This window comes from Ostrea edulis, chromosome 7 (assembly GCF_947568905.1).
Source record: "Ostrea edulis chromosome 7, xbOstEdul1.1, whole genome shotgun sequence".
NCBI classification, from domain to species: Eukaryota; Metazoa; Mollusca; class Bivalvia; order Ostreida; family Ostreidae; genus Ostrea; species Ostrea edulis.
Genome location: NC_079170.1, coordinates 14,377,494 through 14,484,904, shown reverse-complemented (window position 1 = coordinate 14,484,904; position 107,411 = coordinate 14,377,494). Strand labels below are relative to the sequence as shown.

At 34.4% G+C, this 107,411-nt stretch overlaps 4 protein-coding genes and 1 long non-coding RNA gene across 15 annotated transcripts; 1 reads left to right on the top strand and 4 right to left on the bottom strand.

The window, feature by feature from the left end:
- Nucleotides 1-5,454: 5,454 nt before the first annotated feature.
- Nucleotides 5,455-63,838, top strand: LOC125657253 (protein kinase C delta type-like). Of its 10 annotated transcripts, XM_048887943.2 has the most exons (20): nucleotides 5,699-5,761; nucleotides 20,231-20,311; nucleotides 22,205-22,432; nucleotides 32,246-32,414; nucleotides 37,889-38,085; nucleotides 44,051-44,111; nucleotides 47,875-47,907; nucleotides 49,138-49,294; nucleotides 50,049-50,080; nucleotides 50,775-50,860; nucleotides 51,603-51,732; nucleotides 51,978-52,117; nucleotides 52,711-52,887; nucleotides 56,239-56,412; nucleotides 57,391-57,482; nucleotides 57,657-57,719; nucleotides 57,822-57,960; nucleotides 58,223-58,411; nucleotides 60,064-60,204; nucleotides 61,239-63,838. In XM_048887943.2, exons 4-20 carry the CDS (start codon nucleotides 32,291-32,293, stop codon nucleotides 61,383-61,385), a joined length of 2,082 nt encoding a protein of 693 aa, XP_048743900.1. In that variant the 5' UTR covers nucleotides 5,699-5,761; nucleotides 20,231-20,311; nucleotides 22,205-22,432; nucleotides 32,246-32,290; the 3' UTR covers nucleotides 61,386-63,838. The 10 variants fall into 10 exon arrangements, with proteins under 10 accessions (XP_048743904.1, XP_048743899.1, XP_048743901.1 ...); XM_048887942.2 differs by lacking the exon at nucleotides 20,231-20,311 and having other exon boundaries at nucleotides 5,649-5,761; XM_048887944.2 differs by lacking the exon at nucleotides 20,231-20,311 and having other exon boundaries at nucleotides 5,665-5,729.
- Nucleotides 63,839-72,574: 8,736 nt separating this feature from the next.
- On the bottom strand, nucleotides 72,575-74,741 carry LOC130047827 (uncharacterized). The gene is made up of 2 exons (XR_008796659.1): nucleotides 74,610-74,741; nucleotides 72,575-73,433 (listed from the first exon to the last, which is right to left on the bottom strand). It is a non-coding gene; the product is annotated as an uncharacterized LOC130047827 (long non-coding RNA).
- A 1,481-nt stretch (nucleotides 74,742-76,222) lies between these two features.
- LOC125655298 (uncharacterized) lies at nucleotides 76,223-94,196 on the bottom strand. 2 transcript variants are annotated; one of them, XR_008796658.1, is made up of 3 exons: nucleotides 93,832-94,196; nucleotides 80,694-80,871; nucleotides 76,223-77,530 (listed from the first exon to the last, which is right to left on the bottom strand). XR_008796658.1 is itself a non-coding variant. In XM_056143426.1 (2 exons), exons 1-2 carry the CDS (start codon nucleotides 94,163-94,165, stop codon nucleotides 77,277-77,279), a joined length of 588 nt encoding a protein of 195 aa, XP_055999401.1. In that variant the 5' UTR covers nucleotides 94,166-94,190; the 3' UTR covers nucleotides 76,965-77,276. The 2 variants fall into 2 exon arrangements, 1 of the variants encoding a protein (XP_055999401.1); XM_056143426.1 differs by lacking the exon at nucleotides 80,694-80,871 and having other exon boundaries at nucleotides 76,965-77,530; nucleotides 93,832-94,190.
- A 6,054-nt stretch (nucleotides 94,197-100,250) lies between these two features.
- Nucleotides 100,251-103,096, bottom strand: LOC125655056 (E3 ubiquitin-protein ligase Midline-1-like). Its single transcript, XM_056143425.1, has one exon. It carries the CDS (start codon nucleotides 102,752-102,754, stop codon nucleotides 101,456-101,458), a length of 1,299 nt encoding a protein of 432 aa, XP_055999400.1. The 5' UTR covers nucleotides 102,755-103,096; the 3' UTR covers nucleotides 100,251-101,455.
- Nucleotides 103,097-104,450: 1,354 nt separating this feature from the next.
- LOC125654834 (uncharacterized) lies at nucleotides 104,451-107,140 on the bottom strand. Its single transcript, XM_056143424.1, has 2 exons — nucleotides 107,019-107,140; nucleotides 104,451-106,761 (listed from the first exon to the last, which is right to left on the bottom strand). Exon 2 carries the CDS (start codon nucleotides 106,729-106,731, stop codon nucleotides 104,998-105,000), a length of 1,734 nt encoding a protein of 577 aa, XP_055999399.1. The 5' UTR covers nucleotides 106,732-106,761; nucleotides 107,019-107,140; the 3' UTR covers nucleotides 104,451-104,997.
- Between the last annotated feature and the right edge of the window lie 271 nt (nucleotides 107,141-107,411).

The following is a 107,411-nucleotide window of genomic DNA, read 5'->3' as shown; positions in this document are numbered from 1 at the left end:
ATCCACGAGCTCTGTCTCCGCGCGCTGAGCGAGATTTAAGTATCACCGAGACGCTTCCTAATCTCAGCTACTGATTATCTCCCTTTATGGAATATTTTAAGGAGGAATAACACAGCAGAGAAATCTGATTTGAAAGCGGAGGATATGTACAGTCATCAATGATCAAAAATTGAAGAGTTCATTTACCCTCAAAATGCAGTTATAGTAGAAAATAATCTGAAAATTAAAAAAATACAATCCCTGTCAGTCTTCAACGCACGAGCTGTACATCAGAAGTCAACCCACGAGCTGTACATCAGAAGTCAACGCACGAGCTGTACATCAAAAGTCAACCCACGAGCTGCACATCAGAAGTCAACGCACGAACTGCACATCAGAAGTCAACGCACGAGCTGCACATCAGAAGCAACGCACGAGCTGCACATCAGAAGTCAACGCACGAGCTGCACATCAGAAGTCAACGCACGAGCTGCACATCAGACGTCGACACGTTAACCTACGGAGCTACCCAGCGAGCGAGGAGATTAGAGAAGGATGATAATTCGTACCCTCAAGTAGGACCCGTGGTCTTGTGTTTATTTATTACTATTATTATCAATCTGGTCGAGTGATTTTTGTAATGTTTCATTGCTTACAGATGAATACATTTTATTATTATATAGAACATAAAAATTTCCTTTAGTGGGACCATATCGATAGAGGGGCATTGTTCCCAGCCTGCTGATTAATGGTTCTACAAAGGTTATCTGTGGTCACCATTATAATTTAATGATTATATAATGGTTACCACTGGTTACCCATTGAAGTAACGATCATATAAGAGTTACTTATGGTCACCCATTAATGTAACGGTCATGTAAGGGTTACCTCTGGTCACCCATTAATGTAACGGTCATATAAGGGTTACTTCTGATCACTCATTGATGTAATGGTCAAATAAAGGTTGCCTATTAATGTAATGATCATATAAGAGTTACCTAAATGGTCACCCATTGATGTAATGGTCAAATAAAGGGTTCCTTCTGGTCACCCATTAATGTAACGGTCATGTAAGGGTTACTTCTGGTCACCCATTAATGTAGGGTTACTTCTGGTCACTCATTGATGTAACGGTTATAAAAGGGTTCCCTCTGGTTGCCTATTAATGTAATGATCATATAAGAGTTACCTTTGGTCACCCATTGATGTAATGGTCAAATAAAGGGTTCCTTCTAGTCACCGTAGATATGATAATCATAATTATAAGAGTAAACGTTGATAGCCCATGTAAGCAGTGGTTATAAGAAGGTTACCTTTGGCCACCAATAGTAGCATACACGACAGCGACTACATGCTTCCTCGGAATATTTAAAATTTATAGAAACATGGTCATATCTAGTGATCAGTCATCCAAAAAATACTATGTTAAACACCATTCTGATTCCACGCACAAGTACTCTGAAGTTGAAATTAAAAATATGCTGGAGTTCCTCATTGACAATATTTTCGTAGTCTTTGACGATCAGGTCTTCCAATAGTCTGTTGGAATTCCCATTGGCACGAAATGTGATCCTTTGTTAGTTGACCTGTTTTTATATTCCTATGAAGCAGAATTTATTCAAAAACTTCTACGTGAGAAGAAAAAAATATCTTGCATTGACCCTCAACTCAATATAGATATATCGACGACGTTTTATCTACTAACAATGATAATTTTCATTCATCGATTCGATATGCCCCAGTTAACTCGAACCAAAAGTTCAAAATCTGCTTCAGACTTAGATATCTTATTGAACCTAGATGTTAACGGCAAACTAAAATCCCAACTGTATGACAAACGGGATAACTTCAGCTTCTCCATCGTCAACTTTCGATATTCATGTAGCATTTTTCCATTATCACCTGCATATATATGGTATTTATGTCTCAACTGATTCGATAGATATTTTACTATACCGGTAGTATCTCTAAGTTCAAAATATTTTGAAACTGCACAGTTTAAAATTATCTGCAATGGACGAATGGAGAATTGGGGTTTATAGTTTAAATTGGACCAAAGATGACTAGAACACGATTTCAAAACATGTATCTTTCAATGAAATTTATAGTGTGAAAATAAATTAGATCATGACAGAATGTTGAGATCAATCAGGGGATACCTTGTATCAGGTAATACAACCTATCGTTGTGTTAAATACAGTCTGACGTGTTTCTTACCGCGATTGTAAGGCCGTTCTTCACACACTGATGTGTGGCTACAGATTACTCCGTTTACCTGATCAGGATATGGGGCTCACGGCGGGTGTGACCGGGCAACAGGGGATACTCCTCCTAGGCACCTGATCCCAACTCTGGTGTGTCCAGGGGTCCGTGTTTACCCAACTTTTAACTTTGAATTCTTTGTGGGAGTTATTAGCTAGATCCATCACTGATCGTTACCGACACCTCTTCACGATCTGGTCAAATCTTTTTTAGCAATATTCTCAAATAGGAAGTAAAGCAATAAGCGAAAATATAAATAAATAAAAATACAGACCCCCCCTAAATTTTTTTAATAATAATAAAAACCAAAAGAATTAACAAACGAAAAACCTTTGTCGTTTATTCAACAGACACATGTCAACCTTATTTCCCATGCTTTCTATAACCACAATATATATAGTTGTTCCATAAAAATGCTTGAATTGGATATGTATTTATATACAGATGACTCTCAATAAATGGAAGTTCAAGAGACCTTGATAAAACTTTGAGAGATCAAGGACTTCGAGAGATCGAAGTTTGCACCACCAAGAGTCATTTTAATGTTCAAAGGCAACACGATTTCCAATGTCTTATGACGTTGTTAAATGTACAAAGATAAGAAATATTGGATCCTCTTTCCATTTGCTGAAGCACATTAGCTTATTTATAATCAAACGCATTACCTGAATTATTTAAACTACGGTAAATATTTGATATATTGATATACAACATTGATGACACTGACAATTTAGAAGAAAATAATGATCTTATATCAGTGATATAATATTAGATTATGTAAATCAGATTTAGTGAAAGGATGTGCAGATATAACAATTTAAAAGAAATTACCTCAATATAATTAGTTTGTTTTTAATGTAATTTTCTTTTTATCAATTTAATTCAAGGAGCTCGTCATTTTCTCAATTAGCGTTTAAAGAAAACAGTTTTATCATTTTAAGAGTCTAACAGGACTAAATACAAAATTCATTTGATATCTTGGAATTTTGTACCTTGTAACAACGTTGACTACATTACATTTCTACCACCCTGTTACATCAGTATTACACACTGCCCTGAGTTTTATGATATTGATCAACATGTTAACTACTATCAATTTTCAGTACTGATAAATTCGTCAATTCAGAGAAAGTGTATTAAACAGGTAAAAAACATAAGGGGGAAAGGGGGGGGGGGGGTCTGTGTGATATTGAGAGAACATACTCGAGTACATAGGTAATCATTATCATGAAGGTAATTTTGATTTGTTTGTTAGGGAGCGCAACTAGGGAAGTGTGCTCGTAAATTAAGCCGGGAGATTTGGAGACCTCCCGTATAGGTTGAGGGGACGAAGATTTAACAGCCTCTGTATTTTGTATTTTCTTTCGTGTTTGTTCATTATTCTGTTGACGGATTACTATGGCCGAGATTTGAACCTGGACCCCTAAATCTCTAGTCAGGTGCTCTACCACCGATCGAACCTGTTAGACCGCCACACAGGTACCTCCACCTACCCCCGGAGCCAGTAAATCATATGAACATGTATTTATCTGCATCACTGCCACTATAGACTCATCTTTGCAAGCCAAAGGAGTGGACCGAAAACTCTTGGGTTGTGAAGATGCCACTAGATCATGCTTTTCACTGCTATCCCTATTAGGTTTGCTTGCATTTCATCAGATGGTTCAATCAATATTATCTGATAACATGTACATATTAGATATGGGGGTGGGGTGGGGGTGGAGGTGGGGGTGCGGTTTGAACTTCAACCTTTCCCTTACAGTACATTTGCCGGTTGTTAAAGAAAACTATTCCGGTGATATATTACACATATTGCGGGGCTTCGCCCTATTAATGTATTATTACAGTCTTTAGATCATGGAAATTTCTTTTAAGTTAATAAACTAGAAACACCAAAATTTCATATCAAGTGCAACATTGGTTAACAGACATATACACTTGAATACATCAGTGGAATGAAATTGCATTTGTATTATTAATACGCTGATTGAAAAGTTAGCAAAGTTAATATACATTGTATATTATATTTCAAGTTTTGAACATCAAAGAAAATTTACAAGTCCCTTATTTTATTTTTAGGAATTTTATATTTCAACCTATTACAATCAAACTATTCAAGTACAAAATACGTATCGACCCATGCATCCGTATTTTTTTTTTTTTTTATACGTAAGTGCTGTTTAAATTTTGCCCTGACCCATACATGTACAAATAAAGCGAATTTAAGTGGCTTGAATTCATGTGATTTATTGTGCATGAAAACGTGATTGAATATAAAAAATAATCACACACCACCCCCCCCCCACCCCCGAATCTCTAATCGGATACTAGATACAAATTGTGAACTACATTGATGTATCTACCCACCGGCGGCCAAATTACCTGTCAGACTGCCATGCACACACCCCACCTTGAAGACATGTATTTTTACCGGTTAGTTGCAAGAGCTGGTATGGTATACGGCACCAAAATGAACCAGGAAGGGAGAAAATGCAATGGATCACTGTCAATCAACTGAGTGTCTGCTGATTTCGAACATTTTTCTTTTCAACGCATTTCCCCCCTAGTTTATTATTTATTTTTTAGTTAATTCCATCAGCAATGAGATTTTAAATATTTATACGATTAATTTACTACCATTATTGATTTTAATTATATTCAAGTTATTTTCAAAATTCTTATACTATTTATCCGGCTGTCTATTTGAAACAGCTTACACTTTTCGTAATATTAGCAACAAACATTACTAATATTGGCTTGAATATTTTAGTGATGATTTTTATATACATCTACTCTTGCTTGTAGTATTTTATTTCTTCCTCTTCGTCTTATGCTTTCGTATCTGTATATTCTTGCACGAAATGTTTTGTTTTTATTTTGTATTCTTTTGTTAATCTGTGATACATGTATATGTGTACAAGCATGCTATGTGTCTTTGTCTTTGATTTACATGTATGTGATAGTCGGTTAAAAAGCTCTACAGAGCTTGTGTTTGATTGTTGAATGTATATAGTAAATTTACTTTATTTTTTCGGCGAACTGTTCAAGAAAGTGATGGTATTCAAATCTTAGAACATGGAGCATATACAAATAACTCATTTTACGATTAGTACCTGTATATCAATTTTTTTTTTGTTTTTGTTTTTTTTTTTAAAGATTTATTTGTTTGAGTAAGTTATTACGTTTATGGGTTTTTTTTCTTCTTTTCTTTAAATCTTTCTATTGTTTATGATGTGGTTCTTGCAAGCATGTGCGTACTTACGTACACGCTGCTAAGCCCCTGTTTATAGAACTGAGCCTAGGGTTATGCAATCATTTTATTTCGATATATCTAAATATACAATCATATTAGTATGATATACAGTATAGTAACCTTTCGGCCACGCCCAATCCGGAACTTTCGTCAGTGACGGATTTCATTCCGCTTTATATAATTCGTGACGTCAGGGAGTGGTTTTCCGCTCTCATGGTTCATCTCCGGTAGAGTTGTAAGTTTTTGTATACAGCTTCTCAACACCAGGTAATTTAGTTGTTTTGATAGTAATTTTGTATTTGTAGTATGAACAATGAATTGCTATGAATATTTGAAGTTCGTTTTTAATGAACTAGAACTCGTTTGTTACAAGGAAGGTTCAGACTTGACACTTCAAAAAGTTGTGACAGAACTTTGAAGTTTGAGTGAGCTATGTTGATATGTAACAGTTTACTGTTCACGTAAAGAAAGATTCAGAAGGTCGAAGAAGTAGTTTTCGCAATGTCAATACATTATATTTTGGTTGACATTTTTATCAAATCTTATTGCTAAACAAATGCTAAAATGAATGTCAACTTTTATTTACTATGATTCACGAGGAAAGATAAGGGAAAAAAAAAATAATATTGATTTCCGGAACATTGATTCTGTTGCTTGTAGGGTGGGGGGTATAAAACAGTGGGAACATGGGGGTCGTTTGCATTACATATCATGCTGAAATTACCCTATGCATTTTGATAATGTCATTTATTTAAACAACTAAAATTTTCAAACTTTTGATGTAATATAATGCAAACTTTTAAATTTTATATCAACTATCAAGTTCATTAAATGGTCAATGCACGTTGAATGGTCAGTGAATTTATGGAGAGGCAAGAGTTTACTACTAACACATGCATATACATATGTACAGAAATTGTATATAAGTGAAAATAAAAATGAAATACGTAGATGTTTCGTATAACATCACCTTGTCTTGAAAGAAGTAACTATATACTGAAAATTTTACCAATGTCAGCAATAGTTCATCAACTTCATTTCATCTGCAGGATTGATTAGGCCATGGAATTACCAATGGTATAACATTGATTTCCATAGTACATGATTTATATTCCAACTGTTACCATCATCGGACTGTGAATGCACACATTGTATCACATAAAGAGAGCACAGGCACTGTGGGAAATAAACTCATTAATTGTTATCAGTCTAGTGCTCAGGGCCTAGAGCAACTAATTTGCAAACCAATTAATATTAATAGGTTAGGTGTGTTACCATGTACTCCTATTAATAACCTTGGCATGGGAGGTAAGAGAGAGAGAGGTCGGTCTGGGAGGTACGAGAGAGAGAGAGAGAAGTCAAAGAAGTCCCAGAATTCATTAAAAAAACCAAGAAGAGGCTTAAGCTATTCAATCAAAATGCAGTGTACAAATAATGGCCACTGATCAGCTGATGAGGTATACGTGGCATTTTTGAAATAACTATGATCATTTCGACTTGTGGTCTTTTGAAGTGATTGGATCTGGGTAGATTTTTAATTCATGTGGAGATGACATTTTATTGCTTGATTTTGGGAGATGTGATATTTATTAACGATGTATTATAACTTCACATATTATGAAGTACTATACTACTTAGTAAGTTGCCTGTTTTGTTTTGAGTGAATACAGCTTGTAGTGCTGACATATATTGACTTTTAATCAGGTGTGTAACATTTCAAATAGACAGATTAGGCTAGAGTCCATACTTGTCTTCATCAACATATCATCACATGTTGACAAATGAAAATTCTTCTAAATCAGGGGATCGTTAATTTTGATAATATATTATTGATTAACTGTATATGTTGTAATTGAAAGATGGTTTTTGGTGCTAAAGGATTTTGTTAGCTAATAAGAATATAGGAATGCAATATGTCGGGGGTACAGAAAATGAGACAACTTTTGTTAGTGTTGTGGGTATAGAGTGAAAGACTATCAGTAACATGCCCTTAGTTAATGTAACTCAACCTTAACCTGACTCTAAATTCTAGATAGATATTATGAAGTCCAAAAATGTATTGTAGTCAAGTAAATTGAAAAATGAGAAGGTACATGCATTGATTGTGGTATTTTATTACAGGTAACGAAATTGGACCGTAGAATTTGTATACTGAGAAGGAAGTTTGAAATGTCCAATACTTGTGTATTCAAGCATACTAGGTACTGAGTGGTACTGGCATCAAATCAGTGTTCAAAATTGGTTTAAAACTTGGTATAGACCACGGGTCTATTCCAAAACAAGATGACATAGACCTGATCAAATTGGCATATAGATCGACCGCAACATTGAAAAACCCCACAAATTTAAAACATTTGTTATTTACTTCTAATTTTAGTACTTAAAAAGCATATTTGCTTTCCATAACAATGCATGTCCTCCTTTCCTCATAACGATTATCAGATGTTAACTTTTGGGATAACTCTATTGCTTAATTTAAACCTAGAAAATTGGCATAGACATTTTGGTCTGTTTCGATTACAATTGGCATAGACCAGTGTTATTTGAATAGACACTGTGTATCGGTCTATGGTTAATTTCGAACACTGTCAAATTATCATTATGGTATGATAACAAATATTTATCATAAATCAAATTTAGATATGATAACTCTGTTTACCTGATTAAGATATAGGGCTCACGGCAGGTGTGACCGGTCAACAGGGGATGTTTACTCCTCCTAAGCACCTAATCCCACCTCTGGTGTGTCCAGTGGTCTGTGTTTGCCCAACTATTTTGTATGGCTTATAGGAGTTATGAAATTGATCACTGTTATCTTCACCTTTCATATGATAAATGTTTTAAATTTTTTGGGCTCTGGTTTGATGTTACTGAGTTACGTTTTTATCAAAAATGTATGGACACCATGTGGACTTTAAACCTTAAAAAAGCAGGGGGGGGGGTGCATGTTCCTATTGTATGTACACGAGTGAGTCTACACATTCTATATTCAATTTTAATTTATTTATTGACATCACCATGTTGGCATACAGTCAAAATAACCAAACAAATGACGGATAACAAAAGAAAAGAGGGGAAAAAATGTATAATTCCCTGTTTTGCTGCCATATAAATTTTTTTTTTCATGTATTGAATTTCATATTAAGCTTTTTTATACCTTATTCAAAGGTAAAAATAAGACATTTTTAATGCATTTGAAACTGTACCTTAGTGAGACATGCATACATGTGTGAAACTGACACGAGAGAGCCTGGCTCACCATTGTGTGTACATTGTACAGATTGACCTTGTGTCTGTGGAGAGTTTGATTCATGCCTTACATGTAGGTTGAATGGATGGACAGCTCAGTAATTTAAGACATATTGTTAGCATCAACTGATTAGAAACGGCTCTCTCTGTGGTATTTTTGTCAGGATTCTTCTATGACTTCAGGTGAGTCCCGGGATGGATTGCCTTTTTGAGTCTAGGAGTTTCTTCCAGAACTTTGGAAATTCTGTTTTAGTTTGAATAGAATAATTTTATGTAATGTTTGTGTGTGCGACCTTTCAGATTCGCTCTGATCCATCAGTTCAATCATTCTAGACAGCGTACTTAGGATGCATGCATGTTTCTTCACATGTATCTCCTGATTTAGAGAAGACAGAATGGAGTATGCACAGGAAGAATTTTCAGTTAAGACTTTGATTGTGTAGTGAACAGCAATTTGAGACACTGTAAGCAATTAATGAACAATGGGAGAAGTCTGTTTTTCTCTCATTGTGTAGATAGGGCATCCTGATGGTTACTGAAGACTCCTAATTAATGGTATCTGAGCCTATTGATCTTTGCCAGGATTTATATAAGCATTTATGCATTGCCTTCAATTTCCCATTGTCCCTTGATCAATAATTTAGTTTTTCTCGCTTTGTGACAGGATGAGGTATGGATGCTGAGTGAAATAGGGCCACAAATTAGTGTCTGACGTGTGAAAGGAGTGTTGATGGAGTGGCATTGTGGAAGTTGTATGGAAGAGATGTGCTGTCTCCGATCCTGTAGTTGGTTTTTATGACCAAAAATGTATTAAACACATGATTTGTGTAGGGAGGTCTTTTTTTTTTTTTTTAATATCTATACATGTTTTAGGAAAGCAGTTTAACAGCACTTGCAACAAATCCACTTTTTCTTCCAAAAATGATGAAAATAAAATATTTTTTTTTAGTAAAATAGTATAATTTACTGTATTGAATGTAAGTTATACCCATGGTTTTCTTAATGAAGTCCAAAACAATTGGGGAAATTTTCTAAAGTAATATATAGAGAGGAGTTTTGAATGTTATAGAAAATTTACAACCCATACATCCTTTCAAGTGCCCTTTAGAATTTAGATGTATTCCTTTGAGGTTTTTGTCAAACACTCCGGCTTTGATATTTCAAAACAACATTTCTTGATCTTTGAGATTATCGTGCAACATCCACGAAAATGCGTACTTTGTTTCTTAATATTGCTACAATCATTTATTAATGCACATTAAGAGCAAGAACACGTTTTTCCAATACATGTGTGTGCCAGTATATGTGTGTTTAAAGGCTTGTCAGAATTCCAAGGATCAAAATGCACATTATTATCTATTTTTATGTTTGATAATACAAATTTAGGTCAGTTTGATATGACAATCTTCCCCTCTGAACAAGATTTTCTTGGAACATTAAAAGTTTGTATGATGTCATTTTCATTATGTAACAGTACAGGAAACAGCCAAGGTGGCAATAATTGGTATACCTAAGAATGAGTGATACGAAATGTTCTTGCAATATCAGTCTACAAGGCATACTATAAAACCTAGCCTGGCCCCATTGGCCTGGCCTGGCCTCAGAATTGGCCTGGCCCCAATTTTGGCCTCTAATTATGCTTCATCCCAAATTTTGGCCTGGCCTCAAAAGTTGGCCTGGCCTCAAATTTGGCCTCTAAAAATTTTTTTGGCCTTAACCAAAAAAAAAAAATTTTTATCCAAAATTTCGATTGAATTCATTGATTTATTATTAGTTTTAGTTTTTTAAAGTCATAGCAGATAAATGAGATGTTTCTGTTGTTTTGTATATGTGCATTTTAAAATAATCATAAACTACCACCAATCTGATTGATTTTATCGAATATCTATTGATTAGTTTATTGATCAAATTATTTTCTTTTCCCTTCATATATGTATGTACTTGTATACACCAAAAATGTATACACCACTTAATGAAACGATTGGCATAGTGATTTTTTTTCCAGAATTATGATTGATTTCATTGATTTATTATTGGTTTTGTTTTTTCAAAATTGTTGAACATGAATTATATCTTTCTGCTATTTTGTGAATGTGCACATTAAAATAATCATGAACTACCACCAATCTGATTGATTTTATTGAATATCTATTGATCAGTTTATTGATGAAATAATTTTTTTCCTTCCTAACATATGTACTAGTACACACCAAAAAAAGTATACGAAACTAATGAAAAGATTGGCTTATTGATTTTTTTCTGAATTATGATTGATTTCATTGTTTATTATTGGTTTTGATTTTTCAGAATTGTTGAACATAAATGATATCTTTGTGTTGTTTTGTAAATATGCACATTGAAAACTCTCATTTTACTAATGATCCATTTCACTTATTGATAATGAATATAAAAAACAAATTCACACCAGCGTAATGATGAATCATCACACTTCACACACTGCAATGTAGTGTACCCCCTTAATCACTCTCATTGATAAGAACAATGGGTTTGATATCCAGGTATAAAAATACTACCATAAATCATACAGATTTGAAATTACAAATTTGATAAATTAAGGATGTTCATATCTGTTTAAACTATTTGAAACTAGTTCTAATTGTAACGGGGACCGTTACATATGTTCCCCAAACCTCCCCCAATTAAAAAGTGATGTCCTTGTGAATCTATAGCAAAACATCATTTTATTTTAGCCTTTAATTACATGTAGTACGTTCAATATGGTCATTTCAGTACCAAAAAATGAAAGAAAGCGTTGCACGCGCATACACGCGCACGCGTGTATGATTCCGAATTTTTGTTGATGTCGTTCATCAGGCATTTGTATCATATACCCACAGTGTGAATTTCATAACGTTTCCACCAAATATAAGGAAGTTATAGCGATTTTAAAATCGTCCAATCAGAATTCAGCACACGTGCATGCACGTGCTGAGCAGTAATTCTAACCATAGCAATTTGTAAGGAGTACCAAGACACATCTAAACCATTAATATCAATATAATTTGATGAAAAACAAAAACGTTATTGTCCTTTAAAAATTGAACATTTAAAAAACGTTGCACGCGCATGCGCGTGTGCGTTGGCATTTTTTTGTTACACCAATATATAGATACACATATTGTCTACGTATGCTGTGAATATCATCTCATTCGCTTCATAAATAAGATAGTTACAAACGTTTTAGTATTATCCAATCAAAATGAAGCGAACGTGCATGCGCGTGCAAATTGGTAATTTTGACCATGCAAATCAGTTAAGGGTCTCAATATCTACCTATGATATGAATTTCAAGCCATTTCAATGAACAACAAAAAAGTTAGACTGATTCCAAAGTTAGTGTACAAATTTTGTAATGCGCGTGCACGCGCATGCGTGCGCGTGCTGACAAAAAAAACTATTATTTTTCATATGTACAAATGATATACTATCATCCTATTTAGGTTTTATATCGCTTCCTTCAATATTCTGATTTTCCATTTTTTGTACCAAAATTGCAATGCACGTGCAGACAAAATGACTATCACTATGCACATCTACAAACGCTATACTATCATCCTGGAAAGTTTCATATCGATCCCTTTTGTAGTTTCTGAGAACACTACCGGACAAAAAAGTACCAGAGAAAAAGAATAATAACTAGACAAGATCTCGTTTCGAGCAACGAGTAGGTCTTCCGTCCGATTTGTTGATGCACTCGAAGTTAAAAAAAAAAAAAAAAGACAAATGAGTCCCAATTTAGTTTCCGACTTTAAGACACTTTAGATATAATCAATTTTTCATATCATAAGCTTCTGAAGCAAAGTTGCGGTGAAATTCGTTTGAAATTCGACTCTCCAGGCGAGCCATAAGGCCCGCGGGCCTATTTCTTGATGTCATTTGTTAGCCCTCTATAGACTCAACAACTTTAGTTCTATATGTCTTTACAAAATATTTACCTGTAAAAAGTTATTGAGATCGACCGATATCAACAAAAAATCGACTCTACAGGCGAGCCATTAGGACCATAGGCCTATTTCTTGATATCAATCGATAGATCTCGATAAACTGAACAACTTTTGTTCAATATGTCCTTACAAAATATTTACCAGTTACAAGTTTTTGAAATCGACTGATATCGACAAAAATCGACTCTACAGGCGAGCCATGAGGCCCACAGACCCATTTTTTGATATTGATCGATAGGTTATGACACATTGAACAACTTTTGTTCAATAATGCTTTTCAAAAAATATGTCGTTTTAAAGATATGAGGCGTCAAATATTTACGATTTTGGCCCTTAAAATCTCTAATTACGTAACATATGACCTACTTTTTGATTTGATAAGATCAAGCTCGTTGAGATGAACATTTCCGCTTCTACAACTTATTATAAAATATTAATAGTTTCTGAGATATTCTCAAAAACATTTGGACCCTTCTGAACCCCTAATTTAAAGGGCCAGCCCGTTTTGCTTGATATCGTAAGAAAGGCCTTGTCATTTTAAACATTTTTTGCTCAACAAGTATTTAGAAATTCTTTACCGTTCTCGAGTTATCTCTACAAGAAATATTTAGGGGCCAAACTGTAGCTCCCTAACGGGGCCACATAGGGAAAAAACGAAATGTACATATTGTTTAGATTATCATTCTGAACAACTTTTGTTCAATAATGCTTTTCAAAATATTTGTCGTTTTCAAGATATGAGGCGTCAATTATTTATGATTTTGGCCCTTAAAATCCCTTATTACGTAATATATGACCTACTTTTTGATTTGATAAGAACGAGCTCGTTTAGATGAACATTTCCGCTTCAATGACTTATTACAAAATATTAATAGTTTCTGAGATCTTCTCATAAACCTTTGGACCCTTCTGGGCCCCTAATTTAAAGGGTCAGCCCCTTTTGCTTGATATCGTAAGAAAGGTCATGACATTTCAAACATTTTTTGTTCAACAAGTATTTAGAAATTCTTTACCATTCTCGAGTTATTTCTAGAAGTAATTTTTAGGGGCCAAACTGTAGCTCCCTAACGGGGCCACATAGGGTAAAAACGAAATATGCATATTGTTCAGATCATCATTCTGAACAACTTTTGTTCTTTATTGCTTTTCAAAATATTTGTCGTTTTCGAGATACATGGGGTAAAAAATTTATGGTTTTGGCCCTTAAAATCCCTTATTACGTAACATATGACCTAAATTTTTATATGAATAGATTTGGATTGTTGAGATGAACATTTTTTGTTCTTTGACTTATACCAAAATATTAACGATTTTTGAGATATTTGATCTAGACTTTGAGCCCTTCTAGATCCCTAATTGAAGGGGCTAGCCCCTAAATCTTCATATTTTCGAAAAGATCTCGTAAATGTGCACAACTTTTGTTCTACATGTTTTAACAAAATATTTGCAAGAAAAAAGATATTGGAGATCAAAGATCAAAAATCGCTGAAATCGGCGAAAAATTTTGGCATCCATTTTTTCAGGTCCAGGCGAGCGTTTAGGCAAATCGCCTCCGGTAAAATCGAATCCCCCACAAATCTTCTAAAATGTTTACTCTATCTTGTGTAGAAATTTCAAGACTCTAGCTTCAAAACTAACGGAGGAGATGTGTGGACAACAAGGCCCTTCAAAAAGTCACTAAAAGAGAGATAACTCCTGACCGGAAGTGACGTCAAGCACGAAATTTTGCAAGCAAAGTCTCGTCACCAAAAGACATCTTTCCTGAAAATTTCGTGAAAATCGATCGAGAAATGGCTGAGAAAAACGCGTGTACTACCAAGGAAAATAATAATAATAATGAAGAAGAAAAACGCGAACAATAATAGTAAGGTCTTCCGCAGGAGACGGAAGACCTTAATAATGAAGAAGAAGAACGCGAACAATAATAGTAAGGTCTTCCGCAGGAGACGGAAGACCTTAATAATAATAATAATAATAAGAAACAGAGTAAAAACAATATGTTCCCAAACTTTGTTTGGGGAACATAATAAACATGTTACACTAGTACTGTAATGGGATATCAGATTATTTACATATTAATTTAACACAAGAGTTCTACAGCACGGGTCTTGACAGGAAGTCAAGGTTGAGGTTAATCTATGATATACGGTTTGAAATGTCACACAGCTCTGCACAGAACGTTTATTTTCATTAATTATCAGAATGAAAGATGATTTTGATGACAGTCATAAAAAACATTAAGAAGTAAAGCACAAAAATTAAAGCTTCACTTTGTGAATTTGTAGATGCATAAACCTTTTTTTTCTCAATTATAAAACAATATTACGAGCATTACATGTATCTGATATTTGCTTAGATGTAGCTGCTGCAGTGGTTAGATAGAGGTACAAACGATTTTTTTTGGTTAAATAATGCAGACTTTGACATAAAATAAGAAGAGGGCCGGTGGACAGATTTAATGTAATAATTGTAATTAGTTCTGTTTTGCTGTTGCTTTATCAAAAAACCAGAAAAAAACATCACAATTTTGAAAATTCAGACAGACAATTTTGTATACCTTAATTAGTTTAGGCACAATCATTAAATGAGTTACTAATTAAAATTTTCTGTTGTATCAAATACACCCTATTTGCAAATGTTGGACTGCTCCATTGTTTCTGTATAATGGAATTTCCAATTTCAGCAAATGTTTTCATCACCATCCTTTAATATGGTGATAGATATTCCCTTTATCCTGACAGGGCAGACCTTCATAGCATGGGAGCTTGTCACTTTTGCAATGAATATTGAAACTTAATCATGAAATCAAGAAAGAAATATTTATAATACATCATATCCGTTTTAATCTACATGTACATTGTTCATTCTACGTAAAGTACAGGTAAATGAACACTAAAATACAAATCTAAAATCCTTAGTTTATTGGCTATTATCATTATGCTAGCAAACATTTCACTGTGTTTATTTTGATTTTTTTTTAAAATGTCATTTATCATGCTTTGGAAATTAAACAAGTAACACTAAATGCGTGGTATCTGCACATTGAAAACATTAAGACCACATGCTCTGTTCTGAATGTGCGCTGCTTTTAAAATCAAATTCATTATAATGACAACACTTTTATAATATGTAAATTGATATCAAATTGAATTCTACTGAATACAAAAAATATCAATAAATCAATCATTTCATCCGTATACTTTTTGGTGTCTAGTACAGAAGTTGGGAAGGGAAAAGCAAATAATCTTGTCAATAAACTAATCAATAGATTATCAATAAAATCAATCAAATTGGTAGTAATTCATGTTTATTCTAATGTAAATATATCATTTTATTTCTACAACTTTGAAAAACTAAAACCAATAATAAATCAATGAAATCAATCATAATTCTGAAGAAGAAAAATCAATATGCCAGTTGTTTCATTAGTTGTGCAATCTGTTTTGGTGTGTACTAATACATACAGATATGAAGGGAAAGAAAATTATTCAATAAACTGATCAATAGATATTCAATAAAATCAATCAGATTGGTGGTAGTTCATGATTATTTTATAGTGCACATTTACAAAACAACAGAAACATACCATTTATCTGCTATGACTTTGAAAAACTAAAACCAATAATAAATTAATGAATTCAATCAAAATTTTGAATTAAAATTTTTTTTTTGGTTGAGGCCAAAAAAAATTTAGAGGCCAAATTTGAGGCCAGGCCAACTTTTGAGGCCAGACCAAAATTTGGGATGGAGCATAATTAGAGGCCAAAATTGGGGCCAGGCCAGGCCAATGGGGCCAGGCCAGGCCAATGGGGCCAGGCCAGGTTTTATAGTATGCCCAGTCTACAATTCTCTGGCAAGGGGATAACATTTAATTGTAACGAACTGGTAAGCTTTACCCTTTCAACATTCAGCTGTTGACAGTCATTTGTCGGAGCTGTGTACAAGTGTCTATGACTAACATTGGATATTTTAAAAGTGCAGGAGCCCGAACCTGTGTTCTTTCTTTTAAATACCACAACCTGTTTAAAGAAATGAGATGTTGACATATTGTAGTCTAGCTGTGTCAATGTTAAATTTAGTCTGTCCTAAGTTAGTGTATGTTGTTCTAGTTTGAATTTTCCTTAAGTAATTTTTACAAAATTTATAATCAAAGCATTTAATGAATTGGTATTTTAGTATGAATAAATATGAAAAGGCAAAAATGACAAAAATATAATGGGGGCAAAATTTTTTCTGTATAGTCATGATTGTGGTGGAGTTGAGATCTTCATGAGATTATTTTTCTTGTGCAGAAACAAAGTGAATGGTACATAAAGGTTAGGTATATGACTCAGGGGCGGATCCAGGAATTGCAGTTGGGGGTGCCACTTTATGAGGCAGGGGGTCAGGGGGCCGCCTTGAGGCCCCCAGTGGGTCCAGGGTGAAGCCCTGATGGGGGCCCAGGGAGCAAAGCCCCCGGAAGCTCCTGGATTTTACAGATTTTAGAGGGCTTGAAATATGTCTCCTATTTAATCATTTGTACTATTTTCTATCTTTTCTAATAAGGTGAAATTAATGATATGACGCAAATTTTAAGGGTTTTTGGAAAAAAAATTAAGTCCTCCCAATGAAGTTATTCAAGAAATCGAAAGATGTTGCCATTTATTTCTCCGGGAGTAGAAGAAATCATTGCTTCTTTTATCGTTCAGTACATTTTTCTAAACAATTAGATACCATGATTTACGTTAAATTTTAAGGGGGGGGGGGCCGACTGCGTCCCCCTTTAAATCCGCCACTGTGCTATTTAGGCAGTCATATGGTGGAAAGACAATTAGAACACCTAGTTTAATTTCAGTATGCCATTATGTAGATGATGAATAAGAAAGATGACCTGCATAGACGTGTTTTTTCAAAGATTTGCTGTGTCAGCTGACCTTAGTGTATTGTCTTACACTTAATTTGTAATATTGCTACTCTCCTTATCTACTGTATTGTCTCTGCTGAAAAAAAAAGAAATGTAATTTCAATTTTTATTCTATGGATGAATTTCATTGTTTCTCAGTTGAAAATAGCTAGGATAAAATAGAAGCCAAAAAAAGATAACACTGAATAAAAGTGTTTCTGCTGAGCCTCTGGCTGCTGGGGGGTGTAACATTTTATTGAGAAAACCCTGTGTGTTCTGAAGTTGCGTTTAATGTAAACAATAAGAATGCAATCATGGACAATGTTTAGTGTTTAAACCTGCTAAAGTCTTTCCTGGGGAGTCTGGGATAACAATACAAATAGAAAAGATATTATCTTTCTCTGATGTACTGAACAGATATTGGAGCTGTGTAATTCAGGTACATTCCTCCATATCTATAAAGAAAGAAATTACTGTATGATAGCAACCCGTCTGGGTCTCTGTCAAAACTCCAAATTTAAAGAAAGACAAAACTTCCTTTAATTTTGTGAAATAGATCCCGTTCAATATGATATAATTGCACTTGATATTTGTCTCCGATACTTGTATTACGTCATCATGCATTGCATCTACGTATATGTAACACAAAAATATGTGACACAATATCTCAATTTCAGTCAATTTAAATTCTATAAAAATGCTTTTTCAGGACATTTTTCTGGCTGGAAACATAACACAATTTTGGACAAAATGTTACTATGCAACATATTTGCACTGCATGGAAACAGATATGTCTGTTACAGATAGCTTGCACTCAAGATCACTGTTATCTAGAAGAAAAACTTCCCTAAAAATGTTAAATTTATGTCAAATATAATACATATATATGTATATATAGAAAATTGCAGCAAAATGTAATGTTTTGAATGTGAATTTGATTGGACAAATGAAGTCCTATAGGTAGCCTTTTTAATGAGCCTCCCCATATGGACATCACTTGTATGTTAAAGTACAGTGAAGTTGACATGGGTGATTATTGATGAATTGGTACTCAAATTAGTGTTAAGTCTCCATGAACTTCCTCTTCTTGAATCGAATGTACTATACTGTTTTTTGCCATATTGTATTTGAATCTACAATGAAGCATGTTTAAATCAAATGATTAATTACTTTATGATCTCTAGAAAATTATTTCTTTGTTGCGTTTATGTTTTTTAGTGTATGAAATAACATATGATTATTAATAAACTTCCTTAAAATTTAATCATGATAATTATCAGGAAAGTTTCGTTGTTCAGGATACAGGAAACTTCGTCATAGTTACAGTTGCATGGCCTATAAACAGATGTTGACATTATTCATTAATTGTAGCAGTATATCTACAGAGCTTTATAATGATAGTAAGGGCTGGTGTATGTACTTACACCACTATACCCATTACCTGATATACATGTACAATGTAAGCGAGAGAGAAACCACGCTCATACCTGCTCTCTATGTAGTTTATTTGTTTTATGTCCCTCTGTGAATTACAAATTGAACTGAGATATATGCCACAAAATTAGACCTCCATGCTAGGGGCCCAGGACCGTATCAGTGAGGGGTCTTTATTGTGCAAACGCCTGTTCTTTATAGTGCCCAAGAAAGTTCATTTATCATCAATTCAAATTTATGCATTGGTGCAGTGAACATCACTGAGTTTTCAATTCTGAATTTTTGTTAATAATGAAAATATTATTGATAGATTTAAACCACTAGACTTTCAATCACCAGGGAACATGCATCTAGTTTTAAAAAGCCATTTAAGGTTCTGTGTGAAAACCAATATTTGTTTTCTTTATCATAATGTTATAGACTTGAAGGACTCATTCTACACATTTACAACATATTTACAAGCATTCCCCCTTGTATTTATGCCAAGACATAAAATTGCAAGATGGAAGATAAAAGAATTTTTTTTCTAAGGCTCAATTTAAAAGTTGCAAATTTCATGTGCAGATTCTGAAAGCACAATTAAGTGCAGTCTAGATGCAGCATTTCAACATTCGCACCATGCAGCTCTCTAATTTTTTAGAACTTTATAAATTCAGTGTGTATATTTAAATGTATATAGTAATAACAAATATATTATCTTAAGTTAAATTAACATCAAATTAAATTATTTTTCAAGTTCAATTTTCTTATTATGTCCCTAGAAAATGGAGCTTTGGCTACTGTAAAATTTCTTATTTTTGTGAGATCAAATGTTTTTTGAAAACTTTAGCACATTTTATTACAAGTTGCAGCTGAGACTGTTTAATGAAAATTTTAGAAGTAGGCAAATATGTGCTCTATGTTTTGTCAAATTTTGGTCAAAAATGGGGAAGTTCAGAAGTTTTATTAACTTAATGACCTCCCTTTATACTTGGAATATATGTCATATACATACATATGTTGAAACTGATCAGATACACTCATTTTTGAGATAGACATTATCTTGTTTGCAAAATAGTGATGCACATTTTTGTCTATGCTGACTTCTGATAATGGGGCCATGATGTATGACCCTTATACTACCATCTGCTATATTTAGTTGCATGATTGTGAGGTTTATATGATCCCATCAAGGATTCTCCATGTCATGTTTATTTTTTAAAACAGTGTAGGAGTGGATGGATTTGAATATAACTCGGGGCGTGTTCCTCATTCCAATAACCTTACTCACATTTTTATGGACTTGAGGTAATTCCATTGATGTAATACAGTACGTGTATTTAAAGTCCGGTATCTTCTACTTGTAGGGAACTTTTATTGAATTCAATCACGTTTCATTATTTGAAAAAAGACTTGATTTTGATCTGTATTGTGTAGATTGACATCACCAAGTCCTGATCCTGATTTGAAATATTTTCTCAGTACATTGGGGGAGTGCAATATGGTACATTTTGTTTGTTTTAGTTCAACACAGAAATATATTCATTACATTTAGATATACAAGTGTATCACTTGAGAAGATGTAAGAAGTCTAGAAACATTAACCTAAATTCCTTATTGACATTTTCTTGGATATTAATTGAGGGGTTTAGGAGTATATGTAATTATATGCAGGTATAAAACCAACACACCTGGTTATACTGTCCAGGGTTAACTGTTAGATACATGGGGTTAAAGCCTCAGAGTTCTGTTTCTGATTAATCCCAGACAGTACAGCCTTGTTTACTATTGGGTCTGATACATTGAAACCTATGTATAGATGTATATCTGTGATGGCTAATGTGTGTATGTGTTTGCTGGCTCAAATGCTTGTTTATTCAGAGTTACCAGTAAATACCTGTACAATTTGTACAGTGCAGCTTACATTAAATGTACAATGTGATGTGTAAATTTCATATATAGATTTATAAATCAAAATCACCATGAATGTTGATATCTTTCTATTAGATTAGGTGGAATTTATACTTGTCCAACTTGTTTACATTATATATGAGAGTGAAGACAGCATGTAAAGTGTGTGTATGATATGTTGCTGAGGCATAATGTAGAAAATTATCTGTTCTGTTCCCACTGCTGGCAAACATGAAATATTCATGGGTTTTCCTTGAGAAACAATTGTTTCTACTGAAGGCTCCATTAATATAACTGAATTGTATGAACTGGTGTTGAGGGCTTTAGTAAACAGTAAATTTGATAAGATATTGTGATTTCCAAGGAAGATGAGCATGTTATCAAGAAACGGTGGTTTAAACATTTATGAACTCGCAATGGGTGAGATTAAATAACTGTGCATGCCCTTCAAAATTCCTCTAATCACTATGATAGCTCTGCAATATGACTGCATTTCCTGTGTCTCTTTCTGTACTAGGTCGAACCCGTCTTCCCCATTAAATATTCAATATTGTATAATAATTGTGCATTTGTTATGCAGGATACTATTTCAATCTCCGCGTTGATTATTAGACTCTGTAATAGACTGTTGGATCCTCATTGAATGATTTCCAGAATGTTTGTGATCCTGCAGATCAAGGCATGTTTTCATGTTCCATTTTTAAATATTATACATTCATGTATTCAAAAAAAAAAAAAAAAGTTCAGTGTGTAACTTTTTTGTTTAGAATGTTTTTGTATTTTTGGACATGTTACCTTTAAAAGGGGATAACATTATAGATATTGTTCCCTGTTTAAAGGGATGATCTATATAATATATGTGTCATGTAGTCATGTATAGCCTTCAACAAAACTACGTCTACCTCTGTAAAGACAGTGTGTGTGTTTGAAAGGTGATTCAAATTTTTGTAATTTTAGGAGGTGACTATATGATGAACAATCGTCAGATGATATCTAAATTTAGATTTCTACATTATACTTTAGACATGTTTTGGTATTATTCATGAAAGTCCTTTTCATTTTACTATTAAAGGGTTCGCATTAGATGAATACACGACCCCTCTCGGGTATACATATAATTAGGCATCCAGACTCGCACTGTGTTCCATTTAAATGTCGACTTTGTCATGGTTGAATGATAAGCATTGTGCACTTGGCCAGATGACCTGAGTCTAGGTATTTAGGTATTGCATTCATGTGTAGAAAATTTTAAGATATTGATGTCGGTGTTTGTTGTCATTTTTTTCTCAGATCATGTGACTTGCTACTGGAAAAGAAATCTGATCGACAGTGAAAACGCAGTCTTTGATACTTAAGGGAGGAGACTGCAGGATACATTTGCTGTAATACTTGGGGGTGCCATAGTGGGAAGGTTTTGACAGTGGAAAGTGATCGGTGTTTTAAATTGGTATTCGGACTTCCTGTGGATCTTAATTTGCCTGAGTATGAATTAGCAGGGTGATCTTACAGAAAAATCAGGTGAGCTGACACGTCTGAACATCTGAAAATGTTTATCCTTCTAAAAAATAATGAAAGATGAATTTATATGCACATTTAAGTCTTATGTCCATTAGTCCTGCCCACAGAATGATGGATGTGGGCAAGAGGAGATGTGTTTTAAGACAGTATAATGTATAGAAAGTTCTGATATGCTCATGGAAATCAAAACTACTTTGGTTGATTGGTCTTGTAGTTTTCATCTTGCTTTCCATTCAGAGTTTGAAGTTTTATCTCTTTTATGGAGACATGTTCTTCCATTACCTACTACTGTAGTGTACGGAACTCCACAAATTAGGATTGATAGCTTGCTCTAGATTTCATTGTTAACACGGAGGTAAAAAAACCCAACATAGATGTATATACTTATGATATTTTGACGCAATGCTAGCTAGGGCACAATGCCTCAACAGAAGTTATAGGTTCCTAGTCAACATTTCATTGCATGAATTCTTATTTGTTATGTGTGTCAGGGGAGCTAGTATAATGTTGTAAAGTTTTAAATATTAACTTTAATTTTGAAGAATATCACGTACTATTTAATGCCATGACTCACATTTTTATTGCATGTGCATATTAATATTAATTAAGAGAAATAATTTTTTTGTAAATACACGAGGATATGAACTATGATGCTACACGTTAGCGCTCCATCAGAAATAAGCGAATGCTGCATCAGAAATATGCAGACGAGAAGTGGTGCAGTTCATACCTCCTGTATTTTCAAAAATGAAGTTTATCTCTTCTATATTATTGTTGTCAGTATATATTCCCCATCGTTAGAATAAACATACTATATATTTATCTGTATATTGATTCATACGTGTATGCATTGTTCACAACTGTGAGGGAAATGGCTATCATTACAATTTGTGGAGATCCACACATCAAAGGCAAAACCATTGGAAATGATGTAAATCTAATCTGATATTCTGCATACATGTAGGTCACTTCTGGTATTCAGGGAATGGAAGCATGTGACAATTTGTATGTATCGACCTAGGGATGATGATCATACAGAAATTACCCACGTTTCCTTTTGACAATAATTTTTGTACTCCCACAATACAAATAAGCCAGACATTCATTCTTTACAATTTATATTTTGAAAACCAGCTTGTTTCCTCTTATGAATTTCATAAGTTTAAATGTATCGGCCAATGTTTAAATGTACTGACAAAATGTTATAGACCTGTTACGGTAAATGATATGCTAAAATAGATCCTTACATTGTACATGTCTCCATGAAGTTAAGAGTTCGCATGTAAGGATACTGAGGCATTTATACATTGAAAGTATGTGTAGTACGAAGTTCAATTGATAGACATGTAATATACATTTATATTGGGTGTATGAATATATACACACATTTCCAATGCTTTTGCCATTTGTTAGTCTTTCTGGTTCATCTTGGTCATCCCATGAAACAATTATTTAATGATATCTCTTTGTTATAACGAAGTGAGCCTCTCATGGGTTTGATTGGATCTAACATGTATCCAATTATATCCTGTTTTCTTCCAACTGCAGAACAACAGTTATTTTATTATTAGACTCAATTTACAGTTAGAATAATATGGGAAACTAATGGACCAATACTAATGGTGTATATATATATATATATATATATATATATTAAAAGAAATAGAATAAACAGTACACAAAGTTAAAATTTTATTTAACGCAAGCGCTTTCATTTCATAATCCTCAGGCATTACATTTTATATATATATATATATATATATATATATATATATATATAATCCAAATAGAAAGAGTTGATATCACACAGTCAAAATAATTCAATAAAAAAATCAGGAAAATATACAGTTCCAAAATATATTTAAATATATTTTGGAACTGTATATTTTCCTGATTTTTTTATTGAATTATATATGTATATATATATATATATATATATATATATATATATATATATTGAAGTGAATATCATCCACATTTATCAGATATACACACAAAAATAGAGACAATATGACTTTTAGCCATTTGCCAGTGCTGGTTTATTGATCTGTTGAAAGCTTTAATACACAGATATACCATTGAGTTAGGGCACTTACTGTAACACACAATAAGCTATATACCTACTGTGAACTAGTAGAGGGCACCGCGAGAACGAATAGCTACTGACTGAGCTCTGGAGAAGCAAGCTTTAGGGAACGGTCGCAGTCTCGATAGATCTATGATCAGGTGGTCTCCCTAAGATCGCCATGCTTAACTGAGGATATATGATACACACAAACATAGGGAAAAGGTAATATGTATTTTATTGTGATTTATGTAAGGTCACTAACTATTGATTTCATGAAGACGATAAGATTATAGTGCAATATATCAACAGGTGTATCATGTACATTGAACAGCGGGTCTTAATTGTTAATATACATATATGTGTATTATGTATGCATGGATATATTTATATATATACTAAATTAAGTGTAGCATAATGTTGAATATATATTTGAAAAGCATGCATGTATATTACTGACACTTCCATGTTGATGAAGTTTGACCTAATTAATGGACATAAAATTAATCAAGCATTGCAATTCATGCTTGATATATTTGAAATCCGACATACTTATACTTGTCTATTTACTTGAACATGATGTGTATTGCAATATTATTAGCATATTAACTATTCACTGGTATATATATACATGTCCAAATTGTCGAATGTCAAAATCATATGTTACAGTCATAAGCAGACCATTTTATGTCACACTTTGAAGGTCCGTAACAGACAGGGGTATTTTTGTTCCTTGCGATTTCATCTCGTACTTTGAAGGCAAATAACATAAATATTCATTGATAATATTTTTTTGTATATTGTACAAATAGCGCGGCATATGTACGGGGAGTGTATATTTACACCTATTTTCATTTACATGAGGTATAAACATACAGGGATATAATGTTACTGTTGTTTGATTTACATACATGTCTAATGGAAAGTATATATTGTGACCTACATTCTGCATTAACATATATACTATATAATGCTGACACAGATAGAAAAACCGTGTGACAGACAATTTTAGTGCACGTAAATTCACAACTATTACTGAGTGTAGTGTTTTTTCTGCAGAAATGTAATCAATAAGGCTATATACCTACAATTTTGTTTTTGTTTAGTGATGATGACTTGGCAATATATACTGGAATGTATAGATCCCTTGTTGTATCTTGTTTATACACACAGATCTCTTGCTACAGAAATTCACTATTATAGTCATTAATGACCAGGCAGAATCATTTTAATGTGAAGGTGCTTTATATTGGTAAACTACAGGTATGATATGCACAGACATACTATCCTCTGCTATGAAAGGGACTAATCCAATAATTTATTTCCCCCCAAATTTTGTTTTTCACTTTGAATGCATGATCAAAATGTACAGTCTAATATGTTTAGAAGGTTCCACAAAAAAATTAAGATTATATATCATGACAAAAGCTCATTATGGAGTTTATTATTTGTTTTGAAAACAAAGATTGAAGTGACGTGTTATTGTTTACTAAGTTTTCAAAATAAATGAATATTGATCCAAGTTTATTATATCTATCACATCTCAAGAATACTTTAGATAAAATGTGTCATTCAAAAGACAAAATTTGTGACAGCATGTACAAAACTAAGATGCTTTAAATTACAAAATTAACATTTCACTTGTTTGTTTGTTTACATAAAAAGACTTCTGTCTTTGTTTACATAACACAGAATTATGAAGCTAAAATATTGCCTATATCCTTGTATTCAGAAAGTCAAAATTTTGATTGTCAACATTAAATGAGTTTCTAACATCAGAAATGAAAAATTGTTTTTGAGAAAAACGTGAGCCAGTCCCTTCGAAGTATAAGGAAATTGCACTACATATCAACAATTTGTGCACTCGGTATATATACTCAGTGGGTTTGCAGAGAGATGATGTTATGCAGGCAGTTTTAAGTACATGTGTGTGCATGCTTAGAACTGTTTTTTTTAATTTTTTTGATGTATAAGTATTTTTAAGTTTTCACTTGTATATATATCGTACATTCCTAATCATGCTAATTTATACATGTACATATGTATCATGATCATCAGCATCATTCATCTTCATCATTCATCATTATCATTGACAACATCATCTTCGGCATCATCATCTGACATGATCATCATCATAATCCACTAGAAATAGAAAATTGAGGATTTTGAGTAGTCAATTGATATGTACTAATTATGATGGATACATTAATTGATATGTACTAATTATGATGGATACATTAATTGATATCAGATCTGTTTGGTATTGATCTTTACTTGTCATTGTCAGTCTTTCAAGACAGTCAACCATTTCTTAAGGTAACAATACGACATAGGCACTTTTATCATGACAAGAAAAAACCCAATTTTGAATGTTCGTAGCTATAACGCTAAGTATACTGCTAGTCCATGCTAAGTGTAAATTTCGACATAGACAACAGTATTTGTGATGTGGACATTTCAGTGAAAATAGTATAGAGCCACCTTTTGATTTGAAATTCTTTTGATTATACAGTATACTAGACCCTGTATCACAATGCTATTTACTTCTGAGTTTTTTTGTTAAACTAGTGATTTCAGAAGGCATTGAGTGTTATATACCTATATAGTAGTGATTTCAGAAGGCATTGTGTGTTATATATATATATTACCTATATAGTAGTGATTTCAGAAGGCATTGTGTGTTATATACCTATATAGTAGTGAGTTCAGAAGGCATTGTGTGTTATATACCTATATAGTAGTGATTTCAGAAGGTATTGTGTGCATGTTATATACCTATATAGTAGTGATTTCAGAAGGCATTGAGTGTTATATACCTAGTAGTGATTTCAGAAGGCATTGAGTGTTATATACCTACAGTGTCTGACTGATGTGTATACCAAGTTTTCAAGCAAACAGCTAGTAGACGTTTTTCCAGGAAGTTGTAGTTTGTCCTCATATTGTACACTAATTAGTATGATATTGTGTTGTGTATATATTCATACATCCACTTTGTGTGTCATCTCCGCAGACAAGACAGGGAGAAGTATTAACACAGGCAATGTAGGGTATTCAGCGGAGGACACAGAAATTATTGCGAGGGGCGTTTATATGCAAAGTTTACAGATCTGTATAGAGTGCTAAATCTGAAGTGTGTAGTTGCAACCAGTGATACAAGGTCTGCAGGTTACGATTCTATTTGGTGGATCCCAGAGGAATAGTGATTGGAGGGGTGTGTCTGTACAGCAGGCATTTTAGTAGTCTTTTAACACACCTATTTCTTTCAGCAGATCTATGTTGTTTTAAGGCAGAGAGTTTTCAGACTGTTTTAACATATTTATAGCAGGTTTTGTAAGGAATATTAAACTTGATAGAATACTAAAGTGAAAGACACTACAGAGAGAGAGAGAGAGAGAGAGAGAGAGAGAGAGAGAGAGAGAGAGAGAGACTTCCGCTTGAGCATGCAATAAAACATTTTAATTTTTCGTAACACATAATTGATGTTATTACTCTATGGACTACATGTATAATCAGATAATTAGCACCTCGAAGTGAAAGATTATTCAGCAAGCGTGGTGGAGTTACAGGATGAAACGATCATCAAGGAAGCTGGGAGTTGTATATTTTATTTTTCTGTCAAGAATAAAAAAAAAACCACCCACTTAATTTTGAGGGAGATCGAGATCTGTTATATTCACAGTTATATATTTTGATGCCATTTGTGAGTTTTAATTGAAATGTGGCAACCTAACTCTTTTTTTGATTAGACATTTTTCTCTTTCTCTGTTGTCATGGTAACATCATATGTGAGAGATGCAATATTCATTTCAGAGATGCAATATATTCTTCATGTCTTTAAGAGCCTACATAGACGTTACTTTGAAATATTAATTCCATGAGAAAATTCATATCCTTACTGAGCAGTTGTTGACTTGTTGACGTATTTTGGTGGTATGATTAATTCTCAATATCATTATTGGAAGGGCATAGTTCATTACTGGTGAAAATAAATCACAAGTTGTTCATTACTGAGGAAGAAGCCCATGGTGGGTTTTTATTTAAATCTTTCCCGTATTCGTCTTGACATTGGAGCTTAGAGATGATGAGATCACAGTTGTGCACTTATTAGTTTCTTTTTTGTAATCAGCAATGTTTATTTATGGACTATAGAGAGGAAAAATAGTTTTTACCCGAGTCCAGTAATCATAAGACCATCAGACGAGTGGGTGCATTGGTACACTGGATATTATTAGTTACACAGTCCGTTTGGGACGTAATACGGAGTCATCAAGAGTGTAAAATGAAAATCCATATTGGGTGAGGCAAAGCCGCGTTCCAATACGGATTTCCATTTCACACCCTGGATGACGCCGTATTGTGTCCCAAACCGACTGTGTTAATTAACGATTTTATTCCGATGATCGGAGACCAAGTTTAGAAAATTTATTAAGATTTTAGTAACATCTTTGATAAATATTATTCAAGTATGAAGTTCAATTTCATATTACATGTATTACAGTGAAAAATCATATAGTCACAGTATGAAAACATCACAGTTAAATTCCCATGGGGATCCGGGTTACAACAGGTCCTCAGTATCCCCAGCTTGTTGTAAGAGCTACTAATTTGGGCGGTCCTTCATATGAGACCGCAAAAACCGAGGTCCCGTGATAAAGATCCCTCTCTGCTCAATGGCCATAAGCGCTGAGCATAGCTAGCCTAAATTTTGCAGCCCTTCATCGACAGTGGTGACATCTCCATATGAGTGAAATATTCTCGAAAGGGACAGTAAACAATATTCAATCAATCAATCAATCACAGTTAAAAGTATGAACAATAACATTGAATAAACAAATCATGTATGTTGAAACTGAATGCAGACAACAGACATACCCTGAAACAGTAGCATGCAGACCTGCATGTATATACCCTTGCATGAAGATGTCCAGGTGTATTGGAATTTTGGGGCATCATATGATTCGTTAGTGACGTCACAGTTGTTGAACTAATACACCCTCCGTACCGAACTAATACACCTTCCGTACCGAACTAATTAACACACCCTCCGTACCGAACTAACACACCCTCCATACCGAGACGTTATTATCATATAAAAAATTTCAAGGCATCATGTGATTAGTTTTTATCCAATCAATTATCTACAAATTTGTCTGAAGCGCGGGATAAAATAGTTTATACATGCATAACTTGATCGGTGCAATGATTTGAGTTTGATCTTTTCTGTAAACATATGCATGTTGCATGTAAAATGATATTTGTATAGTAGAGATCAGGTTGTTTATAATCATTTTACCTCAAATAAAAACAAATTTGATTGCATGTCATTGAAAGTTGTAGCCGGCCAGACAGCTATTTCAATTTGATGGATGCACATTTGTGAATGTCATAGATTTCGTGTACATTTGTATTTATAATTCTCTGTTTGAGTAAATGTTGAATGTTTTCATAGATACTTTGAATTTACAATTGTAGGTGTAATTTATCCCCTGCATGGTTATCTGGTATCTAAACCATCCAATACCACCTGTCTGTTTTATTTGTAGTCATATTGAATTGTACAACACACACAGATATTATGTACTAAGTGTCCTGTTTCCTGTATGGATTATTATGTTAGTCCAGTATCACATCAGGAGAGTATTTTCCTGACGATTGTTTTAATTTTTAGCGATAAGATCTTTAGTCATGCCCACACTTTTATTCCACCTAGATTTATCATGCGATATATGTATATATCTTCCATGTTCTTATTCGTTTTACTTCCTGGATTGGGAGATCGAATTACCTGTGTAGATTTTGATCCATGTGGATATATGTACCTGTGAGTACCCCGATTTACACTGGTTGTAGTCGTGCTGCGCTACACATATGATAGTCAAATTGAGCCCTCTGTGCTGTTAGTTGTTTATATAGTATCAGTGTAGCTGGTGTGTGAAGTAACACTATCATCTTAACACCAGGTAAAACTTGTCATTGCATGGAAGTCAGGTGCAATTGTAAGTTGCTTTCATTTTGGTTATAGAAGAAGTTTAAATGTTATTTGAAGTTTAAATGTGTGAAACAGACAGAGCTAGATGCTAGTTTAGTATTTTAAAAGGGTCACATGATATTTTTATGATACATTTTAATGAATTTCTAAGTATAGTCATGCAGATAAGAATTAAGATGTGTTTTAAAAACTGTAGCAAATTATTTGACCTCATAATCTTAATGATTGACATTTGACCTTAACAATGAATGACATTGACCTTAAAGAGTACCATATATATATATATAACTTTGACCTTGAATTTTTCTGTTCACTCAGTGTGAAGTGTCTATCTTGAATGGTTGAAATTTGACCTTAACAATGAATGACATTGACCTTAAAGAGTACCATATATATATATATAACTTTGACCTTGAATTTTTCTGTTCACTCAGTGTGAAGTGTCTATCTTGAATGGTTGAAATTTGTGATGAAGATTAAAATTTTATACAAAGAGAAAGTCGCTCATTGGAGCTGGGTGCAGAGATGAATCATTGGGTCGACATATTAGAATATCTAAGAAAACAAAAATGAGTTTATATTGACTGCAGATGAATTATAGAAAGTATATTTCCATTGCAGAGACTATTATATAGTGCTGCATGTATTGTCAAGCAACTCAGTAATTTTGGTAACTGCCAGAATTCCCTTTTGGATTAACAATGCTGAATTAACTGGTCAGCCATCAAATGATTATAATTTGTTAGGTTTAGTATATGGCATGAAAGTCTTTGTTCTTCCTCATCTTCTTCATGATCTAAGATAGGGAGTTGACAATCGATTGGTGACCATTGACATTTATTTTTAGATAGCCTTATCTTCTTTGTCCAATGGTCTGCCATTAAAAAGAAACTTGACCAGCTTGTTTGAAATGTGATTATGTTTATCTGAATTCACTAACTTATACTTTGGGTGCCCAATTTCAAGGCAATCTTCCTGCTATATTCAATGAAACTCTAAAGTTACGGAAAAATTGCTTGGAAATAGAACACCCATGCAATTATTAATAAGTTACAAATTCTGTATATAGTTTTACCTCTGTGAATTTACTATTGGTTCACATAATCAGATAATGATTGTAACTTGTTAGGTCTCTATAGTCTGAAATTAATTCATCAGCTCCACTAGTGGTTTTGCTTTAGCTGGTACTAAAGTCAGAGATTCAATTCTTCCATTTAACTATTGTCAAACATTCCTGTTGGACATGATTATTTTTTGTGTCACCTCTTTACTTTGTCTTCTATCTGTCCATCTGTCAGTAGTAGAAAATTGAAACTGTAAGAAAAAGGACTTCAATTTTGATTGGTAAAATTGTTCCTTGTATGAAGGTTACTTGATACGCAATTTTTAGATGGAGGCTGTCAGGCCTTCAGTCTATTACTGTTGACTAGGAGGCCATTTGTGCATGTGTTGGTCACCACCGATAGTGGCAACTGAAAAATAGTAAAGAAATCCAGGAGGACTGACCAGGAGAACTTGTATAAATGAAAGCCTCCATTTAAAAATACGGAGAAAGTTTTGACTTACGATACCTTTGCAGGTGAATTTGTTCTCTGAACACTCTTTAGTTTGATACCGAAAGTTAATTGTGCTAAGTTACAAAGTGGGTGTACAAATGTTCATAACTTAAGCCTCCCCCCTCCCCAGTATTTGTATGGGAATATGACCAAAATGAATGAGACCAATCAACGTGCCTTACTAGTTTTTTTCTTTCTTGTAGGTGGAAAGTAAATAATCACAGTACTGAGAGTATTATAAGAGCACCATGCCGGGGGTTGGGTTTATCCGGGTCAAGTTACTGCAGGTGGATAAAGGCCAGAACGCCACCACGTCGGAACCGTTTGACCCCTTTGTTGCTGTCAACGTCAAGGAAACAGTTAACTCTCCAGGTATGTGTGAGGAAATATGGATCCCTAACAATATTGTGGACAACAGATTTTGAGAGTCAACTCTCCAGTAATGTGTGAAGAAATATGGATCCCTAACAACATTGTGGATACCAGATATCGAAAGTATATATTTCTAGATTTCAGAGACTTAATTAGCGGAAAGATAAGGCGAGGAGTTGTCAAAAATGTCGAGGATGTTTCTTTTTATGTTACCCATGCATTAGTTTATGATGGTTACTGAAAGAAAAAAGGATTTAAAAAATTATTTAGATATAATAAAACCTCCTAAGGATGGCTCTATTGCACTGAAATTATTACAGGTTTTTTTCCCCTACCCACTAGTACTGGTACCGGTACCCATTGAATTGGGAAAAATATCGTCAAAATCAAACATATTGCAAATTTTCTACCAATGTATCGGCAAATGATTTCAACTATTAGGAATCGCCGTAGGCTTGTTCTAGAATTGTCATAGCTCTACAACATGTGCACTGCCATGATTTTTACTTTTGATTTAATACCAGAAGTGAACATTTTAGTTAACTCGTACAAAATTTCAGACTAAGTAAATTATGATGTCAGCGGTCTATTTTTCGGCAAGTGAATTGGGAATTTTAAAGATCTCAAAATTGGGAAAGTTCAACGTTTTTTGGCATTTGGAATGTACCGTTTATTGGTACCAGTTATATAAGGGGAAAAAAGCTAATAAGTCAGATTGATGCTGATAGAAAATAGTTGCCTTACTCCATGAAAGATAAATAGTATGTTCATATGAAATATAAACAAGATATATTAAGTACTTTATAAATGGCTAGGAATTTTACAAAATCCCAATTAAAGACTCTGTACCATCCTCTTCCTTGAAAGGAATTATGATTATCCAGATGGAAATGTCAGCATGAGGAAAAGCTTTCTAAATATTTGCTGAGGCTGTGTAACATACGTGCAGTCGGGTAATATACTGTGTTTGTTTAATTGTTATTTAATGGAGTTCTGCCCTTTGGGAATTATTTTATGGAAACCATAAAACCTATGCCATTGATTTGCAGAGATTGATAATTTTCTGCCTTTTTTGTTTTAAGTAGAGTGCATATCTAGCAAGTCCTAACGGATAACACCTTTCATTATATATTTTTCCAAACTACTTTTACTTCCTTGTAAGCTCTCCTGAACAATTTGAACTTAACTTAGCAGCTTATCTTCAGTAGGTTATCTGAACAGTTTAATTCTCTGTAGGTTACCTAAACAGTTTAATCCTCTGTAGGTTACCTGAACAGTTTAATCCTCTGTAGGTTACCTGAACAGTCTAATCCTCTGTAGGTTACCTGAACAGTTTAATCCTCTGTATGTTACCTGAACAGTTTAATCCTCTTAGATTACCTGAACAGTTTAATCCTCTGTATGTTACCTGAACAGTTTAATCCTCTGTAGATTACCTGAACAGTCTAATCCTCAGTAGTTTACCTGAACAGTTTAATCCTCTGTAGATTACCTGAACAGTCTAATCCTCTGTAGGTTACCTGAACAGTTTAATCCTTGGTAAATTACCTGAACAGTCTAATCCTCTGTAGGTTACCTGAACAGTTTAATTCTCTGTAGATTACCTGAACAGCTTAATCCTCTGTAGATTACCTGAACAGTTTAATCCTCTGTAGGTTACCTGAACAGTTTAATCCTCTGTAGATTACCTGAACAGTTTAATCCTCTGTAGGTTACCTGAACAGTTTAATCCTTAATAGGTTACCTGAACACCTAAGCCTGTATAGGTTATTATTATGAACAGTGTAAACCTATATAAGTTACCTGAACACCTAAGCCTGTATAGGTTATTATTATGAACAATGTAAACCTATATAAGTTACCTGAACACCTAAGCCTGTATAGGTTATTATTATGAACAGTGTAAACCTATATAAGTTACCTGAACACCTAAGCCTGTATAGGTTATTATTATGAACAGTGTAAACCTATATAAGTTACCTGAACACCTAAGCCTGTATAGGTTATTATTATGAACAGTGTAAACCTATATAAGTTACCTGAACACCTAAGCCTGTATAGGTTATTATTATGAACAGTGTAAACCTATATAAGTTACCTGAACACCTAAGCCTGTATAGATTATTATTATGAACAGTGTAAACCTATATAAGTTACCTGAGCAGTCTATTCCTCAGTAGGTTACTATTTGTATCATTGTTAACGTGGAACCTAGACTTCTTCTGTTTCGTTTATTTGCTGGTTTATTTGGTGGTAGTGATTCTCTATGTGATCTGCTTGCCATTTTGTAAACATACTATACTACACTCATGAATTATTCAAAGAAATCTAAACCTACTGAATGGAATGGTGATATCACTTTAACATCCTGAGCATTGGTGTCTTTATTGTGATAATCTTTTCCGCCTGTGCAGTGGTAATTGTAAAATACAGAAACACAATTTTGCAATGTATCATTTGGTAAATAGAAAACACTGTTTTATAATTTTGTTCAATTTTGTAGAATAGAATGGAAATATTGAAACCACAAAATAATATTGTAATCATGAAGTGGGCATTGGTTAGATGCCATCCACCAAAATATTCAAGGTCATTCATAATTTGTGGGGATTGTATATATAACAATAATTTTATGTAATGATTACAAAAATTTAAAAAGTGCAGCCAATCCAAGCCAAGGTGTAAATTTAAGTGCTACCAAATATACCTTTTAGCCATCATGTGGTAAGTTAGTATCACTGTGGAATTGCGACAACGACCAAGTTTTTATATATGTGCTGATTCCAAGACTGCCTTATGTCATTGTGTGAACTTATATGTAAGATCAGTGAACACAATGGAACCTAGAAAAAATATCTCTATCATACTGCAGAGTGTTTAAAAATCGGGAAAATTTCATAATCGATAATCAGTCATAATCGGAAGAACTGTATCGATCAATGATCAATATAGTAATCGGTATTTACATGTAGGTAATAAATGTTTCTTATTTTGGTTTTTTTTTCTATTTAGTTTTATGGATATGTGCAGCATACACACTAGCTGGTGTCACTGAATTCCCACTCTTCAATATGGAGTCCACCCTGACTCTCCCCTTCGTATGTCTTGAATTGGATATAAAAGCGGGATTAACAGTCAGATGAATCTCAAATTAGATACTAATTGGTGTACATGCAGGCGACAATCGATTATGAAAAATAGAATCGATAATTGGAATCGAACAGCCAAAAAAGATCGACAATCGATTGTCGGCGACAATCGTTTCATTACTACCCCTTAGATATCTTAATATGTAAAACATCTCTTCAACTTGGGCAGCAAAGGAAGTCACATTGATTAAAATCAAATCTACTTTTAAAAATTTTAACATAAAGCCCCCTTTCAGTGAAGATATCAATATAAATTGACACACAATGCAATATATATGGCCTTTCATGGTGTTAAAATAACAGCTTAGTGAATATTCCCCGGGTTTGCTATGTGTGATCAGTAATTATTCATCAAACATTCGCCTGTGTCACAGGAAAGCAGTGTAGTCGCGTTCTCCTCAGTGTTCATCAGAACGAGTCCAGGCCACGCTTAACTGCAGCCATATATATACTGTGTTCATCAGAACGAATCCAGGCCACGCTTAACTGCACAGCCATATACTCACCTCTGTTCATCAGAACGAGTCCAGGCCACGCTTAACTGCAGCCATATATATACTGTGTTCATCAGAACGAATCCAGGCCACGCTTAACTGCACAGCCATATACTCACCTCTGTTCATCAGAACGAGTCCAGGCCACGCTTAACTGCAGCCATATATATACTGTGTTCATCAGAACGAGTCCAGGCCACGCTTAACTGCAGCCATATATATACTGTGTTCATCAGAACGAATCCAGGCCACGCTTAACTGCACAGCCATATACTCACCTCTGTTCATCAGAACGAGTCCAGGCCACGCTTAACTGCAGCCATATATATACTGTGTTCATCAGAACGAGTCCAGGCCACGCTTAACTGCAGCCATATATATACTGTGTTCATGACAGAACGAGTCCAGGCCACGCTTAACTGCAGCCATATATATACTGTGTTCATCAGAACGAGTCCAGGCCATGCGTTAAGCCTTAACTGCAGCCATATACTCATTTCTGTGATCATGAGAACTGAAACAGCCTAAAAACTGAGAAAGGGGACAATGGAAATTGTTCAAATTCTGGCTATAGATAGCTCAATGTTTTATCAAAAATATAGTGCGATTCATTACCATGATGCATTTAGCAATCCATAAATCTGAAATGTTTTTCAGAGACAAGAATCTCTCTCAGGTGACATTGTAATGATAAGGTAAAGTAAAATCGGTCAGTTTAATTTTATAACCAAAAGGAGAAAGTGGGACGTTTATATGATCCCCATTTTTAGAAGTCGGTGTGGACAAATCAGTAGATCATTATAAAACTGTATAAAACCAGATTGTGTTTATTTCAAAATAACTATCAGTTTTAAAATATATCCGACATCATCACGGTATTCAAAGTTCACAGGAAGGTCACAAAGTTAATGGTAATTTTGAATTTCCTGTTTTTCCCCCCAAAATTGACAAATTGGAAGCAGTTGTTAACTACTTTTGAAAGTACAGAACACATACTTGCTTACCTTTCGATCTTCATAGGTTGTACACCAGTGTCCTCTGCTACTTTCGTATGTAAAAATGGTATGTAGGCAAACGTGCTCAATTGTTTTTCAAAGCAAAATGTAAGTAAATTTAAAAAAAAAAATTTGGATAATTTAATTGTTCAAATTGTTTGACAATCCTGTGGCATTAGTCACATTCTTGACAATACATTACTACTAAAGCATCATTTTCATTTTACTGGTTTTAACATGAATTTGATCGAAAAATGGGGATCATTCATGGGTCTTATTCCATCCTGTACGTTCTCTGAGCTGTTCTTGTGTTATGGACAAACCTTTATCTGTTATATGTTATTATGCCCAAAGATCGAAGATCGGGGACATATTGTTTTTGTTGTTTTTGTCATTCTTTGTATTACGTGTGTCACTTTGAATTTTTCTGATACAAATTTGCGTGTGTAGTTCTTCCATGATTTAGCTGTTTTGAAGAATACTGTGGAATCACTAGAATTCGTGGTGGCTCAATTTTCGTGGAATTCGTGGGTACCCCTCACCCACAAATTTACATCCTCAACGAATAAAGACATTCCAGAGTTATCTTTCTTACAAATAAATAAATCCACGAAATTACGTACCCTCGAACTCGTAAAAATTCAGCAATCCACGAAAATTGTCCCCCACGAATTTAAACGATTCTACAGTATTACTTAAATATGACTGTGAAGTCTTTACAGTTATGCTTCACAACAAATCAACAGAACCATATTATGCTTGAAGCAGTTTTAAAATCGTGATCCTCTTGGGTTCCAATCACAGTGTATGCCACTAAATGACTGTAAATATTTCAGGTCAGAAACCTCAATATGTACAGAAGAAGAGAACGATATACCCGGAGTGGAACACTTGTTTTGATGCTCATATTTATGATGGCAGAGTTATCAACATGATCATCAATGAAAAGCCCAATAACATGCTGGCAGAAGTGACCATCAGTGCCCGGGCCCTTGCAGACAAATGCAAGGATGGCAGTATATCGACAACATGGGTAAGAAAACTAGGGGAAGACGGCCAGTAGGTGAGGATTGTTGGAGCGATGTCATGTTAACGAAGGAGTAGGTTCTTATAATGTTTGTCAATCATAAAAATCATTGAGTGGATTTTCATAATGGAAGTAGTTCCTATATGAGCCATTTCTGGCTCTGGGTTTTCAAGAATATCTACAACTGTTTAATTATAGTACAAGTATGAGTGCCTCAAGGGATATAGAACGGAAATTGTTTCTCAATAATATCTCAAATATTGTTTGTGATTTAGCATTGAAACTTCCCATAAAGAGTCCTTGGAGACTTTTCATATGATGTTTCATTGCTAAATTAAAAACTGTATTTGACCTTTTGTTTTAGATCTGAGGTCACTGGGTCACATATGGATATGAATAGTTTCAGGATGATGTCTCAAATACTATTTCAGACTTAGCAGTGGAACTCCACATAAGGATTTCCATGACCCTTAAGGTGTACAAGTTACAAATGGTGAAAATTGGTATCTTGATGGTATCTCAGGTACAAACTGAGCTAATTAGCATTGAAACTAACATGGAAAATCTTGGATTTTAGGACAAGTGTTCACATGGTAATAAATCATATGTATAGATGATATTTTCCCTTGATTCAGGTCTTTATCAGAAAAGGATGGCATATTACTTTTGAGATCAATAGGTCAAGATCATATATGATAACAAATTGTCTTTGGATGGTGTGTGTGATTTAACTCTTAACTTTACCGGAAGATTCTCCATGTAGTGTTTGTTTATTTGACTTAGAACTTTGAGTCCGTATCTTCATGTAGTGTTTGTTTATTTGACTTAGAACTTTGAGTCTGTATCTTCATGTAGTGTTTGTTTATTTGACTTAGAACTTTGAGTCCGTATCTTCATGTAGTGTTTGTTTATTTGACTTAGAACTTTGAGTCCACATCTTCATGTAGTGTTTGTTTATTTGACTTAGAACTTTGAGTCCACATCTTCATGTAGTGTTTGTTTATTTGACTTAGAACTTTGAGTCCGTATCTTCATGTAGTGTTTGTTTATTTGACTTAGAACTTTGAGTCCGTATCTTCATGTAGTGTTTGTTTATTTGACTTAGAACTTTGAGTCCGTATCTTCATGTAGTGTTTGTTTATTTGACTTAGAACTTTGAGTCCGTATCTTCATGTAGTGTTTGTTTATTTGACTTAGAACTTTGAGTCCGTATCTTCATGTAGTGTTTGTTTATTTGACTTAGAACTTTGAGTCCGTATCTTCATGTAGTGTTTGTTTATTTGACTTAGAACTTTGAGTCCGTATCTTCATGTAGTGTTTTGAGTCTGTTGCTGATCTACACCAGGTAGGCTACTGAGCTTTGACTTTAGAAATTTAGTGAAAGACTTTTAGTATTGGGGTTGACCATTGCCTTTGCAATTGCTGACTGTAAAGGGAATAATTTCACAGGAAGTAATTTTCGCATTTTTTTTTCATTTTAGACACATTCGTGGATTCGAATCACTATAAGCCACCCTCTTTTATTAAAACTCATTGTGTATTATAGAATAAAAAAAAATAAAATATTTATGGTTTCTTAAATTTGCAGATTTGTCTAGATCGCGAACATAGCGAAAATTTCCACCGCGATTTATTTCCCCCCTATACAGTATTCTGTTATTGATTTGTGTAATAATATGAAGTGTGAGAAGTCAATTGTTACACCATATAGTGTCTCCAGGTACAGGGTGCACTTTTCATTTAGCTGCTTCTAGTCATGGGATTAAGTAAGATTCGAAATCAAAACTTATCATAAATCTGTTTTCATCTTTTTGAATTCTTCTCCAAAACATCAGTAAGTAACCAAACTTGGCACAAATATATCTCTCAGTTTTTGAGTGATGAGAATTCCAGGAAGGCCATTAAAGGTTTTGACTTTTCAGAGGCAGCACAATGGACTTCTCGTGAACAGTTTCATGCCCTGTCACCAACACTGACAATGTTTTTTTCCCTTGTGGTTCTGGGAATGTGTTACCAGCTTATGGAATTCTCAGATCTTATTTTATGGCCTTAGATTTCATTAGATTTTATTTCTTGAATGGTTGATGACACTCTTTCCTTTAATGACATTAATTTTTCTCTCCCTCGTATTTAGTATCAAATTGAAGCACTGTTAATTTAACTATTGCTCGATGGCCTGCTTAAAGGATTATTTTGTCAAGAAATTGAAATTTCAGTGGGAAAATTCTTTTTCACTTAATGTCTATTCTTACATCTGGTTATAATTTTTCTGAACCACTCTATATTTTTATTATAGGCAGTTGTATCAGTCCATATAAATTTGATTAAATTGATAAGATTGGATCAGATCTCTTGTGCCCATTCCAAAAATGATAATGATAATATTAAATAAACTTTAGATGGAGAAGGAAGTTTATGAAGAAGTCTCAGGAAATTGATTGAATTGGTTGTAATGCAGTAGAACTCACACAGAGACAGTGAATGTCAGAAGGCATGAATTTGTTACATTTGCAGCCTGTGTTGTGAATAATTAATCTGGACAGAAAGCTGCTCTCAAGTGCAAAACAAACTGGGTTTACATCTATTGCAAAATTTATTGGTAAAAAACAATTCTCCCCTCTTTTTTATTGATATATATATTAATATTACATGTGTGTTATTGAAATTCAATCAGTTCATGGACTTATTTCTCAAAAAAATGTTCTTCCAAGATGTTTCATTAAAGGACAGCTGACCTTATAGAAATTGTTCCTTTATTAGAACTATATGTTTGTGCACTCTATGATTTTAAATGAAGGTTTCCTCTCAGACTCAGACAGCTTTGCTCCTGAAGCAATACAAGATAAACAGACAGTTTGCTACTAAGGATTAAGCTCTTACATTGTGGTAACATTTGCAGCTGTTGTGGTAATTTTGACATAGAGGAGAGAAAGTGGGAATAGTTTGAAACTCCAACAGGCAGTCTCCCCCAATAAGCTGGGAAACTCCTCAGTTAATATATTTTGTTTTCTACTAGCATTCTTCCCTAGCATGTTTAATGTTTACTTACGAGCGTGTGGGGAGATGGAAACTAAATAGATATTTAGAAAGAACAGGTAGTCCTTTACCAAAATTGTAAATTTGATGATCCAAGGGGTAAGGGTTTTGGTATCAGTGTGGGACCAAAATGGTCAGTTATGAAATGTGTGAACAATTAATAGACATTTTTTAACTTCTTGATTTAACTATCGTTCCAATTCTTTTCAAATTTGGTATGAAGTATGTTTGGAAGAAGGGGGGCATAAATTGTAATTTTCAGGATTCCTGCACCCCTGGGGCGTTAGGGGTGCGACAAAAATTGTCCAAAATTGACCAATTTTAAAAAATCTTCTTTACAACCGCACATGTTTTAAGAAAAACTAAATGCATAGTGATGTAGAGCAGGAAGGCCTCTACCAAAATTGTAAATTTCATGATCCCTGGGATAGGTGTTCTGACCCCAGGGTGGAGCCAAACTTACTATATATTGTTTGTGTAAAACACTTAGATAACATCTTATTTAGTGTTACTGATACTAAATTGAAACTAAATGGATATTTAGAAAGAGCAGGGTAGTCCTTTACCAAAATTGTAAATTTGATGATCCCTGGGGTAGGGATTCTTAACCAAGGGTGGGGCCAAACTTAGTATACACTATTTATCTGTAAGTTTGCTGATACTGTATAAAATCTAAATGCATACTTAGGAATAGCAGAAAAGGATGTACAAAAACTGGTAATTTTACAACCCAGGGTTTTGACTCTAGGATGGGTCCAAATTAGTCATATCTTTTAAATTAATGTTAATACACCTATTATATTATTTAAAGCCTTTCATCAGTGTATGCTTTTTTGAGGGCATTGAAGTTTTAAGGACATATTTTGTTTAATACTGTTGCTGAACATTAGAATTTAGCTTTGATATTCAGAACAAGATTTTTTTTCTAGATTTCATCGCCCTTGGGAGTAGTGATACTTTTTCACTAGTATTCAGTTGACCGATGAGGCCTGTGGGCCTCTTGTTATTGATATGGTTTGTAGTGAACGGACATGTTTAGGAAATGGTATCTGTCATGTAAATGTTTTTGAAAGTCATTATTCATAGCGAGTACTTATTTATGTTCTGTTTGCATTTGTCATTGAAAATTTCAAGAAACTTTAATCTGAACTTAACATTGTAATGTCGCACTGCGTTCAGGTTGTGCAACCCTGAAGGAAAAAAAAAGATATTGAAATGTTATATTTCCCATTTACCTGCATGCGGTTATCTGAAGAAGAAAAAAAACCCACACACTTTTAAACATGAAAAAACATATTGAACCTTTAAATGTTAATTTCTGGCTCTCAGGTCTTGAAGATATGAAATGGTATGTTGATTTTTGTTTTCTGTACTATATCAAGTCTTGAAGTGATTATAAGGAATTGAAATCAGGAGACTATAAAGGAGATTATCGTTTTATGGTAGGCTGGGTTTGATTTATAGATGACATTCGTTGATCAAGTGATGCTGCTCCATTGCTGCCTGTCTCCCTCTAAATAATGCAAAATTTAACACAGTCCTAGATTGAATATTAAAAACACTAATACATGCTTGTCATATACTGAATGTTCTAACATTTCTTTCTGCTTTTAATTTCATTGATAAAATTTCATCAGTCTGAGGGGGAGGGGTTGTTAAGAAGGTGGTTGAGGTTATATTCTGCATCAGTTGTTGTTAGTTCAGGTGCCTTCATTCTAGAAATGAAATTCCGTATCTTGGTATCGTGTGCATTGGAGTCAGGTCTCGTCACATTTAAGTTGTTTTCCTAGTTTTTACAATCACATTGTAAGCATAAGCATCATTTAACTCCAGTTAATCTGTAATTTGATTGAGCATTTAGATCAAACATCTACTAAGCTGTTCATCAGTTCAACCTATTGATTCTATTCTATTCAGAAGACTCATGCCTAGGCTCCTTATTAAGGATTCTTCCACTTAATTGCCACTTTAAGAGGCACCCATAAACCTCTTCCTCCTAACAGTATGCCTTGATTCTATCCGTCATCGTGTTCAGGAGAGAGACATTTACTGCAGGTCCTTGCTCTGACATATTCTGATTTTTCTCATCTCTGGTTTTTCATGGTTGCTCTTTAGTTTCTTTGTAAGATGGAGACAGCAGAAACTGTCGTCTATTTGATGTAATGGCTGCAATATGATTACTTGGAGGGGAGCATAGACAAGATATATGGGATTGATTTTCCATATGTCAAACACCTTGTTCAACCTTTCTTCATTGTCATGGACTGATATGAAGTGCTTCCCCAGAGAGCTGGCATTTTGCACACAATTGATGTTTCTTGGTTCAGCCCGAGATTATCATTTTGTGCTCTCTGTCTCAATCTCATTACTTTTTTCTCTGCCTATGGAGAAAGGTTTATGATACCATTACGATTCTAAATTTCGAGAGTGGTGTTGGAGATTTGGGGTGTTATTTAATTTTTTGGCATTGTTAAGAGAGATGATCAATAGTGCTGGAATAGATATGATATTGATTACATTCATCAAGTAAATCTCTCTTCCTCCATCATTTTGAAGAAAGTGAATTCTATATCAGTATTATTTCTAGCTCATTTTTAAAAAAAATGAAATGCCTCAAAAGATGATAGATAAAGTCATGAATTTTGTCATTTTTAAAATTATTTGCCATATTTATAATTCAGTATGTTTTGTAATCTTAAATATGGTATTTGGTTTAATCGTTGAAAGTGAAGAGAATGAACTTTAGAAATAACTTTTAGTTTGGGTTCATCATACACTATCGAAATACTTGTATAAGTTTTTAAATTTTAAGACAATTTCACTGAATACTCATAAATGTATTAACGGTAATTTTACTCTCAATTCAAAGTGATTTATATTAGTAAAACATTAAAATCACATGATTTTATATGCATGTTTTATTTTGTTTTTGAAGCTGGATTTGAAGCCCTCTGGTAGACTGCAGATACAGATTCGTTTTTTCTCAGAAAATGAAGGTAATACCGAGACCTCTTCATTGTAAGTAATGGAGAAATTGTATGTGTATCGAGGCATGCAGAAGGAGTTGCATCAATTTATCAATATTCGGAATCTTATTTTCCCCCTTCTTATTTCACCTGTATGCAAAGCTGAAGACAAATAGTTGATGAATCTATTTTAGGATTCAATATTTCCTGCTGTGTATGTGAAGTAGTAGAATGTCAATTGTGTTTTTTCTAAATTACATGTATTTGCAAGTTTGTTTAGTTAGATGAGATTGTTTCAGGAAGTAACGTGTTGGGAACTATTTTTCAGTTGATGTAGAATTCACTCATTAAAAGAAATTTGATTATCAGTTATTCTACTGCTCAAAATGAGAGGGGGTGGGTGGGTGGGAGATAGTAACAAATATTATGGACACAGTCTATGTGTAAATGGGAGGGGGTGGGGTGGGAGCTGTACTGGTTTACCATTGACCAGCTAATGTGTCTGCATGTCCTTCAGTCTGTCCATCATGCACATTAACACTAATTTTACAGAATCTACAAATTATATATATTTTGTCTTATAAATTGATTGATGAAAACTTCAGTGACAGAAATAAAATTTGTCTCATAGTCATTTGCATGTGTAAATACTAAGCTTCTTGATAATTGAAAGAGGAATAACATCAGAGAAATCTGATAGAGCTGGAAGGTGGATGGTATGTGGAATCATATTTCGATATTGAAAACTTCCAAATTTACCTTATTTTGATTAAAGATGCAATAAGTGGAAATATTCTGAATTTTTTTTATGTTTTTAACACCCCTGCTAGACTCTAACCCATGATGTACAGATCAGCAGTTAACCTACTGAGTTAGAGTTACCCAGTAAGGCAATTGAATATAAAAGGAATATTAAAGTATTTACATATTCATTCATCTTTCAAAAGGAAGTTGGCCACAGTCTGTTACTTCTCCTTAACATACTTGATATGTACACACATTTTCAGCTCTTGATCTACTTCCTGTTTGCTGAATACATGCATGTTCTTTACATATAATGTCTAGTTACTTGGAAGATTTCTGGTATCTTAAAGAACTGCTATGTATCGTGGAAGCAAGTTGATATTGTACTGATTGTATAACATTTCAATGTTTTATTTTTTTTTTTAACGTAAATTGAAGAAATCAATATACCTGTACATTAGGATAGAATTATTGATTTGAAGTTTTAAACACAATAAATTATTGAATCTTGATAGGTTAAACACAGACTGAATAACATTGATTCTTCATAAATATGTCAAGTTTTACAATTGAGTATAAAGTTTGAGAAATCATTGAGATATAGGGTCCTTACGAGCAGATTAACAGCCATGAAATTTTCATGAGCATTTGCACTATGGATGGAAAGTTTGAGTTATTACATTTCAAATTTGTTTTAAGTAAAAATGAATACTATCAGTGAAATGAAAGGGTCGGGGCATATTTTGTTTTAGTTGCATTCTTTCATCAAGAACTGGCAGACATGGTGTTAGTGTTTTCTAGATAGAAATGACAATGTTTAAATTTACACAATTTGTGTTTATCTCATGTGGTGTGATGGAAATGAGTATGTGTTTGATCTAGGGCAGATATTGTAATTCAGTGTACTACCCTATACATCATTAAAAGCAGCAGTGTCTGAATAAAATTAAAGGATAAATCATTATTCAGGTTAAATACCAACATAACCTGTGAAAACTCAAGCTTATTTCCAATGGGGTCCTTTCTCTGACTGTGCACGGATGGGGGGGGGGGGGGGGGGGGGGGGGGGTGTCCGGAGAAAACCAGGGTGTCTGAGTGGATGAACCACCATACCCTCTCACAGACAACCACTGCTTATAAGGGGAATCAAACCCAGGCAGCAATGTGAGAAGCAAGTGTGTTGCCTGGACATTCTCTGTATTGTGGTGTTCAGATGGATGGTTTTATCAAACTATGGGCTGTGGGGTAGAGTGTTACATCCTATAATTCCATATATGTAATGACAGGCATATGTAACACCCTACTGGTTTTTTGTCAGGAGGCTTTTTATCCCCCAAACAAAATGCAGGAATGACCCTTTTGTTAGCAGCCAGTTTGTGGTTGGATGCAAATCAAAAGACTTGTTTTTAAGATGAAAAATAAATTTGTTTCACAGCCAATTTTACCTATCTACTAGACTAATTTTAAGAAAGATCAACAATAACGGGATGATTTTGCGATGGTTTGCAGCAGCAGTTATCACTTAGTCACTATTAGCATGATGATTGAGCAGTAATCCACCATTCTGGTGACCATGTGGGTTACTGGTCATCTATAAGCATGGTAGTCAGAAAACGGGATTCACAGTTCCATTTCACATTGGTGTCAATTGCTGTAATACAGAGGATGTGTTGTGAAGTGATGTACAAGTGATTACACGTTCGACATATTGTAAATCAACTAGTCAGTTTATGTCCTCACTGAACTTGCATACTTCACATGGAAAGAGATGGGGATGCACGTAAATTATATATAAACATACCATAAGGCCATTATAATTAAAAAGATCTTTGTTTCCCCTAACTGACCCTAAATTTTCAGATTTGGTAGGTAGGCAATTCATTTTTTTTTTTTTTTTTGGTTTGGATGTTGAATGTGTATTTTAAAAATTTACATTTTGCATCTCAATCTTTAGAAATAAATCTAAGAAACGTGAACAGACGGTGATGCATATAAAATGTTGATTAATACAAATGTAAACCAGTATATCTATTGACTTGTTTTAAGTGTATATGTGATAGGGGTGACAAGACTAGAAACGTTTTCAGATTTACATTCATAAGAGAGAGGTACTATATCTATGAGGTGTCAATGCATCAGTCATATAATGTTCTTCTAATGTACTTATTTTTAGAATACAAACATATTTTATTAAATCAATTTCACAACATATATGTTATACCCAAGGGGTGGGGGACCGTCAATGCATTTTAAAAGATGAACAAATGCTTATATTCGAAGCTGAATAATTGGACATATGCAATCTGATAACCCCACCCCCCACCCCCCCCCACCCCCCAATTTTACAGAAAGAAAAGAATTAAAATATTAAAAAAATCACAATATTTTGGTCCAAAAAGATATTCAGTCGACAAAATTTAAGTGGTTCTGTCGCATTAGGGGAAACAAAATATTTTTAATTTTAGCCTAATTAGGATGTATTCAAAGGAAATTTAAAATCATTTACATTATTGTCAAAGCATATATTGTTTTTAACACACACCCCTCCAATATTGACAAATTCATTATGTTTGGGTTTTGTGATAGGATTTTATGTCAGATTGAAAGGTGACTTGTGCATGGCATTGCTTTCATAAAAAAATGAAAACAAATTGAAAAAATGAAGACTTACTGTAGACAAAAAACATTTTTGAATGGAAATATCTGCATAATTGATGGGTACATTTACGTTTTTGAAATCAAAATACATGTACATACATTTCGTGTTCAAGTCCAGTGATAAATGATGGCATGTAATTAACAGAAAACATTTTTGCAAGTGAATATTGATAATGTTTACTGAATAAATTTATTTGAATTGCACATATTTATTGTACACAATTATACAAAGGGAAGAGGAAACGGTTTCTATTATCCCCTTATTGCGTACTGAAATGGAAAAGCCCTCGTTGATTTTTTTTTTTATACCTATCTCGGTGTATAGATGTTGAATGCCTAACAGAATGTGCATGACCTGACAATGTTGTGACTGTTGTGTTGTCGTTTGTAGAGGTAGCTCCCGGAGCATCGGTCAAGTCCAAAGGTAAAACTTCCATTGCTTCAATGATCACTTAACCCTAAGTGAGAATAGCTGTGTATTGGTTCCTAGCTTTAGAATTGCACAATCACCATTCCATTGTTTGCTCGCCATTGCTTCACTTCACCTCTTCTCATCATACTCCTGTTTGAGCCGTTCTATCCATTTTGACTTACTGACCGCTAATGTTTGTGGAATGAATTTCATTTAACAATTTGTTTTTTCATAGCTTTGTGGGGTACTATCTGAAATAATGCATAAAGTTTGCATACTAATAGTGATTTGGAAAGGTGAGGGTTCTAGGTGTTTGGTATGCATATACTATATAAAAAGATGTAATGAAAATTGTTGTTTTTGAGTAGAAAGATAGTTTTTTAAGCTTGCAGAATTCTCTTAAGCTGTTTGGTGAAACTTCTTGTATGGTGAAACTTCTTATTAAGAACTAAGAAGACACTGTTTTCTGAAGTCAGTTTTATTCTTCTTTTCCTGTTTCTGTATTTCATATACAAACTGATCCCACCCATTCCCCTAATAGAGGTATACACTGCATTAAATGATGTTTAATATTAAGTTTTATGTATGCTGGTAGTACTGTACATTTTGATATTGTACATTTACAAAATGATTGAAGTTGATAAATTTTCTTGTATCCTGGCTGTACTGTACATTTTGATAATGTACATTTACAAAAATGATTGATGAATTTGATACTTTTGATAAGTTATGTACAAAACATGAACATTTTTCGTGTTTCATAGCCATACTGTACATTTTGATAAGTACAAACTGATAGATCATCAGTTAATAGATCAATTTTATGCTTCATGGCTGCACTGTACATTTTAGTAGGAAAGTAAAACCCATGTAATGATAAATGAATTTTTATCTCGCATGATTGTACTGTACAATTTGAATGATAGATAAACCATACTATATATCTACATAAAAATCATTACTTTTTCAAATGACTACAGAGATGCACAGGTATTAGTAAATATGTACTAGCATGTAAGGTAAGGGTCTCTGTATACAGAGAAATCTCATCAGGTTATCACAGCATGTGCACATTTAAATTGACCCTGCTTTGTGTATGAATAGATTATTTGTAAAATTCCCACAAAAACATTAAAACTATGGCTTTTTCTGTCCTTTCTATAGTGACAGAATTTATGACTTATGAGTACATGACTGCAAGCTCTCTGTGTGGTTTGTTATTCTTGTTGATTTCTTTTTCAGAACAAATTCCACAGTCAGATTCTGAAAAAGGAGGAGGAATCACAAGAAGGAGAGGTGCCATTAAACAGCAGAAAGTTCATGAGGTCAAAGGCCACCAGTTCATTGCCAAATTTTTTCGACAGCCAACTTATTGTTCATTCTGTAATGAATTTTTATGGTAAGTATATATATTTAGGCAGCAATGGAATAAATTTGTAGCACATGCCTTTATATGAAATATTTTCTTGAAGTAGTGATCCTCCCTTTCAAAAATAGGGTACATATTGGCTGCACATGTCAATTGGTTGGTCAGTAGACAAAGTGTTGTCCACTCAATATCTTACGAAGCCTTTGCTTGACAAATATCAAACTGGTATACAGGTAACCCCTAAAGAGTAGATGACTCCTGCTAACTTTGGTGTCACAAGGTTAAAGGTCAGAGGTCAGACTACCCTGAACATAAGAAAATATTGTCCACTCAATATCTTAAGAACCCTTTATCTGATTGGCATCGAACTTGGTACTGTGGTACCCTTAAAGAGTAGATGACCCCTATTGTTTCTCAGATTACAAGGACGAAAATCAAGGTCAAACTACTCCAAATACAATAAACTATTGTCCGCTCAATATTTCGAGAACCCAATGCCGAAAAGACTTCAAACTGTGTACACTGATGCTATCTAAGAAGATACTACCATTGGTTTTGAGATCGTAAGTTTATGGGTCAAACTACTTGGGATATAAAAGAAACATTATTTATTTGATATCTTGGGGAAACATGCTTGATAGATATATCAAGCTTGGTACTCTGGTATCCGCGAGTTTTCACTATCATTGTAGACATTCTAAATTTAAAGTTGGACCATTTCAGTATTGCCACACAATGGGGACAATGTATGTCTAAAATATATCTTGTTTTAAATTCTTTTCAGGGGACTCAACAAACAAGGCTATATATGTAAAAGTAAGTAAATACAAATTTTAATCTCTATTTGAGTGAAAATAAATGATTTGATACATGTGATAATGTTACAAAGAGATGTCAAGAAATGGTTTGATAAATGTAATAATGTTATAAAGATATGAAAAGAAATGAAATTGATATAGTGTACATTCTTTTAATTGCTTATTAAAGAATGAAATATGATTGTGCCCATGTTTGACCCTAGTAATAAGCATACCTACATGCTTGGGAGATTGACATGACTTATAGTCCTGTACTGAGGAGTAGAAAGAAGATGATGCTAGATTTGATGTTAATTGACATGACCTGTTGACCTTTACTGAGTAGTAGAAAGAAGATGATGCTAGATTTGATGTTAATTGACATGACCTGTTGACCTTTACTGAGGAGTAGAAAGAATATGATGCTAGATTTGATGTTAATTGACATGACCTGTTGACCTTTACTGAGGAGTAGAAAGAAGATGATGCTAGATTTGATGTTAATTGACATGACCTGTTGACCTTTACTGAGTAGTAGAAAGAAGATGATGCTAGATTTGATGTTAATTGACATGACCTGTTGACCTTTACTGAGGAGTAGAAAGAAGATGATGCTAGATTTGATGTTAATTGACATGACCTGTTGACCTTTACTGAGTAGTAGAAAGAAGATTATGCTAGATTTGATGTTAACTTTTTCTGTGTTATTTCAGTCTGTAACTGTGCAGTCCATAAGAAATGCCATGAGAAGATTCTTGGACAGTGTCCAGGCAGTGCCAAGGACAGCAGAGAAACCAAGGTCAGGGAGAGGGAGAAAGAGAGACAGAGAGAGAGAGAGAGAGAGAGAGAGAGAGAGAGAGAGAGTTTTAGTTTTACTATAATGTATTGTTTGTACTTTACTTGTATTGGTGTTCTCAATTTTGAAAGACCAAATATTCTTCCTACTGTAAACCAACATATACACAGGAATCAAATCACCACTGGTGACGTGGTATTTGGTCAGGTGATCTTTACAAGGGAGACAACAAATATCTGCAGGAAGTGGTGCTAGTATTGTTGTGTGCAACAAATTTTGCATAGAAGAAAGTCTGCAAACCCTACATATTTTGTATTTCATTCTCGGTAGAAAAAAAAAAAAGATTGACTTTGGTAGTCAACAATACCCTTATCAAAATGGATTACTTCTAATTTTTAGTAATTTAAGTTTTCGAGGGTGAGGAATGACAACAGCACAACCAGACACGCGAAAGCTGGTTTATAGTATTGTAAAATACACACAAAAAAAAAAAACAAACAAAAAAAGAAAGAAAAAAAAAAAGATTTGGACAGATAGCTGATGCAGTTTCACCTTTAAGACTGTAGATACTTAATTGTTTTATGTACAACTATTCTGCGAATGTCACATGATTATCAGAATTAGTTGCAGACAATAACAAAATTACTATTGGGCATGTTTGATAAAAGTTGATATTACAATATTGCAGTATTCATAACTGATGTATAATTGTGATAAGTCATTTTTATATTTTCTTTTATTTCAGCTGATGTCAGAAAGATTCAACATCAATGTTCCCCACAGATTTAAGGTTAACAATTATATGTCACCGACCTTCTGTGATCACTGTGGTACCTTGCTGTATGGATTGTTCAGACAGGGGCTCAAATGTGAAGGTATGAAACAAGTCTGTACACAACCATGAAATTAGCGTACCTGTAATTCAGGGCAGACAAAACTGTCTGTCATATACAGGCTGTGAAACAAAATGTTTTGACTCAGAATCATTATTCTCATCTCAGATTAGTAGTATGTGAATAAAGGTGTTGAAATGATATAAATTGTTCAATGTCAAATTTTCCAGAAAATTTTTGTAGTCCTTGCATAGCATTAATGTTGGTTCATTTTGTTTCTATTTCAGTGTGTGGAACAAATTGTCACAAAAAATGTGAGAAATTCATGCCTAACTTATGTGGTGTTAATCAAAAGATGTTAGCAGAAGTTCTGTCACAAGTCAGGAAAGCTCCCTCCGTTAGTCAACGAAAGCAAGGCACAACTTCGGTAAGGGTGAGGCTAATACCAGTAGAGTTACCTATTTCAGATCAAATCAGAACGATAAAATAAAGAAGCTGATTTGATGGGGATTTATAGACCAAAGTATGAATATTCAAAGTAGGCTGACTAGAATGTACAAATATTCAAAGTGTGTTATGTATATGAGATTTAAGACTGAAGAAGAGTTGGCAGAGTCCATCTATTATGTGTTACTGTTTTTTGTTTGGGAATTGGGAACAGACGTAAAACCAAGATTTCAAACTGGCATAACATCAGATTTTTGTGACTTGTTGATTATTCATAAAATTTCATAAAATAAACTGTTCCTGATGTTTATGAAGTTAATGCTGGTATAAGTTGATTTATCTACCCCCCAAGAGCAATATTCCCAGAATTTCAAATACTCTTCCACTTACAGAACAACGTGATAATTCCCAATAAATCTATGGTATTGCACAAATGACTGTCATTAGATTTCAGTGATACATGCTTTGTATGTTATACAGAATATAAATGTGTGTTGTTGTTTTTATGGAGGAAGTTGAATATATTGAATCATAATTTTTTTTTAATGATTATCTCTTCCTTTTTTTTTAAAGAACAATCAAGAAGATAGTAGCTCTGATGATGAGGCTCAAGGATATGAACAAATCTGGGATAAAAATGGACCCCCTCTCGAGCCCCCTGGCAGCAAGCCACCAGCAGCTCCAAGGAGAAAGTTTTCTCCCACCGATTTCACTTTTCTCAAGGTTCTCGGCAAAGGAAGCTTCGGAAAGGTAAAATTTAAAAAAAAATATATAATTACACTTAGATGGCACATATATATGAAAGACATTTACACTATGGTTGTTCAAAGCTATGACAGAATTTTTAGAAATTAATTTGTCTTTTTAAGGGTTAAATACTACTACAGTAACATCCTGTTATTACGTTTCTCAATTATTCACAATAAGATGCTAATAGAATCCTTCATTAGTACGAGTGTGGAATAGGGAAATTCCACCGAGGGGACAAGATTCGCAGTCTAGGACGAGGCTTTGCCGAGTCCTAGACAGCGAATCTTGTTCCAAAGGTGGAATTTCCCTATCCCACACGAGTAGATAATATAGGATTATTTTTCTCCCAATTTATCTACAGTTTAGTGCATAAATTTAGGAGCTTTGAGAAAATTCAAAATTATCAAAATCCTCATTTGAATTTCGATGCAAAAACTAATTAGATAGGCAGAAAGAGCATACCTGAAAATGGTTTACAATGCAAGTGCAATTACAGTGTAAACTAAAAAACCCAAGGTTGTCCACCAGAAAGCAATACTACATTAAAATTTAAAGAAAACAGTGCAAAATATTTTTACTTCACCGAGTAACATAAATCTTCACTGTGTAACGTAAATCATAGAAAATATCTGACGTCACAATCAAATGACGTCGCAGCAGTGTGAGACAGAAAAATCTCACATGGCTGTCTCACACGGGTAAAGTCGATCTCACACTGGTGATAATGTGAGAAAACACTGTTCATGCTTTGGTGATATATTTGAAAGCTTAATCCATAGAAGTAATGGAGGCTAATGATAATTGAACTACAAACTGTCAAAAAATGTGTAACTGTCTAAAGACGGGATCAATTCATTCTACAAACTGGTTTTAAAATATTCATCTAACTACAGACTGGACAAATTCTATCAACTTTGTCTATTGGTCTACTGTTAATTTTGCACACTTGTAATACTGGCGTCAACATAATGAAAATTGCCAGAGAATTCTAAATCATATCGATACTGTATACTCTCTGTAGTAAGGTAATAAGATGTGAATTTTTCTTTCTTCCATTTCCTTGTTTTATTTGAATATATTAACGGCCTATCTCTTCAATGTCCATTAATATTCTTATCCTTTTATTTTCTTTATTTCTTGTGCTGGATGCATATTTTTAAATGAACTTTGCATTTCTGCATTTGTCCCCACCATTTAATTTTTTATACGTCTCTGTCTTTAGATGGGGCATATTATGGTACAGCGATGTCGGTACATCTGTCCGTCCATTCAGGGTTCTGTTTCTATCTTCATTACTCTGTCACATATCAAGCTGAAACTTGCTATGTAGCTTCTTTGTGGGTCACTCTAGCATACGATGCAATTTTGATCCATTTCGATCTGTCTTGCAGGAGTTTTGCCCCTTTATTTGAAATTTAATATCTATGGAGAGTACATGATTTGTCCGTAAACATCCTTCCACAATTTTTTTCAAGTGAGGACCTTCTTATTCTACAGAGTGTTTGTATGGGGATTGAAGATATGCATGTCGCAGGAAATTTGATTTCTTAAAAAAAATTTTTTTTTTTAGAAAATTATACAGATTGTTGAACTTGGTCTGTTTTGAGGAAATGAAGTAAATGACCTGCTGTGTCCTTTGAACAGTTTTGAAACTAGGGCATTTGTAAATAACTAGATGTGCATAGTGCAAGGGTTTTTATCAATTCTCAACAATTTTTGATTTTCTTTGATGTTTAGTATATTTACTAGTTGTTGAACTTGGTCAAATTAAGGGAAATGTTTTACACACTAAACTCTTGGTTTGTCTATTTACCTCCTGTCACAGTACGGTGTAGAGAAAGTATGTCACAGCCTGATGATGGCTGATACTACCCGAAGCACAGTTTCTACAAACCATGTCTTAAGAAAAACTCCCTATATAAGCTTTTCATGGGTGTATAATGTACTGTTTTCGGTACTCTTGCTTAACATCCACTCCCTAACATATTCATCATTTTTATTGACAACTCTTTACCTTGTTCTAGTTTTATTTTTAGAATTACACTCTTCAGTACACAATGGGGAGCTTGATAATGTGACAAAATTATCAATGGAGTTAAAATTATGTTTGATATCCCAGCCGTCTGTTGATGTACAGATTAATCAAGTGCAATCTTTTAATGAACACTGCATAGTCGTGTATCAAGGGCTTTGATAGGAGGTATTCACCTGTATTGACCCTGGTAGATCTGTCAAAGGGAGATTAATCAAGCTTCACTAATCCCCTAACAGTCCAGGAAATTTAAACACCGATGGCCTGGTGCATTCCAGGGTCAACTGCTGATTGTAGGGTGATTATCTTAATCAACATCGAATATGCAGGCTGGTTTATTATGTTACCAGAATTTATACAGTGTGATGACAAATCACAGCATCTTGGGACAACGTAAAAATTATGTCTATTTTATTTTTATTTTTTTAAGGTTGGTTAAGAAATGGCTTTGTGCTTTGAAATTCAAACTTAAGAAACTGCATTTCTAACTTAATAAACTGTGAATGTACTAATGGAGTTCTATGTTTTTTATACAAAAGATATCATTAATGTTAAAATTTTTATTATTTACATAGATTGCATGGATGGGATTAAATTATATACACACTGTAGAACTATGAGTTCATGCTGTGTTTGATTACATCTTTGTTTTGTACTTTAAGAAATAAATATGCCTAATCTACTTGTACACACAACTCCTTCTTTTCATTCTTTTTAAATCTAATAGTTTCAACTATTTAAACATTCCTTATGATAATTTTTCATAAAATATGTTCTAAAATCTTCAAAGTAACCAGTGTATCGGGACTCTTCACGCTACATGTACCATTATAGTTTGTTTGTATTTATGTTCTATTTACACCCCCGCCTCCGCCCCCACCCCCACCCCCCGTCGTGTTTACCTGTGTAAGTACATGTATACTGTATTGTAGGGATTAGGTTTTAGAATGAATATTAAGTGATGGAGGAGTATTTGATTAATTACTTTTTAAGACAAATTGTTGAAGTATATTATTACCTTGATGTATAAATTGTGTTGTTATAATTTGTATCTGAAATTAATGTTTGGAATATGTATGTAATGTTTGAACTTAACTTTTCTTTTCAATATTTCTTTCTACCTGATAAATTAGTATAATAATAATCTTAATTGATTGTGTTTATAGCACACTTAAAAGATTTAGAAAACGACTTTTGTGGGCTTGTTTTAATGTAAAAGAAAAAATGGTGTCGATGTATTTTCATTCAGTGCACATGAATTACAATTAATTAGTTGTATATGAAATTTCTGATTCTGATGGAATTTTTTTTTTTTGAAGGTTATGTTAGCAGAATTGAAAGGTCGTGGAAAGTATTACGCCGTTAAGGTTCTGAAGAAGGACGTAGTTTTAGAAGACGATGATGTAGAGTGCACAATGATAGAAAAACAAGTGTTGGCACTGGGCTGTCAACACGCATACCTCACTCACCTACACAGCACTTTCACCACTCCAGTAAGTGTTCACAATGCATACTTTACAGTTTTGAATTGATAGGGTGTGCAATGGTAGAAAAGTGTTGGCTTTGAGATGAAAGTATGTTAACTGAACTCTACAAAGTAATTCAGATTGGATATATTGGGTGTGCAATGATATCACATAATTATACATTAGGATGGTCTCCACAAAGTTGGTCATTTTTCATCAGACGATGCCTGTCTGTGAGCCTGGGAGGATTGATAAATTTAAAACATAGGATGTCCGTTTTGCCAGTAAAAACAAAATCATGTTTTGTTTATGACAAAACCAAAACTATGCATTCACTCATAATAGACAGGTTGAAACATAAAATTCATAATTTTAGTAGAAATTTGTTTTATAGAGAGTTAGTAGGCCTTCATCACAAGATGTCCCCCTTGTACTTGAGGATGTTTTAGATGAAAAGTCGGATGTTATTGTATGAAATTTAGAGAAAGAAATGGAGGAGGAGGACTCAGATTTCTGATTAGGACTCTGATATATCACTACCTAATGTTTCTGAATATTTGGAATTGATCTTAATCAATTATAAAAACTTGCATTTTAACATCTTTTGATAGTAAAGGTTATTGATCTTAATCAATTATAAAAACTTGCATTTTAACATCTTTTGATAGTAAAGGTTATGTAATACATTACCATTCATCTTGGGTCACCGGATAGACTGACAAATTTGGTACAGGGCTAGTAACATTGAATGGTTGTCGGTGCCGTGAACCTGATTAGGTAGAATTCTAAGCTCTGAACACTGGACGCTAGTGTTTATGTTAATGGATGGAATTTTTGCAGGGAATGTATTCAACCTTGTTATAACTTTAGACTTCACTCTTCTGAAAAATGTAGGCATGTGAAATATGACCTCCAACCTTGTATTTTGAAAATTTATGTTTACTGAAGACAGAAGAAACATTAATCTGTGTACTATGATTGATATGAAATGCTTCTTCTTTGCAGAGCCACCTTTTCTTTGTCATGGAGTACCTGAATGGTGGAGATTTAATGTTTCATATACAGCTTTCTGGAAAGTTTGACATGGCTAGAGCTCAGTAAGTGTGGGACAGGATTAAGATACAACAATTAATATGAAGAATAACATACGTTTCTGGAATGTATTTACATGTAGATATAGATTCATTACAGAGGGGTGTAAAGACCTAACAACATTGCTGATATACAACCTTGTAGGCTGATGGAGATACAGTGTCATATTTTATTTCCAGATTCTATGGTGCAGAAATCTTGTTAGGATTGCAGTTTTTACACACAAGAGGAATTGTGTATAGGTAAAGTTGTCGATTGTTTTGTGAAAAAAAGCATTTGCATGCAATTTCAAATGTGAGAGCCGAATTGATGATCTATATTAAACGATGCATTTTGTCTTGCAGAGATCTAAAATTAGATAATGTACTATTGGATCGGGAGGGGCATATAAAGGTTGCCGATTTTGGAATGTGTAAACTGAATGTGTTTGATGAAAGAAAAGCAACTACATTTTGTGGAACTCCAGATTATATTGCTCCAGAGGTAGGTTTAGCAGCGAATATTGTGCAATGAATTCTCATAACACATTATTTTAGTCTGCACTGCTTGTGATGTTTGGATACCGTTAATCTATTTTGATGTTTGAGGAAATATTATTTCTGTAAATTTTTGTATCCTGCAATGAACCATTGGAACATTCGCCAAAATTTTATCACGGCTTAAAATCCATCAAGGAAAAATTGTGGCAATAAAGATTAGTGAAATACAGATGCTTTAATGAATGGTAAATTTATGTGCGTTTTAGATTCTGAAAGGCTGGAAGTACAATCAGTCGGTTGATTGGTGGTCATATGGAGTGTTGTTGTATGAGATGATGATTGGTCAATCCCCTTTCCATGGAGACGATGAAGATGACTTGTTCCATTCTATCATGAATGACACCCCTCACTACCCAAGATGGCTTTCCAAGGAGGCAGCTTCAATGCTCAGTTTGGTAATAACACAGCTTTCAGATGCTGTATTCAGTTTAGTAGATTTTCTTCAGAATGAATTATCCTTAGAGTGTAATTTACTGACATGCTCATGCCAATAGCATGATAATGTTTTGATACCAGATAAGTAATTTAAAGAAAGACTAGTGACCTTGGACTAAACCACATATCAAGTTAATTAGTCCCCTTCTAGTGGATTGGAAGATGAATACTAATTTGCATTCTGTTCGTCTGTCTGTCACAACTTTTGATGTCCCGCCACAAAGAGGTTGGGGCATTTAGTTTTACCGTTGTCCATCCCTCTGTGACACCCAGTTTTCTGGATTTTTTTTCTAATCGCCTTGAGATATTGAAATTATTTTTTGTATGCAAGTGTATATTCAAGTTGGAGTTTTGTTCTGGGTTGTTGATTATTGATGGAGTTGTGCCCCTTTAACATAGAAAAATTACTGTTACCAGTTGAAATATTGAACTGATTTTTTGATGAGTTACAGATTTAACATTCAATGCTATAATTTGACGGATTTCCTAGTTTTGACTTTAATGCAGGCAGAGCATTCATGTTGTGCCAACACATTTAGTTTCATCAGGTTTTAATTTAAGAAACTTAAATTTTGTGTGTGATTCAAGTTTCACTTTCATCACAGTTGAGCTTTTTTTAACAAAACTTGGAAAACTTGGTGTCATGGTTGGCTGAATTAATTCTTACACATCTAGTTCTTTTTATTTTTTTTATTGTATGAGATTTATGTTATTTAGGTCATACCATTTTCTGATCTAGTTTGTCAGATGTGCTGCATCTACATTGTATTTACAAGAGATCAAAATTATATTTCCTGGTATTGAATAATATCTGCCTGCTCATCTAAAAATATTCAATTATAATTTTTTTTTAACTTTTTATTCAAACATATAAGAGATCTAGACTCTTTGTGGTGACACTCTAAGTGAAAGAAAAATAGGTGGAATAAAATTGAAAATTTTGATCTTGATGGTTATCATTGTTCAGAATATTGAAGGTGAGGGTTGTTCCTAATACAGCTTAAGAGCTTTAGCCTGGGAATGTGTGTGAAGCATCGTTTGATGCGATGATAGAGACATCTTCATTGGCAGATGATTGTTGACAAGTTTTGAATATTAGTATTTGTAAAAAATAATAATAAAAAAAAATGTAAAAGTGATATAAATGAAATTTAAAGATGGTACATGGTCTAAGCAATATGTATTTGTAGACTTTTAAAAAAATTTTTTTTATTTGATTTTAGAATCATATATTTACTTTTTCATTATCCATTGGCTGTTGTCATAAGATTATTCATGCAGAATATTACACAAACAAATTGACTGGGTCAGTAGGGGGCTTGTATTGCTATGCAATATTTACATAATGATAATGCTTATTGGATTTTGAATTTAATATAACACCGCGTAATTGAAGCAGTCTTTGATGAAATTACAGATGACAGAATTTGATAATGTACACATATTTCCATGAGAATTACACAATAAATATATACTTGAAGATATGTAATTACATGTTGATTTGTTAAATTTCTCTTTTATATTAAGTATACTTTATTAATAAATAAAAAGTGATCGATATGTTTATTACAGAATCAATTCGTCTTTAAGTGCAAATGCTTTCTTTTGACAGTTGTTCATCCGTAACCCCAGAGAGAGGCTTGGCATGCCTGACTGTGCTGCTGGTCCGATCAGATCCCAGGCATTCTACAAAAATATAGACTGGGATAGAATGGAATTGAAGCAGATAGACCCACCTTTCAAACCCAAAATCGTAAGTTTGTAAATTTTACGTTAATGTTAGCTTCAAAAGATTTTTTTTTAGATGCTGCACAGTCGATTGTACCACAATTTTTGTTCTCTGAAAAACTACAAGGATTTTCTTTGGGAAAAATAACAAACTATATGGATGCAGTTTTGATATTTGTTGTGGAAATTCCTTGTAGTTTAAGAACACTATTTGCCTTTCAATATGGCATCCAGATAAAATTCCATGCCTTTACAATTATATTTCAGTTGAATATTGTACGTTTATCCATGGGCTGTTGGAGATAGATCTTATATCAAACTAGAGGGAGATAATTTCTGCTGAGGGTTTGATAAAAGAGCTATCCCCCACACAGCCAATAGACAAGTGTTTTATTAAACTGATGATGTCTTTCAAAAATAACTTCGATATCCTTTATGGTGTTAATGAGTTCTAGATCAATCAATCGTTTTACTGCATTTGACGTATTTGGAAACTCATTACGATTAACAAGTCATGTGGCAAAAATCATATTTCGATGCTAAAATTTGCATTCAGGGGTAATACCCCTTTGGAGGGGTGAATACCAAATTTATGCTTCAGGAAATAGTTCCGCTGAATAGTTGTACTATCACTACAGAATGGAAATGTCATTCTTCCGATGCCAAAAAGTAATCCTATGTTTAGGCATCATTCTAATAGATGTATAATGAGATATATTCAAGTGTGCATTTAGGTGAACAATTGTTTATTGCCATATCTAAAGGTTTATTTTGCAGTCAGTGTGCATTACTATGCTGCAATTTTAGGGTGAGAAATGGCAACCAACATTTTTCTTCTAAGCTGGAATGGAGAAAATGCTTTCTTGCCACATTTCAATGGTCTGAAAACCGTTTATTATAAATGTTTAAACTGCTATTTATTAAACAAATTGCACAAAAAGTCTTAACTTTAATGCTTTAAAGTTTATTTTATAATGAATGTGAAGTACAGGTTTTAAACAATTACTATTGCTGAAATTTAATACCTGTCTGTGACGTGAAAATCTTTATGTTTTACAGAAATCTGATCATGACATATCAAATTTTGACAAAGACTTCACGATGGAGAAAGTGCAGCTCACTCCACCAGACAAAGAACTCCTGAAGACAATGAATCAAAAAGTCTTCAATGGCTTTTCTTTTACAAGCACAGAGGCAGATCATTAGGAGTTTGGGACTCTATGAGATGAATGTGAAATATCCGGAGATGTGTCATCAGAAATCCCGGACACCAAGAACAAGACCTGTGATCTGTATGTAAATGTCTCTTCTGTACAGTTTGGAGTTACATAGAGTGTGTGCTGTTGTGCTGGGTTTTTGCAAGGGATCATGTCAGTGTTTGAAAAATTATGGGCCTATATATTAAGGGACCATCTCATAATATGAAGGAAGGGCAAATTTTTATAACATTCTCTGAGGTGTAAATAATTTCATTTCTTTCCTGTCTGAAGATCAGTATTGACTACTAGTGGTGTAACATTGCAAGAATCGTCATGCCAGTGGATGAAATAATGGAAGTGTACATAAATTTTATATATATCATGGCTCATATACGATTTTCTTCGTATTTTTTACTTTGTAGTGTAGAAAATTGACCAAGCAGACATTACTCATATTTACACTTTTCTACAAAATGTGTGCCTTTCTTGATTTTTCCAAAGTAATTGTATGTATTTCCATTTATACCTTGCTGCAAGTAAATATCAGCCCTTCTAACTGCATTTATAAACATGATGTGAACTGGGTATTATCATTGAAAGGCAATTGTGATAGGCAGTTGAGTCAAAGCATTAGTTAAAAAAGTATGTAGTATCTTTCTTACAATGCATACATACACAGATGCTGGAGAGAGGGTGTAGAAGTATGGAAGCATCTCCAAAAAAAAAAAGTCAGAATTCAATGCAGTTCACCCAAAACTTGTCAGGTTGAATTTTGCTTATTAAGATGGTCTATAAAGACAAACACTCCCCCATTTTATATTGCTCAATTGTTCCTCTGTCATAACTGTTTATCTTTTGATAGTAGCTGTATTTTGATTAATTTCCATCAATGAAATCCATGTTTTATATTTTCTGTATCCAAAGAGAGCTATGTGTATTGTGTGTGTGTTTTTTTTTAACCTGTGCATGTATTTAGAAACATTGCAGAATTTTGCTATTGATCATACACACATTGTTATAAATGTAAACTTTTGTTATACACTTTGAAAGTGTACTTTAAGATATTTTTATAGTAATTGAGTATTTTTGACAAAAGGAGGTAAAGATTGTAAAGGAACAAAACACCCTTTAAAAACTTACATGACGAGATGCTAGCATCGTTGTCTATCTCACTTATTGTATGAAATCATGTGGAAGAAATTTATTTCAATATGTAGATTGATATGTTTTTGATTTAAAAAAAAATTCTGGTAAAATATCTGAAAGTATTGTGATAGGTATTTTGCTTGAATTTGGCCATGTTTCATGAATTCCTGCGTCTTCTAGTGCTTAAGATTTTGTGGTTGTATTGCAGGTTTAGTAATGCATTTACTGTAAATGAAAACAAGAACAAATAGTGAAATACATAGTGTCAAGGTCCATTGCATTGTATCAGTTATGATGCTTGTAATCAGACTCAGCTAATACATACTTTGAAAATTGGGAACAAATAGGTATTAAACATATTTATGTCACTACATGTTACTGTCTGTCTGCTTTTGTAATTCAAAAGTATATTTGTACACATTTGTCATTGAATTTATATGAAGCCTCAGGAATGATTTGATAAATACAGACACTTGGCTCCGTGAGCAGAAACTGAGAATAAACAGTCCAAATTAACAATATGTATATTCCCCTGCCTTGTTTAATCACATGGACACTTTGACATTTTGAATCGGATTTAAAATCCAGTGAAACCTGTCTAAACAGGCATGCACTGTAGAACAAATTTGTCTTGTCTGAAAAGAAAGTGTATCAGAATAAACACTGTAAAAACACTACAAATATGAAATTGAGAATGGAAATAGGGGCCGGAATGATCAGTGGGATTGCACACCTGTCGGATTAGACAGTTTTCACTGTATCACAAAATTAATTTCGTAGACTTGTGAATATCCATATTTCATTTATAATATAAAGATCAGTTTGAAAATTTTAATTCAGCACATTCTCAGATTATGCTAATGCAGCCAGGGATTTTGTGCCTGCAAAGACAATATGTAGATTATAACGAAGACACTGTTAATCAGCTCGAGATATCCCTGCATACCCCTCTGAGTCTCCGGCTGAACTCAACCATATATTGATTATTCAGGAGTGAATGTTATTCTCTTTTTCATTTGTAAATGTTGTTGCAATACATGTAAATTTATAAAATACCTACAATAAAATTAACAATTTAATGTATTTTGAACATGAATTTTACTTAGAAATATGTTTAACTTTACATTCGAGTTTTCCCTGTATTTGATATTTATGCATTGGCTATAATGTTGAGACTTGTGGATGTTTTGCTTTAGTAAGAAATGTGATACAAGTTTTTCTCCTCTCTCATACATTATGATGTAGTCAATGTTTTACACTAATACACGTATTAACTAACAATACATAAGGAGTCCAATAAAGTTTATGTTTAAACTTGCAGTGTTTCTAGTTTGTCAAGTTCTGGTCTAAGCAGTGTGTCAGTGCTATCTGCTGTCATGCTGATTGTTGGACAGTTTTCTTTTCTGTCAGCTTGTTATTGATTTTATACTGTTTAATGTTCCTCTCGAGAATTTTTCACTGACATGGAGACGTCGCCATTGCCAGTGATGCAGAATTTAGGCCTTTGCTCGGCGCTTACAGCCTTTGAGGAGGAAGGGATCTTTATCGTGCAATACCTGCTTTGACACGGGACTTGGGCTTTTGCGTCTCATCCAAGGGCCTGCCCCATTTAGTCGCATCTTAAGACAAGCAAGGGGTACTGACGACCTATTCTAACCCAGATCCCCACGGAATAGCTACTTTAGAAAGAGGTATATATACATGTATGCTTGATTATGATACTGAAAGAACAGACTCAATCTTTAGGTTAGCTATTGTTCGGTAACCTGAAGACATGCATGTATTAAACTTTTGTGTGTACAATACTGGCATATATATATAGAGAGAGAGAGAACGAGGGAGGTGTAAATATAATGCAATTGCAGTAATTTGAAACGCAGAATATAATTTGCTACCTTCTAGAAATCAAATCGCAAAAATTTCTACTCGCAAAAAAAAGCGTTATACGGTATTTCTACTACCACCGCCACACTTCAAACACGCGCATACAATGTCATTTAGTTGGAACATCTCTGCTTAAAACAAGTTGTGTTATGATAATTCTACAAATCACAGCTTGGTAGTTGATGGTACGAATTATCCTGCCATATAGATGGCTGGATATGGCAAAACTACATGCAAAACACGTGATCAGTTGCTGAAGAAATTAAGATGATACCCTACATGGGTCTGTAAAGGTCTGTAGTTGAGAGGGAAGATGGATGGAATTATCAACTTTGGGTAAACCGGTATATTATGAATGTTCATATATACTATATTGCAAAGTGTTAGAAGACAGGTCGTGTGCGCTCGGTTGTTCCAGTTTTCACTTTGTAACGGCGTGGTTGTGAGTTCGAGACTCGCTTTGTGTCTTGGCCACATCCGACCCAAGATGTAAAAATAGATAGTGCCTGTTCCTTTGCCAAATACCTTACTTTTAGAGTGAGAATGGCAGTTTAAAATAAATAAATAAAAAACAAACAAACTCTCGGGTGTTGCATCAAGTGTTACATATTAGTATTGAGGCCCTGTAGGTCATGTTTCGGCCTAAAATAGTTCATCTCCGATGTACAACTGGTGGCGTCTCTGTCACAGACAATTATATCGCTTAGTTTCGAATTTACTCTTTAATAATAAATGCAAACCCAAAGCGTTATAGGTATCACGCCGGTAATTATTTTCACTATATATAATTATTTTCACTATATATTACTATAGAGGAAAAAATTCATTAAAAATCAGTTTACAGAATTGATGCCGAATAACGCAGTCAGAAACGTTCTATGTTACCTATCTCGTCTGCCGACACCAGAAAAACACTACCCTACGCGGCATTTTCGAAAATAAATTACCCGCAAACAAGACTACCCTCAAATCCACGTGTTTTTCACATGTGTGTAAACAGCCGAAGTACACCTCAGGAAATAGCCTCAGCTACCAACAGCAAATAGTTTCTTTGTATACACTTGGTTATTTCTACACATTACACAAAATTTCCTAATCAGGGGTGCAAGAATTAAGAGAAAAGAAGAAGAGGAAATGAGAAAAATCGCGCAAGGAAAAAAAATATTTCTTTAAATATATGGAACTACAATTGACTAAGTTCATTTTGAATATAATAGCCTGTGGTTTCAGAATGAGAGAGAAAAGCAACGTGACACATCGCAACAAAAGGGCTTGCTATCTGATGGCGTAGAAATGAATTTATGATTTTTTGTTTGTCCCACAAGAGACAGCAAAAACAAAAAGCTGCTTTTTCACTCTTGAGTTTAAACAAATAATAGATTATTCGGTTTTGCTTTTGACACTTTCTTTGTGTAATGGAGCATACTTAATTCGCAATCATACATTTTTCATATTCTAATCCGCCCATCGCTTGGAACAATCTCTGGTATCTTATGTCAACGCATTTTGAATTCATTAGTAAATAAAATATTCATTGGTTGTTTTTATGTGACCAAAACAATTTGATATCTCTTTTAATCCTTTCACGACTATTTTAATATTTTATGAAAATAATCATTGTATTTTTCAAAATTGGAGGCATTTCATCATAATTTTAGTAAGTTTCACACCTCGAGCTAAAGATTTTTGCGTGTACCAAATAAATTGGTACACCCCAAGTCCAAGCTTCATGGATGGGTAACTGCCTTTGTATTTCTAATTATTGGACCAAAAATTATCAATGATTGGTAACAATGAAGGAAGGGCGTCGCGCTTTCTGAATACGGTGTGTCAGTTACCAGACTTGGTATGGAACATTGAATATTAAAACAAAATGACAAACATTTGGGTGGCTTGGGCGACCAACAGAAACAAGAGAACAGACATGCTCCATGAAAATAGTATGACAGGATGTGTACTCACCATCTTGTGTGCGGGCTTCGGTCACAGTGATACATCCAGCAATCTATCAATTGAAACAAATTTAAAAGACACACAGACAGTTTTATATCACTCTATCAGCATAAGTGATCCCTTTTTGTTGGTCTCCCAAATAGTTTGTTTTCAAGATCAATTGTCTAAAACAGTAGTTTTGGTACGTTTTTAGCCTAAATCTATTTGAAACGACATGGCAAACACTCTTGAAACATGGATGAAGATATATTGAATCGTACGAAAAACTTAATTATACTTGAAAACTACTCATTGCGCACCCTCACCTGGCTGTTGAATACAGGTAAACTCCCCGTGGGGGCACAAATTATCAAACCCAGCCAATACAAAATTGCACCAATCAAGATAAATGTTGATGATCTTGATTAAAGGATAAGAAATACGGAAGGGTTAAAATAAATTAAGTAGATACCACAAAGAGTTTTCATTTTTCGTGTGAAACGTGTACTAAGTATGTTAAACTTTTCTCTCGCCACTTGATTTGGTCCCTCGCTTCGCTCGGCACTGAATCTCTTGGTACTCAAGAACAGTTTATCAACATATACTTCGTGTGTAGAAACCCCATTATATATAAATTGCCAAAGTTATACAGTGTATAATATTACATTTCAGTGGTCATGGCAACAAAACACACACACACAGATAAAAGGTGAAGGTAACCGTGATCAATCTCATAACTCCTATAAAGAAAAACAAAGTGAAGAGTAGGCAAACACCAACCCCTGGCCATACTAGACGTGGGACCAGGTGCCTCGGAGGAGTAAACATCCCATGTCGACCGGTCACTTCCGTCGTGAGCCCTATATTTTGTTCAGGTGAACGGAGTTATCCATAGTCAAAACCATTGTGTAAAGAACGGCCTGACAATTGATATGAAACATGTTAAACAGTATTTGACCCCATGATAGGTTATATTGGCAAACTAGATTGTTATAACGACCATAGAATTTGCGAAATGATGACTTTAAACGATACTGTTGAAACCCCTGCACCATCAACTTGGTTGTCAGTAGCCTGCCTCGATTTAAAAAGTCACCATACGCAGAGCAAGCTCTTGCCTATCGAATCAAATCGGGTCAAATGCTGTCTGACGTGTTTCATACAGATTGTTAAGCCGTTCTTGGCACACTGATTTTGACTGCGGATAACTCCGTTTACCTGATCAGGATATGGGGCTCACGGCGGGTGTGACCGGTCAACAGGGGATGCTTACTCCTCCTAGGCACCTGATCCCACCTCTAGTGTGTCCAGGGGTCCGTGTTTGCCCAACTATCTATTTTGTATTGCTTGTAGGAGTTATGAGATTGAGCACTGTTCGTTATCTTCACCTTGCATTTGAGAGATATAAACACCACCTGTAGGTGATAATTAGGGCTGGGACGATTCAGGGTTAGCTCGATTCGGTTCGGTTTCGATTCAGAACACCACGGTTCGGTTATTTTCGATTCGGTTCATGTTAGGTCCAATTTATCTAATGACACCACAAAAATTAACAATTTTAATGAGTAGCATATTTGATTTGATTTAATTCAAGTTATATAACTATATGTTGTCATTTGTAAACATCATATCTATTCATAATGGCATTTTATAACTTTGATAGAAAAAAAGAAAACACTGACAGTCTATCAAAATTTGTTATATTAATGTGCTGCATAAGTTTTGGATTATTAAACAAATCTATAGTGAATCTAAAATCTATATGATATCGTTTTCATTGATATGCAAAAATTCAACAATTCTATCAATTGAGAGTCTTTGAAAATCTCTCCTTTATTGATTTACTTCTCTCATGTAATGTTAACTGTCAAATCTGTGTCATTACCTACGATGTTGATTTCACTCCACCACTGACAGAAATGCTATATGTCATGTAAAGATAAACTGCAATGATCTTACGGACCATATTCTGTTGGTATCTGAGTGGTGAAAATGCTAACTCTTAACACAGTAGTGATTTAAATCTCCGTTGCATAAAAAACCACTTGTTTTCAACATCACTCGGACGCCATATTTGTTGTTTTGGTGTAAGTAAAATCTAAACCGAACCGAACCGAAATCCGGAATTTGTAATCGGTGCATCGAATCGAATGGTATGAATCGCGGTGCACCGAAATTTTCGGTGCACCGCACAGCCCTAGTGATAATGGAATCTTATAAATATATAGGAAGTTGACGAGGGAGAAGCTGAAATCATTCCTTTTGTAACAACGTTTATTCGTTAGTTTGCCTTTATCATTTATGTTAAAAATATCTAAATATGAAGCAAACGTCTCTGCGGTGTCGTCCACTTCGACTTCACTAGGACACATTTAATAGAAATATGTCCCATGCTCACATTTAGCAACAAAGAAGTTTATACGACATTCGTGAACAAAATTGCTTGTTATACACTACCCTGATTCTACCCACAGACGCTCCGAAATTGATATTAAAAAGACGCTGGTGATCAGATCTTCCAACAGTATGTTGAAGTTCCCATGGACACGAATTGTGTTTCTTTATTACATATGTAGTTTTTTTTTTATTCTTGCGGGGCAGTTTCTATTTAGATTTTAAGATATAGATGACGTTTTACATGTAACTAATATGTCAAAGTACGGCGTGACCGTGTTTGAGGGCGAAGCAAAAAATATTGACATTAGTATCTAGATCCATAATAGGGCATAAATAGCTCGAAATATTACCACCTAAGGTATGAGGCAAACTCCCCGTCGAGGCCTCATTACGTCACCTACGAATATACCTCTCCTATGTGACGCAGCACAATATACAGATTTGTATATTGTGAGTCCGCGATTATCACGCAGGCAAATAACACTAAAGAAGTAGTTCACAGTTAAAAGTTTGAAGATATTAATATTAAGAGCATTAATATAAAAGTATGGATTTTATTTTAAACATAAAATGATCAAAAGATCATTATAAAATATGGAGACTCTGTTCAAATTATTGTGTAAAGTAATGAACTTGATGTTTACGTTCTTGTTTTGAAAGTTGTTTACGTTTGGCGTTATGTTTTTTCGTCATTCTACAGTGACGTCACAGTATACGCGGCCTAAGAAATCGCTATCCCATAATGCCTAAGTGGAAGAGTTTGCTTTGTGAGCAAACGAACTCTGGTGGAAGTTTGAGGTATGAGGACAGAGTTCAATCAAAGTATTCTAACTTTAGACATTTTTGATCCGCCTATTTATTGAACGCGGGAAACGTTATGCAACTGATGTAAAAAGTGCATTGTAACGTCATATTCAGCGTCGGTGTTTTGCAAATACACAAATATGGGTCAGTGTAATGAAAGTCAAGTTTGGTTGATTTTTCATTTCATTCGAAAACTATATATATGGTACATTTCACATGGTTTTCCTATTTCTATTTTTATCTCTGTTTCTCTTCTATCATATGTACTTTATTCCTAAATTGAATATAATAACAGTGATTAATGTAACAAATCAGAATATAAATTTAAGAGGTGGGAGAACACGGGTCTTTATACATACCAGAGGTGGGATTAGATTAAATTTACAAACATGCATAAGATGAGTAGGCATTTCGTGTGGATCGACCACATACACTGTGAGCTCTATATCTTGATAAGATAATTGGAGCAATTCATAGTCAAAATGGAATGCAAATGGCGGTCTAAATATTGATAACATTCGATTGATGATGGGCTGAATATGCAAAGTAGATTATGCATTTTAACGACCGTAGAATTGACGACAAACTGACTTTAAATGAACTTTTAAACGAAAGAGTTGCCATTCCAGTAATATAAACTTGTTTTAGTTATTTTTATTGTTGAAACACCGATTTTGACTACGGATAACTCCATTTACCTGATCAAGATATAGGGCTAACGGCGGGTGTGACCGGTCGACAGGGGATACTCCTCTTAGGCACCCGGTTCCACCTCTGGTGTGTCCAGGGGTCCGTGTTTGCCCAAATCTCTATTTTGTATTGCTTATAGGAGTTATGACATTGATCACTGTTCGTTATCATCACCTTTCATCAATAATCTGCCTCGAGTGGTAAGTTACTCTCATACAACGGGCTCCGATGCCTGTAAAAGTCATTCAATTTTAAGAAAATTCAACTTGAACCTATGTTTGATTTGGCGACTACTACGGAGCAAGTTTGAATACAAGAAAGCAAAGGTGCAGAACATGCTTTTACACGTTGGATTGCACAGTGGTGATGAAAAGCCATGACGGGAAGGGAAACTAGAAATGTAGCTGTTGATAGATGTACCAATATTCTAAGTAATGAGAAAAGAAAACTTAAGATCAAGATACCGATACCAAAGTTTCAAGGAATGGGAAAGTAAACCTTACCTTGTAGCTATTTATACCAAAGTTTTAAGCAATATTATTTGTAGTTATTCATACCAATGTTTCAAGTGAAAACTAAAATTTAATATGTAGTTGTTTTTGCCAATGTTTCAAGAAGCATGAAGCATCCTTTATTTTTTGGGCAGTAACTGGTTTATTGGTGTACATTTGTATTTAGCTACTTAGTTAATGAATTGCTAATGAATTTATCAGTATCATTCATGAAATGATAACGCTGACAATCCCCAATATATCATGATTCTGCGCAATTTTATTGTTCTTATTAATTTGTGATAATTTTAAAACAAATAATGAAGATTCTAACAGGTTCTTTATGGCTGTAGACAGATAACAGAGAACCTTTTGGTAGATATTCTGTTTTATCAACATAGCTCTATTCAGAGAACCTTCTGGTAGATATTCTGCTATATCAACATAGCTCTATTCAGAGAAACTTCTGGTAGATATTCTGCTTTATCAACATAGCTTTATTCAGAGAACCTTTTGGTAGATATCCCGCTTTATCAACATAGCTCTATTCAGAGAAACTTCTGGTAGATATTCTGCTTTATCAACATAGCTCTATTCAGAGAACCTTCTGGTAGATATTCTGCTTTATCAACATAGCTCTATTCAGAGAACCTTCTGGTAGATATTCTGCTATATCAACATAGCTCTATTCAGAGAAACTTCTGGTAGATATCCCGCTTTATCAGCATAGCTCTATTCAGAGAACCTTCTGGTAGATATTCTGCTTTATCAACATAGCTCTATTCAGAGAACCTTCTGGTAGATATTCTGCTTTATCAACATAGCTCTATTCAGAGAACCTTCTGGTAGATATTCTGCTTTATCAACATAGCTCTATTCAGAGAAACGTCTGGTAGCTATTCTGCTTTATCAACATAGCTCTATTCAGAGAAACTTCTGGTAGATATTCTGCTTTATCAACATAGCTCTATTCAGAGAAACTTCTGGTAGATATTCTGCTTTATCAACATAGCTCTATTCAGAGAACCTTCTGGTAGATATTCTGCTATATCAACATAGCTCTATTCAGAGAACCTTTTGGTAGATATTCTGCTATATCAACATAGCTCTATTCAGAGAACCTTCTGGTAGATATTCTGCTTTATCAACATAGCTCTATTCAGAGAACCTTTTGGTAGATATCCCGCTCTTACCAGCTGATGCTTTTATGTCTTTACTTCCCTGTTTGAATTGTACCTGTATGTTGTAATGCTTACAAATCAAATTATATAAATCATATTCAGTTATCCAATTCTTAATATGACAACGTAAATCAAGAAGGCGTTGGTGTATTGAGATGCAAGTATTGCCTTATATTATTAGTAAAATCAGTGGTTGAAATCTTTCTTGAAATCCATATTCCTCATTTTACATTTTTCTTATTATAAAAAGTTGACGTGACAGAGGTTTCAACAGTCTCGTTTAAAGTCAGCATTTCGCAAATTCTGATCATTATGAAGATTTACATTGTAATTTTGTCAATACAACCTGTCTTTAGGTCAAGTGCTGTCTGATATGTTTCATACCAATTGTTAGGCCTTTCTTTACATACTAATTTTTAAAAAAGGAATTACTTTGTTTAACTGATCAAGTTGTAGCGGTTGAGGCGTGTGTGGCTGGTCGACAGGAGACACTTACTCCTCCTAGGTACCTGATCACACCTCCTTTATGTCCCGGGGTCTGCGTCTGTCCAACTCTTAATTATTTATTCTTAATAGGAGTTAAGACATTGATCGCTGTTCGTTATGTTCACTTTTCCTTTATGTTGGAGATTATTTCAAGTATAACTAAACAAAATCAAAAACATGAAATATCTATCATTTACATGTTTATTTAATATTACGATTACATCAGACAGTAGATGATCAATATTTGCAGATGAAAGGTGACTTAAGATTGGAACAAGAGGCATCATGCCAGCCACCGATGTAGTAATTAGCACAATGTTCCTGGTTGTTTTGTGGTTGGTCTATCGCCCAGTTTGTAAACTTCATGGTTTCCCCTGAGGATAGCCATCTCCACTCGCCATGTGTAGCTAAATCAGTACCAGAGATCCATAGAAAATCTTTTTTAAATCCTTTAATCCAGGCATCTTCCTCTGCATTATCAATATCTACCAATGATGACTGCTCTTTACGGCAGTACATCTCCGCCTCAAAGAAGTTTACTTTGGTGGTTACGAGTTTGTAGCAATGCTCGTTAAATTTTTGCCATCCATCCCTGCATTTTAGGTGTCGTTGAGTTTGTTTTGCCCGAGTGAAGTTATTGAAAGTACACCCATCACTCGAACACCAAGTTTCAAACGTCGCGGTTTTGAGCAAATTAAATTTTCTCTGGATAGACTTGAAAAGTTGAAAATGAAGTTTCCCAATTTTCGATATCAAGATATCGTCTTGCTTTTCTCCTAGCGCGGTACAGAGGACAATTGCTGAGACAGCAAACAAGCACAAACCCATTTCATTCATCTAACAGGTAGCAAATTTAGAATTGTTTTGTGTTGAATGTAACAACTAAACCGTACAAGTCATATGTATACTGCTACCGTTGTTACCCAAGTTGTTCTGGTGTTTGTTAGCGTGATGTTCTGTTTTGAAATTTTGTACGGCTGATATCTGACATGAAGCTGAGGTCAAGTGGTGGAATCGGTTTATTAAAGGTAAGAAGAAGGCAGCCTATAAAGTTACAAAAAAATCTAATCAGCTATAGTGAACTATTAAACGGAGCAAAATTATTATACAATGATGTCAATTTATATACATCAAGATATAAATTAAAAAGAATAAGCTACACATGTATATATCAACACTAAATATGATCATTATATCATAGAACTGGATAGCTAGTTTACAACCTGCAGTGAATATTACAGCTTTCCTATTAGAAAACAACCCATCTGGTATTCATAAAACAACAAGGATACTGCAACCACTACTTCACAACCCTCTTAGTCTAATGCCTCAAAGCACTGCATACATGTGATAAATACATACTGCACGTATTTTCAAAAAACAAATTCCACCACATTCACGCTGTCACACCTGTACATTAGAATTCATATTGTACGGATTGTCAGGTCTATCCCTATAAATATTCAGTCTAACAGTTAATTCAGTTCAAGTAAGGTTCGTTGTTTTGTTTGCGTAACATGTTTATTTCCTACTGTTGTACTCGATATGCTTGGCAGATCTCTGACAAAAGTGCGTTGCATAGCTCAAACAAGTGTCTTGTTTAAGAAGAAACCAAACCATAATCGTCCTTGCTAATTGACATATTTTAATTATTTTGATTTGGTTTTAAATGAATAAAAGGTAAACCATATTATTGCAGTCTTTAAGACATTTTGTCGCTGTATACTGCATAGACGTCGTAATTATGAGGGCAAAAGGATCAGTCTCCGAGAATGCATCTTTTATGATCTGCAGAACGTTTTTAAAATCTTAAACGTTTTGCTGGATGAAAATCTATGAACACTTTAAGTGTAAGTTGATTTTATCACCACATGTGATCACCGGGCTTTTATCTAATCTTTACTAATCGTAAATGCAATGTATATATGATTAGAAAAGTAGAAGTGATGAGATATTTAAAGGTCTCAACAACAATCAAATTATACTTTGACAGACATATAAAACCATTTTATGATTGATATAATGTAGATATTTTGTACCAAATTTTGCAAACTTGTGTACAGACGTTTCACTAAAAATCAGGAGTTTTTAAAGACATTGTTAATACAGCACAGATTTGTGGTTGAAAAATTACTACATGAATGAAGCACATACATGTTCGACTATAATGCCTGCTCGCCAAATATACCCGACTATCAAATAAGAAAAACTGTTACTAACCTGTCGAATATCATCCAATTGTTCGTTATAACATGGATTTCGTGTTTTATTTCAATTCACAACAAAAATTACAAAATCCGAATTGAGAGAAATTTAGACGGCAACGCAAGTTCCGGAAAATCTAACCACATGTACGACAGACAAGATGAATTCAACCCAGTGGGGAGTAACACTTGTTCGCTAATATTGTAATCAATAAAAACAACTGCATAACTGCTGTCAATATTACTTATAAAACATATACCAATAGATAAATATCAAGAACTACATAATGCGACTACTCAAATAGCAGGGGATACGCAATACTGATAAAAATATTCACAAAATCTGTATAAAGTGTATGCATCATTGTGAAACCAAAATTATAGCATTTGCATATTAAATACACACCTGTGGGGTAACTCAAATTGCTGCTTTTGGAACGACCAGTAGACTAAGTGGACCCGTCGTGTGTCCTATATCTTGATCAGGTAAAAGGAGTTATCCGCAGTCAAAATCAGTGTGCACAGAACGGCCTAACATTCGGTATGAAACTTGCCAGATAGCATTTGACCAAATGAGAGATTGCACTGCTATAACAACAATATGATTTGCGTAATGCTGACTTTAAACGAGACTGTAGAATCCCCTGTACCATCAACTTGTTTGTCAGTAGCCTGTTTCAATTTGAAAACTGATCATACGCAGAACAAACTTTTGCGTATCGAATCAGTTGAGAGATATGATTAGCATATGCAGGTGATAATGGAATATTCTTACATAAATATCGGATGTCGACGATCGAGAAATCAAATCATCCCATTTATAATAAAGTTGAGGTGTTAGTTTGCCGTTAATATCTATTTTCGACAAATATCGAACCATGAAGCAGAAGTGGACAACTCTGTGGTGTCTTTTATTTTGAGTTGAAAGGGATATATCAGATCGACACATGAATGAAAATTATTATTGTTAATAGGTAATACGTCGTGGATATATGTAAATGTCGCATTGATGGTCACATCAAGAGATTTGTTTTCTCACGTAGAAGTTTTTGAATAAATTCTTCATAAGAAAATAAAAACATGTTTAACAGAAGAACACAATTCGTGCCTATGGGAATTCCAACAGACTGTTGGAAGACCTGATCACCAAAGACTACGAAGATATTGTCAATGAGGAACTCCAGCATATTTTCAATTTCGACGTCAGGGTACTTTTGGGTGGATTCAGAGTGGTGTTTAACAAAGTGATGCAACGTATAATGTTTTAGTGATGGGGCTAATCCTCTGTTCTCCGGCAGTCCCCATTAGGAGAGTTCTAGTTTGAGTAGATGTTATGTTGCGCCATAAGATATAAGAATGACGTAAACATGCTGTTGCTCCTCTCTTTTCATTTTGTTGCCATAAAAATCATTTACATAAAAAGTATAAGATATACAAATTGGGTAATATTTTACATTTTCATTAAACGTTGTTTTGATAAAATTAATGCCCCGCAAGTGCAAAATAAAATCATTTTGAATACTTAATAACATCAAGATATGAAGAGGATTATAGCATAATCTTATCATGAAACAAACAGATGTATGCAACTCATATTTCATAAATTATTAGTTTGTTTAATGAGTGGAAGGTGAAAATAACGAACAGTGATCAGTCTCATGTAAAACTTATACGGTACCAATTTTGATGCACCAGATGCGAATTTCGACAAATAATGTCTCTTCAGTGATGCTCAACCGAAATGTTTGAAATCCGAAATAACTATAAGTATTATAAACAAAAGAAATGCAAAGAGTTGGGTAAAGACGGGTACTTGGATATTTTTGCCGAACTCTCTATTTTGTATTGCTTACAGGAGATAGGATATTGATCGCTGTTCATTATATTCACCTTTCATGATAGAAATTTCCCTCTTTGCAGCATAGGTGTTCAACGTTTCATTTTGTGAAAGATTTGAATTCAATACACTACCAGTCTTCGACATTCTGTTTTTCCTTTTACCTCTTAAAAGTTTATTGACATTTCGGATTTCCAAAATTGTCGGCTTGAGCATAGCTGAAGAGACTTTATTTGTTGAAATGCGCTTCTGGTGCATCAAAATTGGCACCGTATAAGTTTTACTCTACCGTCAATGTCGAAACAGCAACGATAATCATGTTCCATAAAATTAGTGATTTTGTTCTTTCTTATGTGGATGATGACGTGCATAATGAAATATATCATAACGCAAGCAATGAGAGATTGAGTTTAGGACCAACGCACGACTGAATTATTTCATCAGTAAATTTTAATATGTAATATCTGTTTAGCAAATCCAAACTGTGCTATTATAAGGAATATGAGAACCATGCTGTAAACCATGTGTAAAGGATTAGAAATATTTCTGTTTAATTCTCCTGATGAAAATATAACCATGATAACAAACGTGTACTCACATATCTACCATAAAAGTTATCTTATTTTTCGTTTTTGTTCTCAAGTTTTATCACAACAAATGACAAATACACATGGCGAGTGTAGAGCGTTAACTTGTAGATGAAGATTGTTACAGATTCCTTCTTATTCTTATACTGGATGATTATGGTAAGGTTTTCGTTGTCCTTATACTTAATAATGTTGCATTGAAAATTATATTTCCTGCAATTAAGCAAAGGAATACAAAGGCTTGGGTCTAATATTTCATCTAGACAAAAAGTCCATTGACGACAATTTCTTCCAACACTAGAATATCTTTTCCTACACTAGTAACTAGATCGTCTGATATGTAGTTTAGCTCGACCATTTTTGCGGTGACGTACGTTCCATAAAGCAGTGTCCCGCATTCTATGGTGTGAACTTTTCCAGTTTGGCTCGGTCCTACGAATAGGCCACATAATTCCATCTCCGACCAAGTGAACGGATTTCCGACTCTTATCTCCACATTGTGCAGCCAACGACCTACAATATGTGTGAACGACATTTTAATATTACTTTATGGTCTTAATACCCTCAAACAGACATAAACTATAATCTAGTGTATGACAAAAGAAGTATGTTGATACGTTTTTTGTTTGTTTGTTTTTTTGTTTTTTTACTGAAGGGCGTTATTGATTTATTGGAAGTAACTGAAAAATGCATACATGTATGTGAATTTCACAAAGTCATGTTGAGTTCAGTGTGTGGTATCTGATTCCAAAACACATTACCATGACCTATTGCACTTATATGAATCACTAGCAATGATTATTTGATAAATCCTGTTTCATGCATGTATTAATTGTTATGCCATTTTCTCATTTTCCTGAGCAGGTAAACAGAGTTATATGTAGTAAAAATCAGTGTGCCAAGAATGGCCTAACAATCGGTATGAAACACGTCGGACAGCATTTGACCCAATGATAGGTTGTATTGACGAACTAGATCGTTATAGCGACCAATGGAAATAAAGAAATACACAAAACAACTCCGAAAATGTTAACTGTTTGTGAATGGAAGTTCGTGAAGTGTTTGTTGATAATTTATGGATGGAGGACTTTGAAACAAAATATCCGTTATAAGCTATATTTTAAGTCTTATACCTCTTAGGCTGATATGAATTTGAATTTGACATGTTTTGGTGAAAGTGTTGGGAAATCAAAATGAATTTAATTCCTTAATTGTTAGGATTTCAACTGGTGTGGTGTCAGGTTAAACACTAAGTATGAAGTTATCGAGACTCTGAGTTGCGAGGGTAACAGTGTATATATACTAATCTACGAGAAAACTGACACGCAGTCCACCCTAAATGTCCACGACTCAGGTGATATTGACCTCATTAATGCCCCTCACTAAAATCTGGCAGACATTTCCAAAGTCTTTTAATGTACATCAACCAAAAAGGTTAGTCACTATGATGATTGAGAAAAAAAAACATCGGACACCTCCTTATCGAATTTAAACGCAAAATAAATCATTTTAACATGAACAATATATTTCTAACGCTTTAAAATTAAAATTCTTAATTATTATTTATTAATAAATTGCATGTAAATGGTTGGCTGGTTGTATATTGTTTAACGTCCCGCTTGAAAATCTTTCACTCAAATGGAGACGTCACCATTGCCGGTGAAGGGCTGCAAAATTTAAGCGTATGCTCAGCGCTTACGGCTTTGGAGCAGGGAGGGATCTTTATCGTGCCATACCTGCTGAACCATTGATTTAAAGTTTCAAGTACATGCACAAACTGAATTTTTCTCTCTCTTTTATGTGACGTTATTTAAATCAGACTTAAAATTATCTATTGTCATTTTTAATTTCCACCCCCCCCCCCCCAAAAAAAACCCCAAACAACAACGTGTTTTTATACATTACATTAGATAGATGCAAATATCCCAATGTGGAATTTAAGACACGTATAATTGTATGTAATAATTTACTTTCATCCCATTCCTTTCATTTCAAGATAGTCATACTTTTCAATAATTTAATTAAACTTGTATTTAGGCAAGTTCTTTCTCTCTTTCCCGCACGTCAATGTATAAATAAAAAGTACCGAGGGTGTCCGAAATACAGAATCTGAAATCGAGGCCAACCGTTCGTTCCTATCTTGGCCCAAAGCGTTTTGTTCTCGATGAGAACCGTTCATTCCTCATTTCAAAGCGTTCGTTCTCACTGAGAATCGTTCCGTTCTATAGTTTTCAAAAATGTAATAACTTATTATCATAAATTTAGAGACAATATAGTTTTTCCTCTTTGTTGATTAAAAATATGCTGAGGCTTATTTGATGAAAGGTGAAGATAACAAACAGTGATCAATTTCATAACTCCTAATACAAAATAAAAAGCTGGGCAAACACGGACCTCTGGACACCAGAGGTGAGATCAGGTGCATAGGAGGAGTAAGCATCCTTTGGCGACCGGTCACACCCGCCGTGAGCCCTACATCTTGATCAGGTAAACGGAATTATCTATAGTCAAATCAGTGTGCCATCCCTCCTTACTAAAGATGGAATAACTTAGGATTACTGGTACGTCTCTGTCAGTTTCCTACGATAATGGTTAATCGAACATATGGTAATCAATTAAAAACTCACACGGTAAATTGTAAAGGTCTAGGAGACACAGTTAGACTCTGCATTATAATTGCAGACTCAAAATTAATGCTGTAAATCAAGTTTTATTCTAATAAACGAGATCACAGAGAACCTTATCGTCACGAATATTTCTCGTCGTGAACCAGTCCTTGAAAGTCTGCCATCTGTAATGAAAAATAACTGATCGCAAAAATTACTCGCCGCGAACCAGATCATCACAGTGAATCGCGAAATAAAGTAGCCATGAATGAAAGATGGTTTACAATTTTTTTTTATCAATAATCTTTTTTTCATTATTTGAATCTTCATTTTTTAGTGGAATAGTATTATTTTTAGGCAATTGAAACATATTACGGTAAACTGTCTACTATCATAAATCATTTTTGATAAGTTTCCGTTATGCATATGATAAAAACTGTATTTCGAATCCCATTTCATCGATGTAGTACGTAAAACGTGAAAGTAAGGAAGACTGATCAATCTCATAACTCCCACAAAGAATACAAGATTAAGAGTAGGAAATGTACGGACCCCTGGACATATCACAGGTGGGTTCAGGTGCCCAGGAGGGACAAACATCCTTGATCGACCGGCCACACCCGCCGCAAGCCCCGCATCCTGATAAGGAAAACGGAGCAATCTGCAGTCAAAATCAGTGTGTGAAGAACTGCCTTAATTGGTATGGAACATGTCAGATGGCATTTTACACAATGAATGGCTGTATTGAGAAATTAGATCGTTATAAAGACCTTAACATTTTCGAAATCCTACATTAAACGAGACTGTTGAAACTCCTGTAACATCAACTTATTTGTCAGTAGCCTCTCTCGATTGATAAAGTGACCATACGCAGAATAAGCTTTTGTGTATCAAATCATACGAGATACATACTCATCAGATGTGGATGATATTGGAATATTGCTGCATGAATATAAGAAGATGAGGCATTAATTTGATTCTTGATTTACTTTTCTCTGCGTGTTATTTATTTCACATTTAGAAGTTTGTCATTCACATCGATGCATACATGTACATGTAACATACATTACCATGCTCGTCTTTTCTGTTGTAGAGGACTACATTTTTTATGATAGACAGTCCTCCTAAGTTTATAGTTAGCCAAGGGTGATACTCATAGTCCGTTTGGAAAAGCCGTAAGAGTGGTGTTTGATACCACTAGGGAAATTGAACTTGAAATTACCGCCTTGCGAAGAGCCAAATTGTTCACTACAATGGAATATTAGAAAATGGATATCAAAGAATGATTGTTTGATTATTAGTAAAAGGTGCAGTCAGGATGTAGACGTCGATTTTTTTTTTAATATTTCACAATGTTCTTTTCTAAACATCAAATCACACGTATTTTCTTTGTCTCTCATTCCACAAAGTTAGTGAAAAAACGTATTGTATATGAAATATCGTCACAGATATGATATGAACATTAAGTCTGGATGCCCCTGTAATGATCATTTCTCAAAATGTTTTGTTTCGTTCAGGATAACCACTTGGTTCGTTTCTATCAACCACAGAGGAGAATGCACAGGTAAAATATGTTTAACATATGATTGGATATTCATATGTTAAACATATATGTTTAACATATTTTAAACTTATGATTTTATCATCATATGATGAACATATGTTTTGAACATATGTTTAACAGATGTTTGAAACTCATGTTGAACAAACTTCAAACATGATTAACACGAGGTGAAAAACTTATATTTTTAATATATGTTCAACATATAATAAACATATGATTAACGTATGATGAAGAAGGGGGTGGGGGTCTATGTTTAATGCAGAGTTTTGTTTGTTGGAATACATGTATCGCTGTTATTGGCCTAGGCCCTGTTTTACAAAAGAGATTACAACTAAGACTAAAAATGTTACAGAGTTTTAAAAACTCGCAACTTAGAGTAGGGATTGAAAAGAACTTTCAATGTTTACAACGCCATGAACATACCGCCTTCCATTTTCTATTTCTGTTTGTATGTTTTTTGAAGATGTAGTCTGCGGGCTTTTCCCTGTCTTTAAAAATACTATTATGTTTCTTACCTAGTTTAAATGATTTATGGGCCCAGGATTGGTTAAATAAATCTTGTGTTATAGTGATATGAAAATCATTATAAAATGTCAAGGTCAAACTTTGTGAGAATCAAAATTGGATGATGTGGTGTAAATGTATATAGATTATTTTATATTATCAAATTGGGGGAAGCCCCATAAATGGATGCAGTGGGGGTATTGATTTATGTAAACAAGTATCTTAGTTATTTTTTTCTTTCTTCTTCCAGGAATAAGTCGACAGCCAGTTGGTACAGGGGGAATTGCAATGAAACAGCCACTACCACGGGGCGTGAATTAAAGTTACTCACAATATATTCCTCCCTACAACAACTAATGCAGAAAAAGAACATCTGACAATAATGCAGGTGATTAAATATTCACTAAGTACTACCTTTCCTTTCTATTTTGTGAAACATATTCTGCTAGGTTTAATAAATGTTAATGAATTGAATTTAAATGAATTGATCTTATGTGTAAAAATATCTGATATCTTGTGCAGATATACACGGATGTGTGTATTTTTATGATATTGTTGCATGCTTAATATCAATGTAATATTGTTACAAACCAATGTACAACTATTTGTATCTATAATATGTAAAAGAAAAGAAATTTCTTAGACAGTGTTGTAGTTAGATTGTAAAAAAGAGATTGATTGTTCCTTCTTTTATTTCAGATGCAGCGCAAACTGAATAATAATTATGTACTCAGAGACATAGATAATTGCCAGTTCCGTCCGACATGAATTCTGTTTTTGAAGAGGTACTTCGAAATCTCATGCATGACCAAGATATGGTGAACGTTGATTGCATGCATATTGACATAATGAAAACGGAGTATTGTAAAAAAAAAATTTATCTACTGTATATTATTAACATATATGCTAAAAAAAAATTCGAAAACATATAAATGTTGAGTGCCCTTCACAATTATCCTGTTTCAAAACATGTTCAATATATGTTTAATGTATCCTAAATATATGTTTAATGCATGTTTTGAGATTAATATAATTATGCTTAATGCATGTTAAACATATGTTTAATATTTGTTAATCATATGTTAAACATTTGTTTGATATATGTTAAACATATGTTTAAAATAAAATGTTACAATTCTGCATGTAGATAATATAAAAATCACACGAAAGACATTTAAATATCATATGAACAAAACATATGTTTATTATAAAGTAATACAAAAATATGTTATTCTTACTATAAACATGAAAAGCGAAGATAACGAACAGTGATCAATCTCATAACTCCTATAAGCAATACAAGATAGCTAGTTGAGCAAACACGGACCCCTGGACACATCCGAGGTGGGATCAGGTGCCTAGAAGGAGTAAGCATCCCCTGTCGACCGGTCACACCCACCGTAAGCCCTATATCACGATCAGGTAAATGGCATTATCCGTAGTCAAAATCAGTGTGCCAAAAACGGCCTAACAATCGGTATGAAACACGCCAGACAGCATTTGACCCAATGTTATGTTGTATTGACAAACTAGATCGTTATAACGACCATATAATTTGCGAACTCCTGACTTTAATCGAGACTTTTGAAACCCCTGTACCATCAACTTGTTTGTCAGTAGTTTGCCTCGATTTAAAAACTGACTATACGCAGAACAACCTCTTGCGTATCGAATCAGTTGAGATATATAGACACCAGGTGCAGGTGATAATGGAATATTGCTACATAAATATGGGAAGTTGACGACGGAGAAGCTGAAATCATCCTGTTTGTCATACAGTTGAGTTGTCAGTTTGCCGTTAAAGTGTACTTTCAATGAAATATCTAAGTATGAAGCAGAAGTGGACGAGTCTGTGAAGTATTTTATTTCGAACTCACAGGAATATATCGAACCGACATATGAATGAAAGTTATTATTATTAAGAAACAAAACATCGTCGATATATCTAAAAGTCGAATTGAATGCCACAGCAAGAGATTTTTTTCTTCTCACGTAGAAGTTTTTGAATAAATTCTGCTTCATATGAATATAGAAACAGGTCAGCTAACAAAGGAACACAATTCGTGCCCATGGGAATTCCAACTGACTGTTTATTTCAACTTCAGAGTACTTGTGCGTGGAATCAGAGTGGTGTTTAACAAAGTAAATTTTTGGATGAATGATCACTAGATATGGATATTTTCTTTTTCCATTTTTGTTGAAGAAGCAACTGCCTATGTTGTCTAAAAGTCTAGTCTTTAATTTATCGTGAGGAATGGTCGTGTATAGTGTTGAAAAGTGATAGGTTTTGATGTTATTGATTTAGGAAAAGTTTTGCGTTTTCAAGTTTACTAAAATTTCTTTAGAATTTTTTAGAATCCACGTTTGATTTACACAAGTTCTGGCATATGTAGTCGAACAGTAAGTTTGAAGTTTCTCTTTCATAGCTGTTAATATTTTAGTGAGGAGCAACGATAGGGGCTTGGTAGAGCATTTACTGGATCCAGCAATGTATCTTTGTAAGGGTTTTTATGTAGTTCAGGACAGTATAGGTATGGTAACTCATATTCATTCGACCCATTAACTGGGATATTAAATGTATCTAAAATTGAAGCATGGTTTTGAAGAATTCCATCTTTTGAAAGGGCAGTTGGAGTATAAGTACGATTACCAAAAGTGGAATTAATGCCACGTTCGTTTAAAATACAGTTGTAATAATGAGCCTTACAAACAAAGACAATGTTGTTACTAGCTTTGTCAGCTGGAACCAAAACACATTCCTCATGTAACCTATCTAATTCTTTTATCACTTCTGGTTTACTAAACACAGAAGGATAGATGGTACTTACTTTTGTTTTAATATGTCTAATACTGGATTTCAATATTCCTCGTATGCTTTCAACTCATTCTGACAATGTATCAAGTTCTTCATTTTCATATTTAGCCCATCGTCTGGCATAATCTTCGACGGAATTCATAATAGAGATGGAGTTCTGTCGCCAATTAAAAGACTGAGGTTCTCTGTATTTAGGACCTTTAAGAATAAGTGATTTGAGGTCCTCATTTTCAACTATATCAACATCACCAGTAATGACATGTCCAGCTGGACTGTAGTTGAAAGAAGATGAAGAACAAGAACATGTTGGTGGATTACGTATAAGATGGTCTATATCTAAGCACTGCAAAGTTTGTTTATAATTAAAAAGTTTGGATGCAATAGTAGAAGTATAGCTGTAGGAAATACAGGGTGTAGACTTGAACTTGAAATAAGTTGGAATACACGACTGAACCCTTTTATGACGAATAATGTTGCTTATGTTGACGGCATCTATTCCTTTGTTTGTAAATTTGAGCTTAAGGAACTGGCGGCATGATTTGGAAGGGATATCGTTCAAGATCTGTACTTGTTTAAAGAGTCTGTGATTGGCAACATCCTTAATGATAGAGTTCAGTCTATATTCAGGTGTTGAAAAATCCAAGTATAGACTAGCTGTAGCTTTTCAAATAAATATGCTAATAATATGTTTGAAAACATACGTTTACTCCGAGTGCTCCTTCTATATGATTATCATATGTTTCACAACATGTGTCATTCATGTTTAACTTATGTTGCAATTTTACCAGTATATGTTATATAACCAACATATCTCTATATTTACTGAGAGTGTCTGAATTAAAAAGGAAAGGTTCAATCTCATAAATCCTATTAAGAATATAAAATCATAAGTATGGCAAAAAACTATACTTTTTCTGGATTATATATATATATATATATATATATATATATATATATAGGTAAAAAAAAAAAAGATACACGAAGACGTTAAGTAAAGCTTAAAGTAGCACCGACATATGCCACATTAACCTTGCGATACCTAGAAGAAAATCTTAATCAACTAATAACTCTATGGGGCAAAGAGGATGCAAAACTACTAAAATCGAAATGAAAAAGATTTCTTGATGATTGCTTTATTTTATGGTCTGATGACATGGATAGATTAACAATTGTTTGCAAATTACTGAACTAATTGAACCCTGATATTAAATTTACAATGGAAATCAATGATACAAAATTACCTTTTCTGGATGTGTTAGTTATTAAAGAAGATCTAAAACTTCATTGTTATTTCGGATTTCAAACATTTCGGTTGAGCATCACTGAAAAGACATTATTTGTCGAAATGCGCATCTGGTGCATCAAAATTGGTACCGTATAAGTTTTACATTGTTAAAGAAGATACCAAACTTTCAACGGATGTTTATTACAAACCTACCGACAGACATCAATACCTACATTTTGGATCATTCCATGCACACCATACAAAAACTGCAATTCCCCACAATCTGGCAAGACGTTTATGCACAATAGTGAGTGATGTAAATACCCGAGGTATTCGTTTGTTGGAACTCAGATCCTACTTACAAAAACAAGGTTATCCTGATAAACTTATAGCAAACGGAATTGAAAAAGCATAGAGTTATGACCGCTTTCAACTACTTGCTACAAACAACCAAGAAAAAGGCAGATATAATTCCATTTGTACATACGCATAGAAATATCAAATCAATAGTGAATCAGCTAAGCAATCTATTGAAAGACGACCAATCAAACAAGAAAATATTCAGAAAAATAAAATTCATCAACAGCAAACGTCAATAGAAAAATGTGAAAAGAATATTATGCCGTGCATATCTTAAAGAAAATTACAAGGTCACAAAGTGTGGGGAACCACGATGCGGAACCTGTCAATACATCACGGAGGGATCATAATACAACTTTAACGGACGGATATTTAAAGTTAATGCCAACATGTCGTGCGATAGCAAAAATGTCCTGTATATCATTACATGTCCTGGATGTAAAGACTAAAAGCAACCCGCTTCGAGCTCGCGTGCAGGTCCACAAACAGCATATCCACAACCCGGAATACCGGCAAATTCACCTAAGTGTAGATTTAGATGTTTGTGGACAACAAAATTCAATATATTTCCATTTTATAAGTTTACAGGTGGAAGTGACATTCAGAGATGTGAGAAGGAAAAGCATTTCATTTTAAATATGTTCAAAGCTAAACTTAATAATTAAGTTTAACGTTATCATATTGTAATTATTTATAATGACATCACTGTAAACACTATGATTTAATGTTCAGTGTCTTATGCCGTCGAAATTTGTTTTACTTTACTATGACGTCACAACGAACAATACATCTCAACAGTCAGTATGAAACTTCCGCCAGAGTTCGTTTGCTCACAAACCAAACTCTTCCACAATCGTAAGGACTCGACTATTTCCGTAACCGCAAATGAACCTCGTATGTGGATCGACGCCATCAGAGTATGTTACCATGTATACACAAATGCAACTATGACGTCACAGTTGTACGTTACAATATGAAACGCGATCTTTTAAATGCATCTAAGATATCATACATATCTAAGGTATTCTAATACTATCAATTTCCACTTATATGTTTATGTATTAGAGTGAATAAGACGTTAATGATACCAAAAATGAATCTGTGGCGAAAATATAAATAACACACTATACAGGGATTCGATTCTGGTCTTTTAACCTCATCCACAGGCGCACTTCCGGCGAAGAAATGCATCGATTTGATGCAATTCTTGCGCCGATCCACGTCCGAGTCTTCTTACCGGTTACGGAAAAGGACGCGCGCGTGATCCGATTGACTCTTCCAGTTAGGTATTATGGGATAGGGATTTCTTAGGCGCATATACTGTGTGACGTCACTTTAGATTGACGAAACAGTTCAAAACAAAAACGTAAACATAAAGTCCATTACTTTACGCCATAATTTTAACAGAGTCTCCCTACTTTTTAATGATCTTTTGATCATTTTATGCTTACAATAAACTTTTACATCAATGCTCTTAGTGTCAATATCTTCAAACTTTTAACTACGGACTACTTCTTTAGTGTTATATGCCCGCGTGATAATGGCGGACTCACAATATACAAATCTGTATATTGTACTGCGTCACATAGGATAGGTCTATACGTAGGTGACGTAATGAGGCCTCCACAGGGCCTTTGCAGTCAGTAAGTAATGACGTCTATATTTGCTTAATTTTAACGTTCCGCTGTTTGTGACGTAACGTCGCTATGTTACTAAATGTAAAGCTTCTGAAGATTTGAAATGAACGCACTAAAGCTTTACAAAACGTTTTCGTGTATCTTATTTATTTTTTACCTATACTTTTACCGATCATTGCAAGAAGTAATTATAATATATTATATATATATATATATATATATATATATATATACATATACATATATATATATATATATATATATATATATATATATATATATTAATTATTATAGAACGGGGAATAAAAAATTCACATCAACACCTAAGCAGAGATAATGTTGATCTTAAGAAGGTCACAGAAGAATTCTGTCGTAAGTTATGTCTTCGGGATTTTTTTTCAAAATGTTACAGATGAAGATGAATCGCTTGTAAAAATTGAAAAGGATTCCAGCCTCTTTTGAACAGAGATAAACATCTAGAGGAATACATTACCTGTCTTAATAATTCAGCAGATTCTAATTTGACAAGATTTAAATTGAAATCAAACATTTGAAGAGGAGAACATGAATGTCTAAACGAAGACCGAAAAACCATACTTAAAATCCAAAAACTAACAAAAGACTTTGGTGATAATTTCACAAAAAACAAAATGGACTATCTCATTAATTTTGAAGTGAAAACCAGTAATTTCTACGGCCTACCAAAAATTCTTAAATCCGAGGAATTTCAGGAAAATATACAAGGGAGCCAGAGTACTTACATAAAATTTCCAAACCCTTGGATTTAAAACTCCGCCCTATAGTAGAAGGACCTTTCTCAAGCAATCAAAGATTAAGTAATCTACTTGATTTATTTCTTAAACCATTATGCAAAATTGTACTGATGATTTGGATTTTCTCAGTTATATTCCAGAAAAAGTACAGGAAAACACTACTTTGGTTAGTTTTGATGTTACCAACACACCACATGACTTGTGACTAAAAGCTGTGAAATTTTGGATTGAGAAATATCGAAGATAAATTAGCGAAAGATTTTCTAAAGATTTTATATTTAAAGCTCTTCAAGTAGATTTAGAAAATAACCATTTTCAATTTGATGATCAATCATATTTTCAGGGGCCTCCGTGGCCGAGTGGTTAGAACATCGCGCTCAAAATTACCAGGCCTCTCACCTCTGTCGGCGCGGGTTCGAATCCCACTCGCGCCGGTAAGTGAGAAAGTTTCCCAGTTTACTTTCAGAGGGTCGGTGGTCTCTTACCAGGTACATTGTATCTGAGTTCTCTCATCCACCAAAAAAAAAAAAAAAAATAAAATAAAAAAAACAACAACAACAACAACCCCCCCAAAAAAACAACTGGGCACTACCAGATAGCTGAAAAATTGGTGCGTGTGGCGAAAAACATCAATCAATCAATCAATCAATCATATTTTCAAATAAAAGGCAAAGCTATGGGAACAAAAGCGGCTCCTACCTATGCAACCTTAGTAATGGGTTACTTGGAAGAAAAACTACAGAATAAACTTCCTGAGATTTATGATGCAAATTTTTCACAATATATTCGCCATAATTGGAAATTCATCTTTTGGAATAATAGTGCAGATGATCTAAAAAAAATCCGTGATGAAATAAATTAATTACATCAATCGATTGAATTTACTATGGAGGTGAATGATAAAGAGCTGCCATTTCTGGATCTCCGAATCATTAAGGGTGATACCAGTATAATCACGGATTTTTATTTCAAAGAAACAGATTCACATCAATATTTGGATTTCCATTCATATCACCCTTCCCATACTAAACGTGACTTTCCATACAAGATAGCTAGACGGATATGTACAATAATTACGGATACTTCATTACGGTAAAAAAGACTGGAGGAATTGAAAGTATACGACAACATTATCAGGAAAAATTCATTAATGCCGGAATTACCAAAGCTTGGGACACACCAATATCTATCTTAAGAAACTCCAAACACAAAGAAAACGATGTAAACAATGATATTCCTTTTGTAATTACGCATAACCCACGCAACCACAATATTTTTGAAACAGGTAGAAGATTTTTTTCCAATATTAGAACAGTCCTAAGATCTCAAAAACCTGATAAAAGAATCTCAAATATAAAACAGCAGAAGCCAGGCTCCTAATCTGAAGATTATTCTAACGCGCGCCCGATTTACTGCACAAAATTCCAGATCCGTGCAAAAATATGGGGATTAACGTTGCGGTACATGTAATCATCTGTAGGAAGGTAGAGAAAAAAATTCTTAAATGTGGCTAACAATTAACACCAAATTCTAACATGACATGCAAATCTGAAAACGTGATATATTGTATTGCTTTGCATTGTTTATAAGAGTTATGAGATTAATCACTGTTAGTTATCATCGCCTTTCATTGCATGACCTGCCCTACCTGTAATGAAAACTACATCGGACAAATAAGCAAACTGAACGCCCGTGTGCGCGTCCACAAGCAGCAAATTCGCGATCCAAGTATCAGAAATTCACCATGTTTCGAACATTTTGCCAATTGTGGTCATGGAAATTTCAACATATTTCCATTTTATACAATGTATAATGACTGCAAAATTTCCAGAGTTACAAAGGAACGTTATGAAATTGTTTAATCCAAAACTTACATTTAAACGAACTCTATAATTGATTTCCAAATGTTGTCTAATAGTGTACACACGTATTATATTGCTACCAATGTAATTCATTATGACATCACAAATGACAACTAGTTCTAATTGTAACGGGGACCGTTACATATGTTCCCCAAACCTCCCCCAAATAAAATGTGATGTCCTTGTGAATCTATAGCAAAAAATCATTTTATTTTAGCCTTTAATTACATGTAGTACGTTTAATATGGTCATTTCAGTACCAAGAAATGAAAGAAAGCATTGCACGTGCATACACGCGCATGCGTGTATGATTCCGAATTTTTGTTGATGTCGTTCAACAGGCATTTGTATCATATACCCACAGTATGAATTTCATAACGTTTCCACCAAATATAAGGAAGTTATAGCGATTTTAAAATCGTCCAATCAGAAATCAGCACACGTGCATGCACGTGCTGAGCAGTGATTCTAACCACAGCAATTTGTAAGGAGTACCAAGATACATCTAAACCCCTAATATGAATAGAATTTGATGAAAAACAAAAACGTTATCGTCCTTTAAAAATTGAACATTTAAAAAACGTTGCACGCGCATATGTCTACATATGCTGTGAATATCATCTCATTCGCTTCATAAATAAGATAGTTACAAACGTTTTAGCATTATCCAATCAAAATGAAGCGCACGTGCATGCGCGTGCAAATTGGTAATTTTGACCATGTAAATCAGTTAAGGGTCTCAATATCTACCTATGATATCAATTTCAAGCCATTTCAATGAACAACAAAAAAGTTAGACTGATTCCAAAGTTAGCGTACAAATTTTGTAATGGGCGTGCACGCGCATGCGTGCGCGTGCTGGCAAAATAACTATTATTTTTCATATGTACAAATAATATACTATCATCCTATTTAGGTTTTATATCGCTTCCTTCAATATTCTGATTTTCCATTTTTTGTACCAAAATTGCAATGCACGTGCGCGCGCGTGCATGCACGTGCAAACAAAATGACTATCACTATGCACATCTACAAACGCTATACTATCATCCTGGAAAGTTTCATATCGATCCCTTTTGTAGTTTCTGAGAACACTACCGGACAAAAAAGTACCGGAGAAAAAGAATAATAATAATAATAATAACTAGAAACTCATTACTAGTAATGAGTAGGTCTTCCGTTAGACCACTTCCGGTAAAGAGCTTTCTGTTCCTACGAAAACCATTTAAATATATCAGAAAATGTGCCTTAAGAATGAATGAGAAATGTATTATCGAATTTTTTACTCATTTCTCGTAACTTCTGGTGATGACCGGAAGTACTTTTATGATGCGTTTTCCTATAAATGACAGCGACTCTTTACTGTCTATATTCACTGAAAATTTCACGTCTCTATCTGAAAGAGTTCTCAGCAAAAAGAAGTAGACTAAAGAAAGAAAAAGTAGTAGGTTACTACCGACCGGAAGTCAATTTTGAAAAACAAAATTATCCAAACTTTAGAAGTTGATACTTTTATTAAGACATGTGAAAATCATATGAAAGACTTCAAATATAAGCGAGATTTATGGGGACAAAGAGACGAAAAGTAAAAAGTCATTTTATCAAGAAACCGGAAGTAGTCGTTTTGACTACCGACAGAGTCAATATTCTTTTGACACTTTGAAAGAGACTTAATAAACTAGTATAGGTTTCAATTTAAAGGAAAAAGTTTGAAATTTGCGATTCTTTCCCTCACTTCTGGTGACGACAGGAAGTGAGGGTCGACATGTTTAACCCCCTACTGCACTCTTACAAACGGAGATTGATCATCCCTGAATATTTGATGAACCTATATTTTACCTTTTCGAAGTAAAATGCTGGACAAAATTCCTTTTGAGAAACAGAAAATCGGCCATATTTTCCGACCGGAAGTGAATTTTGTAAAAACAAAAATAATTATTGCAAGGTCATTTCATCAGACATTATTCCTGAAAATATCAAGAAAATATATCCAGACTCGAAGAAATCGGAAAATCGACATTTTTTCAAATACTTCCGGTAGAGACCGGAAGTGACGGATGAAAAAATTGAATGTATGTGTACATTGGACTAATGTTAGTTGATCAACTCTAGAAGTTTCAAGCATCTATCTATATTCATTATTGAGAAAGTGAAAAGACAAGGTTTGAATATGTCCACCCCATATCTCACGACCGGAAGTGAATTTTACAAAAATATTTAAATATACTCTAGACATTTATAGTATCTATAACATATATAAAATTCAAATCATTAACTTGTTTCATGACCGAGATTTATGGCACTGAAAAATGAGAGAATGAATAGTCTTTCTTTGATATAACCGGAAGTTGGAAATTCAACTTCCGGTGGAGTCAACATTTTTTGAGAATTAGAACGAGACCTAGAAAACCGATATAGGTTTCAATTTGAAAGAAAAAAGTTTGAAATTTATGATTCATTAATCACTTCCGGTGACGACCGGAAGTGACGGCTGACATTCTTAACACCCTCCTGCACGCCTACAAAGTGAGATCTATTCACTCTGAAAATTTGGTGACTCTATCTTTTACTGTTTCTGAGAAAAACGCTAGATAACGAAAACAGCTAATAAGCCGTATTTGCCGACCGGAAATGAATTCTACAAAAACATTTGACGTTACTCTAGACATTTATAGTGACTATAACATATGTAAAACTCAACTCATTAACTAGTTTCCTGACCGAGATTTATGGCACTGAAAAATGAGAGAATGAGTGGGCTTTCTTTGATATAACCGGAAGTTGAAAATTCAACTTCCGGTGGGGTCAACATTTTTTGAGAATTAGAACGAGATATAATAAACCAAAGTAGGTTTCAATTTGAAAGAAAAAAGTTTGAAATTGATGGTTTATTTAATCACTTCCGGTGACGACCGGAAGTGACGGCGACAAAAAATAATACGTGCATGCACCATAGAGAAAATAGATCTATCATCCCTGAAAGTTTCATTCGATTATCTTTAGTGGTTTTCAAGTTTACCCCCGGACAAACTTTCTTTCAAAAACCGGAAAATCGGACGTATCTGACGAACGGAAGTGAATTTTGAAAAAATGAAAAAAATGCCTCGAGGTACCATCGTTGTCTATAATCTGTGAAAGTTTCAGGAAAATCCATCCAGCGGTCTCGGAGACGAAAGGGGAAAAAAAAAAAAATAATAATAATAATAAACAGTAGAATCACTAGAAGGTCTTCCGTTGGAAACGGAAGACCTTAATAATAATAATAATAAGAAACAGAGTAAAAACAATATGTTCCCAAACTTTGTTTGGGGAACATAATTATTTACAAACACGGACGCTGGATATAGCAGAGGTGGATCAGTTGAGAGGAGTAAACATCCCCTGCCGACCAGTAACACCCGCCGAATCTTATTCGTGGTACACCTAGTATCTTTATCAGTGGACGTTTAGAATGTCTGCTCACTTTACCTTCTATGCTGCGGTATTCCCATCCACTCCCATTGTAGTCGTTTGCTCTTTCACTTTCGCCCAAAAATTTCCTGAGGAGTCTGCAACGCATTAGGCTTGAACTATACAAATATCCTACACAGATTGGATAGTTTGTGCAGCATTTACAGGCACAGGCTAGGTGGGTTAAGCTCTCAAAGACATTAGAGTAGTATGAGGTATTCTTTGGAACAACTCCATCAAATAGCAGCTCCCGTTGATAACGCCCTTGTTTTACAGCTCTGGTGAATCCGGTTTGTAAAAGAATGATGAACATCAAGCTATTATGAAGAATTTTCTTTCTGTAACCCACCATATTTATCTTTTCGAGAACGGGTACGAAGTGCGGGGATGTTTGTTCAGTAAGTGCTTTTAATCCCGTTCACCAACAAGAATAACATTAAGTTGTATTGTTGTTATTTATTTATTCCCCAAGAGATGGATGTAAGTAATACCTTCTAGATGCTTGTATTATTGATGATTTGAAAATGATGTAATCACTATTTGATTCATATTGTGAGAAGATATCCTTTTAATGTACCTTAAAAAATCAGGACCGAGTTTTACTAATGGTCGTCAAGTGCTGCAATCACGAGTTAATTTAAGTAGTAAGCAAAGCTCTCTTTTCATTGTACCTTAAAGCCCACATTGCATTTTTCAAACCATTTCAATTTTTTTCAGCAAAATTAATTCTTTTCATTCCTAAAACTACTTTATATATGTTTTGAATGAATAATTTTGCGTATTTTCGATTTTGATAGCAATTAAATTCAAATATTGTGTCAAGGATTAAATAATGGTGTAATAAAGATTTTTCTCGAATTTAGATTGACTCCAAACGTAGATAAAGATGATAAAGCTGTTTATCTATCATGGAATCATGAACGTGATGAAAGTGGTAAACGTGGTCATCTACAAATATAATGAATTCAACTCACATACGTCCAACCGCGCACAAAGTTTTACCGTAGAAATAATTTTACTAAATAAAGTTATTTTAGTTAAATTGATATATAAAGTAGTTTTAAATCAAAATAAAGTCTTACCATGCAAGAAGACAACTTTAGAAATTCAGAAGATTTCTGAAGCAAGTATAGTTAATGAACAAATGCAATAAAGCTATTTATGATCTTGAGGTGTCGGGATTTTTAATGATAAAAACAGGTGTATGATGTCAAAGTTAGCGCTAGACATGCGCACTCACTCACAAAACTAGAAAAACAAGTGTAACACACCCTTACTCTCCCGGGCATTCCAATAATAGTAACTACTATCAAAGGGAATGAACTCTCACACAACGAAAGAATGAATGAACAAATGAATGAACACAAGTCAAGTTGTCAATGAAAAAAATTAAACATCAATTATGGTAAGGAATAAATTACACCCCGTGACATTTTGTGATAAGCATTATTTCAATATTTTGCGCGGCATTATGTGTGACGTCATGTGCAACCTTGAGCGAGAAGGTTTCAAAAGATTTGTTAGGCATTTCATATATAGATTAGATTTAGTTGACAAAAAGTTAATTATCACGTGAACAGCTTGTAAATAACATTGCATTGCGGTGATGTTTGCCGTTTAAGGTGTACTAGCTGTCAGTAAAAAGGATTTAGGCTGAGTATATTTTTCAATTTTTCGGAGGAGGATGTGGGGAAAAAGACGTGCAATGACTTTGTCATAAATAACTCCTTGTAGCCTTTGTCCATATACTGATTCATGGCATCCACGCTACAAGCCTCGTATTACGTCACAAAAACTGAGCGATATAGTATAGACGTTGGGACTCACGTTCTGGTCAACTCTGTATATTCTGTTACGCTACTACTCCAATATAATTATTCACAGGCAAACGTAGTCCCGATTATTATAACCAATCATTATTATTCTCAATCATTATTAAGTGACGTGTTTGGAGTTCGGTGGGGACTAGAACCATTCGGAAAGTGACATACTAGATCTAGATCAGGATATAGGGTTCAGGGAGGGTGTGACCGGTCAACAGGGGATGCTTACTCCTCCTAGGCACCTGAACCCACCCCTGATGTGTTTAGGGGTCCGTGTTTGCCCAACTATTTATTTTGTATTGCTTATAGAAGTTATGAGATTGATCACTGTTCGTTATCTTCACCTTTCATCTACAATTGTGCACTTGGTCACAAATACATGTAATTGCGCATGATAGTGAAAACAAGTAAAACAGTGAATTTTCATTTCGCAGAATGTGCTCCCAAGTGTGTCCAAGGGAAAAAATTCGATGAATTACGAATATTTATTTGTATTTGTATGCATACTATTAGCATATCACTTTATTGTTTAGCTTAACAATGTCAGTCATGAACAACATGCATACCCGATTCTCATTCCGGCACCAATCATGATGTCACGTAGCAGTTAATTTTTTGTAATAGATGATATCTTAAAAAGAAAACCATGCAACGTGATCTTGCAAGGAGTCCATCGTTCAAGCTATGAGAACTAGATGCTATCGGTAAACTGACTATCAATGCCCTGAGCGCCATGCCTGGGTTTAAATGTGTAGTACATCACCTACAGCTGGTGTTGTTTTTTTTAATATGCGAGAGGAGAGCGACGTGAAACATCTCAACAAAATTATTTTTGCGACTTGCTATCTGATAACGTAAAAATCAGTAGATAATTCCCCCATGGGATGCAACAAAAAGAAATCATTGCTTTTTCACACAACATGAGTTCAAACAAATGACAGATTATTCGGTTAGCGTTAAAGGTGAAGATAACGAATAGTAATCAATGTCATAACTCCTATAAGCAATACAAATATACAGTTGGACAACACGGACCCCTGGATATACCAGAGGTGGAAGCAGGTGCCTTGGAGCCCTGTCGATCAATTACACCTGCCGTGAACCCTATATCTTGATTCATGTGTCGATTCGATATATTCCTGTGAGCTGGAAATAAAGGACACCACAGAGTCGTCTACTTCTGCTTCATACTTAGACATTTTATTGAAAGTAGATATTAACGGCAAACTAACTATTCAACTTTATGACAAACGGGATGATTTCAGCTTCTCCATCGTCACCTTCCCATATTTATGTAGCAATGTTCCATTATCACCTGCATATGATGTTTACATCCCTCAATTGATTTTCTGCGTATGGTCAGTCTTTAAACCGAGGCAAGCTATTGACAAACAAGTTGATGGTACAAGGGTTTCAAAAGTCTCGTTTAAAGTCAGCATTTCGCAAATTCTCCTCCTAGGCACCTGATCCCACATCTGGTGTGTCCAAGAGTCCGTGTTTGCCCAACTATCTATTTTGTATTACCTATGGGATTTATGTGATTGATTACTGTTCGTTATCTCCACCTTTGATGGAATGGGTTTGATGAAATATTTTGTTGATATAGAAGCACACCTTTTGAAAAACGAATACTAAGTGGAGGATTGCAAATTGTGTTTTCATGGTTCTTTTGGATTTCTATGAAAAAATTACCTACCAAACCGCGAAATGTTCTGAACGTTTTAAGAGCCATTCTCTGTAAGCGTCAAAATATGTGGAAAACTACCGATACGAATTTTGAAGAACTTTTACACAAAGTATACATACTTCAGTCCTTTAACCATGACACCATTAAACTGTGTTTTGACTCGTGTTTTCATGACAAGACATCCGTTTTTGTGCAAAGATGTGAGCCTCAGTAACTTGAATTTTCCTTTTAAAAATATGTATATTCATTTTTCTTTTAATTTCCCATTATCATTTAACTAAGCTACATGTATGTTGTATGTAATTTTCAAAAATAAAATTCATTTTCTGGAACACCGTAACACGAAATATATGCCCTCAAATACCCCAAAATTCCACTGAAAATAAGAGACAATTGTTTCAATATTGAGTAGAAACACAACCATTGGTGGATTGTTCTTACATTGATAAATTTATATCGTATCTACTAGAATAATATATCAAACAATTAGATATGTCTTATTTCATTTAAGAAAATAAATTGAATACTATGTGGAGCATTGCAAATTGTGTTTTCATGATTCTGTTGGATTTCCATGAAAAAATTATCTACGAAACCGCGAAATTTTCTAGCGGTTTTAATGATATTTGTGAATATTGAAGTCTTTCCACACCTGGCTTGGTCAGATAGATGTGTAATATTTCTGCACCAATGAGATCAGTATTGACCCAGTGAATACTTAGTTGTAGCATCCTGCGCATTTGTGCCCCAAAGCCCTTAATCTATCTATTTAGCAAAGGCAAACTAAGCTGACATTTTATTCACTACATGTACCGATTTTCATATTTCTATTGAGGTACATGTGTTCTATCTGTCAATCAACTGATGATTGCTGCTTAAGAACTTGGTCGCAGCCCACGGGAAAATATGCATTTAAAAAACCTTGAAATTCTATGGCGTGTGGTTTCATTTTCAAACTTAAGACAATTTGTCTTGAAAACAACAAAGTATTTGTGTTTGTTTTTATATAGATATTTGATCTAATTTACAAATGAAAGTTTGAAGAAGTTTAAACTGCATGACTGATTTTTCCATACTAAAATGATTAAAATGAATTTACTGTCGAGTTCAGAAGTTAACAATGAATGCTGAAACTTAACATTGAATGTGGTGATTCATGATATCATCTGTTCGGTTCAATTTGACAAATCAGTTGACACTACTATTATTGCCCATTATTTGACTTTCCGATTATGGACACATGTGTACATGAATTTGAAAGGTCCACACAACTCCTATTATAATAGAGTACCCATAAACCACAATTTCAAAGACCCCGACTCATTCCTTGGCCCATGCTAAAGCGTGGACTTTCAGCGCTGTTGACACTAGATTTATATTTCTAGTGATATTTTGGTAATATTTCAATTAACATACTCTGTTGACCGATACCTGAAAAGTCAATTTTACAGACAGAATGCATTTAAACACGTAATACATAAACGGTTTACGAACTATTTGCTGCTAGCGCTGAATATTGCATCTGTTTGTAAAGTAGTACGAAGGTCCACACGCCTTTGAGCCGAGTGACTGCGTAGAGGAGTTGATAAAATCAAGTCCCAAAAATAGAAATAGTGCGAGTAAAATTCCAGATTGCCACCCAAAATGGCCGAGTATTTTGGATAATATGTGCCCCCTTTCGGAAACCCTGTATCCGCCTCTTCAATGTCTTCATAACGGAAACAAACTCAATACCTTATTTATACAGCGTTTATTTTGTAAACAGACAAAGAAGTTCATCAACTTATAAAACAGAAACATTAAACATACCGTTCTGTTGTTTCATTTCAAACAGTTTTAGATATAGACTGCAACTTTTCCTAAACTACAACTTCTGCAACATGGCGAATTCATAAAATAACTTTGATATTGGAAGAGAAAAAATAGAGACAAAGTTATAAGCATATTTACTTTATGATGATGACAAGTCAACCTGTTGTTTCCTGGCAACTGTCATCACGGCTATAACTCGGCATGATCACAAGCGTGGCTGGTTTCGAGACCCAAAATTTTATGTTCATGGCAGGGTACCACTGCGAGTCTTCATTGAAATCATGCAACAGAAATATCTCAAGTGGACAGAAACTCTGTCAGTTTTAATTTTCTCTTACACACCCTGAAGGTAAAACAGAAGCACTTCGTCTAAATCTGTCCTACTAGGCTATCTCGGAGTGTCTTCTACATGACTACAACCATGAGTCCTAACGATGAAGATGCCGTTGTTTCCTTCCAAAACCCGACTAAAAGCCTAACGTTAACTCGAACCATCTATCCTCCATCAGTTATGCAAGATCCTTTGCATTTCTGTTAAAATCTGTGTTCAATAATTGCGTTTTCAACTTCAGGTAGGCTAGACCAACGCTACAGTTTTTCTATCGCTGATGGCGACCAACTTTCATCACGGATGTAGTTTACTCCGCTCTTTTTGTCTTCAATTCAGTTGACTTTACGTTCTGAATCACTCTTTTTTTTTAAACACCTGTTTCGTCGTTTTTAACCTTATAAGTTAGATATCTATATCTTACATCCTCTTATATATTGTTCTTAATTATCTATTCGATAAAACTCTAACGAACTATATTTTGTGTTGTACGATCGTTATTTTGGTCACCTGCCACATAATCATGGAATCTTGGTAAGAACAGAAATCAAAATTGAAAATACAAATATAAGAAATAAAATGTCATTTTTGAGTGTTATTGGGATATGACATGAAGTTGGTACGTGATCAAATCTACTACATGTGTAACGCCCTTTCGAGCGTTATAGGATTTAACACGTGACCAACTTCATGTCATATCCCTATAACACTAAAAAATTATATCTTATTTCTCAAGTAATGAGAAATATAAATAACCGGTAACACAATCAAATTGGTCAAAAAAGAAAGATTGTACATACATGTAGGTAGCTATCTATAATCTAGTAACACAGTCAAATTAGTCCACAAAAATGTATAAAGACAGATAAATAACTAGCAACAGAGTCAAATTAGTCCTCAAAAGATTGTATAGAGATAGATAAAAAATAACTATTAGTAACAGAGTCAAATTAGTCCACAAAAGATTGTGTAGAAATAGATAACCAGTAACACTGTCAAGTTATTCAACAAAATATTATAGATAGATAGATACATGATTAGTAACTCAGTTAAATTAGTCAACAAAACATTGTATATAGATAGTAAATAACTAGTAACACAGTCAAATTAGTCCACAAAAGATTGTACATGGATAAATAACTAGTAACACAGTCAAATTTGTCAAAAAAAATATTTATATAGACAGATAAATGCTAGTAACACATTCAAATAAGAATAACATACTAAGTTTAATACTATTCACTAAATATTAGAATATAGATATAGTAAGACATAAATACTGAACAGCAATGAAACAAATGTTCAATCAGTTCAACACAAAAAATAAATACATGCTAATTACACATCGCAAACACTGGAGTGTAATTAGCACAGGGTTGTAAATCTGTTTAGATGTGTAATCAACATCCTGTTTAAATATGTAATTAACTGTGTTTATAGATTTGCAATTAATACTGTGTTTTGAGATGTAATTAACACTGTATTGAGATGTGTAATTAACATTGTGTTTAGTTGTGTAAATAACACTGTATTGAGATGTGTAATTAACAGTGTGTTTAGTTGTGTAATTAACACTGTATTGAGATGTGTAATTAACAGTGTGTTTAGTTGTGTAATTAACACTGTTGTGAGATGTGTAATTGACACCTTGTTTTGATGAGTACATAATCTGTTTAGATGTGTAACCAACACTATTGAGACATGTAATTAGTACGGTATTTATAGATATTGGATTTTCTTCACTTTAGCAGTATCATACTCAGCCACAAAGAGTTTGTCTCTGATGTCCACACATAAACCGTATGGAGCGCGTAAATCACAATTTTGAATGTAACGGAGAAACTGTCCATCCTGATCTAGGATGTGGATGCATCCATAATTAATATCTGCTGTCAGGATGTGACTCTGACTGTCTGTTGTGAGGCCGACTGGAGAAAATGATTCCTTGGTATTAGAAGAATGACCAGTATATCTAAATCGTAGTTTTCCTGACTAATTAACCACCACTACCGCGCCAGCTGCACGGTCAGATACACAGATATCGAGGTTCCTATTCTCAGTGATGTATGTACTGTAATAACGATCAGATGAATAGAGCGGTCGACCCCGATCATCAAACTGAATGGTTTGTGTCTCTTTGGAGCCAGAGTAACGCACAACTTTGTATTGTTTGTAATCATCTCTAATCATGGTAACCAGGAAATCATCATCAGAGGTACTGCAGACATTGAAAGGCCTCCATCCCTGTAGTCTGATCACAGTCTGTATCTGTTCATCCTTCACTAGGTTTACAGTTTTATTAATGTCAGTATAAACAAGATATCCACCCCGTGTAATTGCTATGTCCCGTGGCCAGTACTCTGAACAGGTTTGTATTGATGCCAGTAGTTTACCCTGTAGGTTGAGGAGTTTCATGATTTTGTTACCCCCACATGTCCACAATTGTTCTTCGCTGTGACAGTTAACACTGAATTGTAATTCATACCCAGTGTCTATGGTGGCGGTGAGTCGCGGTTCATCAAGCAGTGGTTTGACTGGAGGAGACGATGCAGCTGCTGGTGACTGTATTGTGTTGCCATCTTCTTTTGTAATGGGTAATAATGATAGAGAACCAAATATTTCACTGAGTTCATTTTTGTTTATTTGCCGAGGAGAGAAACTTGGTAATGTAACTCGGACTTTAAGAGGTGTTATTCTGAATTCTGAATTCATAGATTTGTAAGTAGAGGTTAAGGAGACGTCATTTGATTTTAGTATTGACTTCAAATCCGAAACGATATGTTTGAGTTCAGTAATTTTCTGTGTGATTTCATCTGAATTTTTATTCAGGATCGATAAGTGTTTCTTTTTCATCTCCTCAATATCAGATTTTCGTTTGTTGACAATGGCAGTGATCTCTCGGTGTAAGACTTTTCCTTGTTGGTCAGCAGCTGTGGTCAGCTTCCCGTAATTCGTTTCTACCTTGGCTTTCTCAGTTTGGACATCGGATGACATTTCGTCATATCGGGGATAAATTATGGTCTCTAGTTCTTCCAAATCGTTTTGTAAACTTTGTGTTTTAGAGCTGAGTTTTTCATGAATATCTGAAAACTTGTGATCTTTGTGTTTTCCCGAAGAGACGCAGGCAATACAGACAGGAATGTCACAGTTCTCACAGTAATGTTTACAGTGTTGATCGGCGTGTTTCGAACATTTTGTGCTCGTAGGAGTAGCCTTTATTTTTAAAAAGGACACGGCATTGTGTTTTTTTAAGACAAATACGAGAGGTGCTCCCCAACACATGCCTCGCATAGATTTATATTACAAAGTTCACAATGGCTCTGTAGGGGGACAGTTTCACAGACGTCACATAGTAGAACGTACTGGGCACTACGCCGGGGGTGCAGCATTTCGAGTGTCGGAGTGACACAAACAGTTTACTGTCGATATAAATGAAAATCTTAGATATTTTGACAAGTTAGAAATATATTGACACGGTAAAATTACATGATGATAATAAGAGAAAATGCCGAAATGAATTTTCATATTTTAATGGGAATGATATCAACAAGTCATCGATATACCAATTATACCCCTCCTCAGAATTACGTGAAATGTTGATAAGAGTGATCCGAACCATCTCATTGGTCACATAACTATTGTTTGTAATGACACTATAACATAAGAAAATGTGTATATCTGTAATTTTGCCTCACCTTTAAATACAATATGGCCTCCCTGTTTGTTCGATATTCTGTCTAGTCTTGTACATGTATTTAAACATTTTCGCTAGCCAAGGGTGAGGCTCCATGGTGTTTCCGTGGAGCGTAATCCTTGGCTCGCGAAGATGGTATTTAAATACGTGTGTGGCGTGTCACTATTTACGTATAATATCTTGTTTCAATAGTTTTAAAGCTTGTTAAGAAATGATTCATGCTTCAAAATATTATTGTACAAATCCTATCTTTCATCAATTCAATTCATTTAATTATTAATCAGATTAATCAAATATATAAGAATGACCACTGAGAGGGTAAGTTTTACGGGTTAAACATTCTTTTAGTTTTTGTATTTTTCTCAGATGCTTTTGTTTCACAATATCCGCTTTGCCAATGCTTTATGTCATTGTATTGCCAAAAAAATGAGACATTGAATTCCTGATCGATTGGTAGCTATGTCAACATATACGTCCGAAACCGTATATATGCATGCAGTGAATATCCCGTCTATATCAAAAGTCCATCCCATGTACAGATACAATACCATGAAGGGTGAGGGGGATTTCGGGCCTGATATACACACACTGGGGATTTGGGTTGTAGGAATGATGGGGAGGGGGTGATATACACACACTGGGGATTTGGGTTGTAGGAATGATGGGGAGGGGAGTGAAATACACACACCGGGACTTTGGGTTGTAGGAGTGATGGGGAGGGGGGCTGATATACACACAATGGGACTTTGGGTTGTAGGAGTGATGGGGGAGGGGTAGGTGCTGATCTACACACAATGGGACCTTGGGTTGTAGGAGTGATGGGGAGGGGACATTTCAGGACTGAGATACAATGGAGAGGTTGCTTTAATTCATGCTTTCTGTTTATGTTATATATTACTTAATCCCACCTCTGGTGTATCCAATGGTCTGTGTTTGCCCAAATATCTATTTTGTATTCCTTATAGGAGTTATGAGATTGATCACTGTTCGTTATTTTCACCTTTCATGTACATATACATAATTATGTAGATATACCACACTGCGATAAAGTAGACTTTATGAAGATAATTAAGTTCTGGAATACAGACAATTTTAAAAAATACAGTTTGATATGATTACATTTTTTTCTGTATTGATTTTGAAGGACTGTGGAATGTTGTGACGTTATTGATGGTAAACGGAAGACTGTGAACCTGAATCTGAAGATCTGTGATGAAGACTTGACGTTTGGGGTCCCTCTTTGTTACAGTACTACAAATCTAAGTAAGTACTCAGTAATAATATAAAATTTAAATCTATATTATGTTTATCTAATAATTATATACATTGAAAAATAAAACACATATTGAAATATATGATTAATAAACAAAATAATGCCCAATAAGTAGTTCATTTTCGTACATGTTTACACAAGGCTACGCACAAAATACTGACAAAGTGACATTTCTTAGTACATCACAATAACTGTTTTACCTTTATTTACAATTCATGATTCACATGTGTCCAAAATGAATAACTAGCAACACAATCAAACTAGTAATTAGTATAATTACATTAATGATGTTTCCTTAAGTAAGATATAGATACTAAACAGCAGTGAGCGACTAATGCACAGCGAGATAAACACACAAAAACAGGTACGTGTTAACTGCACATCACAAACACAGGGGTCTAAAAAGACAGAGCTGTAATGAACACAGGTGGACATAAAACTGTGATTAACGCAGGACTGTAATTAACAAGCAGTTGTAATCAATACAAATTTGTAAATAACATCGTTTAGATATGATGATTAGCACTGTGTTTAGATGTGTAATTAACACTGTCTGGGGATGTGCAATCAACCCTGTTTATAATATTGGATTTTCTTCACTTTAGCAGCGTCCCACTCAGCCACAAAAAGGTTGTCTCTGATGTCCACACACAGACCTACTGGGGCGTCCAACTGACAGTTCTTAATGTAACGGAGGAACTGTCCGTCCAGATCTAGGATGTGTACACGGTTATTATTACTGTCTACAGTCAGGATATGACTATGGCTGTCTGTAGTAATGCCGATTGGATCAAATGGTTTTTTGGTATTAGAGGATTTACCAGCGGATTTTAATAGACTGAATGGATTGAAGGATGTCTTAGTATTTGAGGGATGACCAGTGTATTTAAATCGGAGTTTTCCTGACCGATTGACCACCACTACTGCTCTTGCTTCACGGTCAGCCACACATATATCATGGTTCCTATTCTCACTGACGTATTTATGGATATAAACACCAGATGAATAGAGAGGATGACCCTGATCGTCAAACTGAATGGTTTGTGTCTCTGTGGAGTCAGAATATCGAGCAACTTTAGTTTGTGTTTTATCATCGCTGATCATGGAAACCAGGAGATCATCATCAGAGGTACTGCAAACACAGAGAGGACACCACCCCTGTAGTGTGATCACGTTGTGTATATGTTCATTCTTCACTAGGTTTACAGTTTTCTTAAGACGGTCAGTGTAAACAAGATCTCCGTCCCGTGTCACTGCTATGTCCTCTGGTATATTCCCCGACTCGGTTTGTATTGATGTCAGTTGATTACCCTGGAGGTTGAGTAGCTTCATTATTTTGCTATTCCCACGTGTCCAGACTTCTTCACCGAAACAGCTAACACTGTGTAAATATTTATACCCAGTGTTAAAAGTGGCAATGAGTTGCGGTTCATCAAGCAGTGATTTGATTGGAGCAGATGATACAGCTTCTGGTGACTTCATTGTGTCGCTATATTCTGTATTAATGGATAATGATTGCAAAGATCCAAACATTTTATTGAGCTTATCTTTGTTTATTTTCTGAGTAGAAAAACTTGGTAATGTAACTCTGACTTTAGGCGGTAATGTTCTGAACTCGGAATTCCTAGATTTGTAAGTAGAGGTTAAGGATATGTCATTTGCTTTTAGTATTGATTTGAGGTCGGAGATGATCTGTTCGAGTTCAGTAATATTCTGTGCGATTTCTTTTGTATTTTTATTCAGGGTAGAAAGGTGTTTATTTTTCATCTCCCCAATATCAGCTTTTCGTTGATTGACAATGGCGGTGATTTCTCGGTGCAAGTTTTCTCCTTGTTGGTCGGCAGCTGTTATCAGTTCCCCGTAATTCGTTTCTACCTCGGCTTTCTCAGTCTGGACATTATACGCCATTTCTTCATATCGGGGACAAATTATGTTCTCTAATTCTTTCAAATCATTTTGCAGAAGTTGAGTTTGAGCGCTGAGGTTTTCATGAATATCTGAAATCTTGTGATGTTTGTGTTTTCCTGAGGAGACGCGGGTAATACAGACAGGAATGTTACATTTTTCACAGTAAAGTTTAGAGTGTTCATTGGCGTGTTTCGGACATTTTGAGTAGTTAGGAGTAGACCTTCTTTGTAAATGGGACACAACATTGTGTCCTGTAGAAGAATCTAAGAGATGTTTTCCTACACAGTTAACACAGAGATTTACATTACAAAGTTCACAATGGCTCTGTAGGGGGACAGTTTCACAGAGGTCACATAGTAGAACGTGCTGGGCACTACGCCTGGGGTGCAGCATTTCTAGTGTCGGAGTGACACGAACAGTTTACTGTCGATAAAAAGGAATCCTAGATATTATACGGGTTAAAGCATATCACACGCTAAACTTATATCATAATATATATTTTTAAAAACCCAAAACAATTCATTGAAATTTAAATCGAAAACGCATGCACAAGGCATCATTATACTAAATTCACGCCTTAGAAGTATGTGAAATTATTAAAATATGATCAAATCTATCTCACTGATCACATAGATATCGACATCACAATGTCAGAATGTGTACATATAATTGTATCTCACCTTAAAACCCAAGATGGCCTCCCTGTTATTTCGACATTCTCCCTAGTGTTGTGATTAAATACTTGTGCGGTCTGTCAGCCTTTATACACTGCCAGTTTAAATAGCTTTAATGCTTGATCTAGTTCATGGTGGGTAGCGATGTAAACATTGACGTCAGAAATCGTATGTATGCACACTACATATTTATACCCCGCGTATATTAAATGCCTACCCATGTACACATACTGTTCTGTAAATTGGAGGCGCGAGAGGGCGGGTTTTCGGTCCTGAGATTATCTACACTGGGACCTTGGTTTGGTTCCGAAAACAAGAGGATCACATCATAGGTGTACAAATTCGATTTTACTGATCATATTTTAGAAACGTCCAGCCAGCTTCAAATTCGACACTTAA

Coding starts and splice junctions, on each gene's coding strand:
- LOC125654834 (XM_056143424.1), bottom strand. CDS start 106,731: ATGCTGCACCCCAGGCGTAGTGCCCAGCACGTTCTACTATGTGACCTC.
- LOC125655056 (XM_056143425.1), bottom strand. CDS start 102,754: ATGCGAGGCATGTGTTGGGGAGCACCTCTCGTATTTGTCTTAAAAAAA.
- LOC125657253 (XM_048887942.2), top strand. CDS start 32,291: ATGCCGGGGGTTGGGTTTATCCGGGTCAAGTTACTGCAGGTGGATAAA. Junction 52,888..56,238: donor GCAAAGGAAGCTTCGGAAAG/GTAAAATTTAAA, acceptor TTTTTTTTGAAG/GTTATGTTAGCAGAATTGAA. Junction 57,961..58,222: donor CAGATTATATTGCTCCAGAG/GTAGGTTTAGCA, acceptor TGTGCGTTTTAG/ATTCTGAAAGGCTGGAAGTA.
- LOC125655298 (XM_056143426.1), bottom strand. CDS start 94,165: ATGGTGGGTTACAGAAAGAAAATTCTTCATAATAGCTTGATGTTCATC. Junction 77,531..93,831: donor GGAATACCGCAGCATAGAAG/GTAAAGTGAGCA, acceptor CACATATTGTAG/GTCGTTGGCTGCACAATGTG.